Below are 144,179 nucleotides of genomic sequence, written 5' to 3'. Positions count from 1 at the left end.
CGGCAGGACAGCCACCGACGTATAAACCGCCTCAAAGTATTCCGCAAACGATCCGGCAATAGCGGCCGGGTCCGTCACGACCAGGCCGTCCTCGCCCTGTATCTCCGGAACCACTCGAGAGGCAAGTTCTCTCCTGTCCAGCCACGCCAGAAGTTTGCCGGCCTTATCCCCAGAGTCATATATCCTGCCTTGCTGTTCCCTGCTCACCGCCTTCGCCGCATCGGTGGCAGTGGCCCTAAGTTCCGTTTGTTTCAGGGAAAGAGCATGGAGCAGGTCCGGAGTCGGCCCCAAGGCCAACTGGGAATTCAAGTCAAGAATGTCAGACTCCAACCGCACCACGTCCTCATCACGTCGCCTACGCGCTTCCGCAATCAAAGAGAAGGCTTCGCCGCGGAGCACGGTTTTAAAGGCCTCCCAAAGGGAGACGGCAGAGTCAACCGAACCGGAGTTCTCAGCGAAGTACCTCTCTATGGATTCCGCCAGGAGGTCCCGGGTCTTAGGATTACGGAAGTACCAGGGGTTGATAGGGGCAACCCTCGATGTAGCGATAATGTGAAAATCAAATGACACCCAAACCGGGGAGTGATCTGAGATGCCCCTGGCCATCAGGCGAGCAGTGGAGACCGACTGTGCCTGGGCCGCAGGGGTTAGGACATAGTCGATACGGGAAAGGCTACCATGGGCACCCGAGTGGAAAGTATACTGTCGCAGGGCGGGGTGCAATAGGCGCCAGCAATCAATCAGCCCCATGGAGCCAATAAAGTCCGGGAGCCAAGACTGTGATGTACGTAGGTCTCTGGATGGGAAGCGATCTAGGTCCCCAGATACCACTGAGTTAAAGTCACCCCCCAGAATCAACAAGCCATCAGGGAGATTCAAAATGGCGCTACCCAGGTCCTGAAAAGTAGTTGCTTGCAGCCCCGGAGGGATGTAGACCGAAACCAAAACCAGGGTGCGCCCCTCCCATTTACCCACCACCGTCACATATCGGCCCCTCTCGTCAACAAGGGTAGACTCCACCTCCAGTGGAAGGGACATGCGCACCATGATACCCACCACCCTGGAGCCCGTGTAGAACCCCGAATGAGCCACCATCTTAAACCCTCTCCTGTTCAATGCCTTACACGTATTTCCTACAAGATGGGTTTCCTGCAGGAGAACAACATCTGGAGAACAACGTTTAAGCATTTGTAACACAACATCCCGTTTTATTCGATCCCCCAACCCGTTCACGTTCCAACTCAACAAGTTCAGCAATTTACCCCCCATCATCAAGGACGCTCCACCCCATCAACCCCACCCAGAATGGCGCCCGCAAAGCAATTACATCAGAACAGTGAGACCCCAGCCAGAACAAAGGAAGAAATAATAGAGAGAATAGAAAAAACGCGCCCCAACTACCCCCCACCCTGCACCCCTGCATTAGACTAAAAGCCACCCCAACTAGCAGTGTGCCTGTCACCCCTTAAACTAACCTACAAGAAGCCCCTTAGAGGAGAAAGGAGGCATCCTATCCCCCCCGTCACCCTCCATATGACTAACAGAGATATCAGAAGCAAAAGCAGCAGTTTCTAGAGTCGGAGCCACTCGCAGCAACCCCCCCCAGAAAAAGTCAGAAGTCCATTCGTTCATTCCTGGGAACCTGACCCTCCAGTAGCCTCCTCCGTCTGATCAGCCGGGTCGGTCCGTTGTTGAGACAGGGTATCAAGCCAGTCCCCTGCCGCATCCGGAAGGTCGAAAAACAAAGTTCGATGACCGTGTTCAATTCGAAGTTTAGCAGGATAGAGCATAGAGTAGCGCATCCCCAACTCTCTAAGTCTCCTCTTTACCCCAGCGAAACTCTGGCGACGTTTCTGAACAGCTTGAGTAAAGTCAGGAAAAAAGTTTACGTCCGAGTTCTGAAAGCGCAGCGGGCCAGCGGTCCTCGATGCCTGTAGAATGGCGTCACGGTCTCTATAATTGAACAGTCTCGCAATGATGGGGCGAGGGGAAGCGCCCGTCTTCGGTGGGCCGCCCGGTATTCTGTGGGCCCTTTCAACCGAAAAGAATTTGCTCAATCCACCCGGTGCTAGATTCTTGACCACTAGTTCTTCCACAAAGAGTTCAGCTGATTCCTCCTCGGCTTTCTCCGGTACTCCAGTGATGCGAACGTTCTGGCGTCGCGCACGGCCCTCAAACTCATCCAGCCGGCGTGCCAGCAGCCCGTTAGCCATTTTCAGGTCGCGTGTGATTCAATCTTAATTGACCACGATGGTATAACCCAAACCACTGAGCAAAAGAATATAGTGGTTACGATAGAGAAGACTCTTGATTTCTCATTAAACCCACTATCAGTTGATCGCACTCATGAGTGTGTTCAAGAAGATAAAATCGCGGTGGACTCAGAAAAAAGGGTAGATAAGGAGCTATTTCCTATCTTTAAGACTCAAACAAATGAGGAGAGATAGTGTGTCCTGGATTCATCATGTTTGAGAAAAAAGGAAAAAAATGGGAAACTTAAAAAAAACAGAGGGGGAAAAAGATGAAACCAAAACGAAGATTCGCAAAAAAGAGGCAAAGGAAAATTTGTTTTAAGGAAGACGTAGAAACCTCTATGGGAAATGATCTTTCCCAGGGGATATTGCACAATGTATCTCTAGATATGAGCCAGCATGTCGAAGTAGATCAAGTGATCACAGAGCCCAAAGATTTGGCGATAGGGACATTGTTGACTTATAATGCCTCTGCCCTAAATACTATACATCCCCAGTTAGCTCCCTATACTATTGTAGCAGAGGGACTTCCAAGTGTTAAAATGGCGGTACAGCAGACGCCTGCTAGCCTAGTTTCTTCAGCACTTAATCCCTTGGCTATGCCATTCCTGGAAACGGAAGAAAGTAAAGGAGAATCGAAGTTGCCTAATGATGTTCGCGTAAGGGAAATGATAGATACATTTCATTTAGACTTCTTGCCCCTGTTTGATAGGGATCTTATATTGAATAGGTCTTCTCTCCTCAAATGTCTTTTGGAGATCGAAAGTTTGAAACTCATTCAAAGTAGTGACTTAAGTTTAGTCTCTATCTTTAAAATAGAAGTTGGGTATATAACGAGGGTAAGGTTTAATTCTAAAATCATTGTAAATCTTATACTACAGTGGTCAGAAGGCCTGCAAAGTAGGGGGATCGATGTCTTCCCTTTTGTAGAGAAACCACGAAATAGAGTTCTAGATAACAAGCCCCCGATAACTCAGGCGGACTCTGTCACTAGAGTTCGCCCTCTAGAATCCGAGGACTTAAAAATCTGTATTTCAAAAAAGGGAAGACAAGTGAGACTTATAGACCCTATCTCTCTCCCCTCCCAACGGAACTCCATAGAGGAGAGCCTGCAATGGAATTGGCTACCTGGCGTCCTGTCGAGCATATCCTGTAATAATCTCCCCCTGCATCCATTCTTTTAGCAATGAACTAAAAATATTATTGTGGAATGCTGCAGGAATAAAGAATAGTGGGGAAAAGCTGCAATTTCTACTCACACTAGATGCAAACGTGATCTGTCTCCAAGAGACTTGGTGCACAGAGAAATTATTACTGGCAAAGATTACTTTACGTTGGATGGCAGAGCAATTCCATTCAGGAGAGGACATGCAAGGGGCGGGGTGGCTTGCCTGTTGTCTAATAAGATAAAATGGAGTTATGCCTATTACATAGACCCTAGCAACCTTTTTCAGGCAATAACATTGTTCAACGTGGGCAACACTGAAAAAGGTAAACTATTGATTCTGATAAATGCTTGCATTCCTCCAGATGCCTGCCACAATGTACTTTTAAAAAAATGTCCTTTCATACATAAAGAAAGTCACTGAAGCAGATCCTACCCCTCATATAATTTTGCTAGGGGATCTTAATTGTAAAATCTCCAATCTTAATCTAGAGATTTTCAGAAATAAGGATAAAGAAGAATCCTTGCAGATTCCTCAAGCGATCTTTCCACAAAACATCAGGACAAATACGAGAGGGAAATTGATTCTTGATGAATTGATAAAAGTTGATGGCATTATAGCAAATGGAAGGCTCCTCTCAGATACACCGGCAAACTTTACCTGTAAATCAAATAACAGTGAATCCATCTTAGACTACGTGATAGTGGGAAGTACCTCCTTCTTCCTCTTGAAAGTTCTTAAGGTCTTTAATTATTTTTTTTTTTTAATATATTTTTAGTGCAGATAGTTATTCACAGTGATACATCGGTCAATAACAGTGCAAACAGCGTTAGTAACGATGAGATTATGGTACCACGGTTATACAGCCATTCAGCCATTCGGGCGGCAAATATCAATCCAACTTTACACATGGGTTCTGTGCTCAGCTAGTCATGACCAGTTATGAAGAACGGTTTGTGTCTGCTTTTCTTAAAGAATTGGTACCCCAACCAACCCAACAGAACTAACACCGAGGCCTAGCTGCAGATCATCATTTTCGGATCCTCAAGAAGTTATTTTGAAGCTTGAAGGTCCTCCCTCCACCCCCTCTCCACCCCCCCCCCCCCGCCATCGGTGCATTATTGGTATGTCAGAAAGTATGCGGTAGGAGTCTCTCTCTCAGCAGTCGGGGCAATATACATTATACCTGTCGTGCTGCTCGTTGTCTTCACTGTCTGTGTCACTTTGCGTGTCGTGGTCGCGTAAAGCCTGCACCAAAGCCTCCCATGCTTGCACAGATTCCATTGCCCTTTCATTTTGTTGCCGCCTCGCTAGCTGGTATCTCAAGGTGCTCTCTCCCTCAGCCCATTTAAGGAACTCACTGCGCCATTTAGCGCCCGTTGGACCAACTCGTGCCTTCCAGTGCCGCGTGATTTCCCGTTTCGCTAAAAGCGATCCCATATCTATAAATTTGCCGGTGATTTTCGTTTTAGGAGTATGCGGAAACCAATGAAGGATCCCCTCCGCCATGTCATACTGCAGAGTTCGTTCTGTTACCCCATTGAGAGTATCTCCTATCATTTTCCAGTAAGAGGTCAGAGCAGGGCAAGTCCATAGCATATGGCCTAGGTCTGCTCCGTTCGCCCGGCATCTAGGGCAGTCCACAGTATCTGAAGCAAAGTACTTTTGTATCTTCTCTGGGGTCAGATATGCTCTGTGTAGGATGTAAAAGTGGACCAATTGAAACCGCGCGTTGCACGTGCTCTTTCAAGCTCGGCGCATCAGCTGGGCCCATGTGGTCTCTGGAATTTCCTTCCCTATGTCTGCCTCCCATTTGGCCTTGAGTGCCTCTAGCGGAGGCAGTCTCTCGTTAATCATTCTGAAGTATAAGCACGTCACTGCTTTAATCGTCCCTGCTGCCATCATGACATATTGGCATGCCATGGACGTCTGCGGTTCTTCAAGTCCACCCTGCCAGTGTGCCGGAATTGCCCTCGTGATCGCTGCGTGTAACAGAAAATAGCCCCTGGGTATTTCGAACCGATCCGAGATTGCCTGGAAGGGCAACAGCGCCCCGTCCTCGTACAGGTCACCTATTACTTGTATACCTGCGTCCTCCCAAGTTTGTAATTGCAACCAATCCCCACCATGCGGCAATGCTGTAAGCATTCCTAGCGGTATTTCGGGGGCGTAGGGGTTGTTCATTCCTGACTTTCGCTGCATGCGATTCCAGCACGATCTAATAGTGCGTTCCTCCTGTGTGAGGTCCCTTAGGGCTAGCCTCTGCTGCATTGCGATGTAAGAGAGTACGTGCCTGGGTATTCCCAGTCCCAGCTCCTCTTCTGGACCTCGGAACTCACGTGCTACCTCCTGAGTGTAGACCTGCAGCTGGGCTGCCAAGTAGTACACTTCGAAGTCCGGGACAGCTAGCCCCCCTTCCGCCTTAGGCCTCATCAAAGGCGTAAGTGCCACTCTGCGACGGCCCGACCCCCGGAGGAAAGCTACAATCAGTGACCTCAAGTTCATACGGCGGTAGGGATAAAATAATAAAGTAGCCTGGGAAGCGCCACCATCTTAAGCAGCGCAATTTGTCCCGCTACTGACAGCGGTAGGGTGGCTCTAAAGGACATACTTCCCTTCAGCGCTCTAATGCTACGGGAGATATTACCCTCCAGTACATCGGCTGGACAGTGATAAATGTAAACCCCTAAGTATTTCAGGCAGCTGGGTGCCCATCTAATTGCTCTAGGCGTGTCGGGTTGGGGGTTCTCCTTTATGAACTGGGAATAGGCACGTTTTCCACCAGTTCACCCTGAGGCCTGATATTTCACCAAAGGAAGTGAGTACAGCATCGGCACCAGCCAAGGCCCCCTCAGCATCCTCCAGGAAGAGCAACAGGTCGTCGGCATAAAGGGAAATGAACTGTTGCCCCAATAAGGTCCTCAGTCCTCCGCAGTGGGCCCCGGTGCGGACCGATAATGCCAGGGGCTCCACCGCCAGCGCAAAAAGCAACGGGGACAGCGAGCAACCCTGTCTCGTTCCTCTTTCCACCGGGTACTGCTGGGAGATTAGCACTCCCGACTTTACCCTCGCCATCTCTGAAGAGTAGAGCACTGCTGTCCACCGCAAGAATCCTTCTCCTACCGCGTAGCAACCGAGCACCCTACGAAGGTACTCCCACTCTAGACTATCGAAAGCCTTTTCCAGGTCGATCGACAGTATCATGGGATGGGGGCATCCTCGTGGTCCTCTTCCAACAGGCGAATTAGCCAGCGTATATTCATAGTGGTGTTACGTTTGGGAATGAACCCCGCTTGATCTTTATGTACTAGAGTGCCCATGTGTTCCAGTAATCTAGACGCTAGGATGCTACTTAATATTTTGTAATCTACTGTGAGCATCGATAATGGCCTGTAGGACGCCGGGCCGTCGCTCTCTTTGTCAGGTTTAAGCAGGGGGATCACCAAGGCCTCACGCATCGTGCCCAGGAGGTGCCCCAGGCGTTTCGCCTCTTTATATACTACCAGTAGTCGTGGGGCCAACAGGTCGATATAGGTGGCATAGAATTCTACTGGTAGCCCGTCTAATCCTGGGGTTTTGTTGCGTGCCATACGTTTTATGGCACTGCGGACCTCCCCTATTTCTACATCCTTACCCAAGTCCTTCGCCTGTTCAGGTTCTAGTTTAGGAATGGGTAGGTCTTGTAAGAAATAATCAATGGGAGCGGAGTCCGCTATCATCTTACTTTGGTATGGCTCCTCATAGCAGCACATGAAACAGCGGAGAATTTTGGGTTGGGTGTAGACCTCCACGCCCTCAGAGTCACGCATGGAGACCGTGGGAGAGCTGCGCCTCGTGGGATTGGCTAACCAAGCCAGCAGCGCCCCCGATTTGTCTCCCTCCATGAGCGACCTGGTCAAGTAAGTCTTATAGTCGAAACTACGCAGTCTTTCCACTTCGACGGCTACAGCTTCTTTCGCCGCCGCGGTCTGGTTCCGGGCGACCGGGTCGCAAGAGCTCCAATTCACGAAGTTTACGATCTGACTTTTCGAGGTCTTCCAGAAGTACCCTGCGCATCCCCACTTTCTTAGCTATACAATAGCCTCTCACTACTACCTTGAAGGCGTCCCACTCTGTTGCCCTCTCCCCAGTCGTGCCCTAATTTTCAGCGAAATAATCAGTGATCCTGTCTTCTAGTTCGCTCCGGAATATTGGGTCTTCCAACATTTCAGGGCGCAATCTCCAAGTTGGAACACAGGAGGCACCCGGGAACCACCTGAAGTCGGCCAATAGAGGGTTGTGGTCGGAGATCGTCCTCGCCAAGTACTCGGATCTCGCGGCCGAGGATACCATTTCCGCCAAGCACAAGATCCCATCCAGCCTCACATGTAATTCGTGCATGCCCGAGAAATTAGAGTAGTCCCGGGCATGTGGGTGTTGGGCTCACCAGATGTCCGTCAGTCCCCATTTAGTCTACCATTTCAGTCTACCCTTGGCTACTCGGCATGTTGGGGAATCCACTAGAGGGGGGTGTGATCTATCGAGGTCTATGTCCACCACCGAGTTGAAGTCCCCTCCCATCAGGAGTGGCCCCACCAGATAGTGGGCCAAGGAACCCGACATTGTCTTGAAGAAGGCCAGTTGGTCCACATTGGGTGCGTAAATGCTGCAGATGTTTATGTCTTTACCTCCCAATTTACCCGCTATGGCCACAAACCTCCCTTCCGGATCTACTGTATGTTTTGTCACCTGAAGAGGGACCCCAGCTCTTATCCAAATCAACACGCCTCTAGCATAAGCTGAGTATGTGGTGTTGTATAGTTGTCCCCTCCATCTGCACTGTAATGCCAGTCCCTCTGCTTTCGTGAGGTGCGTTTCCTGCAATAGCGCTATTTGCACTCCCCTGCGCACTAAATAAGCATGTATCTTGTGACGTCTTGACATAGTATGCAGCCCGCGCACGTGCCAGGTAATACATTTTAAGTTAGATAGTTCAACCATTGTCCCATAACGTCCTGCCTCTTCCCCTCCATTCGAGCTCTATACAGCCCAAACACAGTGGTTGTCCTGCACCAATGGCGTGCCCTCCCCCCAACAACAACATAACAACCCTATCCCACTCCTCCCCCCCCATCCTCCCCAGAACAGATCCCAAAGATCGCGATCTAGTTCCCATCCAAACTGTCCCCAGAAAAAAAGTAGACTATCCTAACGGTAGTCACCGCAGGCTTGCCTCAAGGGCAATGTGGGGGTCGAGCACCGGCAGAAAGCCGCCCTTTGTCTGAGCTACCTAGTTGCGATCGAGCCATAATAACCTAGGGCTATTGCAGGTCTTACCCCTCAACCCTTCCATCGTCATGTTAGCAAACACTCCCCGTGAGACCCCATCCCCACTCCCACCGCCCGCTCATTTATTGAAATCGGCTCACCCGGAATCACCCTTGCCAATCCAGCAGTCCCTCTGCCGTCTCCGGGGTAACCGTAGGCAGGTGTGCACTGTCAGTCTCAGAGTCCTCTGTGTCCAAAACCCCTCGCCGTTCCGCCGTTGTCTCCAGAGTCGAGGGCCGTCCAAGTCTACTACGGCCATTTCGGATCCTCCTAGATCTCTGCCGTGGCCTCTCTTCCGGAACCGTTGGGAAAAGTGATCCAGGGCCGTCCTTGCCAGCTCTATACAGTTCCAACCAGCTACACGCTTCATCAGGGGTGTCAAAAAACTTGGTCGTGCCGTCAAGTATGATTCGGAGCCTCGCCGGGAACAGTAATGAGTACTGTATACTCTCACTTTGAAGTTCTCGCTTTATTGCTAGGAAAGAGGCCCTCTTGCCCTGGGTCTCGTAGGTATAATCCGGGAAGATATTAACCCTACTGTTCTCCACCTGGAAGGGTCCGTTCAGTCTAGCATTGTTAAGAAGTAAGAAGTAAGTCCCTGTCCCGGAAGTGCAGCAGCCGCGCAACCACTGGGCGCGGAGGTCGGCCCTGTTGTGGTGGTCTGGATGGGACCCTATGTGCTCGTTCCAGGGTATAAAATGAGGATAACCCCTCGGTCACCACCACCGTCCGGAGCCACTCTTCGAGATAAGCAACCATGTTCCCACCTTCAATTTTTTCCGGTAGTCCCACTATTCGGATGTTGTTCCGTCTATTGCGTCCCTCCGCGTCCTCCGCCCTCTTCTCCAGTGTTTCAATCCGATTCAGGACGTCTTGGCAGCAGAGAGGGTTTTTTGTGCCGGCTCCAGGGTACTAACCGAGCTCTCCACCTCCTTAACTCTGTCCGAGAGCTTACCATGGTCGGCCCTGAGCAATCCCAGGCTTGTCGCGACTTGTGCTATATCCTTGTAGCGCTGATCTTGTATCTGTTATCGCCACCAGGATCTTGTCCAGTTGGTGTTGGAGATGCGGGTCCCGCGGCGTCTCAGGGTCTAGTTGGTCCCCTTTGTCTGGTGTTTCCGTGTCCGAGGTAGCCTGCGCATTGCCCTTGGCTCCTTTTGTCTTCCCCATGGTGTCCGTGGTGTCTGATGGTGACCCGGACGAGCACCCAGTTGGGAAACGCAGCCAAGCCTCAGAAAGTCCCACCTCAGCTCGTGGGTCGACGCGCCCCAACGAGTCTCCTCTGCGGTCTCCTTTCAGCCTCTCCTGGTGTGGCGGTGGGAAGGGATCCAACTGTTAGGCCACTTTGCCCGTGTTCCGGGGACGTCGAGCCAGGACAGCGCCCCCTCGAGTTGCTCCACTCCTAGCTGTGTCCGGGGTCCACTACTACTTGTCTCCAGGCCTGTGTAGGATCCGCCGGGAGTGTACGGACCAGGTAGCAGTGGCGCCCACTGTGATTCCCACGTGGTCTGGGCCCTCTTGGATCGTCTCTATGACGGCCTACGACGTCAGGGGCCCAAGCGTGGGACGGCTTCAACCCCCCATGGGTCGGACTCGGACGGGAAGGAAAGCGGGGAGGTGGAGGGAGGGCCACCACCAACCTGAAGTGTTCCGTCGGAGGCCGCGACCCCCTCGTTCCACCTACACCGCCGTCCCCAACAGCAGGCCTCCTCCGTCACCCTCGTTGGTCCACGTAGGCCCCAAAGGTCAGGCTGACCGCTCTCGCCACCGCGTACTACTTCCAGCCCTCTGTTCCGGGCCCACTATTCGCGCAGCGTGTTCAGGATGGGCTCGACATTCCCCCACAGGCACTTCGTCGGCATGGGTCACCAGTCCCCGCTCATGGGTCGTAGCGGTCAGACGCACCCCCGGGGCCCAGTGCCAACCTTATCTTCTGGATTTCATGGGAGGCGTCCCCCCGGGGGGCCACAGTGATGTCCCGCAGCGCCCGGAGGGGCGGAACAGCCCGCCCGAGTCTCGGAGCGGCAGAGGCCAATGGCGCCAGGGGTCCAACGGGGCTCCGGTCGGGATCCTCCACTCTCCCCGATTCCGGGTCACCCAGGGTTCCAGGGGCCCGACTGGGCAGCGTCTCCGACGGACCCCGCTTGGAAAGTTCACGAGCGCCGTCGGCCGCCCAGGCAGCTGGTGTGTGTGTCGCCTCGCCGCAAGGGGGAAAGGCGGAGGAAGATTTCGTCGGTATCCCCTGCTGCCCAAGGTCGCAGGCTGCCTCAGAAGCACCAAGACGGGGCGGGCGCCATTTTGAGCTCAGCGCCGTCCGATCCGTTGGCGCTCGGTCGGCCCCGTTCTCCTCGATCGTACCTCGCCACAGTTCTCCGATGTCGCCTCCCGGCTCAGCGTCCCTCCTCACTCAGCAATCCGTGGGTTGGGGAGCCCCTAGTGCCTGGAAAACAGGATTAATGGCGGCTCAATCGCAGAGCCGAGCGCTCAGGCGACCTCCACCATCGGTGCTTTAGCCACGCCCCCCGTTCTTAAGGTCTTTAATACTCATCATAGCGACCATAAAGTGCTAACTCTCACTGTAAATTTAAACCCAATTCAGACCGATCCATGGTCGTTAAATAGTGATTTGGTCGGCTTTGGTAAGAAATCAGGAAGATGCCACTGGAATATCAGGGCTATTAGGGGTTTGGAAAGTATTCTAGAGGCCACCGTGGTCAATTTGGGTAACTGGAATGGCTCTGAAATAGCATGTTTTGCTGACTTTATGGAAACAGTGATTGCAGTTGCAAAAAAGTCGATCCAAAGCAGTAACATTAGAGTAATTCCCAGATCTCTACGTCTACTTAATATTGAAATAAATAAATTAATTAGGGAACAGTATCTTACCAACTCCTCCGAAAGATATCGTAGCATTTTACTACTCAAGAGAAGGAGGACTAGGGTGAAGGTTAAGATGAGAAAAGAAAGGGAGGATAGTATATGGATTAAATTGAGGGAAGCTGCGTTGAAAGGTCAAACAAGAACATTCTGGTCTCTTGTCGGGGAGGGCTGTGGAGTTAGATCAAAACCACTTCCAGTTGCTATTGAAGAGCATATATGGGTTGGCCATATCCAGAACCTTTATGCAAGTGACAGGAATGTGATTGATTGTAGCAGAGTAAATGAAGACCCATCTCCATATGGACCACCTTCTGAAAAAGATATTGAACTGGCCATCAAGGGTATGCGCTCCTCGGGGGCAATGGGACCGGATGAACTCCCAATTTCAGTTTTGAAACAAAACAGTGCAATGTGGAGTAAAATCCTTTTCCCGGTCTTCAGATTCTGCTTTGCAAATAAAACCGTTCTCCCATCTTGGAAAGGGAGTATTTTAGTTCCCCTCTTCAAGAAGGGAGACCGTGACGCCCCACACAATTACCGACAAATTGCACTTTTAGATGCCGTGGGTAAAGTCTTTGCCAAATGCCTCCTGATGCACATCAATGTCTGGGTGGACTCGGGTGAAATTCTTCCATTTGAACAGACCGAATTTAGGCGAAGGCATGGAACCATGGATAATCTAACGGCATTGCAAGTAATAACTGAAAAATATGTTAAGGTCTGAGGAGGGAAAGTGTACGCAGCTTTCATAGATTTCTCCTCAGCATCCGACAAAGTAGATCATCCTTTGCTGTGGAGAAAACTATTGGACCTCTGCATGCCAGCCACCCTTCTGGAGTTGGTTTGAGCTCTCCATACTGACACTTGGTGTAGAATCCTGATGGGAGGGGAAAGAGGTCTATCCCAAGTTATTACTACAACAAACGGCCTAAAACAAGGTTGCTTGTTGGCTCCCCTATTATTTTCCTTATATATATCTGATCTACCCTATGCCCTTTCTTTAAGTGAAGGTATCGCCCCATTATTGGGGGGAAAATCGATAGTCTATTTGCTATATGCCGATGACATATTAATACTGGATTTAACACCGAGGGGATTAAATAGTCGTCTGCAGGTATTACATGAATTTTCAGAGGCCCATCACTTAAAGATAAATGTGTCTAAAAGTAAAATAATGTGCATGCGGGGAAGGAAAAAGTTGAAGTTTGGAAATTATGTTTGGTCTGTTGGTGGACAAAAATTGGAAGTGGTAAATTCATATGTCTTCCTAGGAAAAATAGTGTGTGGAAACTCAAGTAAAAATGCTCATATAGGAAACAATATTAGGAAAGCAATGGTACAAGGTAAAAGCTTAATCTCCCTTTACAGATCCACAGGTAGAAGACACTGCGCACTCCTACTAGAGGTTTTCCGTGCTAAAATCCCAGCGTCCTTGTTGTATGGTATCGAACTACTCGACTTAAGAAACAGAAGGTAAAATTTTGCGGAATCTAACCTCAGTTAACTCTGCCTGTGCTGGTGCGGCTCTTAGGCTGGAATTTGGGCTGCGCAGTAGTTGGGTATAGGGTCTCGCAGGGATAGTGCGCTGGGTTACAAGCCTTGTAAAGGGTGAACCTGGTACAAGATCCTTTATTCAGAAAGAATTATTAGGAACCTTAAATGAGCAATCATTAGTTGTAAAAAAATGTAGAACTGCGGTGGACTTGCTTCATTTGGGCGGATCAGTACTTTTTACTTTATCATCATATCAGCTTAAGGCAACTTTGGAGCAGGCCACCTGGAAATTAAGTTTTACTATGGACAGGGAAGCACATATTTCAAAGAGAGGCATTCATCCAGCTATTGATTCTTGCCTGATAAACAAAGTACAATCTTATATTACTTGGAACCTCCGTCATGGAATGCGTCGTTTTTGGCTTTAATTGAGGCAGGGTTCTCTTCCACTTAACAATGTATTGTCCAAATGGTACGGTTCCTCCCCTGTGTGTAATTTGTGCAATAATTCCACCCAAGATGTTACCCATGTGCCAAAGTCAAAGTATGTTTATTTGTTTTGGTACTCAACCGAGGACCACAAATTTTTAAAATAATTTTACAAAAGTTAAATACACTTCAGCGATCTGATTTAAAAATTCATAAGGTTAAAACATGTTCAAGGTTACTTTGAGAAATTTAAAAAGATTATAGCACACAAATTCGTTAGGTGAATGCTTACATAATACGAGCAGTTCTTTTACAGTAACTATTCTACATTTGCAGTAAATCGGTCTTAGGTATCTGGATCTTGCCGATACTACTATTGAGTTGGGACATACAAACAATAAATGTTCAATTGTCTGATCTCCCCCCAGACACAAAGAGCACGTCGTTGTGCCTCCTGGAGTCCATTTGTAGGTAAAAGTCTGTAAAGGCAGGATGCCCAGGCGAAGCATCATTATTGCCCGTCTTGCCCCATGAGTTAATGTAAGACCTACTTATACTGGTTCCTTTTTATATTCAATAATTGCTGTAAATGGTTTATATAGTGATAGCGTATTACAATGTGCAAAGTCAGAGTCATAACTAAATTTAGGTGTAAAACATTTTAAAAACAATTTCAGCTGAGCAGCTGTCCAAGATCGTAAAATATCCAGATTAATTTGTGCAAGATCTAGCGCTTTAACCATATTTCGAGAGAAGGTCTGATAGGAAGACTCAGTTTCAAATATCTCTTCCTTGAGCAAAGCTCGTAAAGTATCACTTTTTGCGTGAAGAAGGTTGAAGGTCCACCGTATCACATTTGCAACTGCAGTCGCATATGAGCTAGTGATTGAAAACTCCAGCCTTAGAGCTTGTACTGGGATTGAGGCAGAGACTTTCATCATTTTCTTTAAAATTTTTCCCTCTTCCTGGTCCATGAACGACCATTGCTTCATTGGTATATATTCCGTGGAATATGATAGGACTGGTGGAATTTTTACTTTAAAAACCTTTATCATTGATGCAAAGTGTTTTGTCCCGGTTGCCGAATATAGTCTTGCCAGTGCTCCAGCGTGCATCTGCGACTTTCTTTTTAAGTTAGTAATTTGATTTGAATTCTTTAGTGATTTTGCAAAAATTCTACCTAAATAGGTATATTCCTCTACCTGTTCGGCCTTCTCGTTTCCCAACTTCCAGCAATACCTAACCCCTTTTTTGTTTCGACCAGTGAAAGCCACAATTTTCGTTTTAGTTAAGTTGGGAATTAAGTAGTTGTTCCTAGAATAGTTGTATAAAATACGTAAAAGTTCTTGAAGGCCGAAGGGGGTGAGATCGAACATCACTATGTCGTCTGCATAGAGTAGCGCATGTATGCTCTGTGCAGCTATTTTCGGCGGAAAACTGGAGCTTTTTTGGAGAAAACTTGGTAAATCGCTCAGATAAAGAGAAAAAAGTATTGGTGCCAGCAAGCAACCTTGCTTAAGTCCATTATCTGTTGTGATTTGTTTAGTATAGCCTTTTTTTCCTCCCATTTGTACCTGACACCACGTTTTAGAGTGAAGACTAATTATTATTTGTAACAGTTGTTCCGGAATTCCAAGGATTCTTAGCTTTTTCCATAATGTGGGTCGATCAACCCGATCGAAAGCTGTTGAATAGTCTATATATGCTGCATACACAGTTTGAGATCTCCTTCTTGTGTACTTATCCAATATGGTCTGCAAAATTGCGATGTTATCAATTACTGAATGATTGGGCCGGAATCCGGCTTGCACCATCGGTATAATACCTTCAGAAAATGCCCATGTTTTTAAACGATCCAGAACTTCAGCTGCAAAGATCTTTCCCGTAGCATCCATCAATGCTATCTGGCGGTAGTTGCCTGCAACGTTCTTGTTTCCTTTCTTAAAGATTGGAATGATGATGCTCCCCTGCCAAGATTTTGGAACTTGCTGTATTTTAAACAGATGATTGAAGAGGGGGCACAGCATTTGACTCCATTCTTTTGGATTGGCTTGCAGTACTTTAATGGGAATTTGATCAGGACCTGATGCACCTGTAGCTCTTGCGTTCTTTATGTGCAATTCAATAGAAAATGGTGTGGTGTTAACAATCAGGCTTTTTCTTTCAACTCGACCCGTAGCAGCGTCAGACACTTCTGTGACGCTCAAATTGGTTTTGTATAGATCTGTCAAATAGATTTCCCAGTCTTGGGGTGTAACAGGGATTGGTTGTAGTTTCTTTTTTGACCCTGATATAGTAGCAATTAACGCCCAGTAGTCTTTTTGATTATGGCTCTTTGAGGCTTTCTGGATATCAATCCAGTTTTTATCATGTAATTTCTTTTTCTTGCCGTTTTTCTCTCTTCTTAGTTTGTTCTTTAGTCTATTTATGTCCGACTTAGTGGATAGAGAGAACTTCAGGAATTGTGCTCTGATTAGCTTGTTTAGTTTTTTTGCCAATGATGAGTTACACACTCTGTTTCCTATGTTTTTTCTGTTGTTATTTGCATTGGCCTTTTTTGTTAATCCATCTAGGAGAATGTTTTTTAGTTTGTTAATTGTGTATTCAAAGTTGGTAATTGGATCTAAGGAGTAAGCTTCAGTTAATACTGGCAAGATAGGAATTAAAGAGCTGATCAGATCTAGGGCTTGAGAATTCCAGAAAATGCGCCGGTGGATGGGATTGATATAGACACAGCTTTCTTGGTGAATTATGTGACAGGTCGGGGTAGGAGAAGCTATCCAATTAGAGGTTAGATGTAACTGAGCGTGGTCACTTTCCTCTGTAAAAATTGTGTGTAAATGATCAAATGATTCAAAAAGATCAAATTCACAGATAAAATAGTCCAGTGTTGACTTGGTACCATTTCCCCGCCTGGTTATTGTTGCCGGAATGTCACCTTCCACATTGCCGTTTAATATAGTCCCATTTAGACTGGGTAAGGTCGATAATAGACTTTTGCCTCTCGAGTCTGAGCGATTTCCTATTGGAAATGTTGGAATGGGCACTTCAACTGATTCCTCTTTGTACATTTTTGCCCAATTACTGATGTCTTTGTTTGAGATTTTTGCATTTAAATCACCCATTATTAGATACTGCGGATATTGTAGACATTCGAGTATCTGTAACATAGTTTCCATATTCTCCAAAAAGATACTGTCTCCCTTGGAACCAGGGGGAAAGTATACGTTAAACAATAATAATGGTCTTCGATTGTCTGAGTCATTGGTGTGCATTAGGACCTTAATACATTGTACATGAACAGAGTTGGTCTCAATGATCTCTTGATCCCATTGATCTTCCTCACTCAGGAGTATTGCTAACCCCCCTTTGGCATGTCCACTCTTTGATTCCATTGCTGGAGTGTCGTATACGTAGTAGCCGTTTATACTGAAGGAATTTGTAGACCAAGTTTCTTGTAGAGCTAGAATGTCTGGCTGATTTTTTATAGCATCAGTCATTTTACTGTCAGTTTTTCCAGCCATATTCCAAGATACTATATTAGATTTAGAGCCAGGGTTAAACCATAGGTTGATGCTGGCAAGAATTAGTTTTGCTATTTAATGTCTCTGAAATCCATGCCCAAGATTGAATGTTTGCTAAAGGTTCTTGCGCTTGTATATCTTGAGTCCACACTATTCTCGCACCTTTATGTACTTGTACTTTTAGAGACTCTTTTCCATGAGAAGTTAAGTTTTTTTTCTGGGTTATACTCCCATTACCACTTAACGTATTCAGATTTCGTACTGTACTCCATGGTTGTCTTTCCGTAGGTTTGACTTCATTAGGATCAGATATTTCTCTTACGTCAAACCCACATTTGTACATAACTTCCTTGTCTTCTAGAATGATCCCTGGCAAGGTAGGTGACCAGAAAGTAACCATAGCTATTTTGTTTTTACATTTATTTGGAAAGGACACAAGTGCAATTTCTCTGCTAGTCAGAGATCGTAGTGATGATATCTGTTGTAATAGATTAACAATTCTCCCTCGGTTTAAAGGCTCGTTGTCATTTGGAAAAAGTTCTTCAAACAGGAGATATTTTGAGGAAAGGCCTTCCATACATAAGGAATTAGTTTCAGAATTTTGAGTTACTTCTTGGCTTCCTGAACATATTCGTGTGTAAGATTTGACTGGTAGATATTCCCCGGCGTTAGGATTCAATAGTGAGTAATTTTGATTGATTGTATTATCCTCCTTAACCTTATTAAGAGGGGCACCGATAATTAGTTCCTTTGTTTGTTTATCCTCGGTTTTGGAATAAGTTTTGGGGTTTTGAAATCTTAATTTGCAGGCTTTTTTCTTTTGTATTCTTCTATGCGGTTTTCTTCTTCGATTCTTAGCCCCATTTTGGCATGATTTCTCTTCTATAATTTTTTCCATATTTTCCTCTTCTGAATTTTCGTTTATTGTTTGTAGATTATTATCTCCTTTTCCTTCATCAGGTTTAGATATAGAGTTGTTATCCTTTGTATTTGAAAACATTGGGTATTGTCTTATTGTTTTTGGTTCTTTGAAGAGTTTTTTCAATGAATAGATGACCTCGTTTTCTTGTTTTTTTCGGGGTTCATTCATAAGTGATTCTCGTGACTCATGTTCAGGCGTTTGAGTAGTTGCATCTTTTTTTGTGCCTTTAGTCGTTGTGTTCTCACTCTTGTTGTTTTGATTGTTGCCAAATGTGTGTTGTGTGTTTTTCCCATCCGAGCATTCTTTCTTTCTTTTTTCTCCTACTAAATGTTTGAGTAAGCCAATCTGTACGTCCAAGGTTTGGTCCGAATTTTCTAATATGTGGCCCAGGAAGGTTAAAACTGACTCTAGGATTTCCTGTAGAGAAAAGAGGGCTTTGGACATAGGTGTTACTGGTATTTGTGGACTCATGTTATCCATGTACCCATGTGCTCTTTATTTGTCTGGCTCTTTTATTGTATCGACGTAAGTGGATGAGGCCACTCTGCCTGCAACTATCCATTTTGTCTGCCACCGCATTTATAGATGCCATTTATAATCCTCCTAATGAAATGTTTTGCCACAGGGTTTTTAACTTTTTAAAATATTTTTTAGATATATATTAAAATTTCTAAAGGATCTTATGATTATCATCAGTGATTTTATCCGACGTTTTATAAGATTATGTATATTTGTATATCTTATTCTATTGTTCAAAAATGTATGTTTTATCTTTTGTGTTTCTTTTTATGTGGATCTCATCTGAGTTCCAAAATCATAAATAAATTGAACTTGAACTTGAACTTGAGTAAGATGACAATGTTACGTTTCAATTCTATCAGATTTCTCAACAGAACACAATGGCACAGTAACGAAGCATTCACTGTGACAGGCACAGTTTAATATACAGTGTAAAACAAAACAAAAGCAAAGAAACATTGTGACATTGTAACAAAAAAACATTAGCACAGTAGCAAACACTGTGACATCTTAATAAGATACATTGGCACAGAAACACCGAAAAATACTTTAATAAAGTCGCACCTGCACATTTGCATTGTAACATGGTAAATCAGAAGCATTATGACATATCGACAGAAAATAATGGCACAGTAACGTAAAAGACACTGTGACAAAGTCACACTGCATCTATTATATGGTATACTGTGACATGGTAGCAAAAAAATGTGGCGGCAAAGTTGCTGCAGCACGGTTACATTGATCCACTGTGACAGACACACTGTAAGAGAGAAGCACTGTAACAAAGTCACACATGCACAGCTAAAGTGATACCCTGTAACATGTAAACAAAGGTAGACTGTGCGACTGTAACAAAGAAACACTGTGGCAAAGGTTTACTGGTATAGTTACAAAGATACACTGTAGCAAGGAAACAATGAAACACTGTGACCCGAAAACAAAGAAACATTGTTAAACGGAACTAAGAAGCACTGCTGCACAGTTTCAAACACTGTGCCATGAAAACAAGAAACTGTTTTCCAAAGATACCCTGTTACAAGGAAACAAAGAAAAGCTTGAAACAGGAACAAAGATGCTCTTGAGGTTCTTTAATTTTAACTTCATCTTACATTTGCCATCAATGTGTGTTGCCTTTACACAGACTGATTCATGAAGTGTTTCTGCCCGTTGGACTGCAACGTGTAGAAACCCCCCCTCTGTCCGGCTTTGAAAGCAATCTCAGACACTAGCTACCTAACTGCATACAGACATGTTCTGCCATTACTGATTGACTTATAAGTGCTGTAATTGATTGACTTATGGGTTGGGCAGAAACACAACGTAAGGGGGACATTCGGGTTACATGATGTTTTTCTATTGGATAATATTTTGCAGATCTTGTATGTCCATATTAGGTATTTTGTATGCTTGCAGAAGCTAGGACTGCCCCTTTCTTTGATGCTGAGCTTGTAACTCTAAACATATAAAAGGCCTCTGTGTTTTGTACTCTTTAGACTGCCTCATTCGGTTGCTGCGGCTTCTGTGTGACGTGGCCTCACTTATTAAATTTAATAAAGATGTCTTTTAATATTTCAGCTTCTGTGCCAAGTTCTTTTGTATTAGTGAGACCACTGAGAATGAAGATTTCAGTTCTTCAGATGGCGCGGCCAACGCGGGCTTCATCAGAGAAGTGACTTTCTGTGGGAGTGATCTTGTCAGGAGACAGAAAGCTACTGAGGAGGACAAGACAGGATTCTACTAAGAAGGTACTCTGTGCACAGGGATTCTGGGGATTCTTCGTCTCTGCAGCCCAGTGTATTTCTGCTCTTCCTGGTTTTGATCCTCCACATGATGTCACTCCTGACTGAGAACCTTTTTGGCGTGAGTATTAAAAAAAAAACAAAGCGACTGTTAGGTCATTTAGAACTTGACAGTTAGAATTTGGATAACCTTTTTGATTGGTAAGAGTAAGGTAGTTTAGTAACCCTTACTGTAGCTTTGGAAGAGTAAGGTAGTTTAGTAACGCTTACTGTAGCTTTGGAACTTTGGAATTTGTGTTGGGAAACTTTGGATTTGTATAGGTTTGTATATGCAAATTGCAATTTGTGTAGACAGGTAATGAGGAGAATTTTCTCTATTTGGTTTAGTTGAACGGTGCACGTACGAAAAGTACATTAAGCACTATTTTGATTATAATATTGTATATTTTGCAATATTTTGTGCATGCCTGTTTGAAAGCTCACATAAGAAGAATGTGTTGCTTTATTTGGAAGGTACCATGTTGTGATGTGAAGTAAATTAGCCGGCTTCCCTAGCAGGAAATATCTAAATAGGTTAGATTTAAAAACATATTTCTTACTTGGTGATTTTGTATCCCCAGGAAATTAAAATATGGACATAATACATACAAGGATCCTTTGTTCTGCGCAGTTTTATGAATGAAGATATACAGCGCGATTTTTGGTGTTCTGCTAGTCAAAGCTAGTGAATTGAGTGTATTTTCACTTCTTGGACATACATCAGTCTGTTGGGCTGTTTTTGCAGTCTTTTGGAACACAATTGAGAAGCATTTATTGTAAATATGACTTACAACTAGTATTTACAAATGGTTCGGTTTAAGTACAGTCTGTGGTCTGTCCTTCATTTCTGTCCTGAGTATTGGTTTGTGGGTTAAATGTGTGTTTAAATGTCTATGTGGTTTTCCCATTAGTGCAATTTCTGTAAGTGAATAGCATTGGCGCTATTTATGAAAATGCATGGCTAAAAGCGCGTCATATTGTGTGTCTTGAGTGTTTGACCCCTTTCTGTTTGTCTGAAATGAGCTCAAATGTGTGATGGTGTTTTTTTTAATGTTTTCAGTCTATTAAGCAAGATGTCTAAATGTTTAAAAACTAAAATGTAAATTCACATTCACTAGGAATAAAAAGCCCCCAAAAATGAAATTGGGTGTTTTACAAAAAATAAATAAACTTACAGCATTTTCCTTAGATACATTGTGTTAGGTATTAACAGGCAAACAGATCAGCTGAAGTAAATTCCTGCTGAACTCAAAATAATATAGAACACGCATTGATATGTTTTCGTTTGAAAAAGACTGCCAGCTGCCCATGTTACAAAACATTTATAGACAAGCTACATGAACAGGAATATTTATTCAACCAGGATTTAGTCCTCAGTTGCACGGGTGAAATTTTGCATTTCAGAATGTTGTTTTAAAAAGGTTCTAAAACTAAGGTTCATTATTTTTGTATTATAGGAAGACATTTTAATTAAGTTGCAGAGAGGGGGGTTTCACCCAATAAAGTCACTGGGACCTGGGTATGTAGATTGCTGAGAGAGAGGGGTCCCAGTAAAACAAAAGAAAATTATTTAAAGCAAAATAAAGTCAATTATGGAGACAACCAGGTCAATCTGCTGACATTGTTTATTATTTACAATGTAGCTAAGCCACTTATTCAGGCAAATATTGTAGGCAAAGCATTTACAATGATACGTACAGTGCCCTGAAAAAAGAGGGAGGGGGAAGTGCGGAGTGAGTGTAGGAAGGGGTAAGTGACATAAAAACAAAGCCAAAAAGGCTACAATTAATCGAGGATTCTTGTAGTGATTTCAATTAACAAAGACCAAAGTTCAATATTGCTACTACAAAATACCATGCTTCATGAATATATTTAATAGCATAATTGTGGGAATGAAGCTGAGGAACAAGAAAAATCAGTCGACGTTTCGACCCCTAGTATGAAAACAGGCTGAAATTGATCCCTTGCATTGGGGTCTTCATCAGGACATAGGACAGGGACACAGACCTATTTAGTACAAAAAGGGTATAGTACCATCAGGAACATATCCACGCATTAGTGACAATTAAAATTAAGCACATCAACGTTAGAAATAACAAAACATACCAGAGATGTTTGTTACACTAGGTGGTAAGCTAGATAGGCTAGATAGGGCCAAGGCTAGAGAACCACGCTCAAATATCAGATGCAGCCGAAGATAAATTGCAGAATCCTTCTCTATTGGAGAAAATGGTAAAGAAAATAAACTTAACTTGTGCCATGCAACATGTATGATAGCCACATATAATAAAGTGGATAAACTTACAGTGGGCTGCACTGTGATTCAGAGCGGATGCATTAGCGTCGTGAAACTTTGACGACTAAGTGATTATCAACAATTCATAGGTTGGTATCAAAAGGGATGTCTAGAGAAATGAGGAATGGGACACTGAATATTACTAAATAACACAAGAGCCACTGAAAATCAGTCTAACTTAGTAATAACGAATGCCTTAATTGGATTACCTGTTGCCCATTTACAACATACCTATTTGTACAGCCCAGCTTGTAACGTAAGACCCGGACAGTGGTCTTCAATTGTTTAATATGGTGACCCGCAGGGCTGGTTAAGGGTCAATCAATCGGTGAAGGGAAAATTCTGATAAAAGAAAGTGAGGAGGTCGTCACTATATATGTTATTAAAAGGAGACTCTAACAGGTTTAGAGTAGCACAGTTAATGAAACATACCATACGAGGTTGCAGGCGGAAAAAGCCAAGCCCGGATAGGGTCTAATGTTTGGAGATCTCATGTGGCATCTGTCACAAAGAAGATATATAAAGCTCTCCATTAGAAACGGGACATACTGTGAGGACTCAGAAAATGAGATCACACATAGTGCGCAGAAGTGTACCTGCTGTAATTGGAATAAATCCATGCATCGCCGACCGCTGGAAAGTTCGTGCGTGAAACGGGCTCAAGATTGCAAACCGGAGTGCCAATCACGTGGTTTGGATCGTATTAGAAATAAATGAGGGCGCAGAATATACGGCTGGGAAGGCTCTGCGGAGCGGCCATATTGGAAGGATAAATAATGTTGGAAAACGACTTAAAAATCAAACGAACATCACAGTGTCCATATATATCATTATCAACAAGATAGGTACATACAATGCCGAATGAGTTCCGATCATATGGAAAAAAATATAGAAGGACATAATGTAAAAAATGTGGAAGCTCATTGGAGCGGGCATGTTGGAGTGGTTAGTGTTGTTGTACCACAGGTTGAAAATCGATACACATATCACACTGTAGGTGTGTATCTAAATCAGAAGGAATGAACATAAACACTATCAATAGAACGTCGGTGGCTTATTACGCTAATGGCTGCATAACACAATGTATGTCACTAGCCGAAGTCTTGCATCTTACAAACTGGACAACATGTTTAACGGATAAAGATACTTGGCAAAATGGCCCATACAGGATGGCCAGTATCATTAAAAACCGAAGTCGCAATATGAATGTAGTTGAGAGAAAATCACATTGGGGGACCAACCAGTGATCATACCATAGACTTAACAATTAAGAAGTGAAAATAAACCATAACCTTATTAGGTCATTGTAATGGTAGCCCATTAGCCTTATATATACCAGCACCAGCGTATGGCGTATCTGTCACATGACGGTAAAGGCCAAATTGGTGTGGTCATAGAACAAACCATGTGCCATCATCAAACAAAGAATGCTATATTACATATAAATTGAGAAACAATAAGACAATCTGATTCTTACAAGGAGGGCGTACCTGTCACAAGACGGTAAAGGCCCAACAGATAGGATGATCAAGTGTGCAATCAATAAACATAGAATGCAGTTTTTCTTACAATCTAAATTTGCAGCTGTTGGTTAGTTAGTACCTCTGTGGAAGGGCGTACCTATCGCAAGATGGTAAAGGCCCATCGATAATTTCTGCAATTATTGTCTTTAGGTTAACACCATTGTCAGATGAGAACACAGAGTCTGGGTAGAGCTTATAAGGACCTCCCTAACGAAGTAGCGCTAGCTGGGAGAAGGAGCGGTCATATTTGTTAAGACCATTACTAATGGAATTGAAACGGAACATCCATTTAAGCTCCCTTACTTTTAAAATGTCAGCAATACTTCTACCTCTTGGGCCGAGTGTGACCTGTTCCAAAATGACCCATTTGAGACTTTCTGGGGAGTGTGTTGCAGACTTGAAATGTTGCACAAGTGGTGCACCCTGAGTTTCACAGCGAATCTTACTCATGTGTTGAAGGATGCAGAGTTTGGCTTTTTGTTGGGTCTGTCCGACATAGATCAAACCACATGGGCATAGAATAGCGTATATGATATTAGTAGAGTTACAGTTGGTGTGTGATCTCATAGACGTTTTGATATGCTGATATTCAAATTTTTTAGTCTGTATGGTGCTATCACACGCCTTACAATGCCCACATCGGTAATGGCCCACAATTGGTGGTAAGTTCCACATTGACGACAGAGTCGGATCTTTGGGACTCTGTAGGAAGGAACAGACAACAGAATCGTGCGCACTCTTGCCCTTCTTAAAAGCATGAAGGGGGGGTCAGTCTGATGTATGGCATCGGCAACAAGTGCCCAGTGATGATTGATGGTACGTTTTATATCATTACTCTTTGTGGAAAAGGTTGTGACGCATACAATGCGATCATCAGGAGTGTTGGATTTACTCCTGGGAGCAAGTCAATCTTCCCTCGGATTAAACCAAGCGCGTTTTCTGGCCTGACGAACAAGCCTTTTAGGATAACCGCGTTCCAGAAGGCGAGTTGCCAAATCTGCAGATTGAGCCATATAGTGATCTTTCAACGAGCAATTCCTTCGGACCCAAAGAAATTGCCCGAAGGGTAGGTTATCCTGGAGGGCCCGCGGGTGATGGCTTGTATATTGTAACAATGAGTTACGTTCAGCGGCTTTGCGATACAAAGTGGTTTTCAATGCACCGCCATCTTCAAAGATCGTGATATCCAAAAAATCTATTTTCCGTGGATCTGAATGCATAGTAAACTGAAGATGGGGAGACTGTCCATTAAGCCAGTTATGACAAGATGATAGTAAATCAGGAGAGCCATTCCATAGGCAGAGAACGCCCACACCTAAAAATCATTACACAATTTCCACAATTAATTTTAAAATGATAAACTAATATCAATTAACAATTAACAAATAATTAAAAATAATATTACTTAACTATAAACCCTACAACCCACTCCTAAAAAAACAATTAACATAATTAATCATCAATTAATTAATTAATTAATTAATAATTAACAACCAATTAATGACTTATGAGAAATTGCTTCCTACAATTAGCACTATAAAAATCTAAATAAAATAAATATTAATACATTTAAAATAAATCATTAATTTATGATAATTAAATCACTTCCCACCTTTTACCCCTATAAACCCCACAACTGGCTCCTAAAAAATAACACAATTACCATAATTAATTGCCAATTCATTAATTAATATTAACAGCCAATTAATAATTAATTAATAATAAATTACTTCCCACAATTAACAGTATAAAATCGAAATAAAATAAATGTTACAAAATAAAAAGTAATCATTCATTTATTATAATTAAATTACTTCCCACCCTATTACCCTATAAACCCACAACCCGCTAAAGAACTAAAAAATGCAAAATCTAATATAAATATAATTGATAACTACTAAAAATGTAACACATATATTAAAAAACAAAAATTATATTCATACAAAAAATATATTTTAAAACAATCTTTCTTACCTTAAAGTCAACATTCTTGACCACAATCTTGCTGTCGATATTTCTGTGTGCCAAAATTTCCAAATCGATATTTGTGTAAGTCAACATTTCCAACTCGATATTCTGTCTCCATACCGAAATATCAACCACAAAAATGCTGTAGCCCAAAAATATTATGGTAAAAGCATTAAGCACAAAAATAATACCTTTACTTAATTAGACACACTACATAAACATATAATTATTAATCAGGTTTAAAAAAAATAAAACAATAATGAAAATTTTAAAATACAAAAAAAGTAATTTAAAAACACAATAGAACATAAAAAATATTTGTAAAATATATAATTTACAACGAAACAAGTACAATATATCTTTTAAAAGCTTCCAGGAGGAGTAATATGTAGCAACCAAATTAATTATTTTTAAAAAACGATATAAAAACACTTCAAATAAACTAATCTAACTAAAATCCTACTAAAACTGAAGAAAAGGCAGAGAATTCCAATCCAACAGACATTGGGGAAAGTGCACACTATGATTATGTAATGTTGATTTGTATTGCGCGCTAATCACAAGAGGGTATCCAGGTTCTTGGGCAAGTGTGCAGGTGTGTGGTCCTCAAGAAGTGAGGAGGGGGCTCTAATATGTTCAACGAGGTTGCTGGGATTGCGTGGCAATGTTGGGAGCTGATGAGGGGTTGAGCCAACCTCTGTGATGAAGAGGATCTTGGGTGCGTCGCTGTTCAGCAGGCCTCATATAACTGAGTCATCGTTTGTTTAGAAGCGTGCATGTGAGTGAGTGTTGACATGCAGGTTTGCTGTGCTGTGTGGTGTAGGGTGGGGGTGTAGGTGTTATTGGTGCGTGTGTATGTGTTGGGAGAGGGTAATGAGGTCTAGATGTACATAGCATTTTCTGGTCCCAAACAGCCCGATTCACAGTATTGGGCAGTTTGTGACCACAAAAATGCTTTTTGGGAGGTACAAAGCCCAATTATAATTTGGTAATTTGTTACAGAATCACAATTTTGGTTTTGCAATTCAATGTTTGGAAGGGGATTGTTGAAAGCCGTCTCTCCCTAAAACTGAATTGAAATTGTATGTATGTATGAATGTTTTGTAACCACAATGCAGTCACAAAACATTCACAATTTGCCACCATTTGAGAAATGGGGGTCACCCATTCGCAAATGGGTGGGGGTCCACAAGGGGCCCCTTCCCCTTTGAGAATGGTCGGCAAAATATTTTTTAAGAGCAGGTAGTGATCCCATGGATACCACCCCAGTACTCCAAGTAATCCAAAAGTAACTGAAAAGTATTCTGAAAGTAATTACTGTGTAATTCAAACTGCATTTTAAAGTGAACCAAACCTTTAAAAACTGCAAATCCATTCTCGATTCCATTTCTGTGTAAAGGTTTACAATTGAAAGTATACTTTACCTACCTGTACCAAGTTATGCTTTGTTCTAGAAATAAAATACAAGTATACATTTTTTATACTAATCAATTGGTCTGGATCCAGCTTCTGAGTGTGAACATCAGTCTTGATTGACTGAATATAATAAATGCTTAACACACCCTCTGGATAAGTCTAACAGCTCGCCCACACTACCAAAAAGAGAGCTGTTAGTAGTTACCTAATTTAGCCTCTGCTATACCTTTGGGGACTCCCTGGACTCTGTGCACACTATACCTTACTTTGGTACAGAATATACAGAGCCAGCTTCCTACAATTCCTAATGATGATTTTTTTTGTCATAGGCAACACGAATCATGTGTGTGTGCCATGACATAGGTTTGTCTCATGGACTGCAGAATTGTTGGACCAGGAGTGGCACCAAAAGCACTACCCTCATAGTGGTGGAAGGCTACTGCATTCAGCAGGACTTAAAAAGTACAAGTGCGCTGGTGGCAGTATACAGTGAAGTTATCACTATTAGTGAATGGGTCCTTTTTACTTAGTGTCATTGGAGAGAGGCCAACAGGCTCACTCCCCTTTTTATTAAATGTTCTGTTGCTTCATATTTAACTCACCCATGGCGTACATCAGGTTGATGTGGAAGTGCAAGTGTGATGAAAACATGCACTAAGAGCATGTGCGCTCGCAAGGAATACAATACATCTACGATTAAGGGTCCGATTCTGATCTGGGTCGGAAAGCTCTCCGACCGAGCCGGACTCCTGCCGAGTCGGACGGAGTGTTTTCCAACCGAGCCGGACTCCTGCAGTCCGACCGAGCGAGTACAATGCGGCCTGCATGCTGCCGGAATCGGTTTGGTCGGACTCCCATAGAAGTCAATAAGAGCCGGTAGAACGATGCGTACATGGGCTCCCATTGACTAAATGGGTAAGTCTTGCACAAGAGCGCCTCCTACAGTGCGTACATGTCGGTGCCATCCACACCGTACATGCCTGTGTTGGGGAGACCCTTGGGTCTCCCCCTGTGTCCGAGTCGGAAGGCTGCGGGTGATGGGGGTCTGACAAGGACCCCCAAAGGCAGCTTCCCAGATGTTTTTCGAGCCGGCTGTCCGACACGTGCATCATACTGGCTTGGTCGGAAATTACTTCCATTGCATGACACGATTTGCTTACGGACGAGGCAAACAGAGCAGTTCGGCCCCGGAAACTATTCGGTCGGTGATTTTGTGTTTCTCGTATCGTACTTGCTCGCTTGTACAGCTGTACGAGTCAGGCAGTGAACACGCGTACAGCTCGTACTTTTTCCAGCTGGTTTCTGTTCGGAGCCCTTCCTAGCAAGATCGGGATCGGCCCCAAAGTGTTATACAGTGCACATACGGTAAATGTGTGTGTGTGCTTGCATGGTGTGCTTTTAAAATAACATACTCTGATGCAGTACAGAGGGACTGCAATACTAGACAGTGTATCCAGACTGATTGTGTGTGCTGCATGAGGGAATGCTGGTAGTAGCATAATACATGAGGACAGCAGTACTAAGCAGTGAGTGTGCTGTGAATATACCCTGAGTGTAGGAGTGCCTGCATTAGTAAATGGCATGGATGACTTTGGGTTCGGTTCAAGATCGCCGTCACCGCACACCACTACCTCATCAGAACCACCAAGAAAACTGCCATACAGGAACGCATCAACGTCAACGCACACAACAGCAAAGAACTTTTCACTGTGATGAAAGAATTCACCAAACCCTGCTCCGACACTACAGACATCACCCCACCCAAGATCTCTCTGACAACCTCCCCACCTTTTTCCACTGCAAGATCTTAGATATCTACAGCAGCTTTGCAATGCAGGACCGACCTACCCCAACGGCAACCACCATACCTGAATGTTTCAGATCCCAGCCAACACTACTCAACTGGACCGCCCTCACCGTTGATAACACCCAAAGGATCATGAAAACAATTCACCTTGGACCTCTGCACCCACCACATTTACCAACCGAGCAGGCGCTGCCATTGCCCCCAAACTCTACTGCACCATCAACTGCTTCATCGAATCAGCCACCTTCCCGGAAGACTGGAAACTCGTAGAGATCAACCCCCTGCTGAAGAAACCCTCTGCCGACCCAACAGACCTCTAGAACTACAGATCCATCTCGCTGCTTCCCTTCCCTGCCAATGTCATCGAGAAGGCCATCAATGACCAACTCACAGAATTCATTTAAACAAACCACACCCTGGACCCCTCCCTATCTGACAACATCCCCACTCTCCACGACTGAGGTGAAACCGCAGCCCTCATCCTCCTGGACCTCTCTGCTGCCTTTGACACAGTCTCCCACCACACCCTCTGCACAAGACTCCATGCACCAGCATCCATGGCAAAGCGCTAGATTGGATCTGCTCCTTCCTCACTGGCTGAACCCAGAGAATCAGGCTCCCACCGTTCTCCTCAGAACCCACAGAGATCAACTGCATAGTCCCCCAGGGCTCCTCTCTGAACCTCACCCTCTTAAGCATCTACATAACCCCGCTTGCAACCATCGTCAGAAACCACAGACTCAGCATCATCACTGATGCAGATGACACACAGCTTATTCTCTCCCTCACCATGAACCTACACCCACTAAGAGACACTTGTATGAATTGATGAAGGCAGTAGCTGCCTGGATGAAGGAGAGCTGCCTCAAATTCACTCCAATAAAACACAAGTCCTCATCTTGGGTCCCACTCCCTCCACTTGGGACAGCTCCTGGTGGCCAGCAACACTCAAAATCCTCCCCCCAAACCCACCGACCACACACGAAACCTTGGCATCATCCTTGACTCCTTAGTCTCTATGAACTGCCAAATCCACACTTTATCATCCTCCTGCTTTCAAACGCTCTGCCTGATCAGACAGATCTTCAAATCGATTACCACTGAGTCCAAGAGAAAGTCACCCAGGCACTCATCAGCAGCATGCTCGACTACGGCAATGCACTCTATGCAGACCTAAAAACTCCAAAAGAATGTGGAATGCATTCAGAAAACCTCTGTCAGACTTATCCTGGACATCCCTCACCGAAGCACATCTCCAGTCACCTGAGGTACCTCCACTGGCTGAGTCGCAGCCAGCATGTCTTGCAGTGGGGGTTTCGCATGGGAGGGAGTCACTCAGGGAGGGGTGTTAATTAAAAACATATATATAAATTTAACTTACCTTGGTCTTCAGTCCCGCGTCGCGTCTTCTCTTTGCTTATACAGGAAGCACGAACCTCCCTCTCCTGCCCTAAGTCAATCACAACACTGCAATGCAGAGTGCGCATGAGTGGTTTGGTCAGCCCTGGGGCTGACCAAACTGTCAGTGCCCACAACAGTGGGCAAACCACTCCTCCCCTGCCTGGAGCAGGAACAGCCATCCCGCACCCAACCAACCCCTGCCTTCTGTTTTCTCTCAGTGCGAGAAGCAGAAACATAAATGGTATTTAAAATACCATTTTATGCTTCTGCTTCTCACACTGTGAGAAAGCAGTGGGGCGATGCTGCTCCGCCCACATGGAGGAGTCACCCCTGCACTGGCTCCTGGTCAACAAAAGATTCACTATCATGCTCCTCATGCACGCCTAAAAAGCCCTCCACAACACTAGCCCGAATACCTTAACCATTGCCTCTCCTTCTATACACTGACCAGACATTTCTGCTCCTCCTATTTGGTCCTTGCCACAATCCTGCGGATCTGCAAGACCTCGGCTGGAGGAAGATCCTTCTTCTACCTCGCTGCGAAGACCTGGATCTTCCTATCTCTTCCTCTTCATCTTCGGCAATCACTGTCACTACCTCAATTCAGGAAGGCCCTTAAGACCTGGCTCTTTAATTGAACTACAGAATCCCCGATGCCTTGAGACTCTTACGGGCAACTAGTCACCCTTTGCTAGAACCCTGATTGATTGTTTGGAAAATACCTATAAGTAGTGAAGGAAGTAACCCGATTAGGGCCACCGGGGTCACCCGCGACCACCTCTCAGCCTTCCATACAAATGAAGAGTCGGTCAGACAGTAGAGAATACGAAACAAGTATATTTTATTTTGGTACACTCTGATTGATTGTCTGGAAAAGAACCATAACTAAGGGAGTTGGAGACTCCTAAAGTTTTCATCTGTCAAGTTGTGGAAATGTACCCAAAAGTGAGCACAACGGTGCAGGGTCCCCCTCTCGTCCACAGGTTCCAAAGACTAACAAAATGAGATTGGCACTGGAGTTGAAATAAAAAAACAAGTTTATTAATCACTGATGAGTGGGACCACGTCCACACAACACTCTCAATTGCTGCAGGAGGTAGTACCCTGAGCTCACAGACCATCGTCTTTATATACTTTTTTTCTGCAATGTAAGCATGTGGACAGGAATGCAAGGAACAAGTTTACAAATGGCAATCAACAAACAAAGGCAGATGGATAACCACTTGGTCAGCAAATAGCGAGTGGGAGCAGGAATGCTTATGGCAGCAGTAAACAGTCAACAGATAACATCTAAGACCAGGTGCACTGGCAGCTACAAACTCCCAACACGTACATTGCTTAGCCATGTCAGGAGGTCAACTAAAATAGATGCCACAAGCAGAGTGATTACGAAGGAAACAAAATGGACACCACAGTCAAAATGGCTGTAGCTTATGCTAAGTAAAATATTACAAGTTTCCACAGACGACCCTTTTAACATCAGCTAAGACATTTTCTTATTTCTTAAAATGGCTATGATATATATCATGAATATCAATTAAAATCATTTCACAAATTTCTCTTCCATTGTTAAACGGGCATTTGCATCCGTTTTAGATGGAACACAAGTAGTACAAGTGGAAATACAGAGGGAACAGAGCATTGGCCCACATTGAATACATAAATAACAAGAGAAGAGAATTGCAATAATTATGAACAAGGCCGACAATACTTTCAGACCGCATACAGAAAATAAGTTCCAGAACCATCTAGTCCAAGTCCATGTTCCTGAGTTTTGATGGATCTCAGTGGCTAATTTATGCATTTTGGAAATGGCATCATAAACATAAGGGGCATGGTCAGGGATAAACACCCGGCAACTACTCCCGATAATGCTACATGCTCCGCCACGATCAGCCAAGATCATATCTAGAAGCATTCTATTTTGGAAAGTCACAATCCTCGTAATTTGGAGTTCTTCTGTAATATTTCCAAGAGCCGTTGCTGTTTGATTAGTCACTGCCTATACCACTCAGGTCAAGCGTCTTATTTTCCTGCTTTTTAAAGCAAGCAGCAACAAAGAAAAAGAGTCCCAAATTAAAGTCAACTTATTGCTGCAATGCAGTGTCAGTTTGATCCACTTCATCATTGTTTATAGTTACTTTGGAAATGGTTCAAGGAAATGTCATTAAACAATTTTGGATCTTTATGATAAGATGCAGGTGCTAAGAACACAGGAGCGAGCAAGAAGGACACATAGCATATTCCAGACCATCCAATTGGTAGATGATAGTAACCTTTACTTCCACAAATGAAATAAGGGTTATGTGAGGATAGAAAACTGCTATTGTTTATTCCAGTAAAATTCAATACTGTAGTACAGTCACTTTTTCCCACTGGGATCCTGCCAAAACTGCTCACACAAAGATTTGCTCAGGCTCTAGTAACAGCGAGAGCAGGTGGCCTGTTACCCTTGGCGGCTCGAGCGTTGGGGAAAACATGGGTTGTGGAGGAATCTCCTTTGCGATACTCCTCCATTTCCCATACAGTTCCTTTGTCTTGTGGGTCTCCTTCTTCATCGGGGTAACAAATAAGCATGGGCGTAAAATCCGTTCCGCTCGCGGATTTCGCAGATTTTCGGTAAATTCGCAATCCGCGAACTCTCGCGAATTTGCCGAAAATCCGCAAATTTGCACGCGGTGGATTTTTTTGCTTGGTGATACAATATTGCGGTGCGCGGCGTTCACTTACCGTCATTCAGCGTTTGCCGAGTTGTTTTTCTCGATATTTTGAGAGTGCTGCACCATTTTGGATCTTACTGCGGGATCCCGCGGTAGTTTGGCGACCGCGATTACGTCATCGCGGCTTGCCACCTTGCACAGAGAGTACGCCGTGATCACGTATCGCGGGAGTTCGCAATTGCGAACACGTGGATGCGGCGGGCAGCAACAATCTCGCACTCGCGAAATTACAAAATTTGCAATTCTGCACAAGAAATCCACCAGCAAGCAGCATAAACCTTCTGAAAATGATGATTTTTATCAGAATAACTCCTCAGGTTGACATTTGCCTGCACTTTTTTGGATTTGAGGCCTTTTTGACTTTCTTTGGATCACTTTTGGATTAGAAATCAACTTTCACAAGTAAGTTTGTTTGGGGCATTACAGTTGCTGTTCTGCCGAAAAACGAGTTTTGCAAAACTGAAAGCACTCAGCAGGTGCAAAAGTTCAAACTCATCATTAGTAACCATTCCCTGTAGTGCTTCCTGAGGGGCCCCTCCAGAGTTCAGTTGCCTACGTTTGTTTGGGGCATTACAGTTGCTGTTCTGCAGAAAAACGAGTTTTGCAAAACTGAAAGCACTCAGCAGGTGCAAAAGTTCAAACTCATCATTAGTAACCATTCCCTGTAGTGCTTCCTGAGGGGCCCCTCCAGAGTTCAGTTGACTACTTGCAACTATTCTAGGACCCTGCTCTGACCCTCACAGCAGGCTCATAGAATAGCTACAAGTAGGCCACAAAGGTCCTGGGCAAGAAAATTGCACTGCAACAGAAAGCAAATTACAGATAAGGAAGCAGGTGCCAGACTGGAAGTTTAAATTCAGTGACACATTAATAAATCAACCCCAAATTAATTCATGTCAGTTGAAGCAGGGCAGGTGTGCTTGCTTTTCCCCCATAATCTACAGTGATGAGCCAGAGGGTGGCAGTGATGTACCAGAGGGTGGCATGGGTGAACCAGAGAGTGGCAGTGTTGATACAGAGGGTGCTGTGAACCTGTTATGATGAACCAGACGTAGAAACAACATAGTCGCGACCGTTGCGAGCCGACAAGTAAGTTCGCAATTGCGAACTGGTACAAAACCCTCGCGAACTGGCAGAACCCCTTGCGAACACAAAAAAAAATTCGCGAGAGTTCGCGGATTTTGCGGATTGCGAATTCGCGAATACGCAAATTCGCGAACGCCAGATTCGCAAAATTCGCCCATGCTTAGTAACAAACCTTGTTTAGTTGTGCATTAAGTCCTCCTACATCAGCTAGAGTAATATTACTAACAGCAGAGGCCCAAAACAGTGCGAACCAGGCTCTACAGGAGCCATTATGTGAGAATTGCAGCGGAATGAAAGGCTTTCCTCCCTTCTTCTGATGGGTTGGCTTCATTCCACATACCCAGCAATTGGTAGTGTTTGTAGCATTATGAGTATGATGCAACATTTGTATGAAAGTGTTATTGAGATATGACATTCTGTATTTCTTTTCATGACAGGGAAGAGTGAAGTAAAAATGTTCTGTGGAGACAGGAGCAGTAGCAGTCAGTACATTTTGAGCCGGAATTACTTCCTCTACAACCCACATTATTGTAGCAATGATGACAGCAGTCAGAGTTAGTCCAGTGATGAACATTGTGCATATGTTACAGATTTTTACAGCACTCGATTTCTTCTCCTCAAGCAAGTTGATCTCGTCGACAAACAACAAAACAGATGATGCCCTAAGGTCCTGGGCCGGCGTTGGTTTCTTCACTAACGTTGAAACGAGTAGTCACCAAAATACTACCCCCCTTTGTAGTCAGTCTTTAACCACCCAGGACAGTGGCTCAAACAGTCTCTTTCTGTGATGAAGTGTCTTTCTTACTGGATCGAAGCAGATATTGTGTGGTCCGGGAAGACTTCCTCAGGCCCTTCAGGTGACACAGCTCATCCACTCTCGGTGACCAGGATGTCAAAGTGATCTTTCAGCGCAGTAGGTTGCACCAAGGCGAACTTAACTTTTCAGCAATGGCTGGCATGGACCCAGTTCTTCCCGTTCGTCACTTGCACTGCAGTTCTGGTATCAAGGAAGACCTTCTCTGGGCTATTCCAGCGAGGTTCCAAGCTGTTCGTCCACTGGAAGATTTTTGTCAGAACGAAGTCACCAGGACGCAGATTGTGTCCATCACCCTGCGACCTGTCTGGAAAAGCTTCCCGCACCTGCTGCTAAATAGAAGACAAGCTGTCAGTTAACTGGGACAAATAGTCACTCATCAAAACGTGGGGACATCATGTATAGGGCGAGGCTTAGGGAACCCCAAATATTGCTTGGGCCTCCCAAAGACAATCTCATGTGGCGTAAGGCCAGATCGTGTTTGTGGTATTGAGGTAATAGCAAGCAAGGCTAGGGGCAGTGCATCAAGCCATTTCAAAGACATGGAAGCCTGTATTTTAGCCAATTTCAATTTCAGGGTGGAGTTATAACGCTCCACCAGACGTGCTGACTGTGGGTAATAAAGCGGCATTAAATTTTTGCTTAATCCCCAACCCTTTCATGACCTATTCTACAACTTGCCCAATGAAATGAGGTCAATTGTCACAAACGCCGAATTGAGGAAAGAACTCCTTTAGGAGAACTTTCGCAGTCATAAGAGCTGAATTATCCTTCGTAGCATGTGCCTCCACCCATTTACTGAAGGCACAAACAACTACTAGGACATATTTTAGATTATTATAGCGCTCAAAATGAATGAAATCCATTTGCAGGACCTCAAAAGGTGCAGTTGGTGTCGCTAACCCTCCTGTTGGAGTTCGCGTTCCCTTTCCAGGATTATACTGGAGACAGACCAGACAAGACTGGACTAGCTTTTTAGCAGTGCCAGCAATATCAGGATGATCTCAAACTTGCATAACTTGTTTTGCCATTGAGGATGCACCAACAAGAGCAGGCCCGTGTGCCATGTGAATCAAGGGGTATAAGTACGCTGTGGGTAACTTCCATTTGGTCATATCTTTATTCCTCTAACAGCCCTCATCATCCAGTGTTCTCTCCTTAAGCCATTGATCTAGTTCATTAGCAGAGACAGATTGTTGCATGTCCAACACTTCCTGCCTCGCATCATGTCAACGTTCAGCTTGGGACTTCACCACATACATAGATGTGGTACTTTGCTGCATTGCGATCTCACGGGCTGTGTGATCTGCAAAGGTGTTACCTGGTCCTATTTTATCAGTCACTTTTTTCTTTTTTGTCAAATCTGTTTATTATCATTTTAGAAAATATTTCACAGTACATTAGACAATTCAACAGTGTCAGCTCAGTAATTGGGCATGGTAGATGCACAGTCAGCGACATTATAGTATACAAATGAGGAATACTATGGCACGGGTGTGATAGGAAGAGAGGATAACTGCTCAGTACTTGCGTAAGCACGAGATGCCGGGGCAGCCGCCCCAAATTAGGTCCATGACTGTCCACAAGCTAACCTTGTTGGCATTAGCAGAATTGGGGGTGGATCGTCCCAACACCCGACTTGTGTACAAATATGACTTTACTACAACAACTGTAAATAAGCAGGAAAAGGGAAAGAAGAAGAAAACAATAGCGGCATAATCAACAACACTGATACATGTTAGTCCCCTCTCCCCATCCCCCACCCCCACCGACCGCCCGCCCCCACGCGCGCACACATTCCGGTCACAACTGAGCCTGCACCTGAAACCAACATGACCCCAGGAGATAAAGACAGTGTCAAACTGCCTATTTGACCAGGAGAAAAGCCCACGGTACACCCTAGTCCCAGAGGGCAACACCTAGCTCTCCACAGCTCTCATGTCCCCGACCTCTCCCGGCGGCTGCAAGGCGTTTAGCATGCACTCCCAGCGCTCCGCCATAGGTTCTTTTCGAAGCTCCACCGTTTCCTCCCTACGTATGGCCGTCCATTCCGCCCGGGCCCATGGCTGAAAGGAGGAGGTCCACTCCTGCACAGTTGGCGGGTCACTCGCCTTCCAACGCCTTGTGAGGAGGCATGTAGCCACCACCATCCCCAAATCTAAAAAACGGGAAGACGCCCTGTCTTTGGGCGGCCTCTTAAATTGATGCAGAATATTTTCCGGCCAGCCAAAGGGTATAATGCGTCCAGTGCACTTGTAAAGCAACTCGCCGATTATACTCCAGTAGGAGCCCAACCTGGGGCATTTATCAGTCACTTTCTTGTGTGCACAACACTTAACAATTGCCACTTATTTAGGATAGGTTAGGGCAGTAAGAAGATTATGCACTAATTCTCCATGAACTATCTGTGTCCCATCTGAGGTGAGGAAGCTCCTTTCTTTCCACAAACGACAAAGATTGTGTGCCATCCTGAATGCGTACTGGCTGTCAGTTAAACTAATGTCAAGTAAGTCTGTACAAGCTCACATGCTCTCAGTCAGTCAGTGCAATCAGCTTGGCCGCTTGGGCCGACTTCTGTGGGATGCAAGCTGTCTCAACTACTGTCTGAATTGTCGTAATAGGACAGACTGATTCAGAAAAGGGGGTGGTGATGAACAGAGTGTCTGAGTTAAGCAGACCACTCTTACCCAGTCCAAAGATCAGGGCTTGATCCATCACCGTTTTTTAGCTCACTGCACCATCCGAGCTCAGAACCTGGCTACATGATTAGTCTGTTCCTGTCCCGGTGCATGATGGGACCAGGGCAAACCAAACTACCAAGCCAATTCTTATACTGGGAAGGAAACAAGCTTCCGGGGACCCGTTTCTGGCATTTCAGCTATCGTCGGCCCGGCATGCTTGAATCCTGATGGTGCAATTAGCAAGGGACTCACATCTGAGTATACCCTTCCACACTTATGGTGGACAAAATTATTCAGAAAAGGGGGTGGTGATGAACAGAGTGTCTGAATTAGGCAGACCACTCTTACCCAGTCCAAAGATCAGGGCTTGATCCATCACCGTTTTTTAGCTCACTGCACCATCCCAGCTCAGAACCTGGCTACATGCAAATTAGTCTTTTCGTGTCCCAGTGCATGATGGGACCAGGGCAAACCAACCTGCCAAGCCAATTCTTATACTGGGAAGGAAACAAGCTTCCGGGGACCGGTTTCTGGCATTTCAGCCGTCGTCGGCCCGGCTTGCTTGAATCCTGATGGTGCAATGAGCAAGGGACTCACATCTGAGTATACCCTTCCACGCTTATGGTGGACAAAATGATTCAGAAAAGGGGGTGGTGATGAACAGAGTGTCTGAATTAAGCAGACCACTCTTACCTAGTCCAAAGATCAGGGCTTGATCCATCACCGTTTTTTAGCTCACTGCACCATCCCAGCTCAGAATCTGGCTACATGCAAATTAGTCTGTTCCTGTCCCAGTGCACGATGGGACCAGGGCAAACTTGTAGGTCAACATAACCCTTTGTTTGCTCTTCAGTGAGGAATATACAATCATGTAACTCTTGTGACTAAGGCTGAGTAGCTGGAAATGGTAGTATTGTAGCAGGTTTTAATGTTAAACATCTTTTCAATGTGATACGAAGGGCCAAAAGTGTCAATTCATATCCTGTCAAATAAAAAAGCACTAGTCAAATGCTGTGCTTTCATTTAATTTAGCAAAGCATCAACTGAATGGGGTACTAACACAAGCAGTTTGTGTGACAAAACGATTCCTTCACTCTGACGTATAGATACACCCATTGCTACCACTACTCTGAAACATCCCAGCAGTGCGCGAGCGACTGGGTCAAGGACAGTTGAGAAATATGCACAAAGACGTTGTTTATCACCGTACATCTGTGGTAAAACCGAGAGGGCAAAACCTTCCCTCTCGTGTACTTAGGGTCTGAAAGTCTTAGTGTAGTCTGGAGTTCCTAATACTACTGCAGAACAAAGGGCTTGGCATAACTTTTGGAAGGCATTCTGACATTTAGTAGTCCATGGGAGGGGCATTGGAGTGTCTTTAGTCAAAAGGGCTAATAAAGGTTTAATAATGTGTGAAAAACTGGGAATCCACTGCCTACATAAGAGGTAAGACCAATCAGTGCACAGACATTCTTCTGAGTACAGGGCACAGGAGTATCTAAAATGGTCTGAATGCAATCTGGTGTGAGTTTACGTCCCTCCTTAGATAGGAGGTGACCTAAATAGAGACTTTGTGATTATGTGATGCAAGAAATTATAACAATAACAGTGTTCGTTTGTCACACTACTCAGGGGTATCAGCAGCTAACAAGATGTCATCGACATATTGGATAAGGACCACCCCTTTTGGTACAGGAAAGGAATCAAGTTGTCTTTTTAATGCTTGACTGTAAATGCTAGGACTCTCTGTATAGGCCTGTGGAGCTCTACAGAACTGGAATGATCTATTTTTCTACGTAAATCCGAAAAGATAATGGCTGTCTGAGTGAATGGGTATTGAGAAAAATGCATTCCCTCAAGCCAATCACCGAAAATGTACTGGCAGTGGGAGGGACCATAGTGAGAAGGGTTGTGATATCAAAAACTACCGGATATTGGGGCACTACAATTTTATTAACCTCTCGCAAATCAATAACGAATCTGTAAATTTTAGTATATGTGTCTTTTTTCACAATAGGAATAAATAATCCGTATTTGTAAAGCGCAAACTACTCACCCTTACAGGACTCAAGGCACTGGGGGCCGTCGTGGAAATTAGGTGAGCTATTGCCCAGAGTCACATGGTGCTGAGCTGCCGCCGGAGCTGGGGAATAGAACCGTGAACCCTGTACTCTGAAGTCAGCTGCCCTGGCCACTGCACCACACCTCTCCACTCCACAGGAAGGATAGGGCTATTGCAAGTATTGTAGGGGACGTCTTCCACTACCCATACTTTAATCAAATCCTGAACAATACCTGATAGTGCTTCTTCACCCTCTCTGGATATTTTGTATTGGGGCAGACGAGGCAATGAAACACCTTCCTTTACTTGGATATGCACAGGTGGAATAACCATCAGTATCTGATCTAGCCCATAAAGTACAAGGTAGGGACGCCAGAGTGGCATCCTCGTTGATAAGACAGGACCTCTCAACCATTGGATAATTGTTATTTAAAATAACACGCACACCTTCCGGAGAACAACGTATTGTACCACGAAAATATTTAAGCATATCGATACCCACAATGTTGTCCGGTGTGTTAGGGAAAGCAAAAATGGACATGCTGCAGTCAATTTGTCAAGTCTGATTTCAAGTGGCTGTGACAGCGGGCTAGGTGTAGGTGTTCCATCGAATCCTATTGATGTTATCATTGTGCCGGACAGGGGAGCCATAGGAACCAATCTTTTAGACAGGGCACTATGGTTAGCCCCTTTGTCAACCATAAACCGGTCAGTAGATCCAAAGACATTTGTGTCAACATAAGGAACCCATTTGATCTACTGACACCTCAACCGGTCCCTTACCCCATCCTAGGCATCCCTATGGATGGGTAATCAGAATCTGAAAGTGCATCAGCAAAATAATCAGACAGTTGATATTGATTTCATCTATCAAAAGTATTAGAGTAATTTGGTCCTTGTTCAACTGCCTCTATCCTGGGATGAGCTCCTAAACCTTCCCTGTTTCCTGAATTCTCTGGACGTTCTCTCATACTTCTCCTTCCTCGCTGGTACTGCTGACCTCACAAAAGAGGACACTCAGAACGTCAATGCCCAGTCTCTTTACAATAGGCACACTGATCAGGGGGCAAATTTGCTTGAGAAAGAGGAATCGCTCCAGGTGTATATATTGCACGTCTGCCTCTTCCACCTCCCCTAAATGGTGGATCATACACTTTAGCCAACATAAATGTTGTCTTTAATTCTTTAACCTTCTTATCCTCCCTGCCTTTTGCTTCCTGTTCCTGTTGCTCATAATATTTGGCCATGGTCAAAAGAGAAACTGGGGAAGACGTGGTCAAAGAACTCTCACTAGCCTTTAAGCGACTAACTATTTTCAGTAACATATTGGCAACAAACTTGTCGACAGACAAATGTTTACCGGTATCATTGGCCAATGACTGGCCTCTAAAATCATGGAATGTCTCCTCAAATCTTGAAAAGAAATCAGAAACAAACTCATCCTTTTTCTGTTTACAGGACGCTAACGTAGTTTAGTCTATTTTCTTAGGGGGTTTGAGAGTCTTCGACTTTGTCACAATAGCTTTAGGAAGATCTAATATCTCCTTCTGAGGTTTCTGTAGGCTCCCTTTCTGCATCTATTTCTTCTAAATGTTCCCAGGTATCACCAAATGCCACATTGTCATCTATTTTACATATTGTTCTCCACAGATCAGAGGGCAAAATAAGCCAGAAGAACATATCAATTTCTGGCAAGGTCATAGTGCAGGAGCTGATGGTTCCTTCCACCTCCTCATATAAGGCGGCTGGATTTTTTCAGGGGTCAGGCAGAGCAGCTTTAAGAGCCCTAACATCTGCTCTACTCCAAGGAGTGTAAACCCAATTATATTTAAAATATCCTTTTGCATAATCCCAAGTTTTATCATTATTTCTTCCTGCACCCTTCGGAGGCACATAGAGGGGTGCAGCTTCATGCATTGGTTTCATAACAACTTCACTACTACTGGGTTTGTTCGCATCCACCAAAGCATCTACTTTTTTTGTCTGAGATTGTTCGGTTTCTACAACTTTACCCTTTCTAGCTAATTCTTGCCCCTTTCGTAAACGCAATGTTTCATCTCGTAATTTAACTATTCGTCTAATCATATCAGATAGGTTTGAAAAAAGGAAAGTCCCATCTACTAACTGTATATAATCAGTACTTATATATTTTGGCTCTGTTTCATTAGAAATATGCCGCGAACCATCTATTACCTCCCAAAGTGAATTTTTCTACAAAATAAAATTGCTCTATATCTTTCCACTGTTGTACCATAGCTACGAGGATCGATGCAGTGGTACTCCGACGAGCTTCCTCTCTAGCAGAGGTTTTTAATGTATCTTTTTCTGCTTTAGTTAGAGCAGAGAGGGTCTGTCGCACACTTTTCTTATCTTTATCTTTATATTCTGAAGAAGAAAGCTCCTCATCAGAAGCCTCATCCTCAGGGGCACTAGGAGTGGGAAATGTATCCGGGGTGGGGGGCGATCTAATAAAATAGAATCATCATGAAACTTATTAAGTATCGTATAAATAGGGCGTCTAATAGGGTACTGCCCATTTACCTCTAATCAACGTTCTCTATCTTACTTTTCTATTCTTTCCTTCATTTCTTTGTCTTTTAATTTCACCGCTTTTTTCACCGCTTTTTGATATATCGTTTTTTGCTGTTGTTTCTCTGCTATAGCTCCCACTCACCTCGCTCTCTCCCACACTTCTTTATCCCACATACATACACAATCAAACATATCCTGTCTACTTTTTCTTTTAAATAAACACTGCTCTACATATTGAACCTTTTTTAGAATCGAATGACCCATTTTACTGGCCATTGTAAATCAGACTCTTTTTTTGTGTATTTGTTCCACAATTAACAATACATTATTGGAGAGATACCATATTTGATATAAATCTCTCTATGTGGGGTCCCTTCCGGAGGAGCCGGCTGACTTTGCTCTAAAACTTTCTTGGTACCACAAGAGCAGCAACACCACTGATGGAGTGTGCTGAGTAAGCATGGGCGGAAAATCCGTTACGCACGCGGATTTTGCGGATTTTCGGTAAATTCGCAATCCGCGAACGCTCGCGAATTTACCGAAAATCCGCAAATTCGCACGCAGCGGATTTTTTTTCTTGGTGATACAATTTTGCGGCGTGCGGTGTAAGTTCGCAATTGCGAACATGTAGGTGCGGCGGGCAGCAACAATCTCGCACTCGCGAAATTACAAAAATTGCAATTCTGCACAAGAAATCTACTAGCAAGCAGCATAGACCTTCTGAAAATGATGATTTTTATCAGAATAACTCCTCAGGTTGACATTTGCCTGCACTTTTTTGGATTTGAGGCCTTTTGATTTTCTTTGTATAACTTTTGGATTAGAAATCAACTTTCTCATATAAGCTTGATGGGGCATTACAGTTGCTGTAATGCTGTTCTGCAGAAAAACGAATTTTGCAAAAGTGAAAGCAGGTTCAAAAGTTCAAACTCATCATTAGTAACCGTTCCCTGTAGTGCTTCCTGACAAGGGCCCCTCCAGAGTTCAGTTGCTAGTTGCAACAATTGTATGACCCTGCTCTGACCCTCACAGCAGGCTCATAGAATAGCTACAAGTAGGCCACAAAGGTCCTGGAAAAAAAAATTGCGCTGCAACAGAAATCAAATTACAGATAAGGAAGCAGGTGCCAGACTGGAATTTTAAAACAGTGACACATTAATAAATCAACCCCAAATTAATTCATGTCAGTTGAAGCAGGCAGGTGTGCTTGCATTTTCCCCCCATAATCTACAGTGATGATGAACCAGAGGGTGGCATTGATGTACCAGAGGGTGGCATGGGTGAAACAGAGGGTGGCAGGGGTGAAACAGAGGGTGCTGGGAACCTGTGATGATGAACCAGACGTAGAAACAACATAATCGTGACCGCTGCGAGCCGACATGTAAGTTCGCAATTGCGAACTGGTACAAAACCCTCGCGAACTGTCAGAAATCCTTGCGAACTGGCAGAAATCCTTGCGAACACAAAAAACAAAACAAATCTGCAAATTCGCGAGAATTCGCGGATTTTGCGGATTGCGAGTTCGCAAATTCACAAAATTCGCGAACGCCAGATTCGCAAAATTCGCCCATGCTTGGTGCTGAGAACAGGCATGTTTTACAAGTATATTTAAAATATTACTACTCCAAACAAATATTCCAAACGGAGAAAAATCTCCACATTACCTGCTTTCAGTCTTTGCAAAGAGTGAATTCCAAACCAAAAAAACAAACAAAGCAAATCAAGAGTGCCGCTTCAGCGACCTTACCAAACAAAATCTCCAACTCCCACCTGCCGATCTCTGGTCGACCTAATAGTCACTGCAAAATATGCCAAAGAAAGCCCCAATCAAGACCGGCCACCACCTGGAGGGTCAAATCGGGCAAACCGGAAAAGTCACATCGGCCTGCAAAGACAAGGGTCTCCTCATGCAGTGCACATCCTCAGTAATATTTTGATCCTCCGTCGAGACCACTCCTTTGGAAATCCGCGTCTCCGATGGGGCCCCACATGTTGGGTGCCAACTGTGGAAATGTACCCAAAAGGGATCACACTCGTGCATGGTCACCCTCTTGTCCACGGATTCCAAAGACTTACAAAAAGAGATCAGCACTGGAGTTGAAATAAAATAACAATGTTATTAATCACTCATAAGTGGGACCACGTCCACACAACACTCTCAAGTGCCGCAGGAGGTGGTACCCTGAACTCACAGACCATCGTCTTTATATACTCTTTTTCTGCAATGTAAGCATGTGGACAGAAATGGAAGGAACAAGTTTACAAATATCTATCAGCAAAAAAGGGCAGATGGATACCCACCTGGTCAGCAAACAGGGAGGGGGAGGAATGCTTATGGGAGCAGTAAACAGTCAAAAGATAATATCTAAGACCAGGTGCACTGGCAGCTACAAACCCCCAGCACGTACATTGCTTAGTCATGTCAGGAGGTCAACTAAAATAGATGCCACAAGCGGAGTGAAAAGGCAAACAGCATAGTACGAAAGAATTACAAATGAAATGAAATGGACACCACAGTCAAATGGCTGTAGCTTATGCTAAGTAAAATATTACACATTTCCACAGAGCTGCCAGCCAGGCTGTGCGAGGAGGGGAAGCTCTTTAAGGATTCTGCCTGTAACCAGGACTAGGGGCTCCGCCTACAAGTCTCCCTGCTGGGTGAGGGGACATCACCCAGGGATGCCAATATCATCTGCCCTGGAACCTAGAGCTTCAGCACCTGCTTGCTTACCAAGACCGGTGTGCCTGTGAGGAAGAGGAGAGGATTGTAGTGAGAAAGATCCAGAAGAGATTCCTGGAGTAAGGTATATCTGTGTGACGTGTGAGGAATCCAGCCCTGCACTAATCGAGCCATAGCCCATGTTTTGGACTTTATTGGTGACCCCGTAAGCCAGGATGGGGTGCTGTGAAGTGATTTAGAGGAGTGCAAAGCCCGCTACCTGCCCATGTGTCAAACTACCTGGCTGACCCCAAATGCCAGGCGGGGATGGTGCTGATTGACTAAGGATTGTGCTGGAGAAATCACTCACTGAACCAATCGGGCCATTACATATGTGCCTAACTGGTTGACCCCATATGACAGGAGCGGTTGCCGTGGCGTGGATCAAAGCCTGTAGCGGGAGAAACCCATCCTGCAATTATCAGGCTGTAGTCTGTGTGCTGATGTGGCTTAGTGATCCTGTATGCTAGGAGGGGCCAACATGACTTTCAACGTCAGGCTAGCATGGCCGGAGTGTGAAGGCCAGAGTGGTGACCCCATATGCAAGGAAAGGCTGCCAGAGACACTGAAGTCGAGAGATCTGGGTTGTCTCCCAGGATCAGGAAACGGCTGTGCCCAAGGTAGAACCCACCCGTCTTCTTGTGGACTGCCCCCACAGAACCCTGTTGGAGCAAGGGGACCAACCTGCACCCTCCGCTGAGAAAGAAAGGACTTACCCCATGACCATTGGAGCCAGAGCACCTCACCCATCAGACATTTGTGGGTATTGTGTCCAGGGAAGAGAACCCGTGCCTGCCAGGTGCTGCTGCATTTGACCATGGGCGTCCCGACTCAACCAATCCCAAACAGGCTGCAAAGCCACAGGGTACTTTGTTGCCAGAGCAGGTAAGTTGAGAACGGAGCCTTTTGGGCCCCTGTGGACATGCCACCATTGGTGCTGCTAAACCCTAGACTCTAAAAACTGTACTTACTTGCAGAGTACGAGGGAAGAACTATTTAGTACGGGCTATTAGTTTACGTTTCCAGGATGTGGCCATCAGTGAATGGGGAATAACAATGAACCTGTTACACTAGGAGTGAGAGGACAAAAAATGTCATGACAATTACGAGAGCCCCAAATTCTGTGGTATTGCTTTTTGTATGTTGTTTGCCTTTGCATGTGTAGAGTTAGAATAAAAATACTTCTTTTTATACAAAAACAAGTATTTGGCTGGACATTGATTTATTTCTATGCTGCTCGCATGTTGAATTATGAGTCATGTTCACTGAACTGTATCTAAGCCTTCCCTGTGGAAGCCTTGACTACTTGAGCTATGCTGCCTCGCCAAGAGTCAGGTGCCGAAGGGGGCGCTTGACCCAGTTGAACTGGATCCAGAGTAGGGTGGACTCCAGGACATCAAAAAGTGAAAGGCCTCAACCACCTCGGTTGTGCCCAGTAACTCCTACGTGCTCCTTGGCCCCCAAAACGGGGTTCTGACAGGTGGTATTTAAAATGTTAACAATTCCTCACCTATGTACCTCGCTGGAGATCGAAGTCTCATAGAGGATTCTCCAGGCTTCTGTATGAAGTTCAAACTTTGGTTTTGCATTCATGGATTCCAGAAATCATCTGTAAAGAGAACAGCTCATTTCTATTGCAGTGGTAACTTACAGGAATAAACGTTTACCTCTAATGATTATTACTCCAAGTCTGCTGAAGGTATGAAAAGGGATGGACCTTACTATTCAGTGCCTAGCTGCAGCCATTATGTAAATAGTTATCTATATAAATGATGTTTACATTGATGTTGCTAAACAAAGAATTGCATATATTTTAAAACTGCTATTTGAGGAGGGATAATTTATGCTGAATATGGGAGGTTTATAGCTGATTTTGGTTACCTGGAACCAGAGGGTTGTTACAACTAAGGCTACCATTTCATGACTAGCGTGGAGACATTTCATCATCTATTTTGAAAAACTTTTCTAATGATATCACTACCGCTGTGGAGAAGTGTGGCTCACTGGTTAGAAGCGGCAGACCCTGAAGCAGAGATCAGGCCCGGGACACGGGTTCAATTCCCGACGCGGCAGGGTCTTGGGCTTAATGTACGCAGACTCGATAAATTCTCTCGCCTCGGCGCCTACTCTAATCATGGGTCCCACGCTGCAACTCTGGGCAATAGCTTGCTTAATCTCCACAACGGCCCCTACAACGCTGGGATGCCTGGCTTCACCTTGGGGGTGCAGAGGAGGGGCATCTCACAGGGAGAGCCAGGAAGGGTTCCACAGCGTTATACAGCGCCGGGACGCCCCGTTGCTGGGGCAGCTGTGCGCTTTACAAGTATACTACATTTACATTTACATTTTGGTGTAAGGAGAGGGTAAAGTTGGTATAACCTTAAAGTTTTATATAAGTAGACAGTAGCATTGTTGTAGATGACTACAGGAGTATTTTTATGAGGTTGAGCCCTAATGTTCTTGCAGAAATATGGCCTCATATTGTTCCTCCAGAACCTCCAGATATTTCGCCGATTTCATTGAAAATTGGTCTGTAAAATGCACTGTTGCTTATGCTTTCCAACTTTGTAAGTTCAGCAGCCACCATTAACTATGATATGGTACCAAAGACACACCGATACAGTGTCACAAAATGATACAGTAACAAAAGGAAGAATTGTGACAAAGTTATATCTATAACACAGCAACAAAAAACACCATGATATGGTAACAAAGATACACAGCCTTGGTGACAAACACTATTATTCAGTTACAAAGATATACAGTCAAATACTATCAAAGAACCACTGCGGCTCGGTTACAAGAATCCACTGTGAAGAAGTAACAAACATACACTATGTAGTCACAGCAAACATAGATTGTGAAACACACTAGGGATACTGTAAAACAGTTATCGATTGACACTGTGATACAGTAACAAAGAACACTGCAACACAGTTACAAAAGTACACTGTGACTTGACTACAGAGAAACATTGTGATGCAATCAAAAGAAACCATGTGACAAAGGTACAAAGATACACCAGCACGGTTGCACTGACAGGATGGGAAAAAAACATTCAGATGTTGACATAAATTCCCTAAGAGGAGGTAATAATGATATGGTTAGAAGGTGTAGGGTTACAAATATACAATGTGACATGATTATAATAAAGAAATACTGTATGGTTATATAGAGACACTGACTAATGACCCAAGAATGGGTTATGAACAGAGATAAACAGACTTGTTTTATCCAGTTCAGTTGCCTGGTGTAAGGGGTATCCTATGTGTCTAAGGAAGTCGCGGTATGAATTCCACTATATTCGCAGAGTCATATTGGTAATTAAGTCAGCTAAATACTGTGCTAGCTAACTTTAACAAGGCTTCCTAATAATGTCTTTCTGCCTAATACGTTCATATTCGTTACGGCTAGTGCGTTCAACCTCGAAGCCGGGGAACCGGGTTTGAGTCTCGGCAGGGACGCTCAACATACTGTGATTCTGGGCAAATCACTTAATCTCCCAGTGCCTAACAAACAATGAATATGTCTGTCTGTAATGCAACTGGTGCTCATGCAACCCGCTCTAATACTTTCGGGTGGAGTTTGCGCTATACAAAACTAAAAAAAAAACGAAACTACACTATGATTGGTGATTCTTTTGTGCACAAGAGTCCCAAAGTTCTTTTCCAGAGCCTACCGCCAGTGCTGCCAAATGGCAGAGTTTATGATTGTAGGGGTTGCAAGGTTGTCTATTCTTGATTCCACCTTTTGTCTCCCGCTAACTCTCTCTTATACTTTCTGTCTGTAAATCTCAGCCATGCCGGTGTTTCACTCCTGATTTTTCCCTTTATCGCTGTTTTCTTATCTTTCTCTTGCTCTGGGTCTAAATCTGAGGATGATAAATAACTCCCTGACGCCAGAAGTAGTGCCCTGCGCCCACCACCTGCAACCACTGGAACAAATTAAGTACTGACTATGGGTTAATAGCTTTTTGGGTGTAGACTTCTGCTTGCACCTAAAACATAATTCCAAGTCATCCTCTAATGCACATGTGCTAATTACATATGTATTAGTTTTGCATATGCAAATGACAACGCCTTGCTATTTGCTCACAAGCTTATGGCAGGCAAAATCTGATGAGGATCTTGTTGGCAGGTAGCATGAAATCCTACTTTGTGCATCCTGGGCCCCTTTTTGGGATACACAATTCCACTTCACAAACCCGATAATTGGAATTTAGTGCTATTTACCAACAAGGTTCTGCCAGGTTCTTCTAGCTGAAAACCTTTGGCCGCACGATGTGGGATGATAATTTGCACATGTGCAATTAGTACATGGACAGATACATCTCATGAGAGGAGTCCATCATACAGACACTACAAGTGCCTGAGAGGGCACTGACTAGCATGATTTCAAACCTAGTATTTATACTCTTTTGCTACAGTAAGATAAGCACGAAAACCCCTTTGTCATTGTTACATAACGCTTACACAACCCCCTTACACAACCCCTTATACAATGCTTACATGCTAAACTCCCTGATAAACCCCTACCCAAGTCATCTTTGTAGATAGGCAAGGGAGGTTACAGGCATTGGTGGACTAACAGATAAAGCATCTGTTCACTTAGGCCCTTTGGCAGGGCAGGGCTCCTTACGGTAACACACAAGCCTTATCAATACAACCAGCTTTCAGTGAAAACATAACTTCTGACTTTACAAAAGTCCCTGCAGAAACATAAAATGGGGGCTGGTAGACAAAATGTCTGAAAGCGGAGGATAAGTTAACAGAATACAATGTTTACCGTTTAACAGTCCCTCCTTTTAGCCTCTGCTAAATACATATTTTGTCTAATTGAGAGTACATTTCAAACACATAAAAACATTGTGAATACTTGATACATGAAGAGTAATTAACCAAATCAACATTATACTGTAACAATTGAAGGTGCTCTATCTGCATCGTTCAAGCTTCCTGTGTCTATTTTCATAAATTTATCCATTTGTTGCTGAAGCATAAGCTGCTTATTAACATCCTGAATATCCACTTTCTTAGAGATACAGGACATGCATAAAGAAGTACAGAGGGGGCATATAATAGGCATACATTGAATGCAAAGGCAACAACCTAGAATAGAGCCTACTATACAGGCTGCTATAACAAGTAATTTCCATCCCCATGACATAACAATGCCCCAAAACCAACTGGACCAGGTCCATGTTCCAATGTTTTGGTGTATCTTGCCTATATCTTATGTAATTTGGAAATGGCCTAATAAATGTAAGGTCCGTTGTCTGGTAAATAAACACAGCAACTGGTACCAATAATTCAGCATGTAGTTCGACGATCTGCAAGAATAAAATCTAGAACCATGCAATTCTGTAAAACTACAAGTCTTGCCGCCTGGAGTTCTTCAGTGATGTTACCTAGAACTGTCGTAGTCTGGATAACTACTAACTCAACTACTCTAGTGAGTCTTCGTATGTTCCTACTATTAGGAGGTGACCAACAAAGCAAAACATACCCAAGTTCACGTCAACATATTCTTGCAAGGAGGTGTCAGTCTGATTCAGTGCCTTAATATCTATCATTCTCTTGGTCCGTGCTGATAAAGGATTATAAAACGATAATCCAGTCTTATGATAGGAAGCTGGAGCAAAATAAACGGAGGGGAGGAGGAAAGATACGTAACATTTCCCCGACCATCCTGGAGGTAGATATAAATAACCCTTATTCACACAAATAAAATATGTATTATAGGATGCTAGAAAACTACTAAGAGTCAGACCTGTAATAGTCAGTATAGTGTTACAATCACTATTACCTACAAATATGGGACCAAAACCTTTTACACATAGGGGGCTGATGTGTCTGTTACTGTTCTAATAGGGAATCCTTTCTCTAGTTTAGTCTGTATCCTTGCAAAGACATATCTTGTGGCAGAGGTACCTCCAGCATATTCCTCAGTTTCCCATTCCGATCCCTTTGCTTGCGGATTACCATCATCATCTGGGTAACATACCATATTCAATTTCTTATTAAGACCCCCTAGGTCAGCTTTAGAAATGCTGCTAATTTCTGCAGCCCACAGAAGTGCAAACCAAGCACGACAAGAACCATTGTGAGAGAATGGGAGCAGGATGAGAGGAGTTCCCCCTGCTCCCTGATGTGCAGGTAACAATCCGCAAAACAAACAATTAGAAACATTGGTAATGCTATGAGTTTAATGTAACATTCGAATAAATGAATTATTCTTGTAGGAGAGTCCATGCCTTTCATCTAACAGTGATAGCTTAAAATGGTAATGTTCAAACGGTGTTAGTGTTGAAAGTACAAGCGTATGCACAGGAAATGTCACATGTAAAAATCAAGCTATTGCACAAATTCCTATAACACTAATTAAACTTGCTGCTAAACAATTGGACATCCATTTTTGCTTTTTCTCTCTCGGCGTAAGGTGTTGAATATCCTGACGTTCTTCCTCCATATTTGGTATCCAGAAATCAACAATGTCTTTAACTGTATTGTCTCTTAAAAACTCTGCACAAAAGTATACATTTTCAAAAATGTCTATAGTTTATGTCCAATACATATGTCAGTCAATGGGGAATTTCAGAAAGAAAGCAAACATTTGAATCAATCAAACAATATTTTCACCTCAATCAAAGTCCAAACTAAAAGAAAGTCATTGAAGATTGCAGTTCAATAAAACCACAGAAATGAAAAAGAAAGTCAATATAGCAAGTATTCAAGAAAGATCAACCACAAGTTCATACCCTACAGCCTGAAGGACTGTTAGATATATTGCCTTATTCAAAGGATGCAATTTGGGTCCCCTATAAAATTGTGCTGGGCAAAATCAGGGAACAGAAGCTTTGGGCAAGGCAAAGAAAAGCTAGCTTACTTCTGACGGGGTTCCTTGGCCAAGAAGTGGAAAGTTCTAACTCTAATTCCAGTCCCAAAGTAGATTGATGAACACTCGAATTGTGCCAAGGGTTTTCTGCACAAAAACCCTCGGATTCTCTCCATTCAGATACTGTGGGACGGATTTTGCCACAAAAATCCAATCGTACTTCAGAAATGTGGGTTCTTCCACCTATTCAGGATATCCATGCCACAAACTGCACCAGACCTAGTTTGGCCACTTCTGCAGCACAGAGTCTCCTGTCAAGTAGGCCCTCTAACCGGTCCAGACTTGCCGCACCCTTTTCTCAAAGTCTTTGTTCAGTGGTAACACAAGGTCTCAGATTGTACCTCTCTCTTCCAGCTACTCTCGGATCAGTAAAGAGCAGTTCATCAGGTGTGGCAAAATAGTGGCCCGTCTTTTCTTTGTTGCTGAGAATATTATGTGCAATTCCTGCATTCTCTTAGTTTCCGTAATCTGAGTCAGATCTGCTGGCACTTTCTTGTAGTGCAAGCCATGGATCCAATTCCTTCTGTTCGTAACTCGGACCACTGTTCGTGTTGCCAATAGGACCTGCTCAGGCCCCTTCCTGCGAGGTTCCAAGTTCTTTGAACGCTGGAAATTCTTTGTTACAATCCAATCACCGTGTTGTAATGAGTGCCCAGGACCTTCAAAATTGTCAGGAAGTGAGTCTCATACCTGTTGGTGAATCAAAGAGAGCTTGTCTACATGTTCCTTCATATAATCTAACAAAATAGGGAGCTCAAGTTCTCTCATTTTCTTGGGACGTGGGGGACCCCATACATTCATTGGTCTCCTAAAAATCATCTCATAGGCCATAAGGCCAGACTTTCTATGTGCCACTGCACGAGCAGACATGAGGGCTAATGGCAAAGCATCAGGTCACTTAAGGCCTAACGAGGCCTGCACCCTAGCTAATTTAAGTTTCAAAGTCTCATTATAACGTTCCACCAAGCCAGCAGATTGTGGATGATTAGCAGCATGAAATTTCTGATATATGCCCAAACTTTCAGTAATCAATTTAATAACAAGTGCAATAAAATGATAAAATGAGGGCCATTATCATAAAATTCTATAAATCCCAAATCTAGGAAAATATTCTTTCAAAAGGATCTTAGCTGAGGTGAGTGCAGTATTATCTTTTTTAGGATATGCGTCCACCCACTTACTAAAGGCACACACTATAACCAAGGCATATCTAAGGTTATTGCACCGTTCCAGTTCAATGAAATCCATCTGCGGGACTTCTAATGGTGCACTAGGCGGAGAGAATCCTCCTTTTGGGGTAGCCACTCCATTCCCTGGATTGTGTTGCAAACAAATCCTACAATGTCTGACTTAGGGCTTGATTTTGATGCGGTTAGGAGGGCATTCCCACCTAGGGCCTGATTCTGATGCTGTTAGGTAATCCTCCTAATGGTATTTGCTCCTTCCAAATCAGATCGGGTACGTGCCTTCCCGACCCAGGGCCCAATTATGATGCTGTTAGGAACATATGCTCCTATTGAAGTCAATGGGAGTCCAACCAAATCGTACCTGGAAGCATTCAGATGCATCGTACTCCGTTGGTCGGACTCTCCCGATCGGAGTGGGTCATAAACCATTTCCAAACCAATTCGGTCGGGAAGCTTTCCAACCCACATCAGAATCAGGCCCATAGTGTTCAGCTGTTTTTCTTATATCTGCTCCCATACGTGCTCTGGTTGTGTGGCTATACTTTTTGCACTAACATGTGCTAGGCCATGTGCCTTAGTGACAAACGGTAATACACAAGCACTAGGAAGAGAGATTCAACAGATGGCAACAAAGAAGGAAAAAGAACAATGGAAAAGACAGGAATATTGGACAGTGAAATTGATGGAGTGAGTGCACCTGCCTGCATGAGAGGTGTCTAGTGTGTCCAGGAGGCACCCTTTCCCCACTCTTGAGGGCTGCCCTAAAAGGGCGTACTTACTGTTTACCACGTTCTTGTGGTGCACAGTCAGTACAACTCCTGAAGTCATCTTGAGGAGAAGAAGACAACTTAAGAAATGTGTGCATTTAAAATGGCAGTTTTTCTTTCCAGGCCTAACGTTGCCAGGTGAGACAATGTGTACTATCATACTATAATGATGACCATCTGTTCCTTGATCAATTGCTGCAGAAACGGCTTCGAATTGTAAAAATTCATATTGTGTTACATAAATGGCAAGGGTCAGTGCTCCAGTTCAATCAGCGTCTGCAATGATCTCCCAGGGAGGCTAGACAACATCTGGACTACCTCACTTAGATTATTTACCCCCATCGGAGCAAAGAGCCTCGACATGAAGGGGCATATTTACAAGCCCCTATCACCATAGGAACGTCACTCTTTCAGACAATGTGGTAGTGATAGGGGCTTGCCTTATTTACAAGGCAGTGTCAAAGCACTTAATGTGGCTTAATGCTGCCTTCTAAACATGATACCCTTTCACGCTAGACTTAGCGTGAAAGGGGTCGGGCCATGGATGTTGTGGAGGGTGCTCCACTGCAACACCCATTGATTTTGACGCTGACCACCTATTTACAAGGGTGGTGTAAATAGGAGGCAGCACCAAAATTAAGACCAGGGAAAACCTGGTCTCAAACAGGCAAAACAAGGAGAAATGCTTTATTTCTCCCTGTTTTTGCTGTTTCCATGTGTGCTACGTTGTGCAGCACACATAGAAATAGAAAAACACCATTGATTGTTTATGTGCAGGAAGGTGTCCCTTTGTGCACATAAACAATAAAAAAAATTTAATTACCTTTTGCGGCTTCTATGTGTGCTGCTTTAAGCAGCACACACAGAAGTTAAAAAGAAGTTACAAAGTGTCATTACTGATTATTTATGTGCAGGAAGGGACACCTTCCTGCACATAAACAATAATTTCCCAGTAACGCAGACACCCTTGCTTGCCTGCATTGGCGCTAGGCAGCTAAAGTTCTCACCAGCGAAGGGGGAAATGAAGGGCTGCACCGTATTCTTGTAAATACGGTGCAGCCATGCATTTCAGAAGTGGCAGAGTTCAGCATTAAGCCAAGGAGGCTAACGCTGTGCGCCACCACTTCTCTCATAAAAAAGGCCCAAAGTGTTGCAGCGAAATCTTGTCTGGATCGCAGTACCTTATCCAAAGATTTATGGAGTGGTAATCAGGAGCTGCCACTGAACTATGGAACATTGCTTCAGTTGAGAAACCCGGTAAAGTTAATATTCACTCTGACCCTGTGCAAGACCGTAGCAAACATGTTATTCCTACACAGTTCCCTTTGTGCTCTGGCTCAGGCTCCCCTTCTGGAGATGAATCCGGGTCCTCGGATTAAGAAGCAGAGGACTCAATTTGAAATATGTTTAAATTAACATTTATTTACTTTATACATTTATTTGTTTTATGATGGTGACAAAAGCAAAGGTACAAAACAACACCCAATGCCAGAAGTTGGGGATGCTTGAATGAACCCACTAAATCAGAAGCCCAGATTTTATGGCAAGACAGGAGGCTATCATTATGCATAAATACTTTTATTTGCCACCTCTGCAGCAGAGGTGGCAAATAAAAGTATTAATTCATTATGATAGCCTCTTTGGGCCATATGTATGAAGCTAATTTCCTGTCGCAAATGCTGCGAATCGGTAATAATAGCGTTTGCGACAGGAAATTAGCAATTTCCAATGCATGAAGGAGAAAATGCTTGCAAAACAAGGAATCGCTATTTAGCGAGTTCCAAACAGTGCGAGAGCCTGAAATATGCGAATTCCAGAGCAATTACCCAATTTGCGACGAAACCAGGTAGCGAAAATCGCTAATCTGGAAATCGCTATTAAGGATTCGCAATGATATGTATCAAAAATTCGCAATTTGCGATTTGATGAAAATTGCTTTTTAAGGAATTGCAATTACCACCAAGTGGGAGCAGGTGGTAACCAGGTGCAAAGTATATAAGGAAGCCCACAATGCAACACACTCTTTTCCACAATGTCTGGGCTGTGCATCATTGCGAGGAGGCGAAGACTGAGAGCTGTGGCGCAGAGGAGGAGACGGCAGGAGAGGATATTCCGTATGCGCACCACCATCTACCAACGCACTGAGGAGGACATCTACACCCACTACAGACTGGAGGAAGAGAGCATACTTGATTTGATAGAAGAACTCAGACCCTATCTAGAACACCCCACCTGCAGGACACAAGCCATACCCACTCACATCCAGGTCCTGTGTTCACTACACCTGCTGGCCTCAGGTAGTTTTCAGGGGGTCATAGCCACAGCAGGAGGGGTGTCACAAAGTGCCCTGTCGCGCTTCTTCCACGCGTTCCTCGATGCCATGACACATAGGATGCAACACCACATACACTTCCCCAGCACCCCACAGGAACTAGCACAAACCAAGCAGGACTTCTACAACATTACCCAATTCCCCCATGTAATAGGATGCATCGATGGGTCCACATTTGCAATATCCCCCCCTCAAACGTAGAGTACGTATACAGGAACAGGAAATGCTACCACTCACTTAACATACAGGTAATGTGTGATGCCAAAAACATCATCACCGACATAGTGGCAAAGTATCCGGGAAGCACACATGACGCCTTTATCTTCCGTCACAGTGGGCTATACCGTAGACTCTCAAGAGGTGATTTTGGCGAGGGATACCTACTAAGTAAATGCTCACATACTTAGGCCACATTTCCACTGACTAGCATGTGCATTACAGTGACTAACCGTTAACATTTCCAACCACAGGTGACAGTGCTTATGCAGTCCGGGATTTCATCCTGACACCCTACCTCAATCCTGCTACTGCTGGGGAGCGGCGCTACAACCGGACACACATTTCAACAAGAGGCACCATCGAGAGAACATTTGGCATATTGAAGAGCAGATTCAGATGCATTAATAAAAGTGGAGGAGCTCTCCAATACAGCCCGGAAACGTGCTGCAAAATTGTTGTAGCTTGTGCCATGCTGCACAACATCGCCACCAGGAAAGGGATACCACTGGAGTTGAGCGATTCAGAATCCTCCGACGTGGAGGGACATGGACCTGTACGCATGGAAGGTGGCGTAGCTGGTGCTGCAGCTGGGCGACAGAGGCGTGATGAGATCATGCGCAACTACTTCTGGTGAGTAATAATGACACTATGACAACTTAAATCTTTGAAAATGTGTTTTAATTGCTACAGCAACAATGCCACACATCCTCATAGGCAAGTTCAAACACTCCTAATGTAATGCACATATTCATTTCACAGTGCAACTATTTAACTAGAATGACTGCACAGTCAACACTGTAGTTGTCCATATTTAGCCCCTGTAAGTCATCGTTATTTGGCTGTACATCCTATTGGTATGTAGCAGGCCTGTTGGTCCTGCCACTACGGCGCCTCACAACAGTGGGTGGTGGGGTGTTGGAGCTCCGCACTGACTGGGAGTCCTCCTCACTTGGAGTCAGCACTCCTGGTCCTGTGGTACGTAGGGCACGCAGTTCATCCAGGGCAGAAGTGGACTGCACTACGACAGTTGCAATGTCCTGAATGCCATGAGAGAACTCCTGCTGGGTTTCAGTCGTACGCCTGGACTGGATATTGTTCGATGAGGCCAGGCGGTTGATTGCGCGCGTGTAACGACCCATGCGGGCCAGCTCTGTGCGCCTAGCAGCACGTTCTGCACGTAACTCCGCAGTGAGATCTTGCACAGCACCCCTCATTTCCTCACGCATGCCCCTGAACCCTGCCCTCATCTCACGCTGTATCGCCTTCATGTGTTTTGCTTGTAGGCGCTGTACTTGGAGCATGTGCACTTCCAGCCCTGCAAACACTGAATCTTCCTGCTGATCGATTGATCTGCTGCACGTGCGGGGTCTACGCCTACCTGTGACCTGTGGAGCCTGGCTGTGTTGTGGCATTGACTCCTGCTGCTGGGAACCTGGAGCTTCAGACTGCTCTATGTCATTGTTGTCCTCATCATCGTCCTCAATGACTGCCAATGGCCTCACGATCTTCCTTCTGTGTCCCTTTGGTGGAATTACAGGGCTGTCCTCCCCATCTGTGTCCTGCACCTGGCTAGCGTCTCTAGAGGCTGGGGGTCCTGTGTCTCTTCCACTGCCTATGGGCTTATTAGTTGCAGGTGCTGTGGATAGAACAGCACACATTAATTCCATTTGCATGTATGATGTGAAAATAAAATATTTCACAGTTATCCCTTACTTCACTTTTGTCATTCCCCTTTCCTGACCTGCACATGTGAAAATTACCTTAGATGGATGCTACTTCCAACATTAATTTCAATTGTGACTACATCTCTCACAATGCATTGCTGTGACTGCGTGTGTACTTGCTCTAGTGTGACATGTGGTTCCCATAATCCCTAGGTTTCTGCAGGCGGGTGGGGGGTGGTTTAGGGTGTGAAGGCATGCTTCTTACCTGGTCTGGCAGCTGGTTGGTCAGAGCTGTCTAGCACGGACACGCCCGCAACACTCTCTGGAGCCAGTGTTCCCTCTACCAGTTCCTCTAGCGGTGTAGAATCTTGCACATTGGAGGTCCCCCCACCGGTGAGCTGAGACTGCTCCAGTCTGGCTGTCAATTTTTCTTTGGAGCGCTGGCGTAGATCGTACCAGCGCTTGCGCAGTACTTCAACAATTCTGTGTGTTACTCCAAGGGCATTTACTTTCGCCTGTATGCCTTCCCAGATGCGTCTTTTCCTTGCTTCAGGCACCTTGTGTGAGCTTCTCCCGAATAACAAATCATGGTTTGGCACCATCTCAGTGATGAGTGTCTCAAGTTCTGCTTCTGAGAACTTCATCTTTCTCTTCCTAGATGTTTCTCCTTCTTGCTGGTCCTGCTGGGTTGCAGGCAAATCCTTGTTCCCACTCTCAGCCATGGCTCCTCAGTAGCAAACCTCACTCTCACACTCTCTCACAATCAATGCAGTTGCATCATGGGTTATCAGTCACTTCCTGGATGGTGATGTCATCAAACTGCATCAGGATTGCGATTGGATGATTCTGGAAAATCGCAATTTTGCGATTTTTTCCGATGTAAAATCGCAATTTTGCGATTTTTTCCGATTTGTCCTCGCAATCTTGCAAAATTTCTACATTAAGGAATCGCTATTAAATCTATCGCAAATATTTAGCGATTTTGGCCGAATCGCTAAATATTTGCGATTGTGTTGATACATTCCGATTTTCCGAAGTTTCCGAATCGCTAATCGGCTTCTTCATACATATGGCCCTTTGTCTTTAATAAAATCACGCTTCTCTATGCAATTAATCTATGAGAATCGGCATTCCCGGGCCCAAAACCATGGCCATGCAAGAGAGTGGACCCACCTGCGCATGTCTGGAATGCATGCAAGAAGCCAAAAATGGAAGCCTTACAGATGCCAGAACCACAGCGGTAAAAGAACGACTAGTCTCTCAGTAGCAAGGTTAGGTCCTTGGTTGCAGGAATGACCACAAGAGAGAGGTCAACCTCAACCTGTGAGCCTGCGGATGCCCGATAGCAGGGCCAGAGGGGCGAGGTGGCAAGTGAAGCCACGAGACTGCAAACAGGTCACCCTAGAACCAATTACAAAGAACTGTTTAGTGGCTACTGGGCACGACCAGATAAATGTTGTTCCTTCACCCTCATATGTCAGATGTGATTAAACATGGGGAGCACCTGCATTTTGCCATAAATTAAATGTTACTAAACTGCAGTCTTTTTTAACTCCAGATACAGAATTGCCGTAATTCTTGGAACGGTGGCTCAAGAAGGGTCAAAAGAGGGCCAAGTGGCGCGAGTAACTGGGTTAAGAGCAGAGAAGATACCTGGTCCACGGCCCTGTCCTCAGTCCTCATTTGCTTCATACCCATCAGCACTGGGATATTGTGCAACCACAGTGATGGCTGGTCAGCACTGTGGTTTAATTGCCTTCTCTTTATTTTTTTGGGGGGGTGGGGGGGGAGATTTTATATAGCTTGAACTTGACCCAAAGGTATTGGAGCGCTTTACATGAGCACAGTTTACCTTACAAATTCAGGCACAGGGAGATTAAGTGATTTGCCTAGAATCACAGGACGTGGAGCAACCCAGAGGCTTGAACCCTGTTTTCCAGCATCAAAGTCGGCAGTCTAGCAGACGGACCACATCCTTTCTTTGCTTGTCCTGAAGTTCTTGTCTCAGTTCTGGACAGCTGCACTCATCTATTTCCTGTTTTCCAATGGGGCTTGTGGTCTGGCTCGGGTCCACTGACTTCCTGGGCACAGTAATATCTGGTCCAACATGCCCACTGTGTGGCCTGGCTTCATTAGCATGGCTAGGTCAGAGCCCATGACTCTTTAGACATGGGTGGGCCCCTTGGTGTTGTCTTACTCCTTCAGCCTGGCAGGGCCTTGTCCTGTAGTGACCTGTGGGTAGACGGTCTCCTCAGTGCCTGATGCACTCAAGGTGGCATGGGAGAGGTCTTCAATGAGCCCCCTCAGCATGGTCACACATTCAGCGTTTCATGGGCAGGTCCTATGGCTTCCTTGACATGGATGAGCCTGATAGATCATGAGGTCAGGAACCCTCAATGTGGGCCCCTTAGCCCCCTTTGGCGTGCCTCGGCCTTCCCAACTGACTTGTCAGGGAGGGGTGGCAAGTGTCATGTGCTTTCTTTTCACACAAGTTTGCAGCAGTGGTGCAGCTGCTGCAAACTTGTGTGAAAAGAAGGCCCCAAACATTTTCTGTGAAATCATGTAGCATAAACCCTTAAACAAGCCGGAAGCGCCAGTCCACCTGCGGGGTTGCTGGGGCTGCTGGGAAGGCCATGATGACGTGTTCCAGTCATCAAACTCCGCACGTCGGATGACATCTCAGTCGACTGTGTGGCTGCAGCCGGTGCAATGAGACCCCGCTGTACCGCTCAAGACTAAAGTCAAGTGTGAGACTCGCTGGTAACGGTCATGTCTTCCGATCGGTTATTGCGGCCCGAGGCACAATGTCAGCTTTGTTTTGGGAGAAGTCGTTGCGGTTTCTCGGCCCCGGACTCGGTGAGTCACTCCATTTCCAGAACAGTCTTGAACTCGGCTACGTGTTGACTCCCGGCGGAGGTGGAGTCATGGGCGAGGCTCTGCACGCCTGTGACTGGGGGCCTGGAGAGGAAAGGCGGCCGAGAAACAGGGTGGTGGGCGAATGCCCAGGGCCAGCACGGGCTTCAGTTTGTGGAAATGCCGAGGACGGTGTGTGGGAGATCTAGGCGCTATATGGGAGCAAGTGCACATGAGAACTTCGCATTTTTAAGAGCTGGACTGGTCTGTGTGTAACAAGCAAGAGGATGCCTTATAGGTTGATGCCTCTGAAACGTCAGCGAGGCAAGGCAAAGGTCACTAATGTTGGCCGTTTGCCCTTCGAATGCAAGCAAAACCATCACGACATAGGGGCACCAGCTAGAAGCCGTGCAGGCCAGGTCCCTTCAACTTTTGGAAGGCCCTTGTCTCTCCTTCACCCACCACAGCTCCATGACACACAAGTATTAACACCAATACTTTGCCATGTTGAAACAGGGTGCAGCTCCTTTTTGGTTGCTCATTTCTATGGGCAGCAATTAGACGTGTGGCCTTGGGGTACAGTGTCTAACGCAGTGGGTGTGATTCGGTGCCTGTGCTGCGACTTCATAGCTGCCAAGGTTTCAGATTGCTATGCTATGTGTGACGTTTTCATAATTCCACTGTAATTATGAGTGACATTTTCAACAACTATGAGTGACACTTTCTCGCGAGCAAAATCAAGCAACGAAGACAAGGGAAACATATAAATCAAAGAAATTACACCCATTTGAGCAACTAGAAACGTCACCTCCAGGCTACAAATATCACTCTGCCTCACACACGTGGGATATATTGCAGAATATATCGGAAGAGCATATTTCAGCCCTTGGTCTGCCACTAACCAACATGGCATCCTGTTAGTACTAGCACATTGCACCTCACCCCACAAAACTCTTGCACACTGGTTATAGTGAACAAAGTGATGCAGACACAACACCTATCATTTTCCAAGTCCGTTCACAGCAGGAAGCAGATTCCAGAAGCAAGAAAAAAGGCCTATGAACCTATGCCAAAAAGAAATGGGATATTGTGCTGAGCAGAGTTAACTGCCACCGTGGGTGGCACCCTACATATGGCAGGAAAACCAACAAAGACGTCTTAGAGAAATTACAAGTGACACAGCAGAATAAAGCAAGCAGTGTGGCTGTCTTGATGTTTTTTGTACTGTGGTCGCTGCATACTTACTTGTAACATGTTCAATACCGTCCACTAAGTTGACTCGGACCGCAGGATCGATAAGTCGGTTCGGCAATATTGAATTTTCATCGCGAGCGGCGGCCATAATCGCGAGCCACAGTGCCGCGGGGGCCGGCCGGGCTGGTGCGAACAACAGCAGCCGAGCACCATGATTGCGGCCTGCGCCACCCGCGGCAATCCAACAGGGCCGGACTGGGAACCACAACCGGCCAGGGTCGGATTGGGATCACAATTTGGCCCACATTCGAGGGGCGTGCCCTTTCAGGAAACACCATTTGGTTACACACGTCAATGTCCTTGAATATTAGATGAATTAGATTAGAGGAATTTGGACAAGTATGGTAGTGCACTGTCCAGTGACCAGCTGAAAGAGGGCATTAAATGTCAGAAATTGGATTATAAATTCAAATCAGTTCCGAACAGGGGCCCAAAAATATGTTTGGCCCAAGGCCCCCAAAATCCTTAAGATGTTTGGCACAGAAATGAATTCAAGTGAGAGGATACTGTTCTTGCACAGGAGACTTGGCGGAAAGGTGACAATGGCGCCATGCTGAGCAACTAAAAAACAAGCATTTACAATGCAATGGTTTTGCCTTTGTTAAAGTTAGAGCTATTGGCATTGCTCTTGACATTATTTTTATTTATGTTTTTTTTTAAACATAAATAAATGGCATTGTCATTTACAATGCCAATAGCTTATTCTCTCGCAAATGACACACACAAACACCCACAGAGAGCCCCCCCACACACACAGAGCCCCCCCCACACCCACACCCACACCGAGCCCCCCACACACAAACCCACACAGAGCCCCCCACACACACAGCCACAAAGAGCCCCCCCACACACACCCACCCAGAGCCACACACACACCCAGAGCCACACACACACACCCAGAGCCACACACACACACCCAGATCCACACACACACCCTGACACCCAGAGCCACACACACACCCAGAGCCACACACACCCACACACCCAGAGTCACACACCCAGAGCCACACACACCCACACACCCAGAATAACCAAGGTCAGCCTCTTGTGCTAAAGAAATGGCCAGGAAGGACACAATTTCAGTTCTCGAGTGGCTAACTACCAAAAGAATGTTTGGAACTCAGATTAAAATTGCCAGTTCTTAATTTAGCAAGGCCATTCCTAGGAAACAGATAATTCATTGATTTAATAACGAGATGGGTTCTCCAAATATCTATGCATAGAAAGAATAAAGGAACACAGTCTAAAAACAAGCGTTAAAATAATTTGCCAGACACAAATACATGGAAACGGGTATGACATGGCTGTGTGGGATGTAAATGATGGTTGCAGACAGTCAAGGTGCCACAGTTGATCATATGTTCACGGGTACAAAGCAGAAATCAGCCCTTTTACGTCAACAATGGTTTGTTTGCTCTGAGAAAAAAATTGGGTGTAGGTCATTAAGAACTGAGAACCTAGGGGCATATTATCAAGCCTGTGCGCTAAAATTATCGCCGCTTTATCAGGCCGAAAACGGCCGATAAAGCGGCGATAATGGGCTTGATAATATGCTCTATGGAATTCCAATCGAAGCACATGTTAGATGTGAAGACATCTAACATGGGCTTCGATTGGAATTGAAACCATGCCATTCCAGTTTGTACCCACCCATATGCAAATCAGTCTTGACCTTGCACCCAATGGGAACAGTCCAGCCCGAATTGTGTGTCATTTGCTTTCTCGCCATGACCTCTTCCCTTGACCTCAGTCCCCTATCTGGCCTCTGCCCATGCCGGGCACACTGCCTGTAGTCTCTCACTCCTGCCTCTACTTCTTATGCATTAAAAGCCTCTCATTCACAGCCTGTCATCACTTTGTAACATTCAGTCACACTTGGCAACCCCCGCAGTGAATCTCTGCGCCGCTTCTTGGGACCTCGACTCCAGCCCGGTTCCTTGTCACTAACTCGCGCGCACGTACCTCTTGCGCGTGCACCAGTCCAGGATGAAGAAGCGGCAGAGGTGCAGACGGGCGCAGTCCTGGCCCGGGCACCGTTCCCTCGAGCACGTGCGGATGGCGGACAGCGCCAGCACCGGCCCCGCCGGCTCCAGCAGCAGGAAGCGGGAGGCCTCCTCTCGGAGGATGCTTGTGATGTGCGTCGGTGAGACGCTGAGGTGCTTCCGGATCTCGGGAACGGCCAGGCACCCGCCGCGCTCACACAGCACCTGGGTCAGGAAGGATGAGATGGCAGGGTCGGACATGGAGGGCTGCTTGGCCGAATCTGACTCTGTGCTCTTCTTCCACATGACGAGGATGAATGACTGAAATCACGTGTATAGCGCCTCGTACGCCCAGGGTGCTGGTGAGCGCTTCTGAGTTGCGTTATCTAAGGCTGTCAACAGGAGCAGTGCATGTGACAAGTCGCTTCCGAATCCATCAGTGTAAATAACTGCATGCAGCCTGGCATTTCAAAGCCAGTGCGCCTCTCTGAGTAAGAGTGCGGGTCACTCCGCTAGCTTGTGTGGAAAGTATCTCCTGGGTTTTCCGGTGCCACCAGTCACTCGTAGAACTGGTGCTTTTTTTTTTGTCAAATCACTCCTGGAGTTGGTGAACTGAGTGCCGTAGGGAGCGTGCCCATCACTGTCTAGAATTGGTCTAAACTCAAGAGGCGCCGCAGACGAGTAGGTCACTCCTACAGGTGGTGTACTGTGTGACGCCGGGTGCGTGCCAGTCACTCCCAGAGTTAGTGCACCGGGTAAAGCCTGGGCTGCCGGGTGCGTGCCAGTCACTCCTAGAGTTGGTGCACTGAGCACAGCCTGGGTTGCCGCGTGCCTGTCAGTCGCTCCTGGAGCTGGGACAGGTCTGCCTTTGGTTTGCCAGGTGCATGCCGGTCACTCTAGACAACAGCTGATGTTCCCGGGAGGCTGGTCGGAAACCGGTCACTCTCTCGCTCCTCTCTGTTTGCAGGACGCTCGTGCCTCCGATTGGCTCCCGTTAGTCTGTTGTTTCCCTTCAGTCGTCCTCGCCCTTCCTCTTCTTCTTACAGCAGACTGAAGAAACGAAACCGAACCAGGGAGGGCAGCAGAGGGCGGGGCACCGGAGACTGCAGGTGCGATGGAAACAACGCAGAACCTTGGTCTGTCTTATTATCCCCAGTAAAATGCCATTTTCAAATGTTTGTAATTTAAATGAAGTTATTTTGTGTCAGTCCCATGTGCCTTGTGGTGGCAGATCGCCCTATTTATGAAGGGAAAACATCCATTTGGTTCATCTATGAATCTGTGTGTAGGGGCCATTTTAGTTATTGATAAAATCAAGAACACAGGGGCGTAATAACCCCACAGCCACCGCGATGGGGGAGGGGGGGGGCTGACGAAACAAAGCTGCGGCCAATCGCAGCGCGGCTCCAGCGATGACGCGGCGGCTCGAGAACCAATCCTAGTGCGGCGGCACTGAGGGGGCTCGACCGCCTCAGCCAATGGGAGGGCAGCTCCTTCGTTCTTGCTCTCCGCGGCCCCGGCGAGGTCCTCAAGTTATTCTCGGCCCCGGGCAGCGGCGGCAACCAGGGAGGCAGCGTTTACACCGTAGTAGGAGGCGGCAGAGCGCTCGGGGTGCCACTAGTGCCTTACCAGATTCGGGGGCGTTCCCGAGAATCGGCTTTCGGCTGACGTAGCGTGACGTAGCCAAAAGGGAAAAATTCTCGGGAACGCCCCCGAATCTGGTCCGAGATTGACGGGCAGAGCCCTCTCCCAATGGCTAGCCTCCATTTATGGAGCTAGCCAATGGGAGGAGGGGGCAGATACCCGACCCCAAAGAGCAAAACATAAGATTTTTCCTAGCGCATGCGTACTTCGTACGCATTGCTAGGCAAAACCTAACCAGCAAGGCCCCTTTCTGTCACAAAATTATTCGAGCCCTTCAGGGAAGGAGCACCTAATAAGCAGCAAAGCCCCTGCTATTACTAACCTACTCAGCACTCCCCAGACCTTCAGATCAGGAGCACATGAACAGCAGTGAGGCCCCTGCAATTAGTAAATTAATCAGCCCTCCCCAGCCCTCCAGACCTCAGGGCAATGTCCTGGCAGGGGAGCACAAAATACAGCTGCTGGGTCATCCATGGAAGCCAGGGGAGGCTGAGGTGAAGATGGTGCAAGTTGCAAACATCACCTGGCCCCCACAGCGAGACCCATTCTTCCTCGCCCACTATTCCCTCGGCCGTTTTTCTCTTGACCCCGACCCGCCATCTTGTCCATTCCCTCATCTTGTACCCTTCTCCCTCGTTTCCCCCTTGACGATCCTCAAATGTTTCTTCCCTTTTCTGTTTTGCCTTTTCTCCATACCCTTGTATCCCTCCCACCCTCCCTTGGTGCTGTGACTGCATCCCTCCTCCAACCCCACTTAATGGTACTCTGCCTGAGAAAATCTACTATGTGTGTATATATATATGTATATAGAGAACTCTAATCACTAGTATATGAAGTAGACCTTTGTACTATCTACCATTCCTATGTGACTCTTAGAGTATATCCATTCATATCCCTTCCTTAGGTATTTAGAGATAACTCTAATCACTAGTATATGCAGTAGACCTTTGTACTCTCTCTCTACCATTCCTATGTGACTCTTAGAGTATATCCATTTGTTTCTCTTCCTTGTAATAATAATAATAAACTTTATTCGGATTTTTTAAAGATCCATAAAAGCAGTAGAGATAAAAATAAATCTGCGTTACGATATGATTACAGATTACTTAAAAACAGCAAAGAGGAGTATCGGTGATTTATACAGTACTGTTATATTTAAAGGTTTTTCCTGTGTCCGTGTATACATTTCAGAAAGTTAAGAACATGGTAACATGTGGCTTCAGTATCCAAAAGCTGCAAGCTCAACATGGCTACTCGGCATTGTCTGAGACCCCAAGATTTTAAAAGAGTTAGTAACCAAAGTTTGCGGTGTTCCTGATAAAATTTGCAGAACAGAACAGTATGAAGGGTGGTTTGTGTTGATTTCCCATCGCATGGACATGGAAGTGGATTTGGGTCCCAAACGTTTGGCGTTGGAAAAGCTACCAGTTTGTGAAATATGTTCAGTCTGAATCTTATCAGGAGAAATCGGTCGAAGGTGCCAATGTCGAGCTTTAAATAGGGCTGCATTAAAAGAGTAGATTGGACCATTATTGCGTGCTGCACCGACTGTTTCCCAGCTTCTATTTGTAGTCTCAGATTACCCAGGTGGTCCAAAGCTCGTGTTTTTAAATTATTTTTTGAGAGTTCTCCAATTTTTTCGGGGTTTGAATAATATTTTTCTATTCCAAGGTCAGAGAGGAAGGTCCGGATATAGGCCAGCCATTTAATTTTTAAAACGTAGTCCAGAGACATTGCATCTGCCAGTATTGATTTTGTGATGTCGTTTTTATCTGAAGCCCAGATACGTCGCCAAAGAAGGAGTGGTTGAATTTTCGCAAGATCTTCGATATATGGCACCCCCAATTCTAAGTGGCAGGCGTAAGTCGAAGAACTTTTGGGGGCAGATAAGAGGAATCTGAAAAACTTGTTTTCTGCAATTTGCAGAGAGGTAACATCTGTGTGGCCCCATAGTCCTGCTCCATATAAAGCTGTAGATTGACATTTGGCTTTGTATATGGTCATCAATTCCCTGGGCGGACGTTTTCCTAATTTTTGTGTAAACGACACCAATGCGGCTAATGCTCTTTTAAAACAATGTTTTCTGGCTTCTACTGCTGGTTTCCAGGAGAGTTTATTATCTATCATGACTCCCAGATAGCAGTATTCATTTGTAGAATCTATTTTTTGGCTGTCAAGGTAGATAGAATTTTGCTGTTTCCTCCCAACCCCAGCCTTCATTACGAAAGTCTTTTTTGCGTTTATATGAAGGTCAAGGGTTCTCATGAACTGCGAATATCTATTAAGGGACCTTTGGAGTTCACGGGGGGTTTGTGCAAGGAGGACGGCGTCGTCCGCGTAGAGCAGAGCGGGGATCGGGCGATGTTTGGCCAGTGGAAGATCGCGGGCACCCTTCAGGAGCTCGACCTCCAGGTTGTTGGTGTAGAGGGAGAAAAGGAAGGGTGCCAGGACACATCCTTGTCTGACCCCACGCTCTACTCTAAAGGACGCCGTCAGTTCCCCCTTTGTGCCGTAGCGGACTCTTGCGGATGGGTTGGAATAGAGTTCCCTTAAAAAGTTCAGGAGTGATGGATCTACCCCCATCTGTGCTAAAAGGGACCACAATTTTGTATGGGAGACGCAGTCGAAAGCCGCGGACAAGTCTACGTAGGTCATGTAAAGTTTTGCTTTCTTTGCATGCACATATTTTCCAAGGATTACCGATAGGTTTAGGGCTTGTTCCACAGTACCTAGTCCTTTTCTAAATCCGAATTGAAGGTCAGATAGGATGCCTCTCTCTTCCGCCCAGTCCTGAAGTCTTTCTAGGATCACTCTCCCTGCTATTTTCCCCAGTGAGTCCAGCAAAGAAATTGGGCAATAGCAGGCAGGGTCCATGCGGTTACCTTTTTTAAATATCGGCACCATGATGGACCTTGTCCATGACTCCAGAATTCCTATTTTTGCCGTTGCAGTGCAGACCCTTGTTAAAATCGGTGCCCAAAGTTCTGTTTGGTGTTTAAAAAAGTCTGCCGGGACTCCGTCCGGCCCTGGAGCTTTTCCCTTTTTGGTTGAGTTCAATGCCACAAGAATCTCAGAGATTTCGAAATTTATGTCTATAGGGTATGGTAGGAATGTTTTTTCCTCCTCTTCCGTCTCTTGATCAGAGGTTGGTTTTTGGAAGATGCTGGTAAAGTGTGATACCCAAGTTGCAGCGTCTATTGCAGCTTCGATTTTTGGGCACGTGTCGTCTGCCAAGAAAGGAGTTCTTATAATTCTCCAGAAGGCTTGAGGGTTCTTTTCTTGGGCACTGGTGTGGAGTTCATGCCACAGCGCTTGCTTGAGTTCCTCTTTCCTCTTTTTCCTTGTTTTGTGATATTCACTTCTGAGGGTGGCTATTGTGCGGGGGTCCCTTTCATTTTTGTTTAAGGCTAGCTTCAATTTTGTATGAGCCTTGGTACACTCTTGGTTGAACCAGCCTTTGGGCCGGGATGGGCCGGATTTTTGTTTTGCTGTGAGTAAAACCTTTAGTTTGTCCATAATTTGGGCAAAGTTATTTAGAAGCTCCACGTCCTTAGTTGCTATGTCCAAACAAGTTTTGATTTGGGAATAGACTGATTTTATTAGCTCTTTGGTGAGTTCCTCCGGGTTTATCCTTCCCCATTTTATTGAGTACCCGTTTACTTTATCCATATTGATATTTTCCTGGGTCAATGCATTGGCTATTGTTACTGGAGAACATTGTTGGTAGTTTAGTAAGACTTCCAAGGTTAATATTGCATGGTCACTTTGAGGATTCGGTTTGACTTCAAAGTTTTTTATTCTTAGTTGTAAGGATGTTGATATTATTATGAAGTCTACCGTGGTTTTATAGCCTCTTCCTATATAAGTAGGTGCAAGTGAATTATCCCCATGGTCCAAAGTGTTTACTATCTGGAGATCCAGGTCGGATAGGAGATCATTCATTTGTCTGCCCATTTTGTTATGCGAGAAGTGGGTGAGTGAGAGGCCGTCATCTGTCACCATGCCAGGACATTTTCTTTTTGGTTGGGTACAGGCGTGAAGGTTGAAATCGCCTGCCCATATTATTGCAGCCGGGCCTCTTTCTCCTTGTTTCATTCTGAGAGTAGTTAATTTTTCGTGGAGGTGGGCCAGGACTCCCTCAAAGTCCAGTTCGTCCAGGTTGTTATAAAAATTAATGATAACCATTGACTCTTTTTTCTGGAGGAAAAGACCAAGGATCTGCAAATTAGAGGCCAGTTCTATAACCTTTATTTTAGCGTTTTGGATAGTGTTGGCTACATAGATGCACAGACCTCCCTTTGGTCTACCTATGTGTCCCGGCTGCGCGAGAGAGGAGTACGTTTTGTACCCCTGCAGGTGATGTTCTTGTAATGACCATGTCTCCTGTATGCATATTATTTGATGATTATGCGTGTGGTGCATAATTGTCCCATCCTCTATTTTTGTCCTTAGTCCAGCGATGTTCCACGAGATCAGGCTCAGGATTGTTGGACTATCCCTTGAGCTTTTTACTCTTTTTGGTTCGTTAAGGGTCTCTGGGGCTGGAGGGATCTCTGGGTCTAGGGGGACTAATGGGGAGACCGTGGGTTCCGATAGGTCTGTGTGAATTTGGGAGTGTTCTTGTGGCTGTGGTAGTCAGTCAACGCACTCTAAGGCGCTATACCTGTTTGCTAACTGAAGGCCATTCCAGCTATCCCAACGTGTGGGATCACTGTACTTTCTCCAGTGATCCTGTCCACTCCATTCATCCCTATCTCTGCCTTGATGATTAGGGCCTAGTGGGTTGAATGGGGGAAACCGTCCTTGCCGCGGCTGCTGCCATTGGTGAGTGTTGTGTTGCGTGGATTGCTGAGGTTGCCACCACTGTTGGGTGGTATGATGTGGGTATTGAGGAGGATGAACAGGTGGTTGGGTAACAAGGTGTAGAGGTTGAGGAAATTGGGAGGGTGGTTGCCACTGGAAAACTGATTGTTGTGGAACTTGTGGGAATCGTGGCATGTGTGGGGGCTGGTGATATTGATACATATTGTATTCAGAGGAATTTATGGGCCCAGTGTTTAATGGGAATGCGGGACAGGGGAAATTTTGCCTTGAGGATGGGGGTAGGAAATAGGACAAGGGAAGGGGATTTATTTGGGTGGCGGGTCCTCTATTGGGTGAGTTGCAGATATAATTTGATGCCCCTATCTCCCTAAATTTGATGCTGATGACGTCCCCCGCTATTGCCTTCGTGCTTCTGCCAACCCAATCTCCTCTGCGTGCGGAGAAGATATCACCCCTGATGTGAGCGGGTAAGGGTTTATGGAGTTGGAGCCACTGGGCACATTTATTCCTCAGCTCTGCGAAAGTTTCTCTTACACCCTCCTTCAGTGGGGGAACAGCTGTTAACACCACCACGAAGGGAGAAGCTTCCGGGGGTAAATTGATTATTTTGGGCCGAGACTGCTTGATCTTCAGTTCTAGTGGTTTTTCTGGGGAGAGGGTCTCTGCTGGAATGGTGGTGTTTCCATTATTGCCTTTTACTTGTCGGTTGTTTGTTTTAGTTTGACCTGCTGGATCTATTTGTGTAGCGGGGGGGAGATCTACCGCGACCGGGGTGTCTGGGGGGGCATCTAGATTACTCCCTTTTTTGGCTAGGGGTTGTGTTGCTGCCGCCTTTCTGGTTGGTAAAGTATTAGGCTTGTTTGTTGTACCTGTTATTTGTTTGATACTAGATGTTTTTTTTGGGAGTGTTTCCTTTGCCCCGTGCGTTGGAGCGGGACCGTTACCGCTTGTCTTACAACTGCATTTCGTATTGATTAGTGACGTGAGTCTGTCCAACTTTGATATTAGGGGTTTGATCTGTGCTGTAATTTTGGCTTCAAGGTCTGATTTAAGGTCCATAACCATGTTTTCCACCCAACAGGGGATACCTGCCGAGGAGTTTGGGGTGGGCGTGATCAGATTGTGATTCTTTGTTTTTGTTTTAGATTTTTCCTTGATAATTGGCATAGCCTTAAGGAGGGTGGAGGTGTTTTTCCTTGTTTTTGTTGGTTCTAAGGTCGTTACTGGATCAGGTAGTAAGGAATTACTAATGACACTCTGGTCTAATTTTTCAGTTGGTGATTGGCAGACTTCTAAGTCTGGGGTTGCTTCAAGGTCGACGTATGATTGATCAGAGTCTGTTTGGGTTACGGATAGATCTACAGAATTTGGAACAGTCATCGTAGGAACGATAGTTAGTGGCAATGGTAAAGAGCAGTTATTAGCAACATGGTGAGCAGGGGAATTTGCGGTGGCAAGTGAACCGAGCGAGGATCGTTTGGCCTGCATGAGGTCCAGGGAGACTCTTTTCTCCAGTAGGATGATACTCTTATCAATGGTGTCGTTTACCCTGGATATGAAAAGGTCTATAGGACCGGTCACTTGTGTCACCAGTGTAGCTTTCTTTGACGTGCTTCTGGTTTTGGGACGCATCGTGATCGTCAGTGGTGTACGTCAGAAATCGTGGGGGCCTGCGGGAACGAAGTAAAATACAGGGTGACAGGGCCGGGGCCGTCCTCTGCCGTCCTCGAACGGCCTCAAACGGCCCTGTCTTTGCCCAGTCTTCGCCCGTGCTGCGTCCCGCGCTGCGGGAGTAAGATGTTATTAAGTAGGGGGCGTAAAGGGCAGGGGGCGGGCCAGCAGGGAGAGCGGACCGGAAGCTCTTCCTTGGTCTTGCAGGGACTTCTGGGAAATGAAGTCCCCGCACGCTCGCAGCCCCGCTGGTTCCTCGCGCCCCTTACCGCCTTGCCGCCTGTGTCCTACGTTGGTCCTTGAAGATGCTGCCTCTACCAGCGCCCACCAGCGAAGCGGCACCCGCGGAGCGGGTGCGGCGAGAGGTGGGCTGGGAGGCCGGTGCGCTGCTGGGCTGATAGGCTACAGCGTGAGTGATGCCTGGAACTTCCGCTTCAGAAATGAGTGAGTAGGTGTCCCACAGGATAGAGGAGGAGGAGCACTTTTAACTGGCTTTGATGGGCGGGGGGCGGGCCAGCAGGGAGAGCGGACCGGAAGCTCTTCCTTGGTCTTGCAGGGACTTCTGGGAAATGAAGTCCCCGCACGCTCGCAGCCCCGCTGGTTCCTCGCGCCCCTTACCGCCTTGCCGCCTGTGTCCTACGTTGGTCCTTGAAGATGCTGCCTCTACCAGCGCCCACCAGCGGAGCGGGTGCGGCGAGAGGTGGGCTGGGAGGCCGGTGCGCTGCTGGGCTGATAGGCTACAGCGTAAGTGATGCCTGGAACTTCCGCTTCAGAAATGAGTGAGTAGGTGTCCCACAGGATAGAGGAGGAGGAGCACTTTTAACTGGCTTTGATGGGCGGGGGGCGGGCCAGCAGGGAGAGCGGACCGGAAGCTCTTCCTTGGTCTTGCAGGGACTTCTGGGAAATGAAGTCCCCGCACGCTCGCAGCCCCGCTGGTTCCTCGCGCCCCTTACCGCCTTGCCGCCTGTGTCCTACGTTGGTCCTTGAAGATGCTGCCTCTACCAGCGCCCACCAGCGAAGCGGCACCCGCGGAGCGGGTGCGGCGAGAGGTGGGCTGGGAGGCCGGTGCGCTGCTGGGCTGATAGGCTACAGCGTGAGTGATGCCTGGAACTTCCGCTTCAGAAATGAGTGAGTAGGTGTCCCACAGGATAGAGGAGGAGGAGCACTTTTAACTGGCTTTGATGGGCGGGGGGCGGGCCAGCAGGGAGAGCGGACCGGAAGCTCTTCCTTGGTCTTGCAGGGACTTCTGGGAAATGAAGTCCCCGCACGCTCGCAGCCCCGCTGGTTCCTCGCGCCCCTTACCGCCTTGCCGCCTGTGTCCTACGTTGGTCCTTGAAGATGCTGCCTCTACCAGCGCCCACCAGCGAAGCGGCACCCGCAGAGCGGGTGCGGCGAGAGGTGGGCTGGGAGGCCGGTGCGCTGCTGGGCTGATAGGCTACAGCGTGAGTGATGCCTGGAACTTCCGCTTCAGAAATGAGTGAGTAGGTGTCCCACAGGATAGAGGAGGAGGAGCACTTTTAACTGGCTTTGATGGGCGGGGGGCGGGCCAGCAGGGAGAGCGGACCGGAAGCTCTTCCTTGGTCTTGCAGGGACTTCTGGGAAATGAAGTCCCCGCACGCTCGCAGCCCCGCTGGTTCCTCGCGCCCCTTACCGCCTTGCCGCCTGTGTCCTACGTTGGTCCTTGAAGATGCTGCCTCTACCAGCACCCACCAGCGAAGCGGCACCTGCGGAGCGGATGCGGCGAGAGGTGGGCTGGGAGGCCGGTGCGCTGCTGGGCTGATAGGCTACAGCGTGAGTGATGCCTGGAACTTCCGCTTCAGAAATGAGTGAGTAGGTGTCCCACAGGATAGAGGAGGAGGAGCACTTTTAACTGGCTTTGATGGGCGGGCCAGCAGGGAGAGCGGACCGGAAGCTCTTCCTTGGTCTTGCAGGGACTTCTGGGAAATGAAGTCCCCGCACGCTCGCAGCCCCGCTGGTTCCTCGCGCCCCTTACCGCCTTGCCGCCTGTGTCCTACGTTGGTCCTTGAAGATGCTGCCTCTACCAGCGCCCACCAGCGGAGCGGGTGCGGCGAGAGGTGGGCTGGGAGGCCGGTGCGCTGCTGGGCTGATAGGCTACAGCGTGAGTGATGCCTGGAACTTCCGCTTCAGAAATGAGTGAGTAGGTGTCCCACAGGATAGAGGAGGAGGAGCACTTTTAACTGGCTTTGATGGGCGGGGGGCGGGCCAGCAGGGAGAGCGGACCGGAAGCTCTTCCTTGGTCTTGCAGGGACTTCTGGGAAATGAAGTCCCCGCACGCTCGCAGCCCCGCTGGTTCCTCGCGCCCCTTACCGCCTTGCCGCCTGTGTCCTACGTTGGTCCTTGAAGATGCTGCCTCTACCAGCGCCCACCAGCGAAGCGGCACCCACGGAGCGGGTGCGGCGAGAGGTGGGCTGGGAGGCCGGTGCGCTGCTGGGCTGATAGGCTACAGCGTGAGTGATGCCTGGAACTTCCGCTTCAGAAATGAGTGAGTAGGTGTCCCACAGGATAGAGGAGGAGGAGCACTTTTAACTGGCTTTGATGGGCGGGGGGCGGGCCAGCAGGGAGAGCGGACCGGAAGCTCTTCCTTGGTCTTGCAGGGACTTCTGGGAAATGAAGTCCCCGCACGCTCGCAGCCCCGCTGGTTCCTCGCGCCCCTTACCGCCTTGCCGCCTGTGTCCTACGTTGGTCCTTGAAGATGCTGCCTCTACCAGCGCCCACCAGCGAAGCGGCACCCGCGGAGCGGGTGCGGCGAGAGGTGGGCTGGGAGGCCGGTGCGCTGCTGGGCTGATAGGCTACAGCGTGAGTGATGCCTGGAACTTCCGCTTCAGAAATGAGTGAGTAGGTGTCCCACAGGATAGAGGAGGAGGAGCACTTTTAACTGGCTTTGATGGGCGGGGGGCGGGCCAGCAGGGAGAGCGGACCGGAAGCTCTTCCTTGGTCTTGCAGGGACTTCTGGGAAATGAAGTCCCCGCACGCTCGCAGCCCCGCTGGTTCCTCGCGCCCCTTACCGCCTTGCCGCCTGTGTCCTACGTTGGTCCTTGAAGATGCTGCCTCTACCAGCGCCCACCAGCGAAGCGGCACCCGCAGAGCGGGTGCGGCGAGAGGTGGGCTGGGAGGCCGGTGCGCTGCTGGGCTGATAGGCTACAGCGTGAGTGATGCCTGGAACTTCCGCTTCAGAAATGAGTGAGTAGGTGTCCCACAGGATAGAGGAGGAGGAGCACTTTTAACTGGCTTTGATGGGCGGGGTGCGGGCCAGCAGGGAGAGCGGACCGGAAGCTCTTCCTTGGTCTTGCAGGGACTTCTGGGAAATGAAGTCCCCGCACGCTCGCAGCCCCGCTGGTTCCTCGCGCCCCTTACCGCCTTGCCGTCTGTGTCCTACGTTGGTCCTTGAAGATGCTGCCTCTACCAGCGCCCACCAGCGAAGCGGCACCCGCGGAGCGGGTGCGGCGAGAGGTGGGCTGGGAGGCCGGTGCGCTTCTGGGCTGATAGGCTACAGCGTGAGTGATGCCTGGAACTTCCGCTTCAGAAATGAGTGAGTAGGTGTCCCACAGGATAGAGGAGGAGGAGCACTTTTAACTGGCTTTGATGGGCGGGGGGCGGGCCAGCAGGGAGAGCGGACCGGAAGCTCTTCCTTGGTCTTGCAGGGACTTCTGGGAAATGAAGTCCCCGCACGCTCGCAGCCCCGCTGGTTCCTCGCGCCCCTTACCGCCTTGCCGCCTGTGTCCTACGTTGGTCCTTGAAGATGCTGCCTCTACCAGCGCCCACCAGCGGAGCGGGTGCGGCGAGAGGTGGGCTGGGAGGCCGGTGCGCTGCTGGGCTGATAGGCTACAGCGTGAGTGATGCCTGGAACTTCCGCTTCAGAAATGAGTGAGTAGGTGTCCCACAGGATAGAGGAGGAGGAGCACTTTTAACTGGCTTTGATGGGCGGGGGGCGGGCCAGCAGGGAGAGCGGACCGGAAGCTCTTCCTTGGTCTTGCAGGGACTTCTGGGAAATGAAGTCCCCGCACGCTCGCAGCCCCGCTGGTTCCTCGCGCCCCTTACCGCCTTGCCGCCTGTGTCCTACGTTGGTCCTTGAAGATGCTGCCTCTACCAGCGCCCACCAGCGAAGCGGCACCCGCAGAGTGGGTGCGGCGAGAGGTGGGCTGGGAGGCCGGTGCGCTGCTGGGCTGATAGGCTACAGCGTGAGTGATGCCTGGAACTTCCGCTTCAGAAATGAGTGAGTAGGTGTCCCACAGGATAGAGGAGGAGGAGCACTTTTAACTGGCTTTGATGGGCGGGGGGCGGGCCAGCAGGGAGAGCGGACCGGAAGCTCTTCCTTGGTCTTGCAGGGACTTCTGGGAAATGAAGTCCCCGCACGCTCGCAGCCCCGCTGGTTCCTCGCGCCCCTTACCGCCTTGCCGCCTGTGTCCTACGTTGGTCCTTGAAGATGCTGCCTCTACCAGCGCCCACCAGCGGAGCGGGTGCGGCGAGAGGTGGGCTGGGAGGCCGGTGCGCTGCTGGGCTGATAGGCTACAGCGTGAGTGATGCCTGGAACTTCCGCTTCAGAAATGAGTGAGTAGGTGTCCCACAGGATAGAGGAGGAGGAGCACTTTTAACTGGCTTTGATGGGCGGGGGGCGGGCCAGCAGGGAGAGCGGACCGGAAGCTCTTCCTTGGTCTTGCAGGGACTTCTGGGAAATGAAGTCCCCGCACGCTCGCAGCCCCGCTGGTTCCTCGCGCCCCTTACCGCCTTGCCGCCTGTGTCCTACGTTGGTCCTTGAAGATGCTGCCTCTACCAGCGCCCACCAGCGAAGCGGCACCCGCGGAGCGGGTGCGGCGAGAGGTGGGCTGGGAGGCCGGTGCGCTGCTGGGCTGATAGGCTACAGCGTGAGTGATGCCTGGAACTTCCGCTTCAGAAATGAGTGAGTAGGTGTCCCACAGGATAGAGGAGGAGGAGCACTTTTAACTGGCTTTGATGGGCGGGGGGCGGGCCAGCAGGGAGAGCGGACCGGAAGCTCTTCCTTGGTCTTGCAGGGACTTCTGGGAAATGAAGTCCCCGCACGCTCGCAGCCCCGCTGGTTCCTCGCGCCCCTTACCGCCTTGCCGCCTGTGTCCTACGTTGGTCCTTGAAGATGCTGCCTCTACCAGCGCCCACCAGCGGAGCGGGTGCGGCGAGAGGTGGGCTGGGAGGCCGGTGCGCTGCTGGGCTGATAGGCTACAGCGTGAGTGATGCCTGGAACTTCCGCTTCAGAAATGAGTGAGTAGGTGTCCCACAGGATAGAGGAGGAGGAGCACTTTTAACTGGCTTTGATGGGCGGGGGGCGGGCCAGCAGGGAGAGCGGACCGGAAGCTCTTCCTTGGTCTTGCAGGGACTTCTGGGAAATGAAGTCCCCGCACGCTCGCAGCCCCGCTGGTTCCTCGCGCCCCTTACCGCCTTGCCGCCTGTGTCCTACGTTGGTCCTTGAAGATGCTGCCTCTACCAGCGCCCACCAGCGAAGCGGCACCCGCGGAGCGGGTGCGGCGAGAGGTGGGCTGGGAGGCCGGTGCGCTGCTGGGCTGATAGGCTACAGCGTGAGTGATGCCTGGAACTTCCGCTTCAGAAATGAGTGAGTAGGTGTCCCCTCTTCCTTGTGTGACTTTACATCTTGTACATTTGCAATTTTTTCTGATTGTATCTTTTATGTAACGCATGTAATCCTAAATCCTTATGTTTCGCAACTGATTCTTATGTAAAGCGCTCTGACACCTTCTGGTAAAGTTCGCGCTATATAAAATCGCATTAAATTAAAAACAAACAAAAAAAAAACAACCTAACACTGTTTATGTGCTGCGTGGGCCCCAGGGGGGCCGAGATGAAAATGACTCAAAGGCCTGAGCAACACCTGGCCCCCAGGGAGGCCGATTTTTGCAAACAATCACCCCCTCCCCAGCCACCCTCAGCCTGATTGCTTTGCTGGGCAGGGGGTGAAGGAGAGGCCACAGCGGATAACCACTGCACAGTGAAGCTACATTCATTTCTCTGTCTCTGTCTCCGTGCCCTCTGTGAGCCGTTTTTTTTCTCCCCTTTCCTAGTCCACAGAGATCACGGAGACAGAGACAGAGAAATTAATGCAGCTTCACTGTGCGGCTGGGAAAGGGGAGAAAAAAAATCGGCCCACAGAGGGCACGGAGATACCGGCCCTTCGGCCGATGCCCGAATGCCCGCATTGCCAATCCGCCCCTGCAACCGGCCCTAGCAAAGTGCTTGGCCGCCCCCCCCCCCCCACTCGGGGGAGGTGGGGGGGGTTTGAAGGTGCCGCCGAGCTCTTTGCCGGGGCCGGTTTTCGGCTGATTTTGTTACAGGGCCGATTTTGCAGCCCTGTAACAAAATCGGCCCACAGGGGCCCAAAACCGGCCCCCAACCATGCGGTGCACCGGGGGATTGCCCGGTACCCGCTATGGCCAGTCCGGCCCTGCAATCCAGTAGCAAGCCAAGGCCCGCTCACAACATAACTCCCCTCAACAGGACCTGACGTCCTCCTGTAGCGCAACGGGTGGCCTGACTTTACCACCTGACTGGGCCCCACGGTCTCATCGGGCACTACTCGGGCAGGCTGACTCTGCGTGCAGAACCAGAATCTCATCTTGAGATATATACATTGTTGCAAGCAGTGAGCTGCCTGCCAGAAGCCCTTGGCATAGCTCAACTGCGTGCGCCCCAAGCTTGTGGGAGGAGAGCATGCAGGCTACAGGCGAAGCCCTACCAGCTGACACACACTGGCTGTAGCGCTTCAGACACATAATGCGGATTGATCAGATATGCCTGACAATGCGTTTCAGTGCAGTGATGTGGAGCACCACACTGAAAAGCGTTTGTCTAATGCCAGATGAGTGGTACTTGGCAGGACTGTGACTGGGATGGGGAGAAGTTGGAATACCAGAAGCCCTCTGTGCACTTGTATTCTGCAGGCAGGTGGGCGAGATGCTGAAAGCTCCAGCCAGGCTCGAGCATGACGTCTGGCTCTGCTCGAGGTCCTGTCAGTAGCGACCCGTGTTTGGGACGAGTGGTGGGCAGGCGGGAGGGGGGTAAGGAGAGGGCACAGGGCTCGCGAAGGGAGGGGGAGCAAAGTAAAAGATAATTTAATAAAAACTTACCTTCAACTTGCCACATCCCACATCGGGCTTCTCTGCTCCGCTGCTTCAGACAGGCACAGGTTCCCAGAATGCCCTGCCGCCAATCCCACAGCTGCTCTCACATGAGAGCAACTTCAGGATTGGCCTGAGTGCCCTTGATTGGCGCTCCAGGACAGACTGGGAGTCTGTGCGTGCTGTCTCCAACCCCAGCAATGGAGCTGGGGTTGGAGAGAGGTTCACTGCGCATGATGGTTTGGCTTGTCTGAGAGGGCAGACCAAACCATCATACGCAGTGAAAGGCGTGCACTACCATTCTCCTCAGTGCCGCCACCCTCAAGCCCTGGCCCCAAGACTGGGCTGGAAAGAAGATATTAAATGATACAATTGTCGATTTTTCCCTTTCCTTACTTTTTTGGGAGGGGTGATACTCCTTCACCATAGCTCAGGAGCCACCTCTGTGTCGTGTTGAAACCTCAAGTCCATAACGAGCCAAGCTTTCATGTGGCTTCTCGCTCTACCCTCATGCACAAAGAGGTAAACATTTTGCATTAACATTTGAGGCAAGAAAGGAGAGAGAAAAAGATACTCATTGGCTGATTTGTACAAAGGGAAACCGGAAAACCTGCATTAATCGCAGCTTCTCGGCTTAACCAAATTGCATGGTTGGAGGTAAATATTTTATTTTGCGGATCCTCCTCTGTTTTTTCTCTGTCACATATGTAAGTACCTTCAAACACATGAGTTCAGAATATCAGGTGTAGAAAAACCTATTGCGTTTGATTTAATAGACTATAATGTTGCTCTATCTGTAAGAACCTGGGGCACCTACAGATTTCACATGACATCGTCTTGCCTCAAAGGTCACTAAAAGCAGTGTTGCCAGGGTGGGGTCAGAAGGGTTCTACATTCATATTTAAAAACTATCACTTTTATAAGTACTTCTCCGTGCATTCCTGTAATTTGACGTATTATTGTCCAAGTTTTCACATGTTACACTTTTTGAATTTTGAAGAGACTTCTCCATATTTTATGTGATGCTTGTTCTATGATTTACATGGCAATTGTTTTCAGGGCTCGACTTGTGAACAGGCTCTAAGAGCCAAGCTAGGCCCATGACTCTGCTCTGCCTGAGCTCACCCAGTTCATTTGCTGACTTGCTCACCTGTAATTCTGCAGCACATTTCTGTTGTTTGGTGGTGAGGGGGAACAGGAAAAGCCTGCATTCCTTCCAGCACACTGTTTCTTTAATGCTGAATCAGGGTGGGTGCTTCCTACATTCGTTCATATTTCTTCATGGTCTCTCTTTATATAAAAAAAAAGTACATTCAGTGGGTAACCAATGTTACGTTGATGTGTATTTTACTATTTTTTGTTAAAAACGGGTTTTCAAGCTATCCAGTAAAATGTGTAGGTATAGCCTGAGACTGCTTTTTTACAGTTTACATACCGATTACTATTTCCTGAATCCTTCTACCACTATACTCCTAAACCCTGCATGATAAATGTACAGTAACTCACTTTTGCTTGGCTCCTCTACTTCCTGTCTTCCGAATAACCCTCTTCTTACCTCCCATCCTCCACATGTCTTCTATTTCTGAGTATAGTCTCCTTTCAGTCTCATTCCTGTCTGCCTTAATCTCACTTATTGTGATTCTGCAAAAGGCTGACAATTATTTTCATAGATTGCAATGCTTTCTGCTTTAAAACCCTATCCCTGCAACCTAACATTACCTTATCTCCGCCGGCCAAGAAATCTCACCAACCATTCTCCTGAAACCACATAGTCCACTAATGATCACACAAAACTGGTGTTAATATAAACTATCACAAAGTGACTGGAATAAATGCATGCAAATATTTTCCTTAAAGGACATGACTAATTGTAAATAACCGACTTTCAACCACTGGATTAACCACTTACCTTGGGTTCCAGAGTAGCACGCTACTAATCGTAAAGCGCTACAATGTCTCATCAGCGGTAGCTATATAAATACAAAGAGAATATAGGCTATAGTCTATAGCCCTCTTAAAGCTACTCTGGAAGCACAGAAGGTTGAACTGCTTCTGTTGAGACTCCAATGCGTGTTCTGCATGTATGACCGGCATCCACTCCAGCCCCTAAACTGTGCCACTGGGGTTGCAACCTGTGGCCCAGAGGTGCAGACAGTTCTTAGCCTCAGACACATTAACCCTGGGATTAGTGCTGTCTTAATGCATGGACACACTGAGCAGTTGCCCAGCGACCCCAGAGCATAGAATCCCCTTACAGACCAGAATTTAACACACATTTTCTGTTCAAAAGTTGTATTCCTGTGAGTGGTTGTGTAGGCAGGGCCCAGTGCACGGCTTTGCCTATAATGCTGTTAAGACGGCTCTGCCTGGGATATCTAACTGGAAGTCTAATCTGTGACCTACAGGCTACACAACATTCCCCTATTAAATGGTACACATCTTATCAACAGAAAGATAACTGAAGCAGTCAGCATCCTGGATTCAAACATATACGTCATGAAGTTCTCTGTAACAGGTGCGTTAAGTCCTGAGCTGTTTCACCAAAAAGAACCAAAAAGAGGGGGTGTCTAAAATTCACACGGAAAAGTATGTAATCAAATATACCACTAGGAGTGCTACTAACATTGTCCTAAAGTGTGCAATTTAGAGTGTCTCAGTATAGCAGCCCCAGCAAACATTACAAGTCAGTAAAGAGTCCATGTGGATGGTGCAATCATGGAGGGAGCGTATCATGCCGCACAGCACGTTGACCCATTGCTTGCCTGATACATAAGCAGAAAGACTAGTGGTCCGAACAAGCCTTCCACCCACAATTTATGTTGTTACACGGTAGCTAGTCTGTCAGAGCTATACGGGTACGTGGTGCTGATGGGTGCTTTTGTTTACTGCACTTCCTGTGCTATGAGCGACAGGTATTCAGAGTTAGGAATCAGCAAGCTGTGATCACACCTCCTGGCAGCAGCCTCAAAAGGAGTAAGCAATTACAGAGGAACCCCTCCATGCCAATCTTTACTACACAGTAAGGGCAAGATTTATTAAGCTCTTGTGTTGCGATTGCATCAAGCAAGGCAACACAAGGGCTTAATTCAGATTTAGCAAGCCATACAAAGCCACCTTGAGTGGCTCTGCATGCCTCAGCAAATCCAGAGTAAAGCAAGGTAGCGCAAGTCGCTGCCTTGCAGTACTCCAGGGCGGGAAGGCATAACATGGGTGGAGAGGGGTGTTACACATCTATCAATGCATTTCGGCACTCTCCAGATTTGTTAGGAACAGTAAACCTGGGAATGCGTCAAAATCATATGCCTTGCCAATAGAGGTGCAAAGAGGATAAATATTTAATTTTTCCTAGTGTTTTCCTCTCTCTAAGGGTGCTACATTCTGCAGTACATATAGAAAGTGGAAACATTCTCTCAGGAAGGTCTTTGTGCCGGAAGGTGTACCTTCCTGCACAAAACTAATTCTTCTTGTAATGCAGGCACCCTTAAACCATGGTGCACCGGTGCTTGTGTTGGCGCTAGGCAGCACTCAGTGCACCAGCGCTGAGAGAGAGCAGGAATGTGCCATATATTATTAAATAGGGTGCTTTCCTGCCCCTCTCCCTTTCCTGCAGTGCAGCACGTTGTCTTGTTGTGTTGTGAGAAAGGTTTGTAAATCTGCCCCTAAGTGTCCACATCCTGAATATAGACAAAGGCAGTGTAGCAAGGTCACACCTATGAACTTTGAAAGGTTAGCATGCTTGCTAAATCAAATCAGAATAACATTTGTATTTACTTCAAGTCTTGCTTTCTCCCAAGTAGGAGCTGGACTGGCCAGATATCCTGACTGGCTAAAAAAGCAAAAAGTAAGTAAACAAACTGGCTGTTTGTTTTGCTCTAAACAGTGTGGAAGCTGTCTTGAAAGTTGAATAGGGGGGGCCGTGTGAAGGTGGGGGTTCTGGACCAGAGCCCACTTTGCCCATACCTTAAAATGGCTCTGAATTATACAATCTACCAAAGTAACCAGACATGTATATGTCTACCTCAGTTACACACAAAAAAGTAAGTTATAAACCATCAAAGTGAATAGGAGAGAAAACATATATTGACGTCTGCTGCAATCAAAATCTTGTGTCTAAAAACAAGAGTAGGGGGTTGACGACCACCTCTTGCAACAGAGAGTCCATTCCTCTTATGCTGTATATAGAGAAAAATAAAAAAGCATTTAAAATGCAGATAATGGGAGGAGGAGCCAAGATGGCGACCGGAGCGGACGTGTAAGCTCCCGGCTCCGCCAGCCCTTGAGCCCCGCATTACTATCCTGCCTGCCATCCTGCCCAACTCACCGGCTGTTCAAGCGGGGACGACGCGCTGATATCGCCCATGTCCTTCCGGACTCTCAGCTCGTCCGGAATGTTGAGATAGCCTGGTGCCCGTCCCGACGCCATTGCCCCGAAGTAAATCGCCGCTGGATGCCGGACCTCGGCGGAGCGGAGACGGACAACCTGCCTGCAGGGCGCTCACAACCTGAGAGAGGCAGCTTTCCCTGGATCGCGGATCACAGCGCTTCGGATGCCGTGGAGTGCTGAATATCGCGACTGTCACGCAATTGAAGGGAAGATCGCACTGCACTCCGGCTCCTTTGTTCCGTGCTGGGAGAGGGCGGCTCGACTCCATTACGGGACTTGCCTGGACTTGGTTGACCGCCCGTTCGCCCTGACTGCCTGTTCTTGCCGGCGGGGGCTCCTCACCGGCGACGCTGAACTGCAACCCATGGCGGTGGGAGACGGGGCAACTGCTGGTCCATGTCGCACCCCCCCATGTTCCTGTGACTGGCTTGTGGGCGCTATGGATGTTCCCGCTGACCCGCGGGATGGAGATGGACGTCCGCCCTTGCCCTGTGCCTGTGGCGCCGTGGCCGTGCCGGGGATTAACTTGCCTACATCTACCTGTGTCGCAGGCATGGGGGGCACACAGCCTACCCTGTCCTATGGCGATGTCCTGTTTGCCCTATGTGAACTGCGGGCGACGCTGTTACAAGACTCCCAAGGGCTAAGCGAGAAACTCGACGACATTGCCTTCGACCTGGCGCAGATTCGGAAGGACTGCTCTCAGCAACAATTGTTCACTCCCCTGATGGTTCCTGCGACTGCTACTGTGTTGCCAAGTGTTTCCAGCGGTGCTGAGTTTCGTGATGCCTGGACTGGCGCTTGCAGACGATCGTTCACCGACTCTGCCTGTGATACATTGTTCCCACATTCGGTGACTGCTCCATTGTATTCGTTGCCACTACCGGCGGTGGGACTGCCGGCTAGGCGACTTCTGGCCCCCTTGAAAACTCTCTCATCAGAGCCTCCGTTTTTTCCCCTGTTGTATCTGTTTTCTCAGGACAATTTTGTGACTCTTTTGACTGTGACCAATGCATTATCGGGTATGTGGCGCCGTCCATCTTATACTTGTGAGTCTCCCCCTTCTTCTTTGCTTCCATCTTGTTTCTTTGTTGTAGAGGGGGTCGACACTCGTCGAGGGATGTGTACTGAAGGGCGTCCGAGATCGGGCCAGGGTTAGGCAGTTTCTCTGCTGTATTGCTCTCTTACCTGATGGGGGTTGGGTTCAGAATGCTATGTGGAGGGACTGTATGGATCACACGCAGAATGCAGCTTGATTTTTTCCATCTGGTTTGGTGTTATTAGATATTGCTTAGCTCTCGCTCTCAAAGCATCCTTTGTGACATTGCAATCTTGTTTACGGCATAGTCGGCGCTACAACTGGCTATCCTGGTAACTAGTGAGCCGTCGGCTCTGTTGTATTCTCTTGGGTGCCTGACTTGCCAACAATGTTCATTGGGACAGGGGGGTTGCTTGTGAAGGGTGGCGTCCATTTCGCTTTTCTTTGTCTTTGCACTGCCTGGGGCGGCCATCTTAGTCTTTGTTCCAGCTGGGGCGGGCTCCGGGCGGGTACCATGGTGTAGTGGTCGCTTGCGACTTACATGGAGCTAGGGGTTTCCGGGTGCTAACTTTTGCTGGCCTATTTGATGTGGTCTAGAATTGCGGCGCCTTTATGGCGCGTATCTACGCTACAGCTCCTCACATTTATTTTGCTCTTCTTGTCTATCCTGGCACCTTCGATTGTGAGATGGAGCTGCTCATATCCTGTTGTCTATTCTACAGATGGGGTGGTGACTCATGGGCTCATTCCGCGTCCTGGGTGTACCTGATTTTGTTCCCCCTTTGATTTTATGGCCTTTGACTTTCTCGATTCCAATGGCGTAGGAACTGCAAATGGCTGGGTGCCCGGGAGATCTGTTATTGTATTGGCTCCTCCCCACCTTCTCTAGTGGGAGTCCTGGGACAGATTTCTTTCCTTGCTCCCTATATCACTGGTGAATGTTTTTCTTTGCCTCTTCTTTCCTTTCTCTCTCTCTACTTCTCTTTTCTTCCTAAATTTCGGGTTTTTGGGGCGACAGACACTCTGCTGGGGGGGGGCAGGCCGTAGCCTCTGCATGTGTGTAGGGTGGGGGGTTACATTTAATTTTTGTTAGTTTCTATGGTGCCTATGTATGATCATCTTTTATAATTTTCTCTTTTTTCTGTTCTGGGTCTGTGACAGGGGTTTAGTAGGGAGTGGGTAGCGCTGTGGGTGGTACGTAAATGCAAACTGTTTCCCCTGTTGATTTGTACAAAACTACCAAGTTGACGGGGTGTTCTTCACTACTGTTGTTTCTTCTTGATGCTGCCTGCCCATGTTGTGAAGTTAATGTACGGACTCAGTCCTCCTTGATTCTATTCTTCACTGATTTATCTTTAGACTGAAAAATTTAAAAATTTTAACCTTCAATGCTCCTTCTCCCTAGTGGCATGATTCCGTTCAGTGTAACTGCTGTTAATTGTAGCTGTATTGCCTGATGGCGCTGGGGAACTGTATTGCTTGCTCCTGTGCTTAAAAGTATCGTGGCCGGCCTGACGGTTGTAGGCCCGTATTTGTTTCATTTTTCATGCACAATAAAGGTTTTCAAAAAATTAAAAAAATAAATAAATAAAATGCAGATAATGTGACATATACATCCTAATTGTCAGGGCAGCAAATTATGAGCAAAATCCACATTATTCTTCTAGATGTATTGCCAGCTCATCCTCACAGTTCAGCCCTCATGGTACTCTTGTTTCAAGGTCGATTTTACTCTTTGCTTCTCAACTCAACCACCCGATTGCCAACTTGGGGATTAGGGTTAATCTTATCAAATCTATAATATTTTAACAGATGACTGTCCAAACAGTGAAGTTCCGCAAATGTCGAGCCACAGGATAGTGATTTTCTTTTTTGTCATTAGCCCGCATGTGCTCCAGTGTTCATTTCTTTACAGGATGGATCGAACAGCCTGCATACAGTTTTCCATAAGGGCACTTTGATAAATAAATTACATAGTTTGTGCTGCACGTAATGAAGTTCCTTATCTGTCTCTGGCCAGATCCTGCTGGCACAGGAACACTTTTCATATTTGTGGCCTCAACTTGCCATAAATGTAAAATCATTTCAAGTCCAACTCAATGTAATAATTTTTTTTCCCTCAGAAATATCACTGTGTACTAGCCAGTCATGCAATGATCTACCTTTGCGATAAGTAATTGTAGGGTGTGTGGAGATGATAATTTCACTTGTCGCAATTGCTGATTAAAAGTTTATCAGGTTGAGCTATTTTTAGCACCTACTAGTTCCATCTGACAAGTAAAGATGTTCTATACATTTGGAAAGTGAATGAGCCCTTACATCTTCTTTTTATCCTGACACATTTGCTCAAGTAAAGAGGTTAAATGTCAGTTGGTCTTTTAAATAATTGCTTGGAAAAAGAGGTTTCTTTTTCTCTCCCTTACTAGAGGGTGAGGTTTTTGTCAAGTGAGCTGTCAGAAGATGTCTGTTATATTTAGCCTGAAAATTTATATTACAAATATTTCAAAATATATCAGGAATTACAAAAGCAATTTTTTTTGTAATTAAGAACTGTGATGCAAACAAACAGTTAAATAGGAGCAAAACATACCAGAACAGTATACTTGGTGATTTGCAAATGACAAATATTTGCAAAAACTTTATTTCCAAACATTGTTCACTATATAGTTTTAAAACCACTTGTCAGTGACAAATTCTGTGGCCATTTCAACATAAAATCTGCTGATTACAAATGACAGAGTGCTACTTCATGCTTAAGTTGTGTGTTTATTAAAAGTGCTGGTTTTAAAACAGGATTTGAGAAACATTCCTGTCCCAACCCTGATTAAAATTATGTTAATGAACTAGGAGTCAAATCAGGGGCCATGTGTATCCTATATATGGCTTAATTGTTATTATATATGAAAAATACGTTTAGTATATTAAATCAAACAAAATAGATTTTTGTGCAGCAGACATGCTGAACTCAGACATTTGAAGGTTCTCTCATATGTGATAATGAAGAAAATGGCAGCTCAATTAATTAAATTATTTGCCCACGATCACATAATTTGAAATCAATTTATGGGTCAAGAGCATTACAAATGGGTTGAGTAAATTATTTAAGTCACTAGACCTGCAGGTCAATTAACATTTTTATGATTTTTCACAGTGCTTAATTTGTGCCGGTGCTTTCCGGTGCTTAGCACCAGCACTTACTTATCAGGACTGGGTCTACACGCAGTGGCGACTCCACATCACATATAGCATTGATGATGAGTCTCGGCATGATTGCTTTATTGGGCAGTGTCCAGAGTGTTGTTCTTGTCTCCTGAGTCCCTGTGAAGAGTGTTGTGGCTCTGAGAGCTGCGTAAGCCATGATTTATATTATATGATGTGGGCCTCGGTCCTTGGTTCAGTGTTGTCGAGAGTCAGGACACTGATTGGGCTGGAATTTGGATGGATTTGGTTCTGCGGGCTGTGTGCAGCAGGTAGCATGTGCAGATTTTTTTCAGATCACCACGTGACGCAATGGCACACACGCGCGGCCGCACCACACCCACAACTTGTCAGCCTTCAAGTTAATCAGCCTGATGATGCTGAGGAGCAGTAGCACCGGCCCTGCTATTCCATATCCAGTTAATTAGGCAGTGCCCTGCCCCACCACCACGTGTGAACCGTAATTATTGCATTGCCATACTAACGCTGCTTTTTTGATGTTGTTTTGAGCGTGGTGGCATGATGTAGGTCACCGTGGTGATGGGTCCGGTGGCGACTCCACAAGATGCCATGATGTACTGCCTGCCCTGGCCTAGTAGCGGCCCACGACTGCATGCCATATACATTATAATTTATATCAAGATAGGGCCGGGGTTAAGTTAAAGGCCCTGCCCGGCCCCTGCCCTGAAGTATCCTCCCCTCAGGGGCGGCCTTAGGCATGTGCAAGCTGTGTGCCTGCACAGGGCCACCAAACCCCAGGGGCCACCATGCCAATACATATCCTTAATATAGTAATCCTCTGAGGATGGATACATATTTGCGTGGCGGCCCCTGGCAGGGATTTGGCGGCCTCCACTTCCACTTCCAAACACCCTGATCCCCCCTCTTCACTGGCCTCCGCACTCCGCCCCACCCAGATCCCCTCTTCCGGGGCCCCCTACCTACGCTCCTTGCCCAGGGCCGCCATGAGCCTAGAGCCGCCCCTGCTCCCCTAAACAGTTTACTGCTTAAGAGTGGCTAAATGCCGTGTTGAAAACAGGATGTTGTGTAGGGGCAGTGGTGGGCGGCAGGTAGCTTGCACAGATTTTTTCCAGATTGACATGCAGCCACTCCCCGTCACACCTGCACCCCACGAGTCCTCTCATCAGCATTCAAGTCAGTCCGATGACGGCGGGCAGGCAGCAACAGCAGGCCTGCTATATCTGACCTCCAGTTAATAAAGGTAGTACCCCGGCCCTGGCCACCTGGCCCACCACCACGAGTAACCCTAGAAGTAAGTACTTCTTAAATACTTTCAACTGAGATTTATCAAAGAACACACAAAACAACCAGAACACTAAAACGTATATATGTAGCATAGCATGCATTCTTCAGCTAATGCCTCCAGTTGAGTATTTCCCTTTTCATATGAATGTAGCCCTAGCGCCCAGGGGAAACCCTTAAAAAGAGACCTTGGACCCGCAGCTCCAGCTAGAAGTGAGCTGGCACCTGGCAGCGTTCAGGGGATGCATTGCCGGCACTCGGCTCCTCCAATCATTTTTGTTATTAAGACAATAGGGTTTTTATGTATTAGATCTTTAGCAGGCTTCATTTAATTTAATGTTATGGTGGATTATGGAATTGCTATTTGAACAGCGCTTATCTGCAGTCCCAGGTATTGGCTGGGCAGGAGGTGCTAAAATTGTTTCCCCCTTATCTGCAGTCGCCCTTGCTTCAGCGTTCTTTAACTTTGTAAATAAAATGCACTGCATTTTATTAATGTACAGAGATAACTTTTTTGTATTTTAAATATGCTAACTAAGTTAACTTGCGGATCTCATTCTACTCAATGTCTTAATTTTGATTCTGGTGCAAACTCTTCTTTCCACCTGGGTCGGTTATCTTACCCAGGTGCAAATTGCCCACACACATGCCCACCAATATTGAAATTACAGAATGTTTTCAGGACTGTTTGATAATGCATATTGATGTAACGTTTTATTTAACGTGCTGCTGATAAATGGTATGATAGAACTTCCTTTGACAGATCCAGTGCTTGCTAAGAGACTAGTTCATAAGCAGTGGTGTCGCAAATGGATGAAGATCGGATGCTGCCAAATTGAAGAAGGTAGTGGATGAGGGATCTGTTTGTGACTGTGTCTCCTCCGAAGTTGTTTTCGGATTTAAAAGATAATATTTCTTTAATTTTAGTTTTCTTATGCTTTTGAATATGTCAAGTCTCATTGTGGCATAGTCAAAAGAGCTTATTTGGCAGTAGGAGCGCCCCAGTGCTAACAGCTGCTCCTCCACTGCGTTCAGATCAATATCAGTAAGAATAATGACAGTTTGACTACAAATGTGTGTTTTTTCTATTGCCCTCTCCAATTGCGCCTGGGTTGGCGTGTTTGTCTTCGTGATTTTGCTTGTCGAATTTCATGGCGTTTGGTGGATCTGCTTTTTGATGTTTGTTTTGTTGAGTTCACTTGCTTCTGTTTCGCTTTCTAATGCAGAGCTAAACTCCGAATTCGATGTGCTTGGCCCCGCTTTTGTTCATTCCTGCATTAGACCTGCCAGTTCCAGCTCTCATTTCCCCATATTTTGATACTTTTAATGCATCATACTTCTTGGCGGACGTCTATATACACCCTGTCTCATAATCAGTGCGATCACGATGACATTTGTAAGCTTTTCTCTCACAAATGTTATCCTCTTCCTTTTTTAATCTTTTATTCATTTCGTTTTTAAGTTTTATTATTTCGTCATTACCTCCCATTGTTGCTACCTCCGCATTAAGTATTTCAATTTGTTCTTGTAGCTTTAATCAGTCTTTTTCTGCGTATTTGACTAGGATGACTATTAGGCGCCTGGAACACAGGTAGTTGTTGTGTTTGATCATTTCTGAGACGTTTTCACGCTCTATTACCACCAGAGGGCAGGTGACAACCTTTCCTTCTATTGTGAGGTTAAGCTTTCCTTTTTCTGAGTATTTGCCTAGGATGACTATTAGGCGCCTGGATGATTCCAGGTTTGATTCCGCCCACTCCTTCATCATGTCTTTGTGTGAAGTTTCATAGCTCGGGGCTGTCAGAATTCTGTGGTACTCGCCCCACATCTAGGTAACGTTAGAGGGATTTGGCCTCCCACCATTTAGTTTGTTCTGATTTCATTACCTTTTCCAGCTGCTTAATTTTTTCTTTTATACTGTTATTGCACGGCCCTACTGATGCATGCTGGGGAACTGAGTCCTGGTTAAAGACCTTGTTGTCATTAAACATATCTGCCGCCACCACTTCCCTTTCCTTTAGCGTCTCAGCTGACATTGTGCTTGTTTGATTATATTTATAGTTGTTTTTTTTTTAGAATATTTTGTCGTGGTACCGATTCATCAACGACATTTTCTTTATTTGGGATGGCGATGAGACTGATATGCAGCAGTTTTTTCAATGAATCAATCTGTGTGATCACAATCTGAAGTTCACCCCCGATAAAAGCAAGGAGAAGCTAGAATTTTTAGATGTTTGGATCGAACACAGAGAGGGTCACCTTACTGTTTCCTTATTCTCGAAACCCATAGCAAAAACACTTTCTCCATTACAGCAGTTATCATCCCTGTTGCCAAAAGGAAGGAATTCCTTTTAGTCAGTTCCTGCGCTTGCGCAGGAAATGTATGGATATCAAAGATTTCAACTTGCATGCTGACATTCTCAAGGACAAATTTCTAGCCCGGGGATATCCCAAATGACTTGTCCGGGATTCCTATAAAAGGGCCAAATATTTCAATAGGGACATGCATCAATGTGTTTAGGAAGTGCAAACGGTGCGAATCGGTAAATTCGGCCGTTTGCACTTCCTAAATACGTTTTTGGGATGCATCAAACCCTTTTTCAATATTCACATTTTTTTGCATTTCTTAAAAATGCGAATGCATTTAAGGAATAGCATTTGTGCGATTCCTTAAATGCAATGCATCAATTTAAAAAAAAAATGCGAATTTTGAAATTGGAAGTGCAAATTAACACGAGGTTGACCCGCGTGTTAATTTGCGAAAATCTTTCAAAATGCAAAAAAATGCATTTTTTACACGGTCATGTTACAGACACACATATCCTTAGGACATGTGTGTTTGAAACATGCACTTTCAAATACATTTCAGGGGTGCAGGGAGGGGGTCCTTTGGACCCCCCCTGCACCCTTGGAATGCATCAACAAATTGCAAATTCGTAAATGCCTTCCCATTGACTCCTATGGGCCTTTCGGCCCATAGGAATCAATGGGATTTGCGAAAAAGCAGTTAGGAATTCGGTATTTATTTGCGATTCGGTAAAAATTGCGATTTTTACCGAATCACAAATAAATACCGAAAAAAATGATGCATAGCATTTTGCAATTCTTAATTTGCGATTCGGTAATTTTCGCAAATTAAGAAATGAAAAATGTATGAATGATGCATGTGTAGGAACATGTATACACCCAGATCTGAATCTGCAGACAAAAAAATTGTCTGTTTAACCTGCCACTCGAATTTGAATAAAAAAATCCAACATGCCATTTATTCTGAATGGCATCTTCCCAATCTTCGTGTGGATATTACCAAATTACCTAGACCTATTTTCGACTTTAAGCGCAATAAGACCCTTCGAAATGTTCTGGTAAGGCCAAAACCAGATGCCAGAGAATGTTTTGTACAAAAATCTATTACTGGGAATACTCCTATCAGGGGTAACCACAAGCTCGGCAGATGCCAGGCGTGTGATAATGCCATGATTGCCGACCATATTGACATCAGGAAGAAACATATTAAATTAAATCAGATGACAAACTGTAGGACCATGAATGTGGTATACTGCATCTTCTGCCCATGCAAACTGCTGTATGTTGGGGAAACCGGCAGAGAAATTAGAATTCACATTGGAGAACACAAATCTAATATCCGGACTTCCAAAACATCAGCTCCATTGGTCCAACACTGGCTTGAAAAGGGACACAAGGAAACTGAACTCAGATGGACAATATTAGAGAAGATCATAGCCAGCAAAGTTCGCAAGGATGACAAATATCGTAAGGCTAGAGAGGTCTTTTGGATCTTCTCTCTGAATTCTGAGAAGGAGGGACTCAATGAATATACCCCGTGGGAGCAAGTGATATATCAGTTTGCTTTATGTATTAATTTGTGGTCTCATTTGAGCTTGTCTGCTCTCCTCTAAGATGGCGCCACTTAGATGCAGGCTTTGCTCATCTTGTTTCTAGCCCGATCCTGCATTCAGACTCCCAGTCTTTTTTAGATAGTCCTTTGTCCATGTTCATGTTTTTGACTTTGTTGTCCCACCCTCTATTTGATCCTTGAGTTAGTATATATATTGAGTTCCAGCCTCCGTATACCTCTGCTTACGTTCCGGTCATGTAACAGACTCCGTTCTTCTTCTTTTATGACAAAGCCAGAGATGCTGATCGCCTGCCTTTTGCCTTCTGCTGGAGGATTTCACTCGTAACGCATTGGTGAACCCGCGGACGTGCTTTGCGGTTGTCGCTTAACTGAGCGCAGACTTGTTCTACGACGATTTGTGTACCAGGTGAGCTACTGTTAGTCTAAAGATCTTCGGCTGTAGCGCTATGGCATGCCTTCATGTTATTCCCTGTTCTGGTCTAACTTCTTGTCGAGTCTTCCACGATGTGGGTTGGATTTTCCCCCGCGTGTTCGTTAATGTGTTAGCTTTTCTTTTCCTTTTCAGGAACTTTTTCCCCTTCGAGTGGCCCTCTGATTAGTTCTCGTTGGGGAGGAGCTAGAGAGGACAGAGAGAAGGAGATAGAGAGGGGGACGGGTTTGGTCTTACCGATCTGGTTTTAGGCCCCTTGATCTATTTCTCACGTTTGTTTCATTGTTATTTTGAATTTTATTTTTTTCGCCAGACTTCTGCAGCCCGTTTGACTGCATGTTTATACCGCCAACTTTGATTGGCCCTTGGAATCTTATTCACTGAAGCGACCCAGGAGCTGCTATATGTCTTTTCTGATTCAGATCAGGATCACCTTTCTCCAGGTAAATTGTGATGCACCCAGGCAGTACACATATGTCCTTGGTGCCTTGTGCAGTGATATCGCCTCTTTTGTCTTTTCTGTCAATGTTTCTCTCCTTTGTTGGCTCTTTTTCTTTTTCTTTAGTTTTTTGAATTTTTTACTTCTGGATGATATTCGGCTTGAGCTCTCTGCTTCAATTATTTGGGCAACTGACCCTCCTGTTTGCCTAAACTTCGCACTTGCTGTTTGCTATTCATTTTCCATCTGGACTACATCTTAGGCATTGTCGTTGCCTGATTTACTATACGTTTGGGAGCCTTTATGTGTTTCTTTAATGCTTTATTCTTAGGGCACACTTTGTTTTCATTACGAGCACACAATAGCATGACCTCTGCAAGTAGATCTTCCGGCATTCGTTGAATTTTGCCTCCCTATGTGGTTAAGGGTTCTGATTTATTACTGACACCCTGGATGCTATTCTCTACCATTTTGCTTAAAATGTTCTTATTTCCTTTGTACTGTCTTTCTTAATTTAAAAAAAAATATTTTTGAATTTTTGGGGTCTTTCTCTACACTTTTTCTGATACTGGTATTCTCTGACACTGGGTGATAGATACCATATGAACCGTTGTATGATGAGCATTGCTTTTACCCTAAGGGAGAGTGTGTTTAATCTATTTTTATATCCTCTTTTATAGTGTGGATAGAACGTCCTGACTTGGAAGTTACCATATTTTGGGATCCGTGCCTGTTTCTGGAATATTGGCACTTTCTTGAAACATTGGTTTTTTGTGCTGTTTGTTTTAAAAACAATCTTTGTATATTTCTTTTTGTTCTCCCCACTTGTGTTCTTGAACTACTTATAACTGTTTTTCTAGTACCCTGAGGAAGGTGTTGGTTACGATGTAACCTTGGCACCGAAACACGCGTCGGCACCGTGCAGGACTGAGACTTTTGAACAAGGACTTCTAGTTAATGCTCAGATCTTATTGTCCACCCACATTATTCGGTTGTGGTCTCTGTCCTTGCTTTGATGTATATATGTATATTTATTTATTGTGTAAATGCTGGATATAAGTTGGTTTGACTGAGTGAGTAGTTTGATGAATGGGAGTTTTTTCTTGCATGTGTCTTGAGATTTGCTTTCTATTTTCTGATATCTCTGTTTGTGTGGACGAAATATCTTGATTTGTTTACGTCAAAAAAATTATCAAAAAATCATTTGGTTGTTTTAAGATTTCTTCTGTTCAGCACAGTATATGATTTGGCTATGCATCCTCTTTTGATCTGTTGATACATTGTATTATCTATTTATTCTAGTACATTGACTGTATCTCTAATAAATTTTGCCTTATTTGCATCTTTGTTTCTTTTTGTATATTCTGTATCACACCCTCTCTTGGGTCATAGGTAGTTGTTGTGTTCGATCATTTCTGAGACATTTTCACGCTCTATTACCATCAGAGGGCAGGTGACACCCTTTCCTTGCTATTGTGAGGTTAAGCTTTCCTTTTTCTGCGTATTTGACTAGGATGACTATTAGGCGCCTGGATGATTCCAGGTTTGATTCCGCCCACTCCTTCATCATGTCTTTGTCCGGAGTTTCATAGCTCGGGGCTGTCAGAATTCTGTGGTACTCGCCCCACATCTAGGTAACGTTGGAGGAATTTGGCCTCCCACCATTTAGTTTGTTCTGATTTCATTAACTTTTCCAGCTGCTTAATTTTTTCTTTTATACTGTTATTGCACGGCCCTACTGATGCATGCTGGGGAACTGAGTCCTGGCTAAAGACCTTGTTGTCATTAAACATATCCGCCGCCGCTTCCCTCTCCTTTAGCATCTCAGCTGACGTGCTTGTTTTATTATATTCATAGTTGTTAACAGGCGCACTGCGAGAGGGACCCTCCACCCTGTAATGTTTTCTCGCCCTGCATTTACTGCACACCTTCAAACCCAGCAAACCATCTCTCAATGGCTAAATCCCCTTATTGACAACTCACGGCTGGGCGCCCTACGCGTCTTCTGACACGTGTTCGCCTACCTTCTTGTTGCCTTGAGGATTTCAATGCTGTCGTGTTAGGTGTTGGGGGGCTCTGCTGTTGGTAATCTTCCCAGATTCATCTCCTTTCACTTGTTATCAAGAATTGGCCACTTTGTCAGCAATTGGCCACGTCGTGAAGGGGCTCCCTGTTTAGCTGGAGGAGTCAAAACCAGCTACTCACATCCGCAAAACTCCAGCCTTCTATGCTCTTGAAAAATAGGAGCAAGGACCACAAGTAAGAGCAGATTTTTGTTTTATTTAATCAAAACAAGCACTAGCAGCATTACGCGTTTTGGCTCCGAGGATCCTTGATTATATGCTGCGCTTAACGTTGCAGAGTCTGTTTTTATACAACTTTTTTTATTGTTTCACATTTTTTGCTTTTTTCTATTTCCTTTCTTAAAGTGAAAAGTGCCCAGTGTGCAAGATATAGCGTAGACATAAAAACATATTGTCAGCTAATGTTTTAAAACCATTGTCATAATTTAAACATCTTGGTTTAAATGCCTGTGTAAATTATGCATAGTTATTATTTGTGTTTTATACATTATAAATATCTCTTCCACTCCATCAAAGAAGAGCCTGCACTCGAAGACCAGGGAAACTTTAACCTGATTTATTGAATCGGGCCACTTCGGACGCTAGGTCTTAAAATCAAAACATATGTGAACAAGGCAGGTATGCCGAAACGCGTCATAGCGATAACATAGAAATAAATATGAGGATGGAATAGCAATGCTACCCCTGTGTCGGTGTCTGATCTTTATGGAGATTTCACAAATGGTTATATATATATATATATATATATATATATATATATATATATATATATATATCTTAGTTTTATAGATATATCTATATCCTCTCTCAAATCATAGTTTCCATTTCTCTTTGATTACTTTCTCCTCGCCTTACAACCTGTTCTTTTTGGAAATTATACTATGGGTACTACACCCTTAATGTGCTTTTTGAAACGTTATACATTTAACTTGAAATGTTATGTTTTCACTTACAAAAATCTTTTCTTTAAAACCAAACAAATGGGAAAATGCATTATTATAGTTACTCTACGAGTTTCTATTTGTTGCTGTGAAAAAAAAACGCATAGCTTTTAAAGAGATCTCCGTGTGATGTTTGTAAACACGGAGACCTTTCTTCCCTTTCTATGATTTTGAATCAGTATTTAAACATGAGTAAAAAAAATGCTGGTCATGTGACCAAGAGCCCGTGAGCTCGAAACGCGTCGTTTGTTTATGCCCAAATAAACAACCTTCTGAAGTACCTGATGGTGTGGCTTGTCATCCTTGTTCGGAACGAGAGGATTCTGTGGATGTTCGTGAGCGGTGGCGCCCGCTCGAGAGACCAGCCCCTACCCGTCTGGAAGGGTGAGGAATAGCGCAAAATCTTCAAGTTGACGTGGAGTCAATATCCTCGCCCGCCGGCTGCGCTGAGAACCAAACCCCGCTGGGGAAAGACACAACGTGAGTGTTTGCACTTGAGACGCCGTGGAGCCGCCGCGGGAACGTGGAGCCGCAGAGCCGTGGTGTCAATCACGGAGCGGATCGCGCTGACCGTGGTAAAATTGGAACGAGGCAGAGTGCAGTAAACACAGCGGAAAACGGCAGCCAGGGTACGCGAGACAACGACTGTCAGACGCGCACTCAGGTACTGGAACGGTCGGAGGACCGAATTGCATTGTGGGCAATGGAGTACCTTAAGGGGTGGGAAGCCTCTGCGGAAAACGTATTTAAGAAACTAAAAGGACCCGATGGAAACACAACAACCGGGTCAGCAGAAACCACTCCCCTTGGCGTGGTAACATTGAAACAGAAAGGATTTAATCTGGAACGTCTAAGAAAAAAAGAACTGAGCCGATGGTGGGAAGCTACATCCTTACAAAACTACATAGAGGTGGATCGCGTCCCCCGTGGTTTGCGCATCTTTATTGTTCCTACCCTGAACAAACCAAAACCGGAAGTACTGAAGGCATGGCGAGAGAACACTAATGCCTGCTCTAAAACGATGATGCAGATCTTGGTTAAAAACGCCTGGGAGGAACATGAGGATTTAGTGAAAGAAATACAAACACTCTTAGACGAGCTAGCTACTGAGAAGGAACAAACAGAGGTATCAAAGATTCTAAAGAATGTGGATGAAAAAATAAACAAATTTGAGAAGGATCTGATTGCAAGGAAGCAACGCAAATTTGAACGCGATGAGCGAGACTACAAACTTGGAAGAATTTTAACATTCGCGAAGAAATTTGACAAAGCACGTTCCACCCTATTAAGGGACAAGGCATTGGGAATGGCAGATAAAGATCGGTGGCAATCCGGGACCAGCCTGAGCTCTGAAGCAAGCTTAACTGATGTCAATACAGCAGAAAACCTAGAGGTAACGTTTTTTTCCGACGAACTGCGCCTAGTAACAGAGGCCAACGAACAATCCATACGGGGAAGAACCCGATATCAAGGCCGAGGAGGCAAGGTAAAAGCAAAAAACGACGGCAGCGACGCAACAAACTCAGGAACTACTGGTGTGGGAAACAGAAGCCAGACACAGAAGGGCAAATAATGGATGAACAGACTCCAGAACTAACGGTAATGAACCTATCTAATAGACCCTTAACTAAAGATGAAGAAAAAGTTCTTAAACTTGGTTTAACATTTTGTCCTGATTTGAATTTTGATTATACTCAAACACGTATTGACATGTATATGTTTGTGAGAAAGCTCAAATTGCATAAAATACACACGCACAAAAAAATTAGCTCAGAACTGCCTAGCGTTGCCACTGATTCTCCTGTCAACAACACAGATTTGCAGGATGCTTTAGTTTCCTTGCATGAAGAGGGTATGGTTGATCTAACTCAATCTCAGGTCCCTACCACACAAGAGGTTGAAGATACTATCCCCATACTTATTGATACACCTAGTGATATCGAACCCAATCCCTGCACTGTGACCACGCCTTTCAGACCCAAATCCAGATACAGACCCCAGCTACCCAGAGACAATATAGACTTATTCCATGATCTTGTAAACAATGACATGTTGAAACTATTGAATAGACCTCAGGAAAGACAGAACCTGACACCGGGGATGAGGTTGGCACTGAATCAGCTTAAAAATGACGATTCGATCGTCATAAAACCCTCTGACAAGGGAGGAAACGTAGTCTTGTGGGACAAGAAACTGTATATCAGTGAAGCCATGAGACAACTGTCTGACACCACATGCTACACAAAGGTAGATCACTCCTATCTGGGCAAACTACTGAATAGGGTTCACCAAAACATTCGAGAGTGGGAAAAAATGAAATTACTAAGTTGGGATGAGACTAAATTCCTCATTAATGAGAATCCCACCACCCCCACATTCTACCTACTCCCCAAAGTGCACAAGAATCAGACCCAACCCCCGGGAAGGCCGATTGTATCTTCTATAAACAGCCTTTTAGAGAACGTCTCACATTATGTCGATCACTTTCTAAAAAGTTATGTCAAAGACCTAACCTCACATCTAGAAGATACTAAAGACTTTTTACAGAAAGTTGAAAATATAAATTGGGAGGCACATTTTTGGCTAGTATGTCTAGATGTTGAAAGTTTATACACCTCTATTCGACACAGAGATGGTCTGAAGGCTTGTGAGTATTTTCTGAAGACAAGGAGCAGACATTTGGAAGCTCATTCGAAAATGCTGCTTCAAATGATTGAATTGTGCCTAGATGAAAATGTTTTCCTGTTCAATGGGTCTCTATACAAACAAATCCAGGGGACTTCTATGGGCACCTGCTTTGCCCCCAGCTACGCCAATCTCCTGGTGGGCTGGTGGGAGGAGCAGGTGCTCAGGAACGACGACCTGGAACATTGGACCAAATGCGTGAATGTCTGGCTCCGCTATATAGATGATGTCTTTTTTGTGTGGGAGGGGAGCGAGAGTGACTTAATTGCATTCATAGGAGCACTTAACCTGAACAACTTGAATCTAAGATTTACAATGCAGCATAGTCAGCAGACGATCGACTTTCTTGACATCAGACTAGTGATCAAGAACAATACGATCGAAACAGAGATCTTTAGAAAAACAACAGCAGGGAACTCCGTGCTCCATTCGAATAGTTGCCACCCTCCTAGCTTTAGGTGGGCAATCCCTTTTGGCGAGTTTTTACGCGCTAGGAGGAACTGCAGCACTGAAGATAAATATCAGGAACACAAGAAAATAATGCATGACAGGTTCAAAGTGAGGGGTTACCACGCCAATATGTTGAAAAAAGGCGAAGACAGAGTAGCCCTCATCCAGAGAAACGAGGCATTATTTAAAGACTCCAGAGCCAGTCCCCCCAATCCAAAAGCTCCTATAAGACTGATAACCACCTACAATACCCAGTCCTCAGCTTTCAGCCAGATAATAAGGAAAAGATGGGATATCCTTTTACAAGACAAGGTACTAAAAGAAAGGCTAGACCCACACCCCTCCATCACCTATAGAAGAGGAAAGTCTATCAAAGATCTAATAGTACAGAGTCACTTAGAAAAAAAGAAGACCTGGCTGTCAGCAAAAGGTGGGTTTTTCAGGTGTGGGAAGTGCAAGGCCTGCAGCCACAGCTCCAACGTAAGGGAGGTTGAGCTTAAAAGAATAAAAAGGAAATGGAGAATAACTAAAAACACCCAGTGTACCACTGACCATGTCATTTATGTTGTTACCTGCCCTTGCGGCAAATGGTACATAGGCTCTACCACTTTCCCCGTAAAAAAGCGTATTTTGGAGCACTGGCGTGCAATCACAAACAAGGACTTTGCATACAGTACGGCCAAACACTTCCACCAATACCATGATGGAGATTGGACCAAAGCGAAATTTTTCGCACTGGATTCTATCCCCAAACATATCAGAGGAGGGGATCGTCTGACAGCTTTACGCAGGGCAGAGTCCAAATTCATTTTACAGGCAGGGTGTATCTTTCCTTTTGGGATGAATATTGACGAAGAAATGTATGTACATTTGTAAACTACTATTCTGCAGGCTTCCCAGCTTCCCTCTTAAGGTACTCTGATTTCATGACATATCTCTTCTAATATGTCTTTTAACTAATATTAATTTTTTTTCAGTATTGTTTGGTTCTTTGCTGAATAGAGTTAACTACTTCAAAATAATTAACAGGTTGAAATTGTGGAATATTATGAATTTGTGTATAGTGCTATGGTGTCCCAAAAATGAATATGCAAAGTTGATTTCAGTGCACTAATATGTTCTGTTTTCACTGTTTCTCTTTCCCTAGAGCGTAAGACCTCGTCTTGATATGAAGCGACAAACCACTGATAGAAATTATTGCTATGTGCACCACTGCTTCACATGGATTTATTGAATACGACTATGAGGACGAGATCTTTCTCTCTTTTCTCTTTGGGGGGGGTAGAGATAAAACCTTTTTTGAGCAATATATTCTCACTATCTGACATTATTGACTTGACATAGAACATAGCTCTTTTTTTCACTTACTTTAACACGAATAACATGAGATTGGAATACATAAGATGTTGATACAGAGGGTACTACACCCAAGCGATCTTAGTTTTATAGATATATCTATATCCTCTCTCAAATCACAGTTTCCATTTCTCTTTGATTACTTTCTCCTCGCCTTACAACCTGTTCTTTTTGGAAATTATACTATGGGTACTACACCCTTAATGTGCTTTTTGAAACGTTATACATTTAACTTGAAATGTTATGTTTTCACTTACAAAAATCTTTTCTTTAAAACCAAACAAATGGGAAAATGCATTATTATAGTTACTCTACGAGTTTCTATTTGTTGCTGTGAGAAAAAAAAACGCATAGCTTTTAAAGAGATCTCCGTGTGATATTTGTAAACACGGAGACCTTTCTTCCCTTTCTATGATTTTGAATCAGTATTTAAACATGAGTAAAAAAAATGCTGGTCATGTGACCAAGAGCCCGTGAGCTCGAAACGCGTTGTTTGTTTATGCCCAAATAAACAACCTTCTGAAGTACCTGATGGTGTGGCTTGTCATCCTTGTTCGGAACGAGAGGATTCTGTGGATATATATATATATATATATATATATATATATATATCTATATATATATATATACACACATATATATACACACACACACACACACATATATATATATATATATATTAACGCTCCGCTTGCACCTCCTCACGGCGCACTTGAAGAACGGGTGCCTCAAACGCGGCGGTGCAGCCGCGAACATATCCCGCTCATTTGTCACCATCTGGAAACAAGAAAGGCACTCACAGGGCTTACTGCAAATAGGGTTTATTTTTCAAAGTCCGTGGACGCAAACATGAAATGATGCGTTTCGCCTATGGCATAGTCTAATATTATATATATATATATATATATATATATATATATATATATATATATATATATATATATATATATATATATATATAATATATTACCTACTGGCGGTCAACAGTAGGTAGTTATAGTTATGACCTAGTTTCCATAGGAAATCTGCAACATTCTATTTGGAATAACTTGGGCACCGGTGGACGAATCTTTGCGAAATTCTCCAAGAAAATGGCCTGTACCGCTCCGCTCCTTCCCTGAAGGTTTGGGGTTGATTCGTCAAGTGGGGGCTGAGAAAAAAGGGGGGTCCCAAAACGTGTTTTCCCCATGCAATTTTCCGTAGGACCTTTAGCCAGGGCTACAGCCCGAACGGCTGAACGGAATTACACCACATTTGGCAAAAAGGTAGAGTTAGGCTCGCAGATTACCCTTTTTGTTAAATGGTGTAAATCCGTTCAGTAGTTCCTGAGAAAATCAAAAGTAAAATCATAGATATATCTATTGACGTAGTACCGTACGCGTACAGTACGCGTACCTTCCCGAGCACGAGCTGAATGCTAATTGGCTGTCAACACTCCAAACCAGGCAGTGTTGGTAGCCATCTTGTGCCTCGGTAGAACCGAGGCACAAGAAAGCAGAAAAACAAATGTGCAGAATGCAAAAAGGTGGCAGGGTAGAAACACCCTGACCCCCTAGGCCTGCTCAGGGGGTCCCACAAGGACCCCCAAGGCCCAAAAAATAATTATTATTTTTTAAATCGCGGGGTATGCGTAGGTACGTGTACCCGGTGAAAAAAAAAACACCACCCGGTCTGCTTTTTTTCAAATTAGCCCTCGGGGGGACCAAATCCCGGGGGCATTATGCAAAAAGTGTGCAAAAAACACTGCCCCGAGGACCACCACCCCCGGGGCTTTGATATTAATAATGGGGGGCCTCTAAGGCCCCCGAGCCCCGGGGAACGCCACCCCCGTGGCTTTATTACTAAGTACGCGGGGGGCTCATGGCCCCCTGCTGCCCCGGGGACCCCCACCGCTGGGGCTTGAATGACATCAAAAAAAAAACCTGTGTGGGGGCTCAAGCCCCCCCACACTGCCCCAGGGACCGCCACCCCCCCGGGCAAAGTAAATATGATAGCGGGGGCACACGGCCCCCCGCAGCCCCCGGGACCGCCACCCCAGGGCTTTATCACTAAGTATGCGGGGGCTCATGGCCCTCACAGCCCCGGGGACTGTCACCCCCTGGGGCTTTGAATTAAATTATTTTTTTAAAAACCTGTGTGGGGGGCACCCCGGGGACCGCCACTTCCCCGGGGCACTAATATGTAAAATAGGGGGGTCCGTGATGGACCCCTCAGCCCCGGGGACCACCACTCCCCAGGGCTTTTAACAGGTGGGAGCGGGGCCGCGTGGCCCCCCTCCTGGAACCTTGTCATGGCCCAGGGGACCACCACCCCCCAGGGCCTGCTCCTGCAGTGTCCCGGGTTGCCCACCCCCGGTACAATGTAGTTTGCTATGGTAGGGTGGGAACCTCGTGGCTCCCGCCCTACCATAGGAAACTTCTTTGGTTTTTGTAATAGAGAGCAGGAAACCTGCTCTCTCTTCCAAAAACCAAACAATATTGCTTTTCTGCATGGGGAGCTGCTCCCCAAGCAGAAAAGCAATGCCGGCTCCCGCAGGATGCGGGGAGCCGGCAGGGACCGTAGGGGGCTTGGGGACCCCCCACGGCCCCCAACGAGGAGGGACATTCCCCGGGGAATAGGGTCCCGGGGCCAGCAGTGGCACGGGTGGAGGGCCACGCGGCCCCCCTCCCAAAAAAAAAATACATTTAAAAAAAAGGCCGCCCCGGGGGATGGGGTCCCCGGGGCCAAAGGTGGCCACAGGAGGGGGGCAAAGCAGCCCCCCTCCTAATTTTAAAAAATAAAATATAAAAAAGCCATGCCCCGTGAGATGGGGTCCCCGGGGTGGAGTATGGCCCTGGGAGGGGGCCACACGGTCCCCTTCCCGACTTTAACAAAAAAAAAATTGGGGGCAGGCCCATGGGGATGGGTTCCCAAGGGCCGAAAAAAAAAAGAAAAAGAAGGGGGGCTACACATTCCTCCTTCTTAAAAGTATTTTCTTTTTTTAAACGGGATCGGGAGGAGGCCATGCCCCCTCCCTGCACCTCTCTGCAAACACGCCCCCTGGCACGTTTGCAGAAGTGGAACTAATTCCACTTGCATACTGGGGGTCCCTGGGGGCCAACTAGCCCACCAGGAGCCTCCAGTGTGGGCCAGGGGGCTCCTTTGCAGAGAGGTGTAATGAGGCCATGCCGCTTTTTACATCTCTCTGCAACGCTGCCCCCTGGCTCATACTGGAGGTTGCTGGTGGGCTAGTTGGCCCCCAGGGACCCCCAGTATGCAAGGGGAATTAGTTTCCCCTCTGAAAAAGCGCCAGGGGGCTGCGTTGTAGAGAGGTGTAATGAGGCCATGCCCCATTTTACACCTCTCTGCAACGCAGCCCCCTGGCGCATACTGGAGGTTTCTGGTGGGCTAGTTGGCCGCCAGGAACCCCCAGTATGCAAGGGGAATTAGTTCCCCCTCTGCAAATGGACCCCCAGTATGCAAGGGGACTTAATCCCTCAACTTGGAACGCGGTACCGGGCTTGTTTGCACCGTGGTGAAGGTAGGGGCCGGGGCTAGAGGTGATATGTGTGCAAACATGCTCTGTGGCGCATTTTAAGTTGGGGAATTAATTCTTCTTCAATCCAGAGGTCCCCTGGGGGCCAACTAGTCCAACAGGTACCTACAGTAAGCACCACGGAGCTGCGTTGCAGAGTGTTGTAAAAAGGGGGCATGCCCTCTGAACACCTGTCTGCAAAGCAGCTCCCTGGCGCATACTGGAGGTACCTGTTAGGCTAGTTGGCTCACAGGGGACCTCAGGATTGAAGAGGAATTAGTTCCCAAACCTAAACCGCTCCACCGGGCGTGTTTGCACACATGTTACCTCAGGCCCGCCCCTTTCCTTCACTATTGAGCAAATTATTCCTGTAAAATCAGCCGAACTACGAATTCCGATTTACTCACCTATTATCACAAGAGACGTCAGTGCTGCATCTTTGAGCGCACTACTGATCCTGAAAAGTAATTGTAACCATACTTACAGTAACTTGAATTTCCTTCCATAGGCTAACATTGACTGGTTTCACTTGGAAATTTTTCTAAGTGTGGAGTTTTGGAACTTTAAAAAACTCCTCTAAAATCAGCCGAATTACGAATTCCGATTTACTCACCTGTTATTAGGAGAGACCTCAGTGCTGCATCTTTCAGCTCACTACTGATCCTGAAAAGTAATTGTAACCATACTTACAGTATCTTGAATGTCCTTCCATAGGCTAACATTGACTGGTTTGGCTTGGAAATTCTTTTAAGTGTGGAGTTTTGGAACTTAAAAAAATTCCTCAAAAATCAGCCAAACTACGAATTCTGATTTACTCACCTGTTATCAGGAGAGACCTCAGTGCTGCATCTTTTAGCCCACTATTGATCCTGAAAAATAATTCTAATCGTAGTTACAATAACTTGAATTTCCTTCCATAGGATATCATTGCCTGCTATATTAAATATATATAAATTAAAAATATATATATATTACAATTTCAATATGTTTAAAAACATTTATTTTTCAATTTATATAACAAATATTTAATGTAATTTAAAAAATAAAATACCTAAAAATAAATAATTTCAAATAATGTAGGAAATCAGTATTAAAAAAATCTAACAATACATTTAAAAATTATCATTTACAATTTCAATGTCAATTTCATAAGTCTTTATTTCGATTTAGAAATTATAAAAGACAGCAAAAAGACTAGACATTTACATATTTAAAAAGTAATTCGATAACATATCAAGCAGCAGATTATCATAGTACCATATATCGTTAGAGAGTCATAACAAATTGTAAGCCGTCCATCTAGTAATAAAACAATAAATTAAGTACATTGATTGAGTTGTATCAGATGTTTTGACAACCATTTAAAACACATACAATTCATTGTACACTTTTTAAAAGTTTTAAGAATAGAAAGTAAAATTTCAAAAGATTACACTTACAACATTTATCTATGTATATACATTTAGGTGACATGATCACAATAAATAACTTTAAAAGGAGACCCAAATTATCACTGTAAACATGATTTACGAGCTCGAATTATCCACATCCAGTGGAGAAACTTCGCGACAGCTATAACCGCAGGCTGAGAATTATTAGTTCGAAGAATCCTTAGGGACTCACAGCCTGTTTTAAGACCTTGCTGCAAGCAGATAGGTTTTAACCATGTTAGCCTAGGGCAGGGGTCTCCAAACCGGTCCTGGAGGGCCGGATCCATGCCAGATTTTTTGGATATCCCCATTGAGATACATGTAGTAATTTTAAAAATCTGGCATGGATCCGGCCCTCCAGGACCGGTTTGGAGACCCCTGCCCTAGGGACTTTATATTCAGGACAGATGAAAAGTATATGTCCAATGCTTTCCCGTTGAGTGGGGCAGAAAGGACAACTGGGACTGCGTCCACCGCTCCATTTCACAGTAAAGGTATTGAGGGGTAATGTTCCGACCCTGAACTGGTGGTATTTCTTCCTATCCCCAGGGACGGTAATCCAGTCCCAATAACCCTCAAGAGCGGCAGAATGTTTTAATTCCAAAAACTCCACAGTTAGAGATGGACTGGTACAGCGACCAAATCTTTTCAATGAAACCAAGTTCCAGTACAGTTCTCTAAATGTTTTCTTGGTGGAAATATATTAGCTATTGGATCTTCCCAAAAAGTGGATAGACCCATAGCAATATATGTTGCCCTTGCCTGCCTCATCCAAGGGATTTTGTGTGCTCTATCTGCATCTCTAACTTCAAAGAATGCCCGTGCATAAAGGGAGAGTTCTGGAGTAACCCACAACCTCCTCCAGTATGCTACTGGTCTATAGCGGGCCATATCTTCCAGTCGTTGAGATCCTAAATCATAAAAAAGGGGAGTCAAGTGGGTTGATGCAGGAATGTCAATCGGGTGAGGTTACTAAATCCCCAAAATTCTGCCCCATAAGGAACAGCTGCTCCAATCTTAGCATCATAAATTTTCAGTACCGGGGTGATAGGCCTAGTGTGGGAAAGGTAAAATTCTTTGGTTAGGGCTCCTGCCAATTGAGCGTGTTTCGTGACCAGCTGGTTAGTGTGATGTTTCCAATCTAATTTGGAGGCTAGGGTGATCCCCAGATATGAGAAAACCTGAGTCTGTGCAAGTTGTACCCCGTTCATGGCCACCTTCCCTCTAACGTACTTGGACTTGTTTAGAACCATAAACTTGGTCCTACTTACGTTTATGACAAGTCCATAATCTTTGCAGAACACCTCAAAAACATCTATGGCCTTTTGCAGGCCTTGTTGTGTCTTTGAAATTAATAGAGTGTGATCTGCAAACATCAGCAGGGGGATCAACTTACCATCTAGCTTAGGGGCATCAGTTGGTTGTTGTTCATAGTAGTTGATCACCCTGTTGATGTATAATGCAAAGAGGGTCGGTGCCAGTACGCACCCTTGGCCTACTCCCCTGGCGATTGGAAATTTGTCAGTTACACTCCCCTGTTGGTTCCAGCGGACTTGGGCAAAATTGTCCTCATGTAATTTAATTAAAAAGGACAAAATATCCAGAGGCATGACCTGATCTACAAAAGCTGACCACATTTTTGCTCGTGGCACCAAGTCGAACGCAGATTTAAGATCGACAAAAGCCGCAAAGAGTGTACCCCCCCCTAGCACTACCACCCGCCAATAAATTAAAACAAATCTAAAAACTTGATCAATCGTACTTGTATGACTGCGGAACCTGGCCTGGAGAGGTGACAAGCCTTCTTCCTCCTCAATCCACCCTTGGATTCTCTGCAGTTCAAGCCTGCAGTACAAGCCTGGCTACCACCTTCTGTATACGATTTATTAAACTGATCGGCCTGTAATTTCCCAGATCTGAGCGCTCCCCCTTCTTAAAGATCAGAATGATCTTGGCACCCTTCCAGGAATCAGGTATGGGTGAGCCTATAGCAATGCCATTTGCAAGAGATTGAATATATGGTGCCCAAACCTCCTTGTCATGCATGAATAAATCTGCCGGGACTAGGTCAAGACCTGGGCCTCTACCCTTGGGAATAATGTTTAGTATCTTAGTAACCTCAATTCTATCAAAGCATAGTGGGATAATATCCCCATTAGAGGTGATAAGATCCTCACTCACGTCACCAGCCAATTCTGTTGATGCAAACTGGGACACATAATGAGAAACCCAGAGGTTTGGTGAAACGTAATTTATCGGTTCGCCCTTATTGATCCCCCTGCCCCACTTGACCATATCCCAGAAGGAGCACATAGATCTTTCTTTGTTTGCACTAAACAACTTCCTCCAGTAGTCCTTGTCCCATTCTCGTTTTGCATCATATTGGGCTTTTTTGTAGAGGGCACGAGCATTCTTAATTATATCTCTATCTTTTAGTTTAACAGCATCAGCTAGGGCTTTATATGCAACCCTAAACAACTTCCCATACCAATGATCTTCCTTTTTGGCAGGCCTTTTCAGTTTTTTTGGCACTTAATTGGCTAAAAAGTTTATTATGAATCGGATTAACATTTGCTATAACTTCCTCCTTTATGGTATATTTTTGAAGTTCCACTGTTGCCGGGATAGTCAATTCCCTCATCGCAACTATTTTATCTTCTTTCATTAAACAGTTAGCCCATCTAATTCGTCTGGTATCATTGGAAAGGGTGATATACACGCAATCTGGGGGACCCTCTTGGTGGTAAGATTTAAATAACTTAAATGATAAAATGAATGGGTCGTGATTACTCTCGACCCGTTCCACTATCATCATATCCTTAATATTGGGCCAATTCTCTTTGTTAGTAAGGATATAATCAATACAGCTCTTACATGAGCCATTATTGAAAGTATATGCGCCATGTTTATCAGAAGCCGTTCTTCCATTTGTAGCACGTAGCCCTTGTCCTACGCATAGGACTTTTAGCTGAAGTGCAGTCTCTGTCCATTTTTTTAATAGGCGCTATTGTCAACTGAGGGATATTCCATATAAAATCTTCTTCCAGAGTAAGATCTATATCATTGTTGTCCAGTGGTTCGAAAAAACAATTAAAATCTCCTGCTACTATGACGTTACCTTTATTACAATAAAACTCAAGGAGTACATCTAATTGTTCAATAGTGTCAGAGGATTTACCCCAAGGCAATCCCCTTGAGTAAATGTTAAAAACAAAAAGATCCTTACAATCTGGACATTTAACTTGAATTAACAAGATATCTTTACTGTTGGTATCCAATTGATGGATTGAATATCTACTATCCTGTTTAACCCACGTAAGTAAACCCACCTTCGGTCTCCCTCGCAAACTCGAAGTAGCTGGGACGTAAAAGTTAAGGTATCCATGTTTGAACTCCGGAACAACCAACCAGGTTTCCTGAAGTAAAATTAAATCCATGGTATCTAAAAAGGACAACCAGTCCAGGGATGTTACCTTATTTCTAAGCCCTGCCACATTCCAAAAGACCACTGTTGTTACATCGGGATAGGCATCAATATTATGTGGAGCGAGAAGACCAATATCAATCAGCCTGACCCCATTTGTTCTTTCACCATTTTGACGGCCCTCTTGTGATTGCCCATGAGTATAATCAAGTCCACTCATTAATACAGCATCTGCCCCAAAAGAGGAATTAACTTTCAATAAACCAGTGCTTAGGAGTGGGCTCACACTGTCAGTACTAGCAGGACAAAATTCCACAGTATCCTTGCCCAATTCTGATTGAAGTCAATCATTGTTGTCCAATGAGCTAAGGATCTCATATCTATTGGTAAGTGGAAGAGAACTAATAGGGGGAACTGCATGAGATGTATAATTCCTTATAGCCTGGGCTCCTGGGCGGGATGATGGATGATAGAAATAACCCAGTGGCAGAACATTAATACAATCATGATGGATCCTAGCAGATCCTGTCTGCCTCAGGATGTGCCCTACCAACTCCGGAGAGCTAAAGTTCACCACAACACAATCCCCCTGCATGCCCTTACTTGTGTGTCCCACCCATGCAACCCTGTGTACCATCTTAAAGTTATTAAATAGGTGTTCTCCTAGAACTGTTTTATTATTTAGAAAGTGGAGGGTCTTATTTTTAAGCGTGGACCAATGCTCTTCCTCGCTTTCCGCGAGTTTTGGGACATTTGCCACAATAATGGAGTAAGGACATGCCTCTGGGGGGAGGTGAAGAAATTCTTCCCTAGAGGAATTGTTCGCTATCAATTGTAATCTCCCAGTAGGACCCTTAGGGCCAGACTTAGCTGGAGGATTAGTATTTAGTGCCACAGCCGGTATCTTAGGTACTATGGTTACTGGATTAAGAGAGGGGCTTCCCAATGCAGTGGCCATTAGAGCAGGGGTACTATAGGAACAAACTGCTGTTATTTGAAGCCCCCTGTTCAGTGGTCACTCATTTATAAGATGTTTCTCCAGAATATCTAATCTACGATCTAATAGATCGAGTCGATCCATAACTGGGTGTACTAGTGCTCTTAGTATTCCCTCCAAGTACCCAATTAACTCCGGCATGGTTCCCTCACTAATAGAGTTTGGCACAAATGTTGTGGGCTTACTCCCTTCTTGAGCGAGGGATGGATTCTCTGGGGTATATCTTTTTCTGTTTGCCAACCCAACCCAGATGCAGAATTATTGTTCCTAGCTTGTTTTGCATGTTGGCGACTTCCTTTCAGGGCACTATTTGCTTTTCTTTTCCCTGAATGGTCTTTACTACTAACAGCTGGGGGTAGCCGTGACTGTCTAGTATGTGTAGTAGGGGGGGAGGGGGAGGGACTGGGCATAAAGAACATGATGAATTTGACATATGTGATACTGACACTGTGTCACCCTGAGAGGGCGATACTATCACTTGTAAAGGATCAGGGCAAAGAAGCCTGCTTCCAGTAGCTTCTGTACCTAGAGCTGGATCTAACATGGGATTGAGTGGATCCAGCGAAAGCCTCATCTCCGTAAGTTCTATCTCCTTGGATAGAGCTGATTCAGCCCTTTGAGAAAGGCATCCATCGTCCAAACACCCTCACCCCCTTCCCCCCCCTCTGCGACTTGATTTACTCATATGTGATGGCAATTATATTTTGTTTTTTTTATCTTTCAAAAAGATGGTGATAGAACCTTAAGACAAAAAAACATGCAGTAAAAGCGAATGCGATAAATAAGTCTTTCAGCACACTTAACTAGACTTTGAGTCCCAACCAATGGTGGCAATGTTAGAGGACTGGCCCAGCCCGGACTCTTCTGGCCCCTGATGGCCACAGATGGCCCGCCCTTTGCCCGGTAGGGCCCGTGCGTGGTCCCGCGACGCGGGGGCTGAGCGATATTTGAAGCGCGTTCGGGCGCGCAAATGATGGTGGCGGCTTCCGCTGCAAGGGAGCCTGGGGGATGAAGTCCTCCTCTCAGCGGCTGCAAGAGTAGAGAGCTGCGGCGGCGGGAGGACAGGCAGGACAAAGGGTGCCAGAAACCGGGAGCCAGCAAGTAAGTTCAAATGCCCCAAATAGTTTAACAAACACACCCGCTCCACCGGGGCTGAGCGATATTTAAAGCGCCTCCGGGTGCGCAAATGACGGTGGCGACTTCCGCCGCAAAGGAGCCTGGGGGAGGAAGTCCTCCTCTCGGCGGCCGCAAGAGTAGAGCGCTGTGGCGGCCGGAGGACAGGCAGGACAAAGGGCGCCAGAAACCGGGAGTCAGCAAGTAAGTTCAAATGCCCCAAATAGTTTAACAAACACACCCGTTCCACCGGGGCTGAGCGATATTTAAAGAGCCTCCGGGCGCGCAAATGGCGGTGGCGGCTTCCGCCGCAATGGAGCCTGGGGGATGAAGTCCTCCTCTCGGCGGCCGCAAGAGTAGAGAGCTGCGGCGGCGGGAGGACAGGCAGGACAAGGGGCGCCAGAAACCGGGAGCCAGCAAGTAAGTTCAAATGCCCCAAATAGTTTAACAAACACACCCCATCATTTACAAAACCTTTGAAATTCACTGAAAAAAGCATAGGTTTCAGCCACGTTATAGTTAGGAATTAGCATTTAAAAAACCTTAGAAATTCACTGAAAAAACCATAGGTTTCATACATGTTATATTGATGTCATGAGTGATGTCACTGACCATGTCTTGAGTGATGTAATATGTGACATCATCAGCAGTGCATTGCGGGCGCACAAGTTATAGTTAGCTGAATTAACTATAACAGGGGAATTTCAATGGTTTTGGATGAGTGAAATGTCCAGCTAACTATAACATGTATGAAACTAATAGAGAGCAGGAAAAAACTTATAGAGAGCAGGAAAAAAGCGTACACATCGTGGCTCCAGTACCATTTCAAATAGAATACTACATAAAAAAGGCAAGACCATCGACTGCAATGGGTCCAGACCAAATTCCAATAACGGTCCTAAAAAACAACCCAAAAGAATGGAGTCAGCTTTTAGCACGCCTCTTTAAAAACATATATAGAACATATATAGAACAGGAAAAACCCCAAAGTCCTGGAACGGAAGCATTGTTATTCCAATACACAAGAAAGGCTCCAGGCTGCTCCCAAGCAATTACCGCCAGATCGCTCTTCTGGACGCGACCGGGAAGATTTTTGCCGCTGCTGTTTTAGACCATCTAAAAGAGTGGGCCTTCTCTTCTGGTTCCATTCTACTTAACCAAGCTGGGTTTAGATCCAAACATTCGGTGACAGATAACATTGCAGTACTCCAAACACTACTAGAAAAATACGTGATCAGAAAGTCGCAGGTAGTGTATGCAGTCTTCGTAGATTTTACGACTGCATTTGATAGGGTTGACCGAGACAAACTTTGGAAAAAACTGCAGCAAATGGGAATCCCTCAAAATCTTCTTCACTTAATAATCTCACTGCACTCTGGGACATGGTGAGAGAGAAGGGCCTTACAAGTCCAATACCAACTTTAAATGGTCTGCGTCAAGGATGCCTATTAGCTCCCTTGCTGTTTTCCTTATATCTGAGCGACCTACCGGAAAACCTTAATCAGGTAAACAATTTTCCAACTAAGATTGCAAATTTTAAAATACACTGTTTGATGTACGCAGACGACGTAGTGATTCTAGACCTGACCCCATTTGGGCTCCAAAGAAATCTGCTGGCACTTACTAAATATACTGAAGAAAATCATTTCATTCCAAATGTCACCAAAACAAAAATAGTACCATTCACAGGAAAGAAGAATCATGTCAAATATAACTGGACACTAGGGGGAAAACCATTGGAAATCGTGAAAGAATATATATATCTCGGGAGAATTTTTACCCAGTCCCTGCACAACCTGCCTCACTTGCAAAAAATGGGTCGAAAAGCAGATGTCCACCTAGGAACCCTCCAAAGATTATATACCTCTACCGGCCAAAGACACTTCTCTTCTTTGCTACAGGTTTATAGCTCTAAAATTTCAGCCGTTCTATCATATGCAATAGAACATATTCCAATCAACAAATGGAAACAAATTGATATCAAAGAAGGGAAAATCCTGCGGAAACTAACTAGGATGCCGCAAGCTGTGCCGGTTCAATCTCTCCGGCTCGAACTATCATTAGTTAGCTCTTTTTCCAGAGGGATCACAAACATAATCAGATGGGCATATAACCTGGTCCATGCTGATAAAGGAACTTTACGAGCTCTGTTAAAAACTGAAACACTTGACCCAGACTCTCCGAAGTATGTGTTTTTTAAAAACGTATGCAGAGCTTTCAAATTATCATCTGTCACTTTGGATATGCTAAAATCTTGGTCACCAGCCCAATTGAAACTATGCCTGAAGCATCTTACCCCAAGGTTAAGCATGACCCTCGACAAGCAATATTGCTCTGCCCTCTCAATGTACAAACAGTACGCGGATACAATCGTCTTCAAAAAAACACAATATATTTTTTTTAATCTAACTCATGGAGTCCGGCGAAGTATTATTCTACTACGATTTGGAATACTACCCCTGAAATCATACACAATCAAATGGTTGCCAAAAGGAGGAGGGTCTAACCTCTGTGACTTATGCAAAGGTGGGGTGCAAGATCTGGAACATGTTCTCTTTGCCTGTCCAAATCCGATTATTGTGGCTGCCAGGAACAGATACATAACACCGATCAAATTCAAATGTAATATAAATTCTTTTCAGAATTTGATTATCCTCTGCAATGCTCCACCCAATGAATCTGTGTGTGTATCAAAGTGTATAACTTTTTTAAATCATTTTTAAAATTGCATTAGATAGATCATTTTAAAACCAAAATTGTAATTTTCTTGCTAAAAATGTGTTGTTCTCGCAAGAGAACTGAATCAAATAAACTAAACTAAACTAAACTAAACTAAACATGTATGAAGCCTATGGTTTTTTCAGTGAATTTCTAAGGTTTTTCAAATGCTAATTCCTACCTATAACGTGGCTGAAACCTATGGTTTTTTCAGTGAATATATATAGCACTCTCAACACCAGCGACATTCTAAATATGCTCACCTCAAATGTCAAAGTCTTTAAGCATGGGATTAGCACAGTGCCATCCACGCCGAGATAGACAGGGGAAAGTCTTTTGCAATTTTTACAGCAAAGTCTTTAAGAATAGGGGTAGCACAGTGCAGTCATGCCTAGCTGTAAAATGACAAAAGCCAGTTACCACTCCAGGAACAGTATTATAGCCCAGGGGTCTTCCAATACATCATTAATCCTCCAATATATATATATATTACCTAGTGTAGGTCACCACTAGGTAGCTATAGTTAGGTCTGCTTTTCCACAGACAGAGCATGTTTTGGTTTGCTAATACATTTGGTCCTGTTTTGAAGAATCTTCACAAGCCTTTCCAAATAAGTTCATCCACCTCAACTCCTTACTGGAAAGTTTCATGGTGATCTGTCAAGTGGTAGCTGAGAAAAAAAGGGGGGGGGGGTGGGTTCCAGACACAAAATCCCATGCATTGTTTATAGACTTCTTTAAGACAGGTTATAGCAAAAACTGCTGAATGGAAATATGTCAAATTCAGCAGAAAGGTTTTAGTTTTCAGACATATGAAGGCACTAGGCACTTTATTTATTTAACAAGTTCTCTATCGTACTTGAACATCAGCACTTTAAATCAAATGTATAGATTTGAGTAGATGAGAGTGGTTGTGTTGTGAAACAATTACGATTGACAATCAAGGACAGCAAATTGTGTCCTTATGGGTATTTGTTTTCTTGCACAAGGAAACCGGCATCTCTATATACCAAGTTAGAGCGATAAGTGTATTTGTACAATCATATGAAACAATTTAATATCAAGCTGTACTGGTACCAGGTTTTCCTATTTTGAGCACTTTAATACACTGTTTGCACTATATTAGCACTTTGCACTTTATTAAATGTTTATGTAGGGCATTAGGATTCGGGACATACTATACGTAATATGTTCACGTACACTAAATATTTATGTAAACGTTCTGTTAGGAACTCAGTTGCAAAAGCATAAACAATGATCAATAACATATTTTGGTCAATGTATATATTCAGGATTCAAAATGTATGAGAGGTACTATACTACAACAATATGTGATCCAACATAGCAGATGGCCACAAACCACACCATATATGCATACAATAATGATGTAATACTATATGCAACATTAAATGAATGTGATTACAGAGTAAGAAAACAAAGGCAAAGTCATTATAAGTGATGATAAATGTGAAATAACACTATGGTGACACAATAGTGGACTACTTCACAACATAGTATAATCAAATAAGCTATTTTTTCAAGGTAAATAGAAGTTTATTTTCACAAAAGGCTCATGTTTATTGATAATGAATTTAATCAGCAATATGAATGTGTTGTATATATTTATCTTTATTTAAATTATTCATAAATTGGTGTATTGTTATAACTATCTATTTAAAATTTAGTATAGTCTGTTGACTATGTCCATCATTAGGGGGGCACAAGTGGTGTATGATGCTTTAAAAGATCATTAGTTAATGCAGCACATTTATGTGATCAAGACCGCATGTTGGCGGTCGAAGCGTACATTGGATGAGGCAGTGACTTTTTTTTATGTCAAATGGGTAACAACAAAGAAATTCACTTTCTCAACTTGGTGGAGTCCGTGCCTGCTTTGTTTTTGAAGTACACGCATTAAAGGATTGGAGGTGGGATGTATATATATATATATTTATATATATATATATATATATATATATATATATATATATATATATATATATTCACTGAAAAACCATAGGTTTCACACACATTATAGTTAAAAATTAGCATTTAAAAAACCTTTGCAATTCACTGAAAAGCCATAGGTTTCACACATTTCACTCATACAAAACCATTGAAATTCCCCTGTTATAGTTAACTATAACTCGCGTGCCCGCAATGCACTGCTGATGACGTCACATATTACATCACTCATGACATGGTCAGTGACTTCACTCATGACATCACTGACTATAATTTTAGGAAAGGGGGCTGTGTAGCCCCCCTTCTTTTTCCTTTTTTTTTTGGCCCTGAGGACCCCATCCCCCAGGGCCTGCCCCCAAATCTTTTTATTTTATTTTAACAGGAAGGGGGCTGCGTGGCCCTCCTTCCGTGGCCAATTCCAGCCCCGGGGACCTCATCCCCCGGGGCATGGCCAACTTAATTTTTAATTATTTATTTTTTTATACTGGAGGGGGGCTGCAGCCCCCCTCCTATGCCCCCTTTAGGACCCCACCCCCCGGGGCCTTACTTTTCTTTATTTTTATTTTTTTTGGAGGGAGGGGGGGCCACTTCTGGCCCCGGGACCCCATTCCCCGGGGCCTAGCCCTCTTCGTTGGGGGCTATGGGGGTCCCCAAGCCCTCCACGGTCCCTGTCGGCTCCCCGCATCCTGTGGGAGCCGGCATTGCTTTTCTGTATGGGGAGCAGCTAACATGCTGCTCCCCGTACAGAAAAGCAATCAGCTTTGAGTTTTTGAAAGAGAGAGCAGGTTTCCTGCTCTCTCTTTCAAAAATCAAAGCAATTTGCTGTGGTAGGGCGGGAGCCACGAGGCTCCAGCCCTACCACAGCAAACAACAGTGTCCCGGAGGTAGGCACCCTGGGACACTGCAGGAGCCGGCCCTGGGGGGTGGCGGTCCCAAGGGCCATCAAGGGCTCCAGGAGGGGGACCGCGTGGTCCCCCCCTCCCAACATCAACAAAAAAAAACCCTGGGGGTGGTGATCCCCAGGGCTGGGGGGTACGTCACGGACCCCCCTTGTTTGCATATTAGTGCCCCGGGGAGGTGGCGGTCCCCGGGGCGTGTGGGGGGGGCTTGAGCCCCCCCACACAGGTTTTTTTAATTAAAAATAAAGCCCCTGGGGGTGGTGGTCCCCGGAGCTGCGGGGTGGGCTGTGAACCCACCCGCATACTTTTGAACAAAGCCCCCGGGGCAGTGTGGGGGGGATTGGGCCCCCCCACACTTTTTAAAATATACCCCCGGGATTGGGTCCCCCCGGGGGCTAATTTAAAAAAAATCACACTGGATTTTTTTTTCCTTCACGGGGTACGCTTACGTACGAGTACCCCGCAATTTTTTTTAAAAATAAATAATTTTTGGGGCCTTGGGGGTACTTGTGGGACCCCCTGAGCAGGCCTAGGGGGTCAGGGTATGTGTGCCCTGCCCCCTTTGCGTCATTTGCACGTTTGTTTTCAGCTTTCTTGTGCCTCGGTTCTACCGAGGCACAAGATGGCTGCCAACACTTCCTGGTTTGGAGTGTTGACAGACAGTTGACATCGAATCAGCATGCCGCTCGTGCTTGGGAAGGTACAGAGTACAGTAAGCTTACAGTAAGCTTACCATAACACCTCCAATATATATCTATGATTTTACTTATGATTTTCTCAGGAACTACTGAATGGATTTACACCATTCAATGAAAAGTGTGATCTGCGAACAGAACTGTACCTTTTTGCCAAATTTGGTGTAATTCCGTTCAGCCGTTCGGGCTGTAGTCCTGGCTAAAGGTCCTATGGGAATTTGCATGGGGAAACATGTTTTGGGACCCCCTTTTTTCTCGGCCCATGCTTCACGAATCACCCCCATACTTTCAGGGAAGGAGCGGAGCGGAGCAGGCCATATTCTTGGAGACAATTGCGAAGATTCGTCCACCGGCGCCAAAGTTATTCCGAATAGAATGTTGCGGATTTCCTATGGAAACTAGGTTTTAAAATATATATATGCTCCACACTCGATTGGGATAGCTCGCTGCCTCCATATCAAAGGGTGCGTCGACGAAATAGATCTTCCAGTCATGGTCCTAATTAATTTGCCACACTTTCAAAACAGAAAAGGTCACGCCATGTCTGTGCGCAGAATAATTTTAATGCCAGCTGGTAATGCTAGACGCATTTCACCTGTCCTGCAGGCTTGTTCACTAGCAAGTCAATCAAGTTCTCTTCGCATTTTTAACTGTGAGTGTGAACCTGTCATGTGATGAACTACAATAGAGTGAGACACCAGACTGCTAGTTTGTAAACACATACATACAGTGCATACACAATTTACAACAATGTGGGTTGTTGCTGGCGTTGTTTTCTAAATTCATGAAAACCCACTGCATAGATACAATATACAATTACAGCTTCAAGTGCTAATTTGCATTGCTCATATTATTTACAATAACTAATACACTTTGAGCGCACCATGCTTAACTAAAGGCCTGACCTTAGTGGTCTAACTTACAACCTGAATAAGTCTTACATAGCACAAAATTTACTGTGCTAATTCAGTTCTATACACTTGGTGAAATTTAGTTAAATATCTAATGCAATAGATAAAAATCATTAGACATCAATCAATATACTTTCTAATATTTTCTAATATTGCAATGCCCACAATTATGCCCAAGTGGGCTAATTCGAATTCATATGGATCATAACTATTCTAAAAGCCTGCATGCAAACATGTTCTACCTTAACGGTACATTTCTTGTATACTCAGACATCTGTCTAAAAGTGCCTGTGTTATACTGAAAAGTACAAAACAACAGAGACACAGGAAGAACCTATAAACGTGTATGTAGGTCTTCTGCCATGTTGAGACCTTCTGGAGTCTTGGTATTGAGTTTAATGATGTAACTGGATACAAGTTTTCGTAATCTTTTTTCACGATCACCGCCCCTTATACTCAGAGGGACAGCATTGATTACAAAATAAAAGAAACCTTTGGCATTTTGTTGTGGTACTGCTCAAAATGCCGCGCCACGGGGTAAGATTTATCCCCATTCTTAATGGCACGTAGGTGTTGTAGCACCCTTTCATGGACAGGAAGGATAGTGCTGCCCAAGTACTTCAACCCACAAGGGCATTGAAGCAAGTACACAGCATAATCCGTTTTGCATGAGAACTGCCCCTTGATTTTTTGTTGAGTATTTTGTGCAAAACCCAATGGAAAACTGACAGTATTTCTTCCAAACGTGCAAGTCTAGCACTTCATGCATCTGATAAAACCATCCTTTCTACTCAACCACAATGCAGTTGGTTTCTTCACAATTTTGCTCGATAGCATGTTGCTAACACATGATGATGCTGCTCATAGCAGGAATGTTAGACATAACTACAGCCCAGACTACTGAACAGAGTTACACCAAATGTGGCAGAAAGCTAAATCTTGGTCCAGAAAGAGAGCTTTTTGTAATTTGGTGTAAATCTGTTCAGTAGTTGTGGAGCTATTAAAGAAAAACTATATATACATATCTAGAGATTCTGAGCAACACACACCCTCACAGCCACTTACATACCCATTCACACATCCATACAACTACTCACATAGCCACTCCCTCAGCTATACAGCCTATCCAACGGAGACTCACTCTTCCATTCAGCCACTCACACACCAACTCACTTAACCAACCACTTACTCAAACCACTACTCACTTGCCCATTCAGCCACTAACCCACCCTGTTACACATTCAGACAGCCATTCAGGCACCCACTTACTCATACAATCACTGACACACCCACCCTTACAGTGACCCACATAATCACTTACTCACCCACCCATACAGCCACTAACACACCCACTCACTCATCAATACAGCCATTCACACAGCCACTACTTCACCCACACAGCTACTCAGACACCCGCTTACACACCTGTACAGTCACTCAGACACCCACTCACACACAGATGTACACAATCAGAAAGCGGCTAAAAAAGGAATAACTCAGTAGGACACAAGGTATAATAATGTAACTTTTTTGGTACCTTAGTATATACTTTTAACACACAAAAACAATTAGAAAACGCTCACAATCACTGGACGATGTCATCAGGGATGTCATCAGTGAGTTCCTTTGAGATGTATTCAATGATGTCACTGACCCACAAACTCACAGCAACCCCGTCTGAGATTCCTCCACTGGTTCCCCATCCAGAAGAAATTCCAGTTCGAGATCCTCATGCACTTCTACAAAGCCCCACATGACCGAGGACCTACCAACGTCAACCATCGACTGAACTTCCACCAGTCCTCTAGACACATGCGCTCCTCTTCATTCACCCTCGCACATACACCCCACATTCGTAGCGGTGGCAGCTCCTTCTCCTACATCGTCGCCAAGACCTGGAATGACCTTCCCCAGTTGCTGACAAACGTCAGAAAGACACTCAAGACCTTGCCCTTTAATGGAGAGAAAAACACCCAGATACCCCTGGTGGGGACAGTGCTGCACTATACAAATGCTGGTTGATTGATTGACCATGTCATGAATGATGTAATGAATGGTGTAATATGTGAGGTCATAAGCAGTGCATTGCGGAGCGTGGGTTATAGTTAACTCAAGTAAATATCACTGCTGAATATATACATATATATATATGACCAAGGCCTCTGTGTAGGCCGAAACGTTATGCTGAGGTGCGCCTTCCACCTGATTGAATAAATCACCGTTCACCTGCACAAGGGTCTCCTTCTCTTCTTCTTCGCCGCTGGTATCCGAGATTTGGGCTCCTGGCGAGAGAAAGCTGAGTACGTGTGTATATATATATATATATATATATATATATATATCTCCACCAAGATGATCCAAAGGCACCGGGCGCTCAACTGCGGGTGCTCTGCAAAGGGGCCGGATCAGGGCCCATTACAATTTTCTCCCCAATGATGCGGCACTCAGCGTTTATACTTTGTCAACAACAATTCCTTTATTCCTCCAGCTCGGACCAACGCGTTTCAGCCATCACAGGCTTTGTTCACGGTAAGTGAGCTTTTTTCTATGTCCACTATATATCCCATTTCAAACAGTTATGGTGCATTATGGGATATGTGGTTCAGTTACAATTCAATATTTTTCAAATTGCAAATAGCAACGTTATTCAAAATATTTCCCATATTTACAAGCAAACGCTCTGCTTTACGCGCTCAAAAGCAATTTACTGTTACATATTAATTACATATGCAGACAATATTATTGCAGACAATATTAAGTATTGGGTGTAGTACCCACATTATCAAATCTCATTCAGCATATTTATCCAAATGTCTAAAGTTTCAGCATGTCATGTTTTGAATATAGACGGATTATTCTGATTGTCCAGTTTTCATCATCATTATTATTGAACCGGATTCAATAATAATGATGATGAAAACTGGACAATCAGAATAATCCGTCTATATTCAAAACATGACATGCTGAAACTTTAGACATTTGGATAAATATGCTGAATGAGATTTGATAATGTGGGTACTACACCCAATACTTAATATTGTCTGCAATAATATTGTCTGCATATGTAATTAATATGTAACAGTAAATTGCTTTTGAGCGCGTAAAGCAGAGCGTTTGCTTGTAAATATGGGAAATATTTTGAATAACGTTGCTATTTGCAATTTGAAAAATATTGAACTGTAACTGAACCACATATCCCATAATGCACCATAACTGTTTGAAATGGGATATATAGTGGACATAGAAAAAAGCTCACTTACCGTGAACAAAGCCTGTGATGGCTGAAACGCGTTGGTCCGAGCTGGAGGAATAAAGGAATTGTTGTTGACAAAGTATAAACGCTGAGTGCCGCATCATTGGGGAGAAAAAAAAAAAATATATATATATATATATATATATATATATATAATATATATATATATATCAAGAGCAAAGAGCGCAAGCACTTTAGGAGGGCTCAACCATTTCAACCTGACCCTCCGGTCCTTATGTGGCTCCCATGTGATGTCTGGAGATTGTCTCTGGGTTAAAAGTAGGTCCAACACGTTTCGGGCCAGAAAGCGCCCCTTCTTCATGGACTAGGTTGCAAAAACACCAAGCTCACTTTGTGATGAACAAACACATTTTATTTGAACAAAGGGCGTCGTCCGCCCTAAGTGGGTGGAGTTACGACACCGGAACTTGTGGGATTTGAAGTCCGTACGAAGTGAGGAGTTATGATGCCCTTAAGTAGGGTGGTGTTTTCCAGCATGGTTATTGTCCGTTAAATCCTTAAGTAGGAGAGGAGGAAATCCGTAGATATCGCTGCATTGAAATGAGGTTGACACGCTGTTTGGGCGAACGTCTTCCAGCTCGTCCCAGCCTTCAAAGGTAGAGGTGTTTGTTCTCCCTCTGAAGTGGAGCCCCTCCTTTGGCCATGGCGGGCCGCAGAAATATCAAGAGCAAAGAGCACAAGCGCTTTAGGAGGGCTCAACTGTTTCAACCTGACCCTCCGGTCCTATGTGGCTCCCATGCGATGTCTGGAGATTGCCTCTGGGTTAAAAGTAGGTCCGACGCGTTTCGGGGCCAGAAAGCGCCCCTTCTTCATGGACTAGGTTGCGAAAACACCAAGCTCACTTTGTGATGAACAAACACATTTTATTTGAACAAAGGGCGTCGTCCCCCCTAAGTGGGTGGAGCTATGACACCGGAACTTGTGAGATTTGAAGTCCGTACGAAGTGAGGAGTTATGATGCCCTTAAGTAGGGTGGTGTTTTCCAACATGGTTATTGTCCGTTAAATCCTTAAGTAGGAGAGGAGGAAATCCGTAGATATCGCTGCATTGAAATGAGGTTGACACGCTGTTTGGGCGAACGTCTTCCAGCTCGTCGCAGCCTTCACAGGTAGAGGTGTTTGTTCTCCCTCTGAAGTGGAGCCCCACCTTCGGCCATGGCGGGCCGCAGAAATATCACGAGCAAAGAGCGCAAGCGCTTTAGGAGGGCTCAACCATTTCAACCTGACCCTCCGGTCCTTATGTGGCTCCCATGCGATGTCTGGATATTGCCTCTGGGTTAAAAGTAGGTCCGACGCGTTCCGGGGCCAGAAAGCGCCCCTTCTTCATGGACTAGGTTGCGAAAACACCAAGCTCACTTTGTGATGAACAAACACATTTTATTTGAACAAAGGGCGTCGTCCGCCCTAAGTGGGTGGAGTTACGACACCGGAACTTGTGGGATTTGAAGTCCGTACGAAGTGAGGAGTTATGATGCCCTTAAGTAGGGTGGTGTTTTCCAGCATGGTTATTGTCTGTTAAATCCTTAAGTAGGAGAGGAGGAAATCCGTAGATATCGCTGCATTGAAATGAGGTTGACACCCTGTTTGGGCAAACGTCTTCCAGCTCGTCCCAGCCTTCAAAGGTAGAGGTGTTTGTTCTTCCTCTGAAGTGGAGTCCCTCCTTCGGCCATGGTGGGCCGCGGAAATATCAAGAGCAAAGAGCGCAAGCGCTTTAGGAGGGCTCAACCGTTTCAACCTGACCCTCCGGTCCTTATGTGGCTCCCATGCGATGTCTGGAGATTGCCTCTGGATTAAAAGTAGGTCCGACGCGTTTCGGGCCAGAAAGCGCCCCTTCTTCATGGACTAGGTTGCGAAAACACCAAGCTCACTTTGTGATGAACAAACACATTTTATTTCAACAAAGGACGTCGTCCGCCCTAAGTGGGTGGAGTTACGACACCGGAACTTGTGGGATTTGAAGTCCATACGAAGTGAGGAATTATGATGCCCTTAAGTAGGGAGGTGTTTTCCAGCATGGTTATTGTCCGTTAATCCTTAAGTAGGAGAGGAGGAAATCCGTAGATATCGCTGCATTGAAATGAGGTTGACACGCTGTTTGGGCGGACGTCTTCCAGCTCGTCCCAGCCTTCAAATGTAGAGATGTTTGTTTTCCCTCTGAAGTGGAGCCCCTCCTTCGGCCATGGCGGGCCGCGGAAATATCAAGAGCAAAGAGCGCAAGCGCTTTAGGAGGGCTCAACCGTTTCAACCTGACCCTCCGGTCCTTGTGTGGCTCCCATGCGAGATTGCATCTGGGTTAAAAGTAGGTCCGACGCGTTTCGGGGCCAGAAAGCGCCCCTTCTTCATGGACTAGGTTGCGAAAACACCAAGCTCACTTTGTGATGAACAAACACATTTTATTTGAACAAAGGGCGTCGTCCGCCCTAAGTGGGTGGAGTTACGACACCGGAACTTGTGGGATTTGAAGTTCATACGACCAGCGTGAAGAGAACATGGTGTTGAACTGCGCACAGTCCATGAGGAAGGGGCGTTTGTGGCCCCGAAACGCGTCGGACCCAATTTTAATTCAGGGGAACCTGTGAACACTGCAGAGGAGCCAAATACAGACCGGAGGGTCGGATGAAGCAGTGAGCCCTCCCGAAGTGCTTGCGCAATTTGCTCTACTATAATATATATATATGAGCAAAAGAGCGGAGTCCCATTTGCACTCTCAGGTTACCCACAAACCCTGTATTTTGCGCAATTTGCTCTACTATATTCAGGCGGCCAGCCTCGGTCGCGGAAGGAGCTCCACTCTGATGGCGGAACATGTATCCTGTCCTAAGAGACTGAGGCGAGATCAAACACACTCGCCTGTCAGCGCAACATCCATTTGAATAAAACGTGATGCCCGCAGCTTCCCTCCCATCCTACTTAAGGATCTTAATGACAGTAATGAAAGTGCAGACACGCCAGCCTACTCAAGGTTACTATTTTGTTTCACTTCACAGGACTACGTTGACCATGAGTCCTGGTGTTGCCAGACTCCACCCACTCAGGGAGGACGACGCCAGCTGTTCAAACTAAAATGCGTTTGACCAGCGTGAAGAGAACATGGTGTTGAACTGCGCACAGTCCATGAGGAAGGGGCGTTTGTGGCCCCGAAACGCGTCGGACCCAATTTTATTTCAGGGGAACCTGTGAACATTGCAGAGGAGCCAAATACAGACCGGAGGGTCGGATGAAGCGGTGAGCCCTCCCGAAGCGCTTGCGCAATTTGCTCTACTATATTCAGGCGGCCAGCCTCGGTCGCGGAAGGAGCTCCACTCTGATGGCAGAACATGTATCCTGTCCTAAGAGACTGAGGCGAGATCAAACACACTCGCCTGTCAGTGCAACATCCATTTGAATAAAACGTTATGCCCGCAGCTTCCCTCCCATCCTACTTAAGGATCTTAATGACAGTAATGAAAGTGCAGACACGCCAGCCTACTCAAGGTTACTATTTTGTTTCACTTCACAGGACTACGTTGACCATGAGTCCCGGTGTTTCCAGACTCCACCCACTCAGGGAGGACGACGCCAGCTGTTCAAACTAAAATGCGTTTGACCAGCGTGAAGAGAACATGGTGTTGAACTGCGCACAGACCATCTAATAGTTTTTATATTTAATAAGTGTTGTGTGTATAGAAAAATGCATATGCTATAATGCTGAAATATTTTATCAACTGTCTATAATCATGTATCGATTTTATCTAATATTATGTTTTGTATAAGGAATTAAATTGTATTCTATGTGTAAAAACAGTAGTCGACTATTAAATTTTGTGTGGCACATGCCACCTTTCATGTGCTAGTTGGTATTGATAATTTGCCTGGGTGTTGTACTCACATATATTATTTGCCCTGACCCAGGAAATTGATTCTTATCAGGGGGTCCTTGTTGTTCTACATACAAGTAATGAAAGTGCAGACATGCCAGCCTACTCAAGGTTACTATTTTTTTCACTTCACAGGACTACGTTGTCCATGAGTCCCGGTGTTGCCAGACTCCACCCACTCAGGGAGGACGACGCCAGCTGTTCAAACTAAAATGCGTTTGACCAACATGAAGAGAACATGGTGTTGAACTGCGCACAGTCCATGAGGAAGGGGCGTTTGTGGCCCCGAAACACGTCGGACCCAATTTTAATTCAGGGGAACCTGTGAACATTGCAGAGGAGCCAAATACAGACCGGAGGGTCGGATGAAGCGGTGAGCCCTCCCGAAGCGCTTGCGCAATTTGCTCTACTATAATATATATATGAGCAAAAGAGCGGAGTCCCATTTGCACTCTCAGATTACCCACAAACCCTGTATATATATATAAAAATACACTCGAGATTTTTCCCGCAGCTCCCACCCGGCAACAAGGTGGACTTGTTCCATGAATTAATGGTGGAAGAAATAACAAAGATTGCAGGTAAATCTTTCAGCCACGTGGAAAAAGATGGAGAGAAAACAAAATCTATCTCCAAAGGAATACAAAGCAATGTCCAAATTAAAAGATGATCCAACAATAATTATTAAATCATCGAATAAAGGTGGTAACCTTGTTGTGCAGAATGTGTCAGCCTACATCGCAGAAGCCAATAGGCAGCTTGACAACCAAGAACATTATGAACAATTAAAGAGGAATCCAATGGAAGAATGGACTATTGAATATCACTCTTTATTGTTAGGTTGGAAATACAGAGGCCTAATTGACTTCAATGAATATTCATATTTAAAAACGGATAGTCCAATAATTGCCACAATATACTTTTTACCAAAAGTACATAAGTCCCTCATACAGCCCCCAGGAAGACCGATTGTGAGTTCCATAGGATCATTATTGGAATCAACATCAAGATTTATAGACATATTTATAATGAACTATGTGACTGCACTACCTTCTTTCCTGAGAGATACAATGGATTTCCTAAAAAAGATTTCAGAGACCGAATGGAAGACAAATTATTTAATGGCAACTATTGATGTTGCCTCTCTCTACACCTCAATACGCCATGAGGATGGTGTAAAAACTGTCAAGAAGGCGCTTGAAGCACGCTCAGTAAGTCATTTGGAACATTCAGCAATGCTGTTGGATATGCTCAGCTACTGCCTGACGCACAATGCTTTCCTGTTTTTGGGGAAGATGTACCTCCAAAAGCAGGGGACCACTTTGGTGTCATTTTATTGATGACTTGTTCATCATATGGGATGGGAATAAAGACACACTCCAATTATTTATTGATTCCTTGGTGGAAAATGAGTACAACCTTCATTTCACCTCAACTATCAGCGCCACAAATCTCATCTTCTTAGATGTGGAGATATTTGTAAAAAATAACAAATTATGCTCCAAGATCCATAGAAAACCTACATCATGCAACAGCATTCTCCACGCTAACTGTGGACATCCTGCGAACTTAAAGTGGAGTATTCCATATGGACAAATGCTGCGAGCAAAAAGAAACTGCTCAGAACAAACGGATCTAAAGGATGAAATTGAAAAAATGAGCCAACGATTCAAGGAGAGAGAGAATACCCGGAGGAGGTCATCGCCACTGCAAGATCGAGGATGGCAGTGAAGAAAAGAACAGATCTGCTAGTACCAAGGAACAGTAGAGTTGAAATCACCGATGATGAAACTGAACAGAAGAATGAAGTGACAAGACTGATAATTGACTTCTATAACCAAAGTGGAGAAATCAAAAGAGCACTACGAAAACATTGGAAAATCTTACTCCTAGATGAAACATTAAAGAAAAATTTAACACCGTATCCAAGCATTGCATATCGTAAGACTTCATTTAAACACAAAGCCATTGGAATTAACACAAAGCCATTGGAATTAAAAGAAGTAAACAAACCAACTTGGCTAACGACTCCAGGATTTTGGAAGTGCTTCAAATGTAAGGTCTGCGAACATGGCGTAAATATCAAGGAATACAGACTGCAAAATGGCAAAGTAGAAAAAATAAAGGATCACATGTGAATCAAAATGTGTGGTTTACAGACTACAATGCCCTTGTGGGAAATCATATATAGGGAGCACAATCAATAAATTGAAACTAAGAATCTTACAACACCTACGGGCGATTAAAAACAAAGACCCTAGCTACCCTATGGCCATACATTTTCCTAAGTGTCATCAGAGCAACCCAGATCTACTGAGATATTCAGGGATTAAATTAAGCAAAATCTCAGAAGGGGATGGAGATCGAACAATACAACTTCGAAAACTTGAGTCCAGATGATACTGGGAATGGGGACAGAAGACCCATTTGGAAACAATTTGGATGCCGAACTGTTTGTACACCTATAGATGATGGAGATAGAATGGTGGGACAAATAAGAGACTTAATTCATGATCAGAGAAATGTAAATAGATGTAAATAGATGTGATGAGGCACTGAACTTGATAAATAAGAAGTAGTATAGCTGCCAGACTCAACGCAAAAGTATGGTTGCATCCTAGGAGCAAGGAGATCCTAATCATGAGTTATTGTTGTAGTCATGAAATACAACACCGGAGTGGATGATTATGAAGTGAAATGGAATGAAAGGTATTAATAAGGGCATGAAAAAGAAATGAGATGAAATAATGTGTACTTCACAAATAATCATATAAGTTTATCATGTCGGAATTATCTCGAAAATGGAACCATTACGTGTGTCCACAATTAGGAATTGACAATATTGTGTGGAAGAATTGGTGTAAATAGTGTAAATAGAATGATAATATGTCCAGAAATAAGGACTATGGTACATATAATTTGAGGTTGACTCCTTGGTATTCCAATTTGTGGTACATATAATTTGAGGTTGATCCCTTGGTATTCCAATCTAAAGTACTTTACGTAATATATTGGAAGGCGCTCTGTTCTTTAACCTAAGACAGTGTGTAAAAAAATGGTACTTTACGGTGATAGTAATAATAGATATTGAAAAAGACTCGTGATTGTGCCCTTAGGGAATCTAACCCTGACTACACAAAGGATGCAAAAATGTTGAATAATGTATATAATGTATATACTTCGTTTTTGCTTTTAGTTTCTTTAGACATTTTAAGTACTTTACTGTGATGTTAAAGTGAAACAAGAAGTGAAAATGGCGGACTATACTAGCCAGTAAAACTGTGCAAGGTTGATGGTCTAGATGACTATGGAAAGGGAAGAGGGTACTAACACTGAGCACTTTAAAGAAGGTCTAGACCAGAGTGACTCTATGGTCCAGTGGAAGGCTAGGAGTAGCCGAAACGTGTAGGCCGTCCGTTTTTTTGATGCACGCTAAAACTTTGCACATGGTGTGTGAATAAAGTAAAAACTTTTACAACTTACCTGTTGCTGTGCCGTGACTTCAGCCGATGTACATAGGGTGAGAAGAAACGTAGCAATATATATATATATATATATATATATATATATATATATATATATATATATATATATATATTGCAACACATCCAACTATCCAGCCGGAATAATGGCAAGCACACTGGAATCCGTTCTGAAAAGATTTTAATGCAAACCCCCCTTCACCCCTGACAGACGCGTTTCGCTAATCTAGCTTCGTCAGTGTCAGTTTGTGTTTGTAAAGTGATGCCATTTTAAGCCTATCAGCCCGAACATAATCATTGACATCGATGATGTACCATTCTGCCAACATAGCGGCCATCTTTCAACATGTATTTATCCTCTATTTACAGAGTAAAACATAGGCAATGGCGTAACAAATAAATTGCAAAGTGCTCATTTTAAAAACATTACAGACAACAAACATTTCATAATTACAGTGCAATTCATTATTTTGTGATACTTTCGGGGATATTTTAAAAGATATCACAACCCTCAGTCCTCGTATAGTCATACATGGTCTCAATTGTATTAGCTTATGGGGGTGTATCCCCTTATATATCTTCATTTTATTTACTTCGGACTAGAAGGTCATTGTTGATTCCCCATCCTTGTTATGTAGCCCTGTATGGGCTAGAGTATCTCATTTTCCTATTTCATTTTGAGTGATGTCGGATAAGGTACATAACTGAAACCCCAGGGAGTAGTTTATATATTAGGAATAATCTTACAGATACACAGGTTGACCATACACATGATCCCATGTGTATGTTTACAGGTAGACCCACAATTCTTCATCGTTATTAAGGCCCCAAGGCGTCATCGTTTTCAAGTCTATGATGTATTTTGACTCCAAAATTCTGAGTCCCCTCTCTCTGTCTCCCCCCCATTCTAAGCGATTTACTTGATCAATGCAGTAAAAACTTAGCAGATCTCTATTGCTCTGGTGACATTCCGCAAAGTGTCGGGCAACCGGGTAAGATTTATCCTTATTCGCGATTGCTCGCATGTGTTCAAGTATTCTGAGCTTTGTGGGGTTGATGGTGCTCCCTATGTATCTTCTTTTGCAAGGGCACACTAGACAGTAAACGGTCTATTCTGAATTGCAATTTAATAGTTTGTTGATTTTCCTATCGGGTCTTTCTTCACCTGTTCTGCCTGGGTATTCTGTAGTTTTTTTACTCCCTTTGCTGGCTTTGCAGCGGAAACAGTGGAAAAAGCCTTTTATATTTGATCGACTAGTTGGCTGTGGCTCTTGAGAAAAATGGCTGCATATAAGATGGTCAGACAGTGATTAACAGCGCCTATACGTTACTAAGGGCTGCTTAGATAGATGTTTTTTTTAACACACTGTCTGTTGTTAAAATGTGCCAATTTTTCTTAAAAGAGTGGACCAGAACGCCTGATTTTGTGTTGAATTTGGTGATCATTCTCACCTCCTCCTCCACTTTAGGCACTATTTTGGGCACCAGGAGATCTCTCCTGTTGATCATAGAAGCTTTGTTGGAAGCCTGTTGCAATATGTTTTTGGAATAGCCCCTGCTCAGGAACCTATCATTTGCCTCACTCCTGGCTTGTTGGAAATCAGTTTCTACTGAACAATTTCTTTTTAGGCGTAATAATTCGCCATAGGGGACATTTTTTATCAGACTCTTCGGGTGGTAACTCGCTGCATGTAGAACAGCGTTACCAGCCGTTGGTTTTCTGTAGAGTCTTGTTTGGAGGGTATTGTTGTTTACATAGACCTCCAAGTCCAAATAACAAATGCTAGTTGCACTTATCGTGCTTGTAAATTTCAGGTTCATGGTGTCATCATTCAGTTTAGAGATGTACTCCTCAGCTGAGGTACGGTCTCCACGCCAAATGAGGAAAAGATCATCTATATATCTGGTCCACATGAGGATGTTATCTGTCCATGGCTCATTAGTCTCAGCCCAAGCTACGTGCTTCTCCCACCAGCCCACGAACAAGTTCGCGTAACTGGGGGAGAAGCATGAGCCCATTGAAGTACCCTGATCTGTTTGTACAATTGGTTTGATAAAAGAAAGATGTTGTGGTACAGACAAAAGCGTATCATTTTTATTATCATATTGCTGTGTGATTTGTATTTTTCTGGTTTCTTATCTAAGAACCATTTGATTGTCATTAAGCCAGTCTCATGAGCTATGCAGGTATACAAATTTACCACATCCAATGTGATTAAAAGCATGTTTTCATCCCAACTGATAATATCCATAATACGGAGACAGTCCTGTGTATCCCTCACATATGACGGTAAGCCTTTTACAATGGGAGCAAGATACCAGTCTATGAAACGAGATGTATTTTCCAAAAGACTCCCAATGGAGGATACAATTGGGCGTCCTGGTGGTCTTTTGGCGTGCTTGTGGATCTTAGGGAGATTATAAAAAGTGGATAAGATCGGTGATTCACAATATGACAGTGCAAACTCATCAGCATTGAGCATGCCTTCCTCCTTCCATTCATTTAACATTTCATGGAAGTCACTAATACTCTTAGCATACTCAGTTCTTCGAATGATGGTGTAACAATCTTTGTCTTTTAATTGTCTATGTGCTTCTTGTTCGTAATGTTCTTTATTGAAAATCACAATATTGCTGCCCTTATTAGAGGGCTTTATCTCGATGGTTTTATCCTCTTTCAATGATCTTATTGCTTGCCACTCTTTTCTCGTAATGTTGGATGATTTCAAATCCATTTTGTCCCTTGACATTTTTTCCAAGTCCGCCAACACTGCTTCGTTGAAAACATCTATAGCATCATAGGGTGCCATGGGTAGTTTTTTTGATTTTTTCTTCATATTGCTTGGGTCTCTTGTTTGTGATATAGGTACATCATCTCCTTGTGTGTTATTCAGTTCATTTTCTAAAACCTCTTGAGTTGGAGTCAATAAGAGATTTGCCAAAATCCTTGGATGTTCATCTGTGGTTTCTTCTATTTCATTGCCAGTGGAATTTTCCACTGCCGCCTTTTGTGGGTGAAGAAGAAAGATTTTTTTAAATTTAAGCTTTCTGATGTATCTAAATAGATCAATTCTTGTGTCCACCAGATTAAATTCGCTCACCGGGCAAAAGCTTGAGCCTTTTTTAAGGATCCTCAGTTCATCCGCTGTTAGTTGTCTGTTAGACAGATTGATGACATTATTTTCTTCAGTTGTTATTGTTTTTTCTTTTTGTTGCGACTTGAGGTGCTCCTGGTCACTCTCGGTGAGGCCATCGGTTGTGCGTCTCCTCTTACCCCTTTTGCCCCACCTTGTCCTCCTTTTTGGCTTAATTGTTGGGGGGTGGGGGGGTGACTTCTTTGTTGTGGCCTCTGGCGTGTTTCCTTTATGACTTGGAATTCGTCCAAAAAAGGTGCTACGCCTCTGTTCTCTTTAGATCCAGGAACATTGTTTTGTTCACCTTCGGATACTTCAGATTCTTCTGTATCCTTGTTGACTGTGCTTTTTGCCCCTTGTGCCAATCGTTTTCTGGTAGCATCAAATTTACGAGTAAAAGTCAATATTCTACCCGAGAGATAGTACTGCTCATCTCTTTGGAATTTAGTTTGCTTGCGCTTTCGAATGCCCACTTTATATTCCTTGATTCTTTTATTCATAGCGCTTCTTAAATCTTCTATAGTCTTTTGGTCATGTTCTTTTGAGATTAGGTCTTCCACAAGTGTGATTTCTTTCTTGCATTTCTCATGGTCACTCCATGCGTATTTAATTAACAGGCGTGCCATTCCTTTTGAAGATTCAGCAGTGTATTCCGCCCAGTCTTTCAACAACGCGGGATTCGGATTTTCATAAGATGGAACCGTGTAAATTCGGAGCCCCCTGGGCACTCTATCACATTCCATGTATCTCTGTGGAGAGGTGGCTTCCCACCATTTCCGAACCTCTCTCTCTGATAATTTTTCCAGTTTTTGAAATAGCGTTTTTAAATTGTTACACACAGTTGGTGTTGCTGTGATAGTGTCCGCTTCGGGTGGCCGATCTGTGGCAGACCTAAACATCATATTTGCTGCAGACTCTCTTTCTCCCATTATGTCCTCAGAGCCCGACATCATTCTTAGCTTTTAATTGCACTTGTGCGTGATATTGCACGGGGTGGTGATTGCTCACTCAGTTTAGGGGTTTGCACTGTGCCTACGGTTCCCACGGGACAGAGGCTGAGCATGAAATAATTGACTAAATGTCAGAAAGCAGTTCACTCACCGCGTTCGGTGCAGGCATTCAGTTTCCGTCCGCCGACGTCTTCTTCGTGCCCGCCTCCTGGCGACGCTGAGTCCTCTGCTCGCTTGTTGGAAACAATCTTTCAAGTACGTTGTCTGTAACTTTGATCTTCGCACTGCTCACAAAAGTGCCTCGGGGCTAACGGCCATATTAGTTTCAAACACCGGTTACTTCACCGCCGTCGCTCCTCCGTTTCCCGGGTGCTGTAAAGCCAGCACTGGTGAGGCGCTTAAACACTGCAACACATCCAACTATCCAGCCGGAATAATGGCAAGCACACTGGAATCCGTTCTGAAAAGATTTTAATGCAAACCCCCCTTCACCCCTGACAGACGCGTTTCGCTAATCTAGCTTCGTCAGTGTCAGTTTGTGTTTGTAAAGTGACGCCATTTTAAGCCTATCAGCCGGAACATAATCATTGACATCGATGATGTACCATTCTGCCAACATAGCGGCCATCTTTAAACATGTATTTATACTCTATTTACAGAGTAAAACATAGGCAATGGCGAAACAAATAAAGTGCAAAGTGCTCATTTTAAAAACATTACAGACAACAAACATTTCATAATTACAGTGCAATTTATTATTATGTGATACTTTTGGGGATATTTTAAAAGATATCACAACCCTCAGTCCTCTTATAGTCATACATGGTCTCAAAAAAAATAAAAATATATATATATATATAATTTTTTTTACATACAGATAAGGGGAATCGCGATGGGCACATGCTTCGCCCCCAGCTATGCAAATTTGTTCATGGGCTGGTGGGAGAAGCACGTGGCCTGGGGCGATGCCCATGATCACTGGACAGACAAGATCATGCTGTGGACTAGGTATATAGATGACTTCTTTGTCATTTGGCGCGGTGACCGGTCTTTGGCTGAGGAGTACGTCGCCACGCTGAATGATAATGAGTGGAACCTAAGGTTTTACCAGCACCATCAGTGCGACTTCCATTAATTTTCTCGACTTGGAAGTCTTTGTGGAGAATAACATCTTACAGACTAGCTGTATAGGAAGCCCACGGCGGGTAACGCCACGTTACATGCAGCTAGCCACCATCTCAGAAGCCTGGTGTGAAATATTCCTTTTGGTGAATTCCTCCGCCTGAAGCGTAACTGCTCGGACATGTGAGATTACTAAGTATGGGCAGAATTTTCAAATTCGCGTTCTGCAAATTCGTGCGAAATAGAATTCGCAATCCACAAAATCCGCGAATTTGTGCGAATTTTTGTTTTTTGCGTGTTCGCTGGGTTTTTTGTGTGTTCGCGGGGCTTATTGCGTGTTCGCGGGCCGCTTGCATGGCGAAGTTACCCATGCGGTCGTGTATGGGCACAGCACTCTCTGGTTCACAACTGCCACCCTCTAGTTCATCACTTCCACCCTCTGGTTCACCACTGCCACCCTCTGGTTCAGCACTGCCACTCTCTGGTTTACCCCTGACACCCTGTGGTTCAGCACTGTCACCTTCTGGTTCACCACTGCCACCCTCTGCTTCACGACTGCCACCCTCTGGTTCATCACAGTACCTCTGGTTCACCACTGCCACCCTCTGGTTAACCACTGTTACCCTCTGATTCACCACTGCCACCCTCTGGTTCACCACTGCCACCCTCTGGTTCACCCCACCACCCTCTGGTTCACCACTGCCACCCTCTGGTTCATCACAACACCCTCTGGTTCACCCCTGTCACCCTCTGGTTCAGCACTGCCACCCTCTGGTTCACGACTGCCACCCTCTGGTTCATCACAGCACCTCTGGTTAACCACTGCCACCCTTTGGTTAACCACTGTCACCCTCTGGTTCAGCACTGCCACCCTCTGGTTAACCACTGCCACCCTCTGGTTCACCACTGCCACCCTCTGGTTAACCCATGCCACCCTCTGGTTCACCCCTGCCATCATCTGGTTCATCACTGCCACCCTCTGGTTCACCCCTGCCACCCTCTGGTTCAGCGCTATCACCCTCTGGTTCACCCCGCCCACCCTCTGGTTCATCACTGTCACCCTCTGGTTCATCACTGCCACCCTCTGGTTCACCACTGGCACCCTCTACCGAGACCTATTGTGACGCAGCAGCAGCAGCAGCACAAAAGATGTGCCATGGTGCTGGGTGTTAACAACATGACGCATCTGAGAGTTGCGTCACGTTGTAAAGCCCTGCGCCATCAGGAGGCGTTCCGGAGCAGGGGAGGGCGTTCCTGCGCAGGAACGCCTCCTAAAAGTGGCTGAGTGAAATATACAAGATTTCACTCAGTCACTTTTAGGCCAATGCTGCGTCACAACCATGCGCCTGCTTGAATCAGGCGCAAGCTTGATGCAGCATTGGGGAGATAAGGCCCCCCAGAGCATTGCTGGAGCTGCGTCGCAAGCGCGACACAGCTCCAGCAATGCGCTGCTTTTATGGCACAGATGCGTGACGCATCTGTGCCGTTTTTTCCACATGGTGCGCAGCATTGTAAATGCGGCACACCATGGGTGGCGGAGCTGCAGCGCACAATAACTGGGGCATCCCTGGGGATGCGCCAGTTATTGTAAATATGCCCCTATACATTTAGCCAACGAGGGAGCACTTACTGATTAGACAGTAGAAAGTACTCCAGTTGAGTAGAGGTATTGCACAAAAAGGTGGCATCTTCGTGGACAAACACGCAGGGCCGGATTCATTCTGCCCCCTGTTAGACTTGTTTTTGGGGCCCTTCTGCCCTCTGTTAGACTCGTGTTTCCCTTGTTTTTCTGCCCTTTTGCCCCCTGTTAGCCTTGTTTTTTGTGCCCTTCTGCCCTCTGTTATTCCTTTGTTTTTGTGCCCTTCTGCCCTCTGTTAGACTCGTTTTTTGTGTCTTTCTGCCATCTGTTAGACTCGTTTTGGTGCCTTTCTGACCCGTTAGACTCGTTTTTTGTGCCCTTCTGCCCTCTATTAGACTCGTTTTTCCATAGTTTTTCTGCCCTTCTGTCCTCTGTTAGACTGGTTTTTTGTGCCCTTCTGCCCTCTGTTAGACTCGTTTTTCCCTTGTTTTTCTGCCCTTCTGCCCTTTGTTAGACTGCTTTTCGTGCCTTTCTGCCCTCTGCATCACCACATCATCACTTAGCGCTACCCCAGCATCACTCAGCACCACCACATTATCACTCAGCACCACCACATTATCATTCAGCACCACCACAGCACCACTCAGCACCACCACAGCATCACTCAGCACCACCACAGCATCACTCAGCACCACCACAGCACCACTCAGTGCCACCACAGCATCACTCAGCACTACCACAGCATCACTCAGCACCACCACATTATCACTCAGCACCACCACAGCACCACTACAGCACCACCACAGCACCACCACAGGATCACTCAGTACCATCAAAGCACCACTCAGCACCACCACAGCATCACTCAGCACCACCACAGCACCACTCAGCACCACTACAGCACCACTCAGCGCAACCACAGCCTCACTCAGTGCCACCACAGCATCACTCAGCGCCACCACATTATCACTCAGCATCACCACAGCACCACTCAGCACCACCACAGCATCACTCAGCACCACCACATTATCACTCAGCATCACCACAGCACCACTCAGCACCACCACAGCATCACTCAGCACCACCACAGCATCACTCAGCACCACCACAGCACCACTCAGTACCACCACAGCATCACTCAGCGCCACCACATTATCACTCAGCACCACCACAGCACCACTCAGCACCACCACAGCATCACTCAGCACACCACAGCATCACTCAGCACCACCACAGCACTAATCAGCACCACCACAGCACCACTCAGCGCCACCACAGCATCACTCAGCACCACCACATTATCACTCAGCACCACCACAGCACCACCACAGCACCACTCAGCACCAACACAGCATCACTCAGTACCACCACAGCACCACTCAGCACCACCCCAGCATCACCCAGCACCATCCCAGTATCACTCAGCACCACCACAGCACCACTCAGCACCACCCCAGTACCACTCAGCACCACCACAGCATCACTTAGCACCACCACATTATCACTCAGCACCACCACAGCACCACTCAGCACCACCACAGCATCACTCAGCACCACCACAGCATCACTCAGCACCACCACAGCACCACTCAGTACCACCACAGCATCACTCAGCGCCACCACATTATCACTCAGCACCACCACAGCACCACTCAGCACCACCACAGCACCACTCAGCACCACCACAGCATCACTCAGCACCACCACAGCATCACTCAGCACCACCACAGCACCAATCAGCACCACCACAGCACCACTCAGCGCCACCACAGCATCACTCAGCACCACCACATTATCACTCAGCACCACTCAGCACCAACACAGCATCACTCAGTACCACCAAAGCACCACTCAGCACCACCCCAGCATCACCCAGCACCATCCCAGTATCACTCAGCACCACCACAGCACCACTCAGCATCACCACAGCACAACTCAGCACCACCACAGCACCACTCAGCACCACCACAGCACCACTCAGCACCACCACAGCATCACTCAGCACCACCACAGCATCACTCAGCACCACCACAGCACCACTCAGTACCACCACAGCATCACTCAGCGCCACCACATTATCACTCAGCACACCCACAGCACCACTCAGCACCACCACAGCATCACTCAGCACCACCACAGCATCACTCAGCACCACCACAGCACCAATCAGCACCACCACAGCACCACCACAGCACCACTCAGCACCAACACAGCATCACTCAGTACCACCACAGCACCACTCAGCACCACCCCAGCATCACCCAGCACCATCCCAGTATCACTCAGCACCACCACAGCACCACTCAGCATCACCACAGCACAACTCAGCACCACCACAGCACCACTCAGCACCACCCCAGCATCAATCTGCGCAACTATTCAACAACAACTGGTTCAAATATATTCTCTCAATGTTTCAAACTTTATTACAAATGTCACAAAAAGATGTTAATATTTCACTTCTGTTCTTGGATTTTCATCATAATAAAATACACTGAACCTAATCTTCACAAAAGTTATTTACAAAAGTTTAAGCTATTGCCATTATCAATTAAAATCACTTTTATTTAAGTATTAATTATTTTAAAAAATTAAAAGCCATTGTAATTTGTAATATCAATACAGCTAAGTCACGTAAATACAAAACATCTTGCATTACAAATGCTATAGGTGTCACATTTGCAAAAGTTATAACTATTGGCATTGTAAATGACAAAGCTATTAATTTAGCTATTTTCAAAACCAACACATAAATAAAAAAAATTGTCATTTACAAGACCAATGGCTCAAACTTTCCTAATGCGAGACCTATTGCATTGCAAATGCTTGTTTTTATATCTGTCAGTGCTTCCTGTTGAGGTTTAATTTTCGTGACAGGTGCCTCATTGCCTACTTGTAACTGTTCTCTGAACCTGCTTCAAGGGTCAGAGCAGGGTCAGAGAATAGTTGCAAGTAGGCAATGAGGCGCCAGGAAGCACTTACAGGCTTACAACAGCAGGTGCCCAAGTTGAAGTTAATTTATTTTTAACCCTTCTGTAAAAGGTTACAAAAAATTAGCTTCAACTTTTGCACCTGCTTCTGTAACCCTGTAAGTGCTTGGCTGAAAAATCGCCCCCGCTGATTCGCGGATTTTACCGCGATTTCGCGATCGCGAAATCGTGGAAAATCCGCAAATTCCACGAGGGAGACTGCTGAAAAGGTAGCGAAGGTTGATAGAAAAGATCTACTGGTGGTTAAACATACAGCAAAAAGAGCGGAACCAGCCAGAATGATAACAGATTTTATTATAAAATCAGTAGAGGTAGTACACATTTTTAATAAAAACTGGCACATCTTGAAAACGGACAATGTCCTAAGAAAACACCTCCCAGAATATCCATCAATCACATATAGACGCTGCCAATCCCTTGGGGACCATCTAGTCCATAGCCATTTCTCCACTATGCCACAGTCTCGCAAGACATCAAATGTAAAGGGCTTTGACCCGTGCCTTCGCTGCAAGGCCCGGAAAAACAGTAAATAAGTACAGACTTATCGAGGAAGGCCAGCTGGTGTAAAACCTACAAGAGAAATCAAAAGACTCCTAAATTGTAACTCAGAGTACACAATATATTGTTTGGAATGCCCTTGTGTGAAGCGATATATCGGCAGCACTATTCACCCTACAAAGAAGCGAATACTCGAACACATGTGTGCAATAACAAATAAGGATAAAACAGATCCTGTAGCACGCCACTTTGAACAACAACATCAAAGTAATAGGGACCTACTGAACTTTTGCTGCCTAGATCAGGTGGATCGGAGGGAAAGAGGAGGGGATGGAGTCAAAGCATTAAGAATTCTAGAGTCAAAATACATCATTGACCTCCAAACCAAGTCCCCTATAGGGTTGAATAATGATGAAGAAATGTGTGTACATTTAAATATATGAAATTGAAATGTGTGACATCAAGAATCTCTATATAGCAACCACCGAGAACTCTGAGTCAATGAATGACAGTTGAGAGTTATTTAAAGACTTATTGTGAATACTGTCACTGGTACAGCTCATACAGAGACACAACGAATAGAATCTGTAATAGATATATTCCACAGTTCCAAACAGATACTGAGACGCCAGCCCATTCAGGGCTAGTTAGATACATAGGGGAGAAACACAAGGTGTCATCTATTGAGCAAGTGTGCATTGGATTTTAGCGAAATCAATGGGTCCAAACAGTATTAATGCAGTATCTATGCAAGTAATTCTGAGATTATAATAGAAAGCCTTGTGTTTGGGAACTTTATAACATTTATGTTCTTTTATCCCCTGATTTCTAATTGTTGTTGTTGTTTTTATTTTAATTGCACACAGCACTTTACCGAACGGCATTTTAATGAATTTTGTAATCTACAAAACATGTTTTAAGATGGCCACGATATTCACCAATGTTGTTTAAGTCCATCTTTGATGTTAATGTAACTCTCGTGAGGCTTCACGAGTTGAAATGGCCATTTGTTTTGCACAGTAAAATGACATTGACGAAGTGTGAGGTGAAACGAGTCTGTCGGGGGTTGAGGGGTCTGTAATAAAGCACTTTTGCGAGGATACCAGTGTGCTCTCTGTTTTCAGCGTCGGAATAATGCTGAATGTGTTGGGATATATATATAAATATAGGTGTAAATATATATATATATATATATATATATATATATATATATATATATATATATATATATATATATATATATATATATATATATATATATATATATATATATATATATATATGCAGGCAAAGCACGAAGACTGGAATCTGGAGCCCCAGACCCAGAAAACGACACGAGTCCCAAAGTCAAGGCAAGTTCTTTTTATTTTCTTAAGGCAGAGGCAGCATACGAGACTGACGCGTTTCGGGCAGTTGCCCTTGTTCACAGTCACGAATATATATATATATTCATTCGAACCTTCTCATAACGAGAAGAATGGAGACGCACTCACGGACATGTGCAATTAAGTATTCTTTATTCAGTAGACCACACGGGTTATCGTTAATCAAACCAACACGTTTCGGTGTCCTCCGACACCTTGATCACGGTTGGTTACTCTCTCTGAGATAACAATCAGAGAGAGTAACCGACCGTGATCAAGGTGTCGGAGGACACCGAAACGCTTTGGTTTGATTAACGATGACCTGTGTGGTTTACTGAATAAAGAATACTTAATTGCACATGTCCGTGAGTGCGTCTCCATTCTTCTCGGTGTGAGAAGGTTCGAATAAATATTTTACGGCTTGGCTCCGCCGTGGGGATTTGCACCGCAAGTGAAGCGCCAAGGCTCTAGCACCATTGAGCCACAAACGAAAGGATATATATATATCACCTACAGGCGGTCGCCAGTAGGTAGTTATAGTTAGGACCTAGTTTCCATAGGAAGAACATTTTTTGTTTTGCTTATAACTTTGGCGTTGTTTGATGAATATTCATGACATTTGTTCATAACAGCTTCCATGTTGAAAGTCTGGGGGTGATTCGTCAAGGGGGGACTGAGAAAAAAGGAGGGATCCCAAAACGTGTTTCTCCATGTTAATTTCCATAGGAAACTTTAGACAAGGCTACAGGTCGAACACGTGAATGGAATTACCCCAAATTTGGCAGGGAGAAGGGTCTTGGTCTAGAAAGCATGCATTTGTTTATTTGGTGTAAATCCATTCAGTAGTGTTTGAGAAATATCAAAATTTACAGATATCGATATTTGGGAATTCTGCCATCTGATTGGCTGAGGCGTTATGAACATGAGCTTGCTGCTTATTGGTTGCGAGGTCTGCGAGCGGTTGCAATTAGGAAGCGTTGGCCACCATTTTGTAATTCCGGTTAAGCGAGTAAGGAGAAAAAAGGTCAAAAAAAGTAGGAAAGGAGAGTAGGAGCACTGTAAGCTCTGTGGGCGAGTGCAAAGAAAAGTAGTCACTCCTACCGGTCTGAAAGTGCGGTGTTGCTCAGAGTGACATGGTCTGAGCTGATATTCTGCTACACTCAGGTATGAAACCGAGAGCCTAAACCGTGAGCTCATTGCTGTAAAGTGATGTGCTCTGGTCTTTGTAGCATACGTGTGCAAGTAGTGTTAGTACGCATTTCAACCATACAGGGTGTGGGGAGCGAACAACTGACCACTATCGTGGGTTTATACTATACCGGAATCGGGAAGCGAAGTACTCACACCTACTGGTGTGAAGACTTGGGGATCAAACCGAGGTGATTGCTGTAAAGGGATGGGCTCTGGGCGCTGTAGTATACATGTGCAAGTAGTGTTAGTAGGCGTTTATACTATACAGGGAGTGGGAAGCGAACTACTGACCGCTACTGTGTGTTCATACTATAGAGGAAGCGAAGTACTCACGCCAGTGTGAAGACTCGGGGATCAAACCAAGCTCATTGCTGTAAAGTGATGGGCTCTGGGCGTTGTAGGATACTAGCCGCTGTAGTTACTGTGTAAGTAGTGTTAGTATGCGTTTATAGTATATAGGGAGTGGGTAGCAAAGTACTTTCTCCTACTGGTCTGAAGACTCTGGGATTAAACCGTGAGCCTAAATCGGGAGCTCATTGCTGTTAAGTGATGTGCTATGGGCGCTGTAGTATGCTTGTGGAAGTAGTGTTAGTTTGCGTTTATGTAATACAGGGAGTAGGAAGCGAACTACTCACCCCTACCAGTCTTAAGACTCCTCTATAAAAACCATGAGCTCATTGCTGGAAAGTCATGTTCTCTGTGTATTATTCCAATGTAAGACATAGTAGAATGTTAGTATGCAATTCTACTAGAATGTAAGTATGTAATGTTAGAATGTAGGACTGTCATGAGGGGAACATTGGGGAGTTTGTACACGGTGCTGGAGAAGATGGTTGCCTTGCTGTCTGCTCCTGTTGGTGGGTGTTTAAGGTGTCTTGTTTTCCTGCAATAAATCTACTTATCGGATCCACTGTTGTCTGCTTCTTCACTACATATATTTGGCGACGAAGCAGGAGGAGGTAAAAAGAAGGCAGCACTCACCAATACTTCGAAGTTGCTTGCATTGTGCTGAAGACCCGTTTTCTACTTGTAGCTGTTTCTGCTAATCCCAGGGTCGTCGGCTCATTGAACTATGTCATCCGACCTCTGGTAGGATTTATATTTTTAGATTTTGCGCTTCCTCTGTCTCTTCACTACACTCTGGTCGCTGTACTACATGTGGGTAAGTAGTGTTAGTATGCGTTTATACTAACCAATGCATCATGGTCCTAGGGAGC

Source organism: Lissotriton vulgaris, chromosome 5 (assembly GCF_964263255.1).
Source record: "Lissotriton vulgaris chromosome 5, aLisVul1.2, whole genome shotgun sequence".
Taxonomy (NCBI): Eukaryota; Metazoa; Chordata; class Amphibia; order Caudata; family Salamandridae; genus Lissotriton; species Lissotriton vulgaris.
This window is presented reverse-complemented; position numbering follows the sequence as displayed.